The sequence below is a fragment of the Neoarius graeffei genome, chromosome 20 (assembly GCF_027579695.1).
Source record: "Neoarius graeffei isolate fNeoGra1 chromosome 20, fNeoGra1.pri, whole genome shotgun sequence".
Taxonomy (NCBI): domain Eukaryota; kingdom Metazoa; phylum Chordata; class Actinopteri; order Siluriformes; family Ariidae; genus Neoarius; species Neoarius graeffei.
Genome location: NC_083588.1, coordinates 35,163,410 through 35,307,588, shown reverse-complemented (window position 1 = coordinate 35,307,588; position 144,179 = coordinate 35,163,410). Strand labels below are relative to the sequence as shown.

General features: G+C 45.9%; 1 protein-coding gene and 1 non-coding gene across 9 annotated transcripts; one reads left to right on the top strand and one right to left on the bottom strand.

The window, feature by feature from the left end:
* Positions 1-24,245: 24,245 nt before the first annotated feature.
* On the bottom strand, positions 24,246-24,327 carry trnas-aga (transfer RNA serine (anticodon AGA)). The gene has a single exon. It is a non-coding gene; the product is annotated as a tRNA-Ser (tRNA).
* A 21,717-nt stretch (positions 24,328-46,044) lies between these two features.
* bptf (bromodomain PHD finger transcription factor) lies at positions 46,045-141,585 on the top strand. Of its 8 annotated transcripts, none has more exons than XR_009650858.1 (33): positions 46,045-46,732; positions 49,387-50,212; positions 53,519-53,742; positions 67,732-67,932; positions 68,083-68,223; positions 69,305-69,490; positions 73,885-74,033; positions 74,221-74,558; positions 109,748-109,879; positions 111,862-111,991; positions 114,042-114,177; positions 118,745-118,990; positions 119,176-121,021; positions 121,332-121,456; positions 121,538-121,666; positions 122,808-122,958; positions 123,146-123,266; positions 124,005-124,242; positions 124,745-124,915; positions 125,359-125,495; positions 125,724-125,838; positions 125,971-126,185; positions 129,485-129,767; positions 129,990-132,286; positions 132,497-132,579; positions 132,677-132,902; positions 133,142-133,428; positions 133,728-133,901; positions 134,172-134,364; positions 136,093-136,177; positions 136,921-137,107; positions 139,799-140,310; positions 140,847-141,585. XR_009650858.1 is itself a non-coding variant. In XM_060901582.1 (33 exons), the coding sequence occupies exons 1-33, from the start codon at positions 46,267-46,269 to the stop codon at positions 140,881-140,883; spliced, it is 10,245 nt and encodes a 3,414-aa protein (XP_060757565.1). In that variant the 5' UTR covers positions 46,045-46,266; the 3' UTR covers positions 140,884-141,585. The 8 variants fall into 8 exon arrangements, 7 of the variants coding, with proteins under 7 accessions (XP_060757565.1, XP_060757566.1, XP_060757563.1 ...); XM_060901582.1 differs by lacking the exon at positions 139,799-140,310 and having other exon boundaries at positions 129,990-131,104; positions 131,135-132,286; XM_060901583.1 differs by lacking the exon at positions 139,799-140,310 and having other exon boundaries at positions 123,146-123,185.
* Positions 141,586-144,179: the final 2,594 nt, after the last annotated feature.

Here is a 144,179-nt window from a genome sequence, read left to right as displayed (position 1 = left end):
TACGCTCTTGCCAGTATCTGTCCGCGTTGTCGGTGACAACAAGCCACAGCACCAAGACCAGCAACACTAACGACTCCATGTCCTCCATGTTTATTGTTTACTATTCGGGTCGTGAGACTACCGCTTAAAAGATCACTGATGTCACTGTTTGCGCTGCTTAACGACATCACCTGACGTCCACCCACTTTCACTAACTCCACCCAATGTGTCCACCCACTTCCAGCCAGCACGGTTCAGCGCGGTTGTAGTCGAAATGCAACTCCAACAGCCCCACTCAGCTCGACACGGCACGGCTCAGCCCGACTCAGCCGCGTTTGTAGTGGAAAAGCGGCATAAGTCTAGTTCTTATCTAGAGTGTTTATATTGTTTGTTTTTTCTATTATTCTATTTTTATTTATTACATTGCCTGTTTGCACCGTGGGTCAGAGAGGACTGAAATTTCATCTGTGCTGTATGTCGAACATGTATAGCATATTTGACAAAGTTGACTTGACTTGACAAAAGGTGACTCTACAACGTATTGACTAGGGGGGTGAATACCTGTACACGCTCCAGATTTCTGTTTTTTTTTTTATCTTAATTATTGTTTGTGTCACAATAAAACAACAATTTTGACCTTTAGGCATGTTGTGTAAATCAAATGGTGCTAACCCCCAAAAATCCATTTTAATTCCAGCTCGTAATGTGACAAAACAGGACAAACACCAAGGGGGATGAATACTTTTGCAAGACACTATATAAGTTTATCCCATTTAAGGAATTGATCTTTTGATATATCTATAGGCAGAGATGAGAATAGATGTAACACATGGTAAGGTGTTCATTTTTACCACATTTATCCTCCTATTTAATCCCAGTGGGTAAGGGAGCCATCTGTCAATATCTTTCCTTATGGCTTTGTCAGTATGTTCATAGTTACTTCTATATAGTTTGGAAAGTTTTTTTATTTAAGTTTATGCCCAAATATTTCATTGATTTTGCTTCCCAGTTTATTCTCCAGTCCTTCAGTTCATGGCTTGGTGTACAGTTAAATGAGAATTTGTGTTTTGAGTATATTTTACTTTATAGCCCGAATACAAACCAAATTTTTCAAGGATTTGTGTAAGCTTCTTATAGGAATTCACTTTTTTTAAGTAGATCATATCATCTGTAAACAAACTTATTAAATGTTTTTGTTTAGTAATTTCTATTCCTGTTATTGAGGTGTCTTGTCTGACCATTTGGGCTAGTGGATTGATGTGCAGAGCAAACAGTGTGGGACTGAGACAACAGCCCTGTCTGGTTCCTCTCTCTAAAACAAATCTTTCTTACAGGGAGCCGTTGACTTTTACTCTAGCTGTGGGTTTGTTCTCAACAGACTTAATTCACTGAATTGATTTAGTATTGAATCCAAATTTTCCCAAAGGCAAATATAAAAATTCCCAATTGACTCTATCAAATGGCATTTCTGCATCTAAACTGATCAAAGCCTCTGATATTGTCTTTATAATATGTAACATTCTTCTAATGTTATCTTGCATTTGTCTGTGTCTAACAAACTCAGCTTGATCCTTGTCTGTCAAGTCTGGTACAAATGTTTGGAGCCTATTTTATATAATTGAGGTGTAGGTTTTGTAATTGACAATTAAGACTGATATTCGTCTATAATTTTGGCAATATTCTTTATCTTTTCATGGTTTGGGAAGTACCAGGGGCGCAGTTGGGACCCTTGGGGAGGGGGGGATGTGTCCTCCGCAGAGTCATGGAGACATCAATCCATCCCCCCCACTTTTAAAGGGCAAAAAAACCTTAAACCATGTCTTGTGTTGTTCAGGGCAGAGAGAGTAAAAGCGGAGCGAGAGGTGCAAATGTTCGTTACGTTGCGTGTTGTATTTTTGCAAGAGGATCCCCTTATATGCAGACCAAAGTCAAGCTCTCACTCTGACATAGTATGTCAAATTAGTTAGGCATCAACCGTCTCTGGTTCAGGGGTCTTGAAGGAGCTGCCTCACTGGCGCCTGTGACAGTTGTAGGTACAACAGCCCGTCTCTCTTTAAAAAAACTACAGATCCCACCAACCAACTTCCGCGTTGACCTACGTCACGCCTGGGCGGGATCACCTACGTCACTTCCTCCATGAGCACATAAGTGACTCAACCACAGTCCGTCTAAGAACTACAAATCCCACCAACCAGCTTCCGCGTGACCTGCGTCACGCCGGGGCGGGATCACCAACGTCACATCCTCCATGAAGGCATAAGTAACGGAACACGTTGCCGCTCTTTCTCTTTTCCATCTGGAGCAGCTGTCTGGACACAAAGAGATTTGCTCTGCCGAGCAAACCAGGTAAACATGTCTTTTCTTTCTTGCAAGATCCACGATTTAACGCAATTTCTTTGTTTACCACTGGTCACGGTAAAAATCCAGAATCGCGTGATTTTAAACTCAGAGTTACAGCCGGTTTTGTTTGTCTATCAGTAACGTTATCAAACTGCCGCCCAAAGCAGTTTTAATTTAAAGTTAGGAGCGATCAGATTCCTCCTAATTAAAGCGCTGTGCACATTATTTGATCAGAGACTTCTTTTCATCACGAGCGACCACGCGTCGGACCAAGAAATCCTCTGCTTTCCACGGAAGTGACTCACATGCTCCACAATGGTGAAACTCAAAGTCTCGGAACATCTTCTCATAATCTCGCATAGAGACAAGATACTGAAGTAAGACTGGCATTTGGGCAAAACCTAGTCTTAGGAATTAGCTTTTATGAAGCAGTGTGAATTTAAACTCAGGAACGGTTTAATTGTGTACACTGTAAACACTTAGGATGTTGAATTGATGATTGTTCTATTTTGTTTTGACCTCTCAGTTGTTTTAATAGATAGGCTGTTGCATGCTTTCTTCTATTCCTTCCTAACACTCTTAATTTCATTCTTACACATATTTTGACTTCATCAAGGTTTCAGTAGATTTAGTAATGTATAAGCTAGTGAATTAGCAATCAGAGCTAATTCTTTTGCTGTAGGCTACAGGCCTCTCTCTCTCACTCACACACACACACACACACACACACGTGGAGTTAGCTACCAGAGCTAATTCTTTTGTTTCCACCACGTGGACACAAACACATCTTAGCTAGCAATCCATGCTAACTCTTTTGTTCAGGCCACACACAGGCTAACTCTCTGTTCAGGCCACGTGGACACACACAGACACACCTTAGCTAGCCATCCAGGCTAACTCTTTGTTCAGGCCACGTGGACACACACAAACACACACACACACTGTATATAAGATTTCAAGTGCCATTATTCATTTTATCTTTGTTATAATAAATTCAATTAATTATTGAAACTGTGTTTATTGTTGTACCAATATTTTTGAAGTACCCAACCTCAAAGAATTCCAAGGTGCATATGAGTTGTGTAATACGGTAAGTGATCATAATAATTTGGAATATACCATAATTTAGCTGTTTGGTAATTCATTATTAAGCACCAAAATTAAAGGTATTATTTAATGAGACTGATTTAATGACCTAATGAGACCTGATTTAATGAGATTGATCACTTAATCACTAATTGCACCTACACAGTGATAGCGGTAACCATAGTGACCACTAATCTATCTGACTGACTTTAATGATTATGCCTATTCTCAGTAGTAGCCTAACAATTGCGTGTGAACTATGAAGCCAACGAAAAAACAAAAAGCTATTACAGCGTTTTTCAAAAACCAAATCATGTAAGTAAGCTATCCAATCCCTTACATGTTGTCTGTTGACCGTATACAGTTCCCATAATGTGTCAGAGCCATGTTCGTTTGTAATGGGGAGCAGCTAACAGGCTATGGTAATGTAAAATGATCATCTTTAGTGTATGTGTATCCATATTATGGTAATGTTAAAATTAGTTGTCAACATCAATGTGTTAAGACAGGTTTCACACAGATTAAGTTATCTCTTCCTGACATTATTCCAGCAAGTAATGCGCTGTTTCGTTAGTCAATGTTGCTGGAAAGTGAGGCAAAGAATGCGAAGAGACGTCCAGGGCTGCTGCCTGGCTGCTGCTCCCACACGCAACAGGCAGGCAGTAAAGTTAGAGTGCAGAACTGAGGCAGAACGCAGTTTTAGTGGGTTACGGAGATTGAAAACATGGTTACGGTCAACCATGAGCCAAAAAAGACTGAATGGAGTTGCGGTGTGCCATACTCACCAGGAGAGGCTGGACAATTTGAACAGACAAGAAATTGCCCAGCAGTATGTTCAGGGAAATGAAAGGAGGAGAGAGGTTTTTTGGGTCCTTTACATAAGCTAATCTGTTTCTGGACAGTAAATTTGTTGTAAAGTTTGCACTGGAGGGAATTTATTTAAAACTGTCATGTAGACTACTTTTTTAGGCTACTATTTTATTTTATGTAAAAGTGCTGTTAGTGTTTGCAAGGCACGCTAAGTGGGGAAACAAATAATTTCTATTTTTGTTCATAGGGCTTTCTGTTTTCTCAAAGAATTAGTATGGTGAAATGTTTAAATAAAACATTTTGCAGAAGGCATGAGGTTTTGGGTGGTAATTGAGTGGCACACAAGACAAATGAAACCTCTATCATGTATGGGTAGTGTTGATCAGGTAAGCCTTTGACAGTCATTGTTGCACCATAGTTTCAAATAAGTATCTAATTTTTATTGTTTTTATTGCAAACCACTGGCCCAAATGACACAAAATAACTAATTGAGCACCAGTTAAAGTAATTAAATACTAGGCCTAAGTTAATGTTAAAGTAATTAAGTACTAGCCTAATTGAGGTACAGTTGAAATGCTGACAGCTTGGTCCCCCCCAGTTCTAAAATCCTATCTGTGCCCCTGGGAAGCACTGTGATTTATTGCTTCCTTCCGGGGGGGGATAGTGTCTTTAGTCATGATCCAATTAAAAGTAGTGTGGATTAGTGGCATCAGTTCTTCCCAAAACTTCTTGTACCACTCGGAGGGAAATCCATCACTACCAGGTGCCTTATTTGATTTTAATTTTCCGATTGCTTTCTGGATTTCATTTGTTGTCTTTGCTGTTATGTTTTCATTTTGTTGTGTGCCTCTTGAAGGTAGGTCCAATTAATCAAGGAAAGTCTTAATATCATTCTGATCTGAAGCTTGTCATTGAGGGTAAAGTTCTTTGTAATAGTCTCTAAAAATGTTTTCAATTTCTTTTGGTTCGTATTTAAGTCAAGTTTATTTTTATAGTGCTTTTAACAATAGACATTTTCGCAAAGCAGCTTTACAGAATTTTAATGACTTTAAACATGAGCTAATTTTATCCCTAATCTATCCCCAATGAGCACGCCTGTGGCGACAGTGGCAAGGAAAAACTCCCTCAGACGACATGAGGAAGAAACCTCGAGAGGAACCAGACTCAAAAGGGAACCCATCCTCATTTGGGTGATAACAGACAATGTGATTTTAACATTTTTAACATGAAGTCTGTTTTGTTGATGTTATAACTCTTCATTGATGGAAACTTGAGTGCAAAACTGTTCATGACAACTGCAGTCCTAAAGTTAGCAAGTCAACTGTAGTCCTCAGCCATAGAAGCATGACTGTAAGTGTCCAGAGCGTCCTCCAGGTGTGACTTTCAACTGTCCGTATGGGGCCATCCTCCACAGGAGCGATGTGATGAGACTCCAGCCAGATGTAGGGCAGCAGGATGGATCAGGCAGGTCTGAGGAGCAGAAGAGGTCAGCATCTCAAGCCCAGGACTGACATGTAACTCAGAGGGACAGACAGAGTTGGGGGGACAGAGGTTGTTAGGTATGCCCAATGTCACCTGATGAGTAAGAACAGTATACATTTTGCGCTTTAAGCTGGCTTGTTTTAGGATCATATTTTATTGACTGTAATTTCTGCCTGTTTCCGTAATCATCTCACCAACAGTTTTGGTGCTTTTGGGTCTGATTCATAATAACTTTGTTTTAAATATCTTACTTTTGTTTGTTTCATATTAGATTAAGTTTGGTCATGCTTTTTAAATAGCCATGTACTGCATATTTTAAAGTTTTGAAATGTAATTCTTTTCCAGTGTAATTTTGATTAAAGGCCCGGTCCCACTGCACTTACGGATGCAAAGAGGATGTAAAACATAAAAAAATCTTTGCCATCCGTTGGAAAACGCTATGCATCCGTTGTGTACTCATTGCGTACGTGCTTCATACGCTCTATCCATCGAGCATCCGTCCACTGTGATTTCATCCGCGCAAAAAGTTTTGAGCTGCACAAAACTTTTAGAACGGATGAACTTTCCGCCGTGTACGATGTAAATCCGCGACATATACGAGCAACAAACGTTCTATGTCCGTTATCATCCGTTAAACGTCTGCTGTATCCTCTCTGCATCCTCTGGGCATCCTCGCAACTCACATCCGCTGCAGCTGAAAACGGAAAGAGGGAGGAAAGATAAGGTACATGAAACGTCTATTCATCGTTAGTAGCACAGAAATAGAAAGGATGTAAGCGTATGCATCTCGTATATAAAGTATTCAAAACGGACAAAGCGTTTATATTTGGGATGTATCTCGTATATTTAGGATGTCTGGAGTATGTCTAGAGTATGTAGAAGGATGTAGTAGAGATGTATCAATGTAGCCTTCTTCAAAAACGAGATGTAGTAGAGATGTATTGATGTAGCCGCCAGCACGTCTTTCCGCTTTATGCTGACGGCGTGCATGCTGCATCCCTTTATATCCGCGGAGCAGATGCAATTCATACCCCCCGCATGCGCAGTGAACGGTCTGCATCCGATATACATCCGTGCAACATGCCCTTTGTTTCCGTTAGGCGTACGTGATGCATCCCCTTCATCCGCTATGCATCTGCTCTTTCTGCTATGCGTCCGCTTCTCAGTTATCACCGGTAACCCCTTCGGAGCTGTCATCCACTTCCATCCGCTTTCATCCGCTAGGCTTCCTATGAACATGCGTTTAACATCCCCGCTATATACTACCCACGTCCGTTCTTTTCCGTTCTGTTTTCGCAAATTTTCGCCAATTTTGTCCATTTCTGGAGCGGATGAAAACGGATAGAGCCACCCCCGAAATTTTGCTCGTCCGCTGTGTCCTTTTTGCATACGTTTTGTGTCCATCGGCCAGTGGGACCGGGCCTTAACAGACTGGAATATGTATAAGTGGAACATGCACACTCGTAATAATAAATATGAAGAGAACTGTTAGGAGTTAATCTGCTTAGCAAATGAAAGCACTCACCAAAATGTCATGTCAGTTCATAAAAGAGACAGTTGTCTGGGTTGATTTTTTTTTATAATTATTAAAAAAATCTTTTTAGAGCCAAAGTATTGCATAACAGTGTGGAAGTTAAAGAAAAATTAAAGGAATTAAAGAAAAAAAGTCTTAAGTACATGAGTGGGCTAATTGTTTTGTTTGTTTGTTTGTTTGTTTGTTTGTTTTGGGGGGGTTAAACTGTACAGAGTCATGCTAGTTTCAATTAAAAAAATTGCAAGTATAGCCTGGGGATAGGTGAAACATATAGTTATGGTCAGAAATGTATGTACAGTGACATGAAAGTCATGGCAGTATTGGGCTTTCAGTGATTTCTCATCTCGTTAAATCTAGCCGCTTTATCCTGTTCTACAGGGTCGCAGGCAAGCTGGAGCCTATCCCAGCTGACTACAAGCGAAAGGCGGAGTACACCCTGGACAAGTTGCCAGGTCATCACAGGGCTGACACATAGACACAGACAACCATTCACACTCACATTCACACCTACGGTCAATTTAGAGTCACCAGTTAACCTAACCTGCATGTCTTTGGACTGTGGGGGAAACCGGAGCACCCGGAGGAAACCCACGCGGACACGGGGAGAACATGCAAACTCCACACAGAAAGGCCCTCGCCGACCACGGGGCTCAAACCCGGACTTTCTTGCTGTGAGGCGACAGCGCTAACCACTACACCACCATGCCGCCCTCAGTGATTTCTTTGAATAATATTTGGTTAAATGGCCCTTAGCAAGTTTCACCTTGACCAGACACTTTTGGTTACCATCAACAAGCTTCTGGCAGAATTCTGGTTTGAATGTGTGACCACTCTTCTTGGCAGAACTTGTAGAGTTCAGTTAAATTTGTGTGTTTCCTAGCATGGACCTGACTTTTAAGTACAGTCCACATATTTTCGATAGGGTTGAGGTCAGGACTTAAGGTTTCATGTTAGCCTGGTTTGTCCATTTCACAGCCATCTTTGATGCGTGTTTGGGTCATTTTCCTGTTGGAACACCCATTTGTGTCCAAGCTTCTGATGGTTTGAGGTTATGCTGAAGAATTCTGATGTAGTCCTCCTCCTTCAAAATTCCATCCACTTTGTGTAATGCATCAGGTCCACTGGCAGCAAAACAGCCCCAGAGCATGCTGCTATAAATGTTTGTACAGAGTTCCTCTCTACTTCTGGTCATTGTGGCCAAACATCTTAATATTTTTCTATCTCTCTCTCTCTCTCTCTCTCTCTCTCTCTCTCTCTGAAAAGACCATAAAACTTTAGTCCAGAAGGCTTTTTCTTTGTCCTTGTTTGTCAGCTGCAAACTTTAATGAAGCTCGAAGGTGTCGATTTTGGAGCAGGGGCTTCTTTCTTGGACAGTTGACTCTCAGTCCATAGCGATGTAAAACATTTCTGAGCTGTGAAAATCTATGATCCTCTTTCTCAGATCTGCACTGAGCTCCTTGGACTTTCCCATTATACTGTGTGTTGGTCAGTCCAACGAGTGCCATCAATCAAAACCTTATGTTTGCACAGAGAAGCTACTAGCAGTAGTCAGTCATGATCACAAGAGGTTAAGAGGCCTTGACAAGTTAAAAACATGTTGGAACTTTCAGCATGACTGAATTAATAATCTAAGTGGGCACATGTGAATTTTTGACCTTGTATGTAAAATTTAACCCTGTGTTGATTTCAGAAAACCCAAAATAAATTCAAACTTATGCCCCAAGTTCTTGTTTTTTTCTCTCTCTCTCCATTAAAGATGCATGTTGTACGATCATTCTACCACAGAAAAAGAACAATTCAAAGAAATAATTTAAAGCCCAATAGTACCATAACACTCATGTCTATGATTACATTCATGTCCCTGTATGTAAACGCCTGACCTCAACTGTATATGCACTGGTGCAAAAATCATGTTTTATACATATACACTTTTATATTAACATGTTTGCTTTTATACATAAACCAATCACTAAACTGAGACAAAATATTTAAGAGACACGTAAAACTATGCTTTACATTTAATATCAGGTGGGGGAAAAAACATCTCAAGGTCACTACAAGGTCCTTGGCTGAGGAGACTCGCATCTGGAATCCTCACCATCCACAGTAGTACAGAACTACCTCCTTCTGTTAAATCCCTGACGTTTACAAGTGACACATCATGAGTCATCACTTGATCCAAGATGGTGATGTGCCTGTGCAGCTGGTTTTCTGGTGCAGTTAGAACAATCTGAAGCTGAACATGTGAAAAACTGGGAACCTTTAAGAGCTGCTCCCTCACCACTGCTTTCTCTTACCATTACATGATATGACTGGGACCATCACTGGCCCCCTCACACCCAGGATGCCACATTATACCAGAGTACTGCTGAATTCTCCACTCTAATTGTTGATTAATTGTCTATAATAAGAGGAGCTCTGACAGTAGTACTGGCTACAAGGTAAATCATAGATTTACAGTATATCAAAGCGCTCCTTCGAATAGTTTAAGTTTTACAGTAACAACTTGCACACACTTTTGTTGTGGATGCCACATAAGTCTTGCAAAAGTATTCATCCCATTGGTATTTGTCCTGTTTTGTCACATTACAAGATGGAATTAAAATGGATTTTTTTGGGTTAGCACCATTTGATTTACACAACACGCCGACCACTTTAAAGATGAAAATTGTTTTATTGTAACACAAACAATAATTAAGATGAAAAAACAGAAATCTGGAGTGTGCATAGGTATTCACGTCCTTTCATATGAAACCCCTAAATAAGAGCTGGTCCAACCAATTCCTTCCATAAGTCACATAACTGGTTGAGTAAGAGCCACCTGTGTGCAAAGTGTCACATGATCTGTCACATGATGTCTGTACAAATCAACCTGTTCTGGAAGGACCCTGACTCTGCAACACTACTAAGCAAGCAACATGAAAACCAAGGAGCCTCCAAACAGGTCAGAGACAAAGTTGTGAAGGATAGATCAGGGTTGGGTCATAAAAAATATCCCAAACTTTGAATATCCCACAGAGCACCATTAAATCCATTATAGCAAAATGGAAAGAATACGGCAACACGAAAAACCTGATGAGAGAAGGCCGCCCACCAAAACTCAGAGACCAGGCAAGGAGGGCATTAATCAGAGATGCAACAAAGACACCAAAGATAACACTGAAGGAGCTGCAAAGATCCACAGCGGAGATGAGAGTATCTGTCCATGGGACCACTTTAAGCCATACACTCCACAGAGCAGGGCTTTATGGAAGAGTGGCCAGAAAAAAAGTAATTGCTAAAGAAAACATGTTTGGAGTTTGCCCAACAGCATGTGGCAGACTCCCCAAACACATGGAAGAAGATTCTCTGGTCAAATGAGACTAAAATGAATCTTTTTGGTCATCATGGGAAATGCCATGTGTGGTGCAAACCCAACACCCTGAGAACACCATTCCTACAGTGAAGCATGGTGGTGGCAGCATCATGCTGTGGGGATATTTTTCATCTGCAGGGACAGGAAAGCTGGTCAGGACTGAAAGAAAGATGGATGGCACTAAATACAGGGCAATTCTGGAGGAAAACCTGTTTGAGTCGACCAGAGGTTTGAAACTGGGATGAAGGTTCACGTTCCAGCAGGACAATGGCCCTAAACACACTGCTAAAGCTACACTGGAGTGGTTTAAAGGGAAACATTTAAATGTCTTGGAATGGCCTAATCAAAGCCCAGACCTCAATCCGATTGAGAATCTGTGGCATAACTTGAAGATTGCTGGACACCAACGCAACCCATCTAACTTGAAGGAATTGGAGCAGTTTTGCCTTGAAGAACGGGCAAAAATCCCAGTGGCTAGATGTGTTAAACTAATAGAGACATAGCCCAAGAGACTTGCAGCTGTAATTGCAGCAAAAGGTGGCTCTACAAAGTATTGACTTTGGGAGGGTGAATACCTATGCACACTCCAGATTTCTGTTTTTTCATCTTAATTATTGTTTGTGTCACAATAAAACAACAATTTTCACATTTACAGTGGTAAGCATGTTGTGTAAATCAAATGGTGCTAACCCTCCAAAAATCCATTTTAATACCAGCTCGTAATGTGACGAAACAGGACAAACCCCAAGGGGGATGAATACTTTTACAAGACACTGTATAAACTGATTAAAACAAACTGCTAATCATTGTGATGGGTTTTTTTTAATGATAGGTTTATTTTACATTTTTGGAAGGAGTCTCCAGTGTCAGCACTTTGTAAGAGTCAGAGGTAAAGCTTTATCTTTTCTGACATGGGAATGTTTTCAGGACAGAGGGCTTTGGTAGACAGTCTGCACATGTGTGTTATAAGTGTTATTATTATTATTATTATTATTATTATTATTATTATACAAGGTCTATAAGAAAAGTGAGCACTCGTGTACATATCCAGTAAAACACAATTCTGAGATGATAATGCCAAAATACCAAGAATATCCCACGTTTACCAATTTTGATATATTCACTTGATTTCCTTCTTGGTAGGACTATATTTAGTGTCTGTTTCCTATAACAACTCTGCCAGTGTATGCATGTAACACATCCGGGGTTACACCAGGTCATTACAAATGCTACTAGAAATTTCCATGCAAACCTGTGTGCTGCCACTGGATAAAAGGGCTGATAAACCCGGCACATGTAACTGTTCAGCCGCACCCCATGTAAATGTGTCCCAAAATGCAAATACACCAAGCTCTTTGTAAGCCAGCTTCATTTATCTTTATCTTCGCACAGACATGCTGATCAGTGTGGGACTTTTTATCTTCTTCTGAATGTTTACTATCCTGGTGAAAAAAAGAAGAAGATTTTTTTAATCTTAGCTGCAATTATACATAAATAAACATATAACTGGGTTTTTGGTGTTTTTCTTCTCTCCCTTCTTCTATAAGGAGCAAATAAACGTGAATCTGGATGAATATGGTAGATAAAACATGAAATAATTTTAAATGTCATCTATGCTTGTGTAAATGCTGGTGGAAAAATTATACTTTATTATATTTCAAATATATTCACATTATCTACGTGGGAAGCCATGGACTAATGGTTAGAGAAGCAGTTTTGGGACCAAAAAGTTGCTGGTTCAAGACCCTGGCCAAGCAGGCATGGCTGAAGTGCCCTTGAGCAAGGTGACTAATCCCCAACTGTTCCCTGGTTGCTCTGGGTATGTTGTACATCACTCTGGATAAAAGCATCAGCTAAATGCCTGTAATGTAATAGTACATTGCAAATACCCTAACAAGGAAATAGAGGCGTATGTATATGTGAAAATTATACTAACATTGTGCTTTTACCACAAAAGTTTTAATTCACTTTAAAATAATTATAATATAGTACATTTTCTTTAAATATATGAAAATATACTTAAAGTGAAAGTTTTGTGTAATTTCTAAAGTACACTTGTTTGAACTTTGTTCTTCAATATGTTTTTGTCTATTAAAAAAACACTCAAAATACTCATTGTAACAATGCACTGAAAGCATACTTTAAAAATACACATTTTCATATCCTGATGTTTTCTTATATTTTAAGTTAAAATTGAATAGAATTTTTAAGTGCACATTTCATGTTTGTATTTCAGTACATTACCCATACATTTCTTTTGGAAGTCTCATCTCATTATCTCTAGCCACTTTATCCTTCTACAGGGTCGCAGGCAAGCTGGAGCCTATCCCAGCTGACTACGGGCAAAAGGCAGGGTACACCCTGGACAAGTCGCCAGGTCATCACAGGGCTGACACATAGACACAGACAACCATTCACACTCACATCTACGGTCAATTTAGAGTCACCAGTTAACCTAACCTGCATGTCTTTGGACTGTGGGGGAAACCGGAGCACCCGGAGGAAACCCACGCGGACAACATGCAAACTCCACACAGAAAGGCCCTCGCCAGCCACGGGGCTCGAACCCAGGACCTTCTTGCTGTGAGGCAACAGTGCTAACCACTACACCACCATGCTGCCCTTCTTTGGAAGTGTTAAAATGTATTAGTGTGATAATGCAGTGAAAACTGATTTATAACATTTTTCAGTAAGGTGTATAAAGTGTACAAAAAGCTACTCTTTCAGTTGTGACGTAATGTTTAATAAGTTTATGTTGGCAGAGAGGTATCATGCTCCAAAATATCTTTCACACAAAACGCTAAACCAAATCACTCTTTCTGCAAGGACAGATATTTTTACTTGATAAGACATCTTAGAATAAGTTGGTTGCAATCTAGAACTAGGTTTAATAATCTCAGAATTAGTGTCTTGTATTCTTCTAATAGGAAATTCTAGATCGTTTCAACTATTTTCAAGATATTTTCACTTGCTAAGATCTCATTTTTTGCAGTGTACATTAACATGCAAAAAAAAAAGAGTTGAAGTTCATATTAACAGACAGTATTACAACTGTAATCAAAATGTTCCATTTTTAATGGAGAAAAAAGCTGGAAAACAACAATAACTGGAGAACGTGTGTACAGATCAAAAAGTTGTTAACAGCACTTGGGTATAGGGTATGTGCAAGTTGGTCTGGTTTCACATTTGGAAATCTGTAGACGTACGTAGCTCCCCAAGAATCAGTTAGTTTTTAGTCCCTTTCAATATTGTTTGGAATTGGAATGACATATTTTGCCTTGGACCTAACCATTACACGTTGATGTTTGAATGAAGAATACATTATTGGTGAGACACTACATTTATAAACACAAACGCTGTATTTAGCCGAGCAAACAGGATAAAGCGGCTAGAGATGATGAGATGAGATGAGATGAGATGAGATGAGATGAGATGAAACAGGATAAAGTGGCTAGAGATAACGAGATGAGATGAGAGTCTAAAAACCTTTCCTCTACCCTTTGCAGATTCCTTTACTAAAATGCAGAAGCTGTTTGTGGTGAATGCAGAAGAGGCCCCATCCCCAGATGTAGAAGCCACCAGGGTCACAATTTTACAGAACGCTCGATCATTTAACTATACAACTGAATTATTTCTCTTTTAAAGAGTTGTTATTATATGACTGATCAACAACACTGCTACAAATGACAGTCAAAAAATAAACCTGAATGAACTGTCACTCCTATGAAATGTTCAATAGCCATCCTCTGCAACACTTTCAACACAAATGTGCTGCCTTTCTTCAGGCAGTCAAAACCTCTGACATTATAAGTCAGAGCCATGGCATCATGGTGAGAGAAGCAGCTTTGGGATTAAAAGTTCACTGATTCAATTCCGTGGACCAGCAGGAATGGCTGAAGTGCCCTTGAGCAAGGCGTCTAACCTCAGGCTACTCTGAGTGTGTTATATGTGGCTCTGGATAAGACTGTCTGCTAAATGCCTGTAATGTTAAGACATAACTACTATTTCAGGTTCAGCTTAGTTTAAGTCATTGAGAAGAATATATTGTTGCACTCCTACTTAAAATATTATGGTCATTACTTATTTCATACAGAGTCCATTTATAGTCACTAAACTTAACCCTGTTTCAGAACACACAGAATTTGTGGCCTACAAGTGTGTGTTGACTTTTCTCAGCATGCTGGAATGTAAATGGTGTAACACTGTCACCTGCTGGATGTTTCTGTTTACACTGCACAAAATGAGATCTTAGCAAGTGAAAATATCTTGAAAATAGTTGAAATGATCGAGCATTTCCTATTCAAAGAATACAAGACACTAATTCTGAGATTATTAAAACTCGTTCTAGATTGCAACCAACTTATTCTAAGATGTCTTATCAAGTAAAAATATCTGTCCATGCAGCAAGATCATTTCACTAGTATTAAGTCATTTTCTTGGCGGCACGGTGGTATAGTGGTTCGCGCTGTCGCCTTACAGCAAGAAGGTTCGAGCCCCATGGCCGGCGAGGGCTTTTCTGTGCAGAGTTTGCATGTTGTCTGCGTGGGTGTCCTCCGGGTGCTCTGGTTTTCCCCACAGTCCAAAGACATGCAGGTGTACGGAAGAGGATTAGGGCCACTGTGAGAAAAAAAGTGAGTTCTGACTTTAAACTCAGAATTCTGACTTTTTTTTTATCTCAAAATTCTGACTTTAAACTCAGAATTCTGACTTTAATCTCAGAATTCTCACTTCTTTCTCAGAATTCTGACTTTAAACTCAGAATTCTGACTTTTAAACTCAGAATTCTGAGTTTAAAGTCAGAATTCTTTAAAGTCAGAATTCTGAGAAAAAGAATTCTGAGATTAAAGTCAGAATTCTGAGAAAGAAGTGAGAATTCTGAGATTAAAGTCAGAATTCTGAGTTTAAAGTCAGAATTTTGAGTTAAAAAAAGTCAGAATTATAAGAAAAAAAAGTCAGAATTCTGAGTTTAAAGTCAGAATTCTGAGAAAAAAGTCAGAACTCACTTTTTTTCCTCACAGTGTCCCTAATCCTCTTCCGTACAGGTTAGGTTAACTGGTGACACTAAATTGAGTGTGAATGGTTGTCTGTGTCTATGTGTCAGCCCTGTGCTGACCTGGCAACTTGTCCAGGGTGTACCCCGCCTTTCGCCCGTAGTCAGCTGGGATAGGCTCCAGCTTGCCTGCGACCCTGTAGAACAGGATGAAGTGGTTAGAGGAGATGAGAAGTAATTTTCTCCTCAAATTCAGTTTTCAATTTTTTTCAGTATATTGTTTTCACATTATTGAAGTCCTCTTGGGGCAGCATGGTGGTGTAGTGGTTAGCAGTGTTGCCTCACAGCAAGAAGGTTCTGAGTTTGAGCCCAGTGGCTGACGGGGGCTTTTCTGTGTGGAGTTTGCGTGTTCTGTCTGTGTGGATTTCCTACAGGTGCTCTGGTCTTTCCCCCAGTCCAAAGACTTGCAGATTAGGTTAATTGGTGGCTCTGAAGTGAGTATGAATGGTTGTTTGTCTCTGTGTCAGCCCTGTGATGATCTGGTGACTTGTCCAGGGTGTACCCTGCCTCTTGCCCATAGTCAGCTGGGACAGGCTCCTGTGACCCTGCACAGGATAAGCGGTTATGGATGGATGAATTGCACTTTATTTATTACTTTTTTTTAATTTAACTGAAGTTCTTGGCCTATACAGATTTTTACCTCCGCCAACTTTGTTGGACAAAGTTATGTTTTCACCACCATTTGTTTATTTGTTTGTCTGTTCCCAACATAACTCAAAAAGTAGTGAATGGATTTTGATGAAATTTTGAGTAAAGGTGGAGCATGGGTCAAGGAACAATGTGGCTTCACAGAGATATGCACTCTATTGAGTGCCCATTCATTCTTAATGTGTAACATTTTACTGTTAACCCTCGTAATCTGGTGTCACAAGCTGTCATAATGTTTCAAACCACAGCACTGTTGAATTCAACATTCTGACTGGTTGGAAAAAGTATTGATTAATATTCTATAAGAGCAGGAGTGCCAGCTGTCATTCAGATCACAGCTTTATATGAATCCACTTGCTCTAATATGTTATTGTTTTGATAGTAGCAACCCAATGACAGAGACTTGTACAACAGATGCTCAGTGTAATTTAAGGGCAAGAAAGAACTTGCTAAATGACAGAATCAGTTTAATTATAAAATAATTGTTCGATTGATGGGAGTTCTGTTGCAGTTTCTTGGTACCGAATGAGTTAGGGCTATTTTATACAGTATGGCCTCAAGTAATCAGGGTCCTAAGGGTGTTGGAGAGTCTTCCTCACCAGTTTGTGAGTTGTCCTTGCCTTTTGCTGATAAGCTCAGTTTTGAGAGGGCACTAGGGCAAATGATTATGTTGTGTGTAAAGAAAAAGGCTAAAAGGATGAGGAAGCAAAAGCAACTATAAAATATCAGCCACTAAGTCCTGAGCAAGTAGATCACAAGATTTTACACATCCCAGAGAAATGGGCATGGGTCCATTCTTGGCTCTGATGACACGTAAAATTCAGTTTTACAACTTGCATCCTTTGGATGTCATTTCCATCTGCTCTCAGATATTTCCGCCTCCTGAAGTGGACAAGATGAATGCTCATTATGATAACTGTGAAGATAAGCATTCGCTCACTCTGGCTAGAGCGGTACAGAACTGCATCTGTAGCCTTCTTGAAATTATTCATGATTTTGTAGACAGTTGTATTTTCCAGTCGTGTTAACACAACACTACGACATACTTACTGTTGTCCACATGCTGTTCTTTGTTGTTCTCAGCTCATGCAATCACTGTGACTGCCCAGAGATGAGGCAATTTACTCGATGCTCTCATAAAGCATTTCTGAGATTCCTCTCGAAAATCCAGATATGACTTTGTTTCAAGGGTCGAGGTCTTTTTATTGGTCATTTCAACCATATACAGTTGGTACAGTACACAGTTAAAATGAAACTACCTTTCTCCAGGACCATGGTGCTACATTGAACATTACAGGACTACAAATCTACAAATAACAACATAAAGTGCAAGAGTGCAACACTGCAGACAGTAATGACACAATAGACAACAAGTGTTGCTAGGCAAAACAAACCTCGCCTGGTAGCACTTATGATGAATATGAAGGAAGATATCGCAAAAAAAAAATAGGTACCCTATGGGTACATGTGGCTACTGCTTATAAATAAAATTGTTGTCTGATCCCATGTCCATACAGTAAATATAGCATATATATATTTACTCTATGAGGCAGTAGCCACAAAAATGAAGCATAATCCAAAAACGAACAACTTAAAAATCACAGAAGTAAAATATACCAAGTGTCTGTACTTTATATTATTCTACTCTTACCTCTTACAGTTTTCGAAACTGAAACCTCCAAACCAAGGCTGACACACATACGCTGTCGCCATGACCGAAACTCTTATTTCCCAGAAATGGCCCGGCGCTAGAGCTCAGTGGAATGTACTTTCCCTCTATAATAAGCATAAACATGTCTGAAAGCGATTTCTTTAGTCTAGTCCATTTATTTCGAATGGTGAACCGAATTGTATACACTCACTGGCCATTTTAATCGGAACACATGTATGTACATGCACAGTGTGCGATTGTTACATTCTTACAGCATGATGACATAGTGGCTAGCGCCTCTATATAAGGCAATAGCCACAACAAAAATGATTTTGACCTTTTTGGTGACCTTGACCAGATGATCCTCAAAATGTTGGAAGTTCTATTTGAGACCAATGTTCATCTATCCAGAAAGTTTCATGAAGATTGGTCCAGATGTTCTCCCGTAATATCATTAACAAAGAAACAAACAAAGAAACCCGACCAAAAACAATACCTCACCCCCTGGTGGACTCGTTCCCAGGTGAGGTAATAAATGGACAATAAACAACACAAACAAAGTGCAGACACAAGCAACATAAGGTGCAGAGTTGTGTGCATATTGAGGTAGTACCTCATCTCATTATCTCTAGCCGCTTTATCCTGTTCTACAGGGTCACAGGCAAGCTGGAGCCTATCCCAGCTGACTATGGGCGAAAGGCAGGGTACACCCTGGACAAGTCGCCAGGTCATCTCAGGGCTGACACATAGACACAGACAACCATTCACACCTACGGTCAATTTAGAGTCACCAGTTAACCTAACCTGCATGTCTTTGGACTGTGGGGGAAACCGGAGCACCTGGAGGGAACCCGGGCAGACAACATGCAAACTCTGCACAGAAAGGCCCTCGCCAGCCACAGGGCTCGAACCCAGACCTTCTTGCTGTGAGGCGACAGCGCTAACCACTACACCACTGTGCTGCCCTTGAGGTAGTATAGGAAAGGAAATAAATAAATGTAAACTTTGTGTGTGCGAGAGACACTATAAACATTGTAAGGCAATAGTGCATTATTATCCACTGTGCAAAGATTGCAGTTTGAGTGTGTGTTCAACAGTCCGTGTGTATCAGTCTGAGTTGAGGAGTCTGATGGCATGAGGAATTGAAGTAGTATATGAAAATGGAATAAATAAATGTAAACCTTGTGTGTGTGTGTGAGAGAGAGAGAGAGAGAGAGAGAGAGAGACATTGTAACCACTGTAAGCAATAGTGCAATACTGCAGTGTGAGTGGAGTGTTCACAGTCCACAAGAATCAGTCCAGTCCCTTAGAGTTGAGGAGTCTGATGGCATGTGGGAAGAAACTGTTACAGAGTCTGGCTGTGAAGTCCCGAATGCTTTGGTACCTTTTTCCAGACGACAGGAAGGTGAAGAGATTATGAGGAGTGTGTGGGGTGGGTTTTTCGGATGCAACATGTGGTGTAAATGTCCGTGACAGAGGGAAAAGAGACTCCAATGATCTTCTCAGCTGTCCTCACTATCCGCTGTAGGGTCTTGCGATCCGAGACGGTGCAATTCCCAAACTAGACTGCGATACAGCTGCTCAGATGGTTCAGCCCAAGTACTGAACGGATGCTGACATGCTGGATGAGCTGTTTGGACATCACACTCAGTGATAACTCAGGGTTGTCTCTCTAGCCATCTCTCAGCCCAAGTTGCTGAACTTTTGGTTTTGACTAATGCCTGCATCCTAGCAACTGGTTGTAGTGCTACAATTTCACTGTATGCCTTTGGTTTTATGCATAATTTGGAAGTATTTGGCAGCGATGTACCTTTTTGACAGCTGCAGCCATGCCCATTAAACATGCCTCATGTGTGCCTGACCTCTTGTCAGCATGTGAGCGTCCAACATATTTTCTCTGTGGTTAAGATTAAGGCTCACTGCTCTCCTGACACTGCTGAAGCTCGAGGTAATGCTATGGCTGATGCTGCAGCCAAGGCTGCATGCTGTCTTCCTTCTGTAATGATTTCAGCCATACAAACTTCAGATTGTGACACAGTTAAATCTGACACAGCAGATTTGATCTTCCCTGATGGACATGTATGCTGTGTTAGAAATATGGTCCTGGCTGGATAAAGGTATGAGTCTAGATTCTGCTGGCGCATGGACAGAAGGGGGAAAATATGTTGCTCCTGAGGCACTGTTGCCATATTTAGCCCAGCAAATCCACAGTCTAGGACATGTGGGTGCTCAGAGTATGGTTCACCAATTTTCTTCTAAATGGTGGAATCCTAAGTTCCGTACATATGTATTCAATGTTATGCAACACTGTTTTCTGTGCCAGGCTAACAATAAAGCAGCTGGGGTGCCAACTCCTGCAACTCACACCCAAGCACTTGTGGGACAATTTAAACATTTGTAGGTGGACTATATCATCCTTCCACGTATCAGTGTAAATGGGATGTGTTGATGGTGGTCGGTAAGTTTTCATGTTGGGTTGAAGCCTATCTATGGCAGTGGGTGCATGGTCAAGCATCAGGCGGACCAACAGATAATGTGTGATGATTTTCACTTGTGTCTGATTACCGGCAAAGTACTTATGTGTGTCTTGTGTGTACTTTCAGGGAGAAGCTGGTAACGAGAGAGAGAGAAAGCAGAACCAGTCTGTGTGTGTGCATGCGTGCAGGTGCATAATCTCATCTCATCTCATTATCTCTAGCCGCTTTATCCTTCTACAGGGTCGCAGGCAAGCTGGAGCCTATCCCAGCTGACTATGGGCGAAAGGCAGGGTACACCCTGGACAAGTCGCCAGGTCATCACAGGGCTGACACATAGACACAGACAACCATTCACACCTACGGTTAATTTAGAGTCACCAGTTAACCTAACCTGCATGTCTTTGGACTGTGGGGGAAACCGGAGCACCCGGAGGAAACCCACGTGGACACGGGGAGAACATGCAAACTCCACACAGAAAGGCCCTCGCCGGCCCCGGGGCTCGAACCCAGGACCTTCTTGCTGTGAGGCAACAGCGCTAACCACTACACCACCGTGCCGCCCCGCAGGTGCATAATAAATTAAGTTAACTGAAATGTGAGTGTTCAACAAATAAAGCACACCTTTGGAGTTGTCCCAAGTGAACCCCACAAGTATCACACTGGTGCTGAAACCCAGTAAACTGAGGAAGATTTGCTATCATGGAGTTTTCACCAAAATCATTCAGACCATTACCGGCATCAATGAAATGCAGCACCAAGCCCTTGTTGTGCTGTGTATAGAACAGAAGTGGTTTCAGGTGATTCTTCAGGCCCAGTCCGCAGGTGCTAAGGAGCTCGGTCCAGCCAGTGGGTACTCCAGCAACCATCAGAGGCCCGGCCCACATCACACTCGCCAAGATGGGTCCACAGGACAATGTGGAATTATTCATGGAGCTCTTTGAACATGCCCCAGATGTGTGGCAAGGGATAATCTCTCATGGGTGGTCTGCCTATTGTCACTACTGTTGGGGTAAGCCCAGCTTGTAGCCCAATCACTCCCCGTTGCCAACCTGCTGGAGTACCTGGACCTCAAGCGGGCTGTTTTGCAGCAGGTTGGCCGCACCCCAGAACTGTATTGGTAGTGCTTCCATACACTGACACTCAGTCAGCACAGCCACCTTTTTGCCTTTTCCCAACAGCTCCAGCACACCTATCAATGGCAGCTGCTGGCACAGGAACTTGATGCTGATGGCATCATCAACCAAGTGGTTCTGGAGAAGCTGGTTGCCCTGCTACCAGAAGGAACTGTATAATGGGTCCAGTGCCACTGCTTGGCATTGCTGGAGGAGGTGATCCAGCTGGCAGAGAACCATTTGACAGCATTTCCTGGGGTAGGTGGGCACCCCACCCCTTCTCTCTCTCTCTCTCTCTCTTTGCTTTTCCCAGCCCTTTCCCTGTCTCTGCACAATGGAAACAGGGGCAAATTCACCTGAAACCAGTTCCTTGAACCCAGGTTCCTCCCCATTTTCCAGACTTGGAAAACAACCATTCACACCTATGGGCAATTTAGAATAGCTAGTTAACCTAACTAACTGCATGTCTTTGGACTGTGGGGGAAACCCACGCAGACATGGGGAGAACATGCAAACTCCACGCAGAAAGGCCCCCGTTGGCCACTGGGCTCGAACCCAGAACCTTCTTGCTGTGAGGTAACAGTGCTCTCCAGCACCACATTTCCACTACACCACCATGTGTGTGCACAGGGATATTCACAAGTTTCCACTGGTGCATGTCATTTTTAATTTTGGGGAGAAAAACATAGAGGCAGCGATTAGTCCTTGCCTCACCCATCCACTAATTATGGGAACAAATTGGCATGGGTGGAATCCAGCATGGCACTGCTTGGGGAGGTGGTACCAGGGCCATCTATGTCAGCTTCACGTCAGGGGGACACAGAGAGTGGGGAGGGTTTCAACATCTTATGGAGAGACTCCTTCGCTGCTTATTTAGATAATTATAATCATTTATAATCATGATTGGCAGCGGCATTTACTAAATCTGAGGACTGTCCTGAGATCCTTGATAATTTTTTTAAATCACTTCTAAAACTTTCCACCCATAGTACAAAGACGTGGATGAAATCAACTGGCTACACTAAATTGCCCATAGGTGTGAATATGAGTGTAAATGGTTGTATGACTCTGTGTTAGTCTCATGATAGATTGGTAATCTGCCCAGGGTGTCAAAACTAGCTGGGACTGGCTCCCTTGACTTGCAATGGATAAATGGCGTAGAAAATGGATGGATGAATGTAGTCTAATAATCAGACTACAGTACACATCACATTATCTCTAGCCGCTTTATCCTTCTACAGGGTCGCAGGCAAGCCGGAGCCTATCCCAGCTGACTATGGGCGAAAGGCAGGGTACACCCTGGACAAGTCATCACAGGGCTGACACATAGACACAGACAACCATTCACACTTACAGTCAATTTAGAGTCACCAGTTAACCTAACCTGCATGTCTTTGGACTGTGGGGGAAACCGGAGCACCCAGAGGAAACCCACGCGGACAACATGCAAACTCCACACAGAAAGGCCCTCGCCGGCCCCGGGGCTCGAACCCAGGACCTTCTTGCTGTGAGGCGACAGCGCTAACCACTACACCACCGTGCCGTCCGACTACAGTACATTGAAATTTTATATTTTTGACCCTAATGATTACATAGTAATAATTAAAATGACATGTCTGTTTGCCCTCATACATTATATTTTTTTCCACGGCTCATGCCATACATGACTTTGTTGCAATTTGCTGAAACATTGCAACTGTAAATGTAAATGCATTTGAATGTTGAGTTATTAATATTGTTGATCTGCTATGGCTGTTCCAATTATTATCCATTAATTTGCTTATGATTACATATTAAACCGGATGCCTTCATGCAGCTAGGTGCTATGTTGTGTCCTTTTTGGGGGAGTGGGGCGAGGGGTGTAGATTAGAGATTAGATTAGATTAGATAAAACTTTATTGATCCCTTTGGGCGGGTTCCCTCAGGGAAATTAAGATTCCAGCAGCATCATTACAGATAAACAGAGAAAAGAAATAGAGAAAAACTTCTAGATAAATTAAAATAAATTATTTACATATACAAATATAAAAAGAATAAGATATGGGGAAGAGAGGAAGGGGGAGAGAGAGGAGGGGAAAAAAGGAAAAAGGGGGGGCAGCAGGAGAGATATTGCACATTATATTGCACATTGTCTGGTATTGCTTATTGTTAGGCTAGGCTACTGCTCCTTCCCGTCTTCTGTCCTCCTATTACCCCTCATCCCCCTAAAGAGGGGTTGCACAGTCCGATGGCATGAGGGACAAAGGAGTTTTTGAGTCTGTTCGTCCTGCACTTGGGACGGAGCATTCTGTCACTGAACAGGCTCCTCTGGTTGCTGATGATGGTGTGCAGAGGGTGACTGGCATCGTCCATGATGTGCCAACTTGGTGAGGATGTAGAAGAGGGTGCATAACCTAAAAAGCTTGTGAACTGCTGGTCTGGGGCTAGTCATTCAAAAGGCTTCTATTTTGCATTATTTTCTAATTTAGTACAATTTTCATCACAAGCTATATTATTGACAAAATTAGAATCTTTAAAATAGTGCAGAATATTATATATTGAAGATATTGAGTATTTACTTTCTTTTTAAAAACATTTATAAAGTCCAAAACCTTCTGTTTATTTCCAGTTTTAAATTGAAGGGGGGGAAAAAAGCCAGGCTTCTTAATGTGGTCACAGACCTTTGGACCCTTCAGGTGATATTCCAACGTCGACATCAGTAATCATGTGTAAAAGTTCTACCGTAGTCGGCAGGATTCGAACCTGCGCGGGGAGACCCCAATGGATTTCTAGTCCATCGCCTTAACCACTCGGCCACGACTACCGATAGGCTCAACCGACCAATTTATTCACCCATATACTATTAGTAAAAATTAAAAGCCGAGGATTATTTTGAAATGTGGTTTATTCTCTTACTAGAAATGTCTGAACGAAGAGGCAGTGCGGTACAAGAAGAAGATAAAACAGCTAGTTATCTCTTAATGTGGCTTTAATAACTAGCTACAGGAAGTGTAATTAAAGACAGGTGACGGTTTATTTATTACAGAGTCTAAAAACGTGTCTCATTTTGAACTTTCGAAAGTAAAACCACGTGTTTGACGAGTTGCGAGGTTTTTTTTAAATTGGCTCATATCCAACTCAAGCTGCTATGGCCATGTGGTCCAAACAAAAGTTTATGGAGATTATGGGCCGGATTTTTGACTGGCAGCTTTAGAGAAATATATAAATTCCAGATAAAAGTGTACATAGATTAATTGCATGTATCCCTAGTGGGCAAGCCAAAGAAACAGACCATAACATAATTTCCATGAACAAATACTTTCATCTCATCTCATTATCTCTAGCCGCTTTATCCTGTTCTACAGGGTCGCAGGCAAGCTGGAGCCTATCCCAGCTGACTACGGGCGAAAGGCGGGGTACACCCTGGACAAGTCGCCAGGTCATCACAGGGCTGACACATAGACACAGACAACCATTCACACTCACTTTAGAGTCACCAGTTAACCTAACCGGCACGTCTTTGGACTGTGGGGGAAACCAGAGCACCCAGAGGAAACCCACGCGGACAACATGCAAACTCCACACAGAAAGGCCCTCGCTGGCCACAGGGCTTGAACCCAGACCTTCATGCTGTGATACAACAGCGCTAACCACTGTGCCAACCTGTAATATTTTCATTTAAGTACAAAATGTAAATGTAAATCTCTTCATGTGGAGTTATAGCACCTATAAATGACAAGTGACTTAAGTTTCAAACCACTCTGTCCTCTTATGTTCAACACAATACAGCGCAAGTCATCATCGTCACTGCCAAACCTGACCCGGGCTTGAGGCGAACCATATTTGGTTGACTTGGGCAGAATTGCAGCAGTGGGGTGGCCAGTTCCTTTCTGCGCACTAACACATTCACACCTATGAGCAATTTAGAGTAGCCAGTTAACCTAACTGCATGTCTTTGGACTGTGGAGGAAACTAGAGCACCCGGAGGAAACCTACGCAGACACAAGAACATGCAAACTCCACACAGAAAGGCCCCAGGCTCTAACCCAGAACCTTCCTGCTGTGAAGCAACAGATAGCACAAGTACATACTTGTAATACACAGCTACATTTGCCTCAGAAAATTGTGAGTGAAAACAAATTCTAGGTTTTAATGCAGTTTATTTATATGCTGGGTGTTAATTCAAAAGAAACGTGCTTTGATTACAAATCTTTACTTGTTATCTTCTTCCTGCTGCATTTCAATAAACAAACAAACAAATAAATAATCTTTTGGATAACTAGCTAACTCTGTCTCATTTCATTGACCTCACACATGTTCCCTAACCACCCCATCTCATGTGTGTTTTCCAGGGCTGCCAACTTTTCAAAATTCCTTGGAGTGAGATTTTTTTTTGGGGGGGGGGACGACGGCAAACTTTTTCCACACACCACGCAGTAAGTGGGAATTTTGTATTCAGTTTGATATTCACTTGTCCCCCTGCATTCTGGTGTTTTGTCTGTGGGTCGTCCAGCTGGAGATGGACAATGAAGGGGGGTGGGTTTGAGATTTTGGATTTAGTAGATGTTCCTGCATTCTGGTGGATTTTTGGAGTGGCCTGCTGTGCCATACCTACATTCTTACACACCCTGACTTGCCAGGCCTTCAGCTTGTGGCCAACAAAAGCACCAAGTTTTGGCTTAAAAGCCCCCACACTAGAAAACTACAGATGACTGCCAATGTTCCTGTAGCCCTATAGACCGGTGTTTCAGATTTAAAGGCAAGTTCATGTTTGAAAATATTTCATCAGCTAAGCCTAAACACCTTCTGAATTGAAACTAAATGTTAAGTTTTTAATAACTGTTGCAAAAATAAGATTAGTCAGTGAGGGACATTCATTATGCATTTAAGGGCTTTCCCCACCACTGGGTTCAGCAGAAGATTGGCATGGGGAAAAATATCAACAGCAAAAGAACAAATAAAATGCTTAAACAGTAAGCAAAATGTGCATGTGCTACAAGAAACATTAAAATGATTAAGTTTGAACAGTATTGAAACACAAAAAGCTGAACTTTGGCCATAGGTGGGAATGTGCACACAAAGTTGGGCTTAAAATTTTTGGTCATACTTAAATAAGCTATATTAATATATTTCTTATTAATTTATTTCTTATCTATGTTTCTTATTAGTAATAGAGCATTCGTCAGGGCCTGTTATTTGACAAATATTCTCTACCTGTCTTGCCCTCTTTGAAACCCTGTCTCCTCAGTATATTGTTCTGTCTTTTTTTTAATTATTCACAAGAAGTTCAAGTTCTTTGATATTACAGGTGACCATGCTTTATTTACTTTAACATACATCATAAATAATTAAAAATAAATACCCTGTAAATAAACAATAGGTATGGTGGCTAATGGCTCTTCTTGCATTTGTAATATTATCTCTTACTTGCTTTATTTTACAACATTTCCAGTATGGCTTCAAATAAAGTCATAAAGTATGATAACATACAGTAAACAAACTAAAAATGCGCCTTAATAAATGTGTGCTAAGGAGGTGCTCTCCCGTGCTGCTTGTTGGGGAAGATAGAGGCTGTGGCATGGCAGTAGGCCTATAATGATTTAGCATGCCTAGTACACAGCTCTCGATATGGCATTAAATATTCTCACAACACTTATAGGCTAAAACGATTAAGAAACTTTATATAAGTTCATAATTACGCCAGTAATGCCACACATTGGCGTGCATATGTACAAACCTGTCTGAGACACGCGTCTTCAACTCAGATACCTTCTCTCTCCTCTTCCTCTAAATTGACGGTAGGCAATTATCCAACTTCCGGCGAGTGCAGCATCATTAGATGCGCCACCTACCATAGGGGAGTGTGTACAGAAGGGAACACCTCTCTGCCTGTTTAGCCGTGCGTAAGGCGTAATTGATCAATCACAAGTGGTTGGCGTGACGCAATGGGTAGCCTAGATCAGATAGATAAACTAGATTTTTTTCAGTGTGAGAAATCGGAGGTATGGCGTGTGAGCGTGTGAAGACAGTCAAATGCGTGTGTCTCACGCTCATTGCGTGAGAGTTGGTAGCCCAGTTTTATCTAGCAATGATATAAAACAGAATTAAGGGAGAGCAGGGGGACATGGGACAAGTTTTCAGCTTTTGTAGATTGTGTGAAATTCTTTACAGTTAGCATCACATTCATATTGCATTAGAGAGTATTTACTATACCCTCTTACTACAACATTAGTTTCTAAGCTTATCACATAAACTCTCCTTCAGGCTTCACTTTTTCTGTCATTTTTTTTTGCAGGGAGACACGAGACATTGAGGGGAGATATGGGACATTATGTTGGGAGACTCGGGACATTGTGGAGAGACATGGAGCAAAAATAAAATCCTTAGGACTACATGTTTAATTTTTATATATTATCAATACTTGTAACATATGAACTGTATGAACACACAATGCTGGTACAGCGATAGAAAAATGTCAGTTTACCCAAAACCTGACTAGACAAAACAGTTCCATTCTCAAGAAGGAATGAAATAAGTTTAATCCTCATGCAGGTACACTCCCACATTTTTAACAAATATTTTTCAACAATTTTATATCTATAAACTGCAAAAAAAAAACAAAGAAAACAAAAAAACCCATGTATCATGAACTGTCCCAACTCTCCCCATCTGGCCATTTTGAAAAAAAAAATCCTTAAATGTTTTTTCCCCAGAATTTAAGTTTAATAAATAATACTATAGATGGTAACGCTAGGCTATATACTTTAAGTCCCAACAAATCCTGAATTCACCAACGCTGGTGAATTCAGGATTTGTTAAGAATGAAAGTATGTAGCCATAGAATGGTGGTGGACTGAGAAGTAGAAAATACAAGTTTTGGTTGATAAAATATGGAACTGCACAGACCTTACTGCAGTGTCCAACTTCATGGCTCCAAAGGAAGTAGGTTACTCTCAGGGACATCTAACTTCTGATGTCATCTAAAACCTGATTAATTGAAATTAATTGATGGGAATACAAACTGTCCCAAGTCTCTCCTGTCCCAAGTTGCCCTACTGTCCCCTACACCACAGCACTTGCTAGAAGAATGGACTATACTTAACATATCCCTTGTACCTCTTGTATACTTATTTGTACAAAATGATAATACCAAAGCAGATGGGTTTATTTTAGTTAATTGTACAAAAATTTCTTTTCAGGTTAGGAAGAGACTGCAAATAGCAAATTAACACATGAGTATCCGGTCTCGGTCTTGACATTGACTCTGTCCTGTGTGGTGTTGGGCTCATCTTGGTCTTCCCCCCTTGGTGTTGACTTCCACTATATTGGTTATGGTCTTTATCTTGACTCTGTCTCAAAGGTGATCTTGAACCCAACACTAGCATTTATTAGTGTCAACATCCTGCCTTTTGAAATGTATTAGTTCTCTTAGGTATATTGCTGTGAAGTTTTATCATAAAATTGTTTTGTTTTGTTTTGTTTTTTTTAATTCAGGTCTTCTGAATTCAGGTCTTCTTCATATTTTATCAACTTCAGGTCTCTGCTGTGTTTTTGCCCACTGTTTACATCCCCCCGCAAGCTAATTCCACAGCAGCACTCAGTAAACTCCATGATGACATCAGTGTGTTAGAGACGGCTCATCCCGACGCTGTTTTTATCATCGCCGGTGACTTTAATCAGTGCAATTTACGGACTGTATTCCCAAAATATTACCAACATGTGGACATCCCTACCCGTGATAAGAACACACTGGACCATGTTTACAGCAACATACGCGGTGCATACAGGGCCGCACCCGGCCCCCACTTCGGACACTCGGACCACCTCTCTCTGTTCCTGTATCCAGCCTACAGACAAAGACTAAAACAAACAAACCCTGTCACCAAACAAGTCAAACTCTGGAGCCCAGAGACTGAGAGCACCCTTCAGGACTGTTTTGCTTGGACAGACTGGGATGTGTTTAAAGTTGCAGCCACTTTGGAGGACTCTTCTGTCAGTATACAGGACTATGCTGAGTATGTGACTGGGTACATCAGCACATGTGTCTGCAACATCGTGCCCACCATACAGATCAGGAAGTTCCCCAACCAAAAGCCCTAGGTAAACAGTCAGGTATGACGCATGCTGCATGCTCGCTCTCTTGCATTTAGATCAGGCAATGAGACGGAGTACAAAGCGATGAAGTACGGCCTGAGGAAAGCCATTACAGCGACCAAGAGGCAGTACAGAGAGAAGCTGGATGGCTTCTATTCTACTGCTGACCCTGGGTGAATGTGGCAAGGCCTGCAGGACATCACAGACTACAGGACCACCACCAGCACCATCAGCTCCACAGACAGCCTGTTGGATGACCTCAACACTTTCTACACTTGCTTTGAGACCACCAGCTACAGCACAGAGAGGAGGCACACACACACCTGGACCCCACCACCACCACCAGTCTCATCAGGCCAAGTACACAAAGCTCTGAGGAGGATCAACCCCAGGAAGGCAGCAGGACCAGACAACATCCCTGGGCGGGCCCTCAGAGTATGTGCCAATGAGCTGGCTGATGTTTTCACCACCATCTTCAACCTTTCCCTCAGCCAGAGCACCATTCCCTCCTGCTTCAAGACCACAACCATTTTCCCTCTTCCCAAGAAGAGCCCACCCACCTGCCTGAACGATTACAGGCCGATAGCACTCACTCCAATCATCTCAAAGTGCTTTGAGAGAGTGGTACTGGCCCATATTCAAAATAGCATACCGGAAACCTTGGACCCCCTGCAGTATGCCTACAGGCCCAACAGGTCCACCGCTGGACCTGCCATCGCTGCTGCCCTCCATTATGCCCTCTCCCACCTGGAAAACAAAGACTCTTACATCAGGATGCTCTTTGTTGACTACAGCTCTGCCTTCAACACAGTCATCCCCCACAAACTCATCCATAAACTGTCCACACTTGGTTTGCACCCCACCCTCTGTGACTGGCTCATCGACTTCCTGACTGGCAGGCCTCAGACTGTCAGGATCGGTAATAGGACTTCATCCAGCATCATCACAAACATTGGCACCCCACAGGGATGCGTCCTCAGCCCCATCCTCTACACTCTGTTCACCCATGACTGTGTTACCTCCCACAAGGACAACATCATCCTGAAGTTCGCGGACGACACCACAGTGATAGGATGCATCACTGACGGTGACGAAACGGCCTACAGGAGGGAGGTGGCCAGTCTGGTGTCATGGTGTGAGGACAACAACCTCACCCTCAACACGGACAAGACGAAGGAGATGATAGTGGACATGAGGAAGGAGAGGAGACCTCATCGGCCACTGTTCATCCGGGAGCTTGAGGTGGAGAGGGTGACCAGCTTCAAATACCTGGGTGCAGGGCCGTCGACAGGGGGGGACAACCGGGTATTTTGTCCCGGGCCCAGGCATGAGGGGGGGCCCAGAACTGGTCCCTCATGAAGATGCCATTAATCATTCTGTTTCATTTCAAAATGTGTTGATTTTGGGGAGAAAAATGTGCTGTATTTGCATTCAATGAATGATTTCTGGTTCTTCTGCCTTTATTGTCTTCGAAAATAGATTCAAGAACCCACCTACCACCCCTAATGCAGAAATGGTTTGGTCTTTGATTAAGGCGCCAAATAACACGGCACTATTCCATCATAACGCTTCGACAATAAGCGTGCGAGCCCGTTTGCTAACATGCACAAGTCAGGAGCAAAGAAAAGAAAAGAGAAAAAGAGATGAAGAAGCCAAGAGCCTCAGGGGCTCACTGCATAGATATTTTAGAAAAAATTCAGATGATGCAGCAGGTGGTGAAGGCAGTGGGGCAGCTGAGCCAGGTAAGACACAGATAACTTTTTTCCAGCCCCGTAATGTAACCCCAGCACGCGCGACGCGCCATTCATAATTATAAAGTAGGGGATAGCAGGGTACACTGAGTGAACACTGAAATGCACAGGGCATTGAATTATTTCATAAACATATCGGTTTAATAACACTGTGTTGCATATATCTCAATGAAGCAAAGAATAGCACATTGGCCCGCAATCATATCCAAATGTTTTAGGCACGTTTGCTGAGCTGCGCTGAGCTGGACTCCGGTTAGCTGAAAGCCCGTGGAACGCTGCCTCTTGTTAATTAAACCTTATTTTGTTGGAAATCATCCCGTGTAGATACGACGGCATGTGAAATTGCCAGCTAGATAGAGTTTAATGTAACGAATGGGCTATAAATGGGGTGTTTTGAGGTTAGTCTGTTGCAAAACATTAAACTTTCGCTTAGACTGGATACTCTTCAAACAATTCCCTTGCTCAAGGGAAAAATGATAGGCCTGTATGAAAAGCGCAATTAATGAAAGTAGCCTAATAAGCCCTAAATGAATAAAACAACCTCTGTTTTATTGTTGTTGCTTACACGTTAAGATTTTGAAATCTTCTCGGTCCAGTTCTATATCCAGGGAACGTTGTAATCCTTTTGGTTTATCCGTAATAAGCGTGTCAGCCCCCAGGTCAGATAGGCTAATGTTACGTGGTTGGGAGGGTGTCAATTTTTTTTGTAACATTCTAAATCGAGTACGGAAAGGACGTTTATGAAAAACAAGACAAAAAAATACACTGAAAAACTCACTGTACACATCACTAGTGGCACACACGGACTGGCCATCGGGAGTAGCGGGAGTTTTCCCGGTGGGCCGGCGGAGAAAAAAAAAAAAAACAGTTGCGCGCTGGCCTTTAATATGATAAGCAATGTTAACAGTTTCTTTAAGAAACTGTTAACATTGCTTATTACAGTTGCGCGCTGGCCTTTAATATGATAAGCAATGTTAACAGTTTCTTAAAGAAACTGTTAACATTGCTTATCATATTAAAGGCCAGCGCGCAACTGTTTTGTTTTTTTTTTCTCCACCGGCCCACCACTCCCGCTACTCCCAATGGCCAGTCCGTGTGTGACTAGTGGTGATGCTTCTATGTTCAGATTTTGGGAAAGCCATAACTCCGTTCTCATTGAGGCCCAGTTCCATCCCGTAAACAATCATTTTGGTTTATCAACTACCTGCGCTCAAACATGTCACAGGAGAGGCTCAATGGGCTGGCTATGCTCTCTATAGAGCGCGAACTTGCAAAGAAGCTGGACTTCAATGACCTTATTGACGACTTTGCCACAGCAAAAGTCCGGCGCATTGCATTTCGCACCTGAATAGTTGCAGACTAAGGAAATGTTCAAACTGTAAAATATGTTGAAATGTTGAAATAAAATGGTTGACTATTATAATGGGCTTGGAATACCTGTTATTTAAGGGTTGGAGTGAATGGAGACTGTGAAAAGAGGGGTTGGGTGTGGGTGGTTGCTGTGTGGCGATGTGCGTGCACGCATATGTGTGTGTGTGTGTGGTGTGGGGGGGGGCCCACTCAGATTATTTTGTCCCGGGCCCAGCCAAAGCTGTCAACGGCCCTGCCTGGGTGTTCACATCAATGAGGACCTCACATGGACACCTAACACCACACAGCTGGCTAGGAAGGCTCAACAGCGGATGTACTTTCTGAGGAGGTTGAGGAAGTTTGGTATGTCACCCAAGATCCTCAGCAACTTCTACAGCTGCATGATTGAGAGCATCCTGACCAACTGTATCACTGTGTGGTACGGCAGCACTAGAGCAATGGACTGCAAACGCCTGCAGAGGGTGGTGAAGACTGCTGAGAGGATCACCAAAACTCCATTGCCCTCTCTGCAGAGTATCTACCACCACAGAGTCCACAGGAGAGCTGCCTCCATCCTCAAAGACCCCACCTACCCCTGGCACGGACTGTTCACACTCCTACCCTCAGGCGGGAGGTACAGAAGTCTGAAATGTAAGACTGTCAGACTAAAGAACTCTTTCTTTCCTACCGCCATCAGACTCCTGACCAGCTGACAGGAGTCTATAACCATGGACTACCTCCCTGTAAACTGTCCTTGACTGTTTATATCTGTTTACATTTGTTAGCACATTACTGCCCTTTTTGCTGCTGTTCCTTGACTGTTTGCATCTGATTACATTTGCACATATTTGCACATTGCTGCCATTTTGCTGCTGTTTCCTTGACTGTTTACATCTGGTTACATTGTTTGCACATTCGCACATTACTGCCCTTCTGCTGCTACATATGATCATTGTCTTATTTTTGTATTACACTGTCTATTTTGCACTACATTAACCTTTATTTTCTACTACACTGGGTGTTTTTGTTGCTTTCGCTTTTCTTTGCTTTTATTTTTGCACTATATTGCCTTACTTTGTATTACTTCTTCCGCCTACTTATTTATTTGTAATTGGCATTCATGGTGGACAGCAAACTAAGAATTTCATTGTGCAAGTGGACATGTCCTTACTGTGCATATGACAATAAACACTTTGAATTGAATTGAATTCTGAGATCATTGTTGTCTCAGACAGCCTCAATTATGTTTTTATCTAAAATTTGTCCTATAATTAATATGTTGATTTCTATCCCAGGAACATTTTGCATCTGTCCATTGCACTATGGGCACTATGAACACACCTTCTCACCTTGGCATGTTTCTGGGAGGTGGTAGGAACAAGACTGGCCAAAATCTTAATGTGGGCCTTGAGCTGAAGTTGATTTGAGGGCCCCCACCAGAACATTACATGGCATTTAGCAGATGCTCTTATCCAGAGCAATGTACGAGTGCAAAAGTCAGGTGCATAAAGTGCTGAACTTCTAGACAAGAAAGTTCTAGTACCAACAACACCTAGTGTAATATTCTGTTGAAATACTAATACTCAAACAGCCAAGGAAACAAACCAACCATGACTAAATAGAGAATTCAAAACAGCTAACCGCAGGCTAGACTGTACACAGCCTGGGTTGGTCTAGACCGAAACACAGTTACACAGTGGGCAGGGAAGAAGAGGAGAGGTGCAGCCTGAAGAGGTGAGTCTTCAGTCTGTGCTTGAAGGTGGTCAGGGAGTTGGCAGTTCTGACCTCAATGGGAAGGTCATTCCACCAACAGGGAACCAGGACAGACAGTAGTCTTGAGCGGACTGGGCAAGAGCGGAGAGGAGGAGGGGCCAGGTGACCAGTAGTAGCGGAGCGTAGGGATCTGGCTGGCATGTAGGGGCAGATCAGACTCTGAAGGTATGCTGGCCCTAACCCCTTGAGAGCCTGGTAAGCTAGCACCAATGTCTTAAATTGATGCAAGCTGCAATGGGTAGCCAGTGCAGGTCGACAAGCAGAGGGGTGACCTGGGAAGAACAAGGGAAGTTGTACACCAAGTGAGCTGCAGCATTCTGGATGAGCTGCAGGGGTCTGAAGGCCAGCAAGAAAAGGGTTGCAGTAGTCCAAGAAGGAGAGGATCAGTGCTTGCCTGGTCCAGGCAAAGACCAGGAGCTAAGTGGAGCCTTCTTGGTAGTCCATCAGTTTCGATGATGACAACAGCTTGTACAGCTCATCTGTTGTGGACTCGCAGGTGGCTGTGGAGTCCAATTCTTGAATGGCATAGTCATTCACAGTGGGGCAGGGAAACTGTCCTCATTCAGCTGGCACAGTTGGTGCTAACTTCCTCCTCTCACGGGCCTCCATAATGCTTGCACTGCATCCTTCTTTGAAGCTGTCATGTGGCTGCCTTGAAAGAGCTCGCCAGTCAAGCCTGTCCTGCGCACGATGCTCGAGCAGCTTTGGGGTGATCCAGGCAAGGACTCCATTGGCCTTCACACAGTCTTTGAACCTCTTGCGTGGCCTGCCTTGGTACTGCTTGCCTGAGCAAAGCTCACCATACAGCAGCTGCTTAGGTGTTCTGGAGTCTTCCATTTGAATGACGTGCCCCACCCATCAAAGCTGGGTTTTCAAACTCATGGCTTCAATGCTGGTTGTCTCAGCTCTGTTGAGGACCTCCAAGTTTGTGATTTGGTCCTGCCAATGGATGTTGAGTATTGACCTCAGGCTGCGCATTTGGAACTGTTCCAGATGTTTCAGGTGCCTTCTGTATGAGTCCATATCTCACATCTGTATAGGAGACTGGTGAGAACGAAGGCCTTCTACACCTTGAGCTTCATGCACTGCCTAATGTTGTGTTGGTTCAGGACATGTGTTCTCAGCTGACCGAGAGCTTGGCTCACTTTGCAGATCCTAGCGTTGACTTCTCTGTCCAGGGTTCCATCACTGGAAATGATGCTGCCAAGGAATTCTTCTCCTGTCTTCAGCTCTGTCCCTTCAATGGAAATAGAAGGGGGACAAGCAGTGAAAGTGGGGGCAGGTTGTAGCAGGACCTCTGTCTTGCCCAGGCTGATGGTGAGACCAAAGAGACCAGAGGCTTCAGCAAACTTGTTGATGATGAGCTGGAGGTCAGACTCCTTATGTGCCATAAGGGCACAGTCATCAGCAAAGAGTGCTTCCAATATGATCCTCTCCATTATCTTGGGCTTGGTGCTCAAGTGGCGAAGATCAAAAAGAGATCCGTCAAACCTATACCTCAGGTACACCCCAAGTTCAAGGTCCTTGATAGCATGGTTGACCACACAGATGAAGAGGAAATTGAAGAGAACGGGAGCCAGAACACATCCTTGCTTGACGCCATTTGTGATGCTGAATGGCTCTGACACTTCTCCACCAAAGAGTACTAGTCCAGTCATGTCATCATGGAACAAACAGATCAGGTTGATGAACCTGTTCAGACATCCAAACTTTGACAGAATTGTCCAGAGGGCCTCCCTACTGACAGTATCAAATGCCTTGAATGTCTATGAAAACAGCATAGAAGTCCATGTTATGCTCGATACATTTCTCTTGAACCTGATGGACTGTGAATTTCATGTCAATGGTGCTGCGACCTGGATGGAATCCACACCGTGCCTCTGGCAGGTTTTTCTCCAATATGTTGGTGATCAGGCAGGTGAGAATAACCTGAGACAAAATCTTCCCAGCAATTGACAGGAGGGAGACACCCCAGTTGTTGCCACAGTCAGTTTTGCTGCCCTTATTCTTGAACAGCAAGATGACCATGGCGTCCTTAAAGTCCTTGGACATGTCCTCCTCCCAGATGCTGGTGAGGAGGGCGTGGAAGGCTTCGAGAACCACTGGACCGACAGACTTGAAGATCTCTGCAGGAATTCCGTCCATCCCAGGGGCTTTACCCAAGCTAGTCTGCTTAATTGCCTTCATGACCTCATCCATTGTGGGAGGAAGGTCGAGGCTGTTGAGTATGGGTTGTTGGGGGATCTGATCCAGGGCAGCAGGAACAACAGTGGAGAGCCTGTTGAGTAGGTTGCTGAAATGTTCTCTCCACCTCAAGTTGATACTGTTCTTCTCCTTCAGCAATGTAGAACCATTTGCCGACAGGAGTGGTGTGGTGCATAGCTTGGCTGGTCCATAGACTTCCTTGATAGCACTGAAGAACATCTTTGAGTTCTTAGTGTCCGAGTATCTCTGGACTTCATCAGCCTTTCTCTCCCACCATTCATCCTGCATTCTGCGCCGTGCAGTCTGTACCTGTTCAAAACTCTGGAGAAGGAATCAGCAAAGTCCACCATTGGACCAAAAAAACGAGTCCAATGGTGGACTTTGCTGATTCCTTCACCAGAGTTTTGAACTGTTCCCACTTTTGTATTGTGCTTCCATTCAGCAGTCCATGGGAGGTCAGCCTGTTGTTCAGGTCATCAGTGAACTCCTGACATCGCCTCATTTGCTTCAGCTTTGCAACACTGAAGGCTAGTCGATGTCTTTCGGCTTCTTAAGGTGTGTCAGGGCAATGTGCAGTGACAGGATGGACCTGACCAAACGTTGGTCAGTCCAGCACTCTGCTCCATGCATGGCCTTGGTGATGTTCACATCACAGACATCTCTCCTATGACAGATGGCAACGTCAATCAGATGCCACTACTTGGATCTGGGATGCATCCATGTAGCTTTGTACTTGTCCACCTGCCTGAAGAGTGTGTTGGTGAACATCAAGTCATTCTCTGTGCACAGACTCAAAAGCCTTAGGCCATTGGAGTTCATTTTACCAATGCTGTGCCATCCCAATACCCCTTTCCAGTTCCTGTGGTCATTGCCAACTCTGGCATTGAAGTCGCCCACCAGGAGGAGCTTGTCATTTAGGGGAGTGGCTTTCACAAGGTGATCTAGGTCACTGTAGAAGCTATCCTTCACTTCACCAGTGCTCATCAGGGTGGGCGCATAGGCACAGATGACAGTGGTGTGGCGGTGGAGGTTGAGGGGGAAGCGGAGTTTAATCAGCTACTCGCTGATGCAAGTAGGAAGGTCTGGGAATTGATGCAAGAGGCCAGATCTGATGGCAAAGCTGACTCTGTGGATTCTGTCTTCATTCTCTGCCTTTCCAGAAGAAGGTGTAGCCTCCCTGGAGTTTGGCTACTGATTCTTCTGCTGCAAGCCGGGTTTCAGTCAGGGCAGCTATGTCGATGTGATAGTGAGCCAGTTCTCTTGCTATGAGGGCCATTCTCCTCTCTGGTCTCATGGAGCTCTCTCTGTCCATGAGCGTTCGAACGTTCCATACTCCAAAAATCATCTTTCTTTTTACTGTTTTTCGACTGCTGTGGGGTAAACTGCCAGCCGCGGTATGCCAGCCAGTTCTGTTTGGACAAACAATGTTTGGGACACCTTTTCTAGCCCCCCCCCCTTCATGCGAAGGTGAGCAGTGCTGTCCCTGAAGAGGGCTGCTCAGTCGCTCAGGAGGCTGCTGAACATCTCTGTTGTCCTGGGCGACCACTGGTCCAGAGGCTGCCTACGTGCAAGTTTGGTACTATGACTCTTAGTGGTTACCTCCACCTGTCACTTTGCCCCTCCCCCATCGCCACAGGGCTTGTAGAAAAAGTGATGAGTTTGTGCAAAGGACCTGTGCGGGAAAGCTTTTAAACTAGAAAGGCCATTGCACTGGGGCAGATCCACTCTCTCAGCCTCAGAAGTCGGGGTCCAGTGGTACAACCCCAATTCCAAAAAAGTTGGGACAAAGTACAAATTGTAAATAAAAACGGAATGCAATGATGTGGAAGTTTCAAAATTCCATATTTTATTCAGAATTGAACATAGATGACATATCAAATGTTTAAACTGAGAAAATGTATCATTTAAAGAGAAAAATTAGGTGATTTTAAATTTCATGACAACAACACATCTCAAAAAAGTTGGGACAAGGCCATGTTTACCACTGTGAGACATCCCCTTTTCTCTTTACAACAGTCTGTAAACGTCTGGGGACTGAGGAGACAAGTTGCTCAAGTTTAGGGATAGGAATGTTAACCCATTCTTGTCCAATGTAGGATTCTAGTTGCTCAACTGTCTTAGGTCTTTTTTGTTGTATCTTCCGTTTTATGATGCGCCAAATGTTTTCTATGAGTGAAAGATCTGGACTGCAGGCTGGCCAGTTCAGTACCCGGACCCTTCTTCTATGCAGCCATGATGCTGTAATTGATGCAGTACGTGGTTTGGCATTGTCATGTTGGAAAATGCAAGGTCTTCCCTGAAAAAGACATCGTCTGGATGGGAGCATATGTTGCTCTAGAACCTGGATATACCTTTCAGCATTGATGGTGTCTTTCCAGATGTGTAAGCTGCCCATGCCACATGCACTAATGCAACCCCATACCATCAGAGATGCAGACTTCTGAACTGAGCGCTGATAACAACTTGGGTCGTCCTTCTCCTCTTTAGTCCGAATGACACGGCATCCCTGAGTTCCATAAAGAACTTCAAATTTTGATTTGTCTGACCACAGAACAGTTTTCCACTTTGCCACAGTCCATTTTAAATGAGCCTTGGCCCAGAGAAGACGTTTGTGCTTCTGGATCGTGTTTAGCTACGGCTTCTTCTTTGAACTATAGAGTTTTAGCTGGCAACGGCAGATACCTGTGAATTGTGTTCACAGATAATGTTCTCTGGAAGTATTCCTGAGCCCATTTTGTGATTTCCAATACAGAAGCATGCCTGTATGTGATGCAGTGCTGTCTAAGCGCCCGAAGATCACGGGTACCCAGTATGGTTTTCCGGCCTTGACCCTTATGCACAGAGATTCTTCCAGATTCTCTGAATCTTTTGATGATATTATGCACTGTAGATGATGATATGTTCAAACTCTTTGCAATTTTACACTGTCAAACTCCTTTCTGATATTGCTCCACTATTTGTCGGCACAGAATTAGGGGGATTGGTGAGCCTCTTCCCATCTTTACTTCTGAGAGCCGCTGCCACTCCAAGATACTCTTTTTATACCCAGTCATGTTAATGACCTATTGCCAATTGACCTAATGAATTGCAATTTGGTCCTCCAGCTGTTCCTTTTTTGTACCTTTAACTTTTCTAGCCTCTTATTGCCCCTGTCCCAACTTTTTTGAGATATGTTGCTGTCATGAAATTTCAAATGAGCCAATATTTGGCATGAAATTTCAAAATGTCTCACTTTCAACATTTGATATGTTGTCTATGTTCTATTGTGAATACAATATCAGTTTTTGAGATTTGTTAATTATTGCATTCTGTTTTTATTTACAATTTGTACTTTGTCCCAACTTTTTTGGAATCGGGGTTGTATGAAGAACCGTCATGACTGGAGACTTCCTTGGCTGCAGTGGATGGTCGTGATGTCTTAAGTGCCTGGTCATGCCCTGAGCTCTTCACAGAGCCCTGCAGCACCGCCTTCCTGGCTGTTGGATCTCACTATTGATCTCATCCGCCCAGTCTGCCGGAGCCGTCTTCACATGCTAGGGTAGGCATATCCCTAACTCACTGAGTTTCAGACCCGACGGTTACCCTCACCTAGTTTAGCCGGCCCGCCAAAGCCGTTGCCCGGGGGTGGGCACTACTGCATGCAAGCAGCTTCTAGGATCCATAGGTGAGAGCTGAGTGCCAGTGGGGACCAGTAGAGGATGAGCCACTCCTGAAGGAGTGTGACGAGCCCACCCCTCTAGAAGTACTACCCCTCTTGTACAACCCTGAGTGGAGTAGGTGGTAAGAAAAGGGCGGATCCTTCGGATGTTGTAAATGAGGAATCTACACATCTGGGTCACTGCAGCGATGTTCGCTGAAGAGGAGAGTTTGTTGTCAAACATGACCCCTAGGTTCTTCACACTGGGTGAGAGAGACCTGGAGATGTCCCCTAGGGAGATGACAATGTCCAGGGGTCCAGGGTGGGGAGGATGGAGCAGGAAGGTAGATTACCTCTGTCTTGCCTGGGTTGAGCTTCAGGTGATGGCTGTCCAGCCAGCTCTGGATGTCACGGAGGCAAGCAGAGATGTGAGCAGAAATCTGTGGCTGGCCAATCAAGCACAGCAATATCATGGTCAGCAAACCATTTGGTTTGCTATATCAAGAATATCAAGAACTTTTTCTTGATATTTAAATTTTTCTGAGATGCACGAATAAATTATCAATTTATTAGTTGTTGCTATGTTGCTTACATCATACCAATGTCATCCTAGCATGTTTTTACCCTTCATTGGTTTTTAATATTGATAATTATACAGCACTGACATTTCTGAATATGATGTACTGAAAAGTAACAAAATAAACCAGCAGACAATGCATTTACTGTAAAGAATTTAACCACATCAATTGCTTCTGGTTTAAACATAAAATTGCAACATAGCTTATTTTTATTACAGGAAGATATACACAGCAACAAGTTATTTTTACTGAGCTAGTGAGATCATTTTTAATTTTAATGGGGGAAATCTAGCTATTGTTATTTTTTGCTGGATAAAGTTCAATTAAAATGATGGCTAGCTGATGTTAGCTAATGTTAGTTGAACGTACCTTGACTGAATTGAAGGATTGTTTGACACATATCAAGTGAATGCTTATGATAAAATAGTGAAATGAGTCAAGTCCAAAATCAACACAGCCACTTACCAAGAGATTTTAGAGCACTTCATGCTTCCATCTGCTGATGAGCTTTATGGAGATGCCGATTTCCTTTTCCAGCAGGACTTAGCACCTGCCCACAGTGCCAAAACTACTACCAAATGGTTTGCTGACCATGATATTACTGTGTTTGATTGGCCAGCCATCTTGCCTGACCTGAACCCCATAGAGAATCTGTGGGGTATTGTCAAGAGGAAGATGAGAAACAACCGACCCAAAAATACAGAAGAGCTGAAGGCTGCTATCAAAGCAACGTGGGCTTCAATAATACCTCAGCAGCGCCACAGGCTGATTGCCTCCATGCCATGCCGCATTGATGCAGTAATCTGTGGTAAAGGAGCCCCAAACAAGTATTGAGTGTATAAATGAACATACATTTCAGAAGTTGGACATTTCTGTATTGTACATCCTTTTTTGACTGATCTTAGGAAATATTCAAATAATTTGAGATAATAGATTTCTGATTTTCATGAGCTATAAGCCATAATCATCAAAATAAAACAAAAAAGGATTGAAATATTTAACTTTGTGTAATGAATAGAGCAGGCATCACCAAATGGCGGACCTCGGTCCGGATCCGGACCCAGTGATGGTTCTGTCCGGACCCGTGACCAATGGTAAATTCACGAGATTAAGTAATTTTCATGGAGCATTATTTTGGATGGTCGTGGCTATTGACAGCGGGCACTGCTACTCCAGTTAATACGACAACAGCTTCACTCAGTTGAGCCAATAAAATCGTTAGTTTACCCAGCGCACCACAGCAGAGCAACAAGCAGAGAGGAAGAGAGTTAAGTTCAGAGACAACCGACCGAGACGACATGGCTTGCTCCAAAAGGCGGCGGAAAGTAGACAAGGAAAATCGTTGTTTTAAAGATGAATGGACGGAGAAATATATGTTCATTCTTCCGGCGAGCAGTTCAAAACCAGTGTGCCTCATATGCTCCGAAAACGTGGCATTAATTAAAAGCGGCAACGTGAAGCGCCACTACGAAATGAAGCACAGCTCTTTTGAGCAAAGTTATCCCCTGAAGTCCGAACTGAGGGCACGCAAAATAACCCAACTGCAAGCACAGTATGACAGGTCTACCCGACTCATCACACATACATTTACAGCCCAGCAACGTGCAAACGAATGTTCCTTAAAAGTAGCGTGGATTTTGGGGCAATATAAAAAAACATTTAGTGATGGGACAGTTGTGAAGGAGTACTTAAACGCCGTTGCTGAGACATTGATCTGCTCATTGATCTGCAAGGAAATGCTGCATTAAGAGAACATTTTGAGACAACTGACCCTGCTACTTTCTGGTTACAGACTGTTTCTGAGAGTGTGTTCCCTGGTCTAACCAAAGGAACACTGCACACCTTGACTATGTTTGGATCGACTTACAGCTGTGAGTCAGCTTTTTCCACTATGAACATTGTCAAAACCAAGTACCGTTCTAGGCTCAACAATGAACACCTACATATCTGCATGAGAATGGCACTAACTCCATTCCAACCAAGATTTAAATTACTGGCAGGTCAGCCACATGCCCATTTTTCTCCTTCAGAAAAGTAAAAGAAGAAGAATTAAAAGAGAAAATTTCAAAGAAAAATGTTCTGTTCGCATTCCCCCCCCCCCCCCCCCCCCCCCCAAAAAAAGCCACTTGTTTTCTGAAAATGTGGACTTTTTTTTTCTTGAAAAGTAGGCCCTCATTTTTTAGGCTGGGACCTCCTTATTTTAAGAACAAAGAAGAGAAAATGTTAAGTCAACACTCTGCACTTTTTAGTTAATGTTTTCTGAGTTGACTTTTTTACTTGAAGTGTAGGCCTTCAATTCTTCAGGTTGGGATCTCTTTAATTTAAGAGAAAAAGGAGTTATTCCACTCTGTTTGCACTTTTTTATTTATTTTATTCTGAGGTTTCTGTTTTCTTTAATCTGAAATAAAGGCCTTGAATTTATTTTCCTGGGACTACTTTTATTTATGGTAAAAGAGATAGTTGTGCACTCAGTTCATTTCCTGCATTGGAAATTAACAATAAATATTGTTGAAACCATATGAAAATGTGGACATAGGGGAAGGCTATAAGACACAAGCTGGACTTCGGTTCGGACCTTCTACTTGGACAAAATTTAATAACTGGACCTCAGTGACTTTTAATTGAATACCCCTGGAATAGAGGATATACGAAAGTTTACATTTTTGAATTAAATTATGAAAAAAGTAACTTTTTTTGATATTCAAAATTTGTTTTAAATGCACCTGTATTAGTACATGTAACATATTTTATTTCATACTCCTCCTATACACCCCACAGTGTAATTTCCAACCATTTAATGCCTGTTTTACTGAGCATATGACAAACTCCTGAATCTTTAATCTATAAGCATGTACTACAGGTAAGGCACAGTCTATCTGTTTTAAGGAATGATAAAGACACTTCTTTGAGGAATACAGTAAAGGTCATTGGGGATGTTAAGAATTTACATTCCTCAATAAACAAATTGGCTAGAATTAAAAAAATATTAATTAGAAATTCTTTCCACTTGCCCTCAATGAGTATTCCAAATTATCAATGACAAATACCGGTCAATATACTGATCTGCTATAACACCGGCTGCTTAAATTTGTGCAGGTCCCCCTTGTGCCGCCAAAACAGCTCTGACCCATTGAGGCACAGACCCCACAAGACCTCTGAAGGAGTGCTGTGCTTATCTGGGACCAAGACATTAGCAGCAGATCCTTTAAGTCCTGTAACTTGCAAGGTGGGGCCTCCATGGATCAGACTTGTTTGTCCAATACATCCCATAGACGTTTGATCAGATTGAGATCTAGGAAATTTGGAGGCCAAGTCAACACTTTGAACTCTTTGTCAGTTCCTGAACAATTTTTACAGTGTGTCAGGGCACATTATTCTGCTGAAAGAGGCCACTGCCATTAGGGAATACCATTGCCATGAAGGAGTGTAGTTGGTCTGCAACAATGTTTAGGTAGGTGGTACGTGTAAAACTAACATCCACATGAATGAAAGGACTTAGGGTTTCCCAACAGAACATAGCCCAGAGAATCACACTGTCCCTGCCAGCTTGCCTTCATTCCATTGTGCATCATGGTGCCATCTCTTCCCCAGGTAAGTGATATACATGCACCTAGCCATCCATATGATGTAAAAGAAAACATGATTCATCAAACCAGGCCTTCTTCCATTGCTCTATGGTCCAGTTCTGATCTTCATGTGCCCATTGTTGGCACTTTCAGGAGTGGACAGGGTCAGCATGGGCACTCTGACTGGTCTGTAGAAAGAAAGAACAACTTTATTCATCACACACTTGTGAAATTTCCTCTCTGCATTTAACCCATCTGAAGCAGTGAACACACACATGTGAGCAATGAGCACACACGCATATCCATGCTAACAGCACCCGGGGAGCAGTCGGGAGTTAGGTGCCTCATTCAAGGGCACCCCAGCCCAAGGCCATCCCATATTAACCTAACCACGTGTCTTTGGGGGAAACTGGAGCACCCGGAAGAAACCCACGCAGACATGGGGAGAACATGCAAACTCCACACAAAAAGGCCCTCACCAGCCACCGGGTTCGAATCCAGAACCTTCTTCCTCTGAGGCAACCGTGCTAACCACTATACCACCTGTAGCTATGCAGCCCCATAAGCAGCAAACTGCAAAGCACTGTGTTCTGACACCTTTCTATCACAGCCAGCATAAACTTTTTCAGCAATTTGTTCTACAGTCGCTCTTGGCTAATCTTCACTCCCCATGCACATCACATCAATGAGCCTTGCACATCCATGGCCCTATCTCTGGTTCACTGGTTATCCTTCCTTGAACCACTTTTCAAACTAAGGCATACCGCGAACACCCCACAAGATGTGCCATTTTGGAGATGCTCAGACCCGGCTACCTAGCCATCACAATTTGTCCCTTGTCAAAGTCGCTCAGATCCTTACACTTGTCCATTTTTCCTAGACACATCAACTTCGAGGGTGGCACGGTGGTGTAGTGGTTAGCGCTGTCACCTCACTGCAAGAAGGTCCGGGTTCGAGCCCCGTGGCCGGTGAGGGCCTTTCTGTGCGGAGTTCGCATGTTGTCCGCGTGGGTTTCCCCTACAGTCCAAAGACATGCAGGTTAGGTTAACTGGTGACTCTAAATTGACCGTAGGTGTGAATGGTTGTCTGTGATGACTTGTCCAGGGTGTACCCTGCCTTTCGCCCGTAGTCAGCTGGGATAGGCTCCAGCTTGCCTGCGACCCTGTAGAACAGGATAAAGCGGCTAGAGATAATGAGATGAGATGAGACATCAACTTCGAGAACTGACTGTTCACATTCTGCCTAATATATGATAGGTGCCACTGTCATGAGATAATCAATGTTATTCACTTTACCAGTCAGTGCTTTTAATGTTATGGCTGATCTGTGTGTGTGTGTGTGTTTGGAAAAGCAAGTTTCACAGCTGTCAAAAAGTAAACCATTCGCTAATATTAAGTCTGAAATTGCACAAACAGCACTGCACCAAAACTATATGAAGTGATCAGTGGGGTGAGAGGATCCAGTCCATCAGTGCGAGGCTGCAGTGAAACAGGAATGAATGCACTGAGCGTTCAAGCAGTTGTGTATAGCGGAGGGTCACGTGACCCGGGCTCGCGGCCCGCTGTGTTTGGAGTACACACAGAGAGAGAGAGAGAGAGGAAGCAACATGGCGACTGCGAGCGACCTGAAGCGGGACGCCGGCCATTCGCTTTGAGCTTTCTCGCGTTAACCGAGTCCGTGGCTTCGCTGGACTACAGCATCTGTATCTCTGCGAGTTGAGCTTTCCGTCGGTGCCTGAAAATTCGAGTTTTCTGCACTTCCGGTGCGCGCTAGGACTGAAAAAGAAAAGAATAGGTTTTTCTATGTGTAATGAGGGGGAGAAGAGGCAGGCCGCCCAAAACCCTGCTGATGCAGGAGCCTTCTCCAGGGCCGGTGCGCGGTCTCAGACCCCGGAAAGGATTAAAGGGGAAGGGAAGAGGGGGCAGCGACGACGATTTTGTGACACCCAAGCGGGGGAACCCTCATTCATCGCGGGGGAAGAGGAAAGCTGGATCCGCGACATCGCGCGGTAGAGGCAGGGGCAGAGGAGCTGGAAGAGGCAGGGGGAGACGGAGCACCGCGAGCGCCGTGGTTTACGACGACCACGAGAGCGAGGAAGAAGAGGATGCGGTGAGCTTAGCCTCGGAGGAGGATGACTACATGGAAGAGGAGCCTCTCACGGAGGAAGATGATGAGGTCATCGACAACGAGTCGGACTATCTCGAAGAGCTGCCCCAGGATGAGGATGATGATGATGCCAGCTACTGCACCGAGAGCAGCCACGACAGCACTCCAGGTAGCACGCTAGCTAGCTAGCTAGCTCACTAACTTCACCACTCACTCATTCACCTTCTGCAAAATTCCCCATGGCCTCTTTTTTTTTTTTTTTTAATATTAACATCTTTGATTTCTGTTCAGTCTTAACCAACTGCTGGCTGGATCTCTCAAAATGGAGTAGCTATATGCTAAGTAAAGGCAGGCCTAACTTTTAGCACACAGTGTTGGCTAGCTGTCTGAGTTGAATAGAGATATTTCTCGTGTGTGTGTGTTGAAAAAGTGTCTAAAAGAACAATCAGGTGGTGGTTATAACAATTTCCTTTACTCACTTTTCATTCATAACCTCGTCTTTGGCCGCTAAATACACAGAAAGGTGAAGAATGCTAGCTGGCTGTTAGCTCAGTAAACTTAGCATGTTTCATTCAGTCCGCAGCTTGACGTTAGCAGGCTTGCTAATCGAATAGAAATTGTTTTCTTTACCAGCCTGAATAGTGAGCTGATTATTAAAGCTTTGTGCAGCCTAGCAGTTTTATCATTTGAGCTCTGAATGTACATACATTTTGTATTAATTAGTGTTTGAGCTGAAGAAACAGAAAATAGAAACCTTACGTGACTGTTTGTTTGTTAAAACTCGCCTTCGTGTTACTAGCCGAGCGGTGTGCTGGCTATCACTGTGTTACAGTAGGGTTTAAAACGTATTATGACATCTGTTTGATCCCCTGTTTACACCAACTTAACTTTTTTTCTGAAGAAAAGAAGTTATTTTCATGTTGGTTGAGAGTCCTGTAGCGACCAGGCACCCATGTAGCTAACCCTGGCTCCTCTTCATTAGCTAAGTAGCTAAGAAGCTAGTCCGGCTAATGACAGGATCCCATGCGTTGGATTGTTTTGAAAACGAGCGCCAGTAGCGCTTCACTTCACACGGAGGGAGTTTCATATTGAAGGACTGCTGATATCCTCCTGACACTGCCAGTGTTATTGATGAAACCTGATAAAAGTGTAGATTTTTGTCTTTGAACATGTTTACTTATATATATTTCCGTGTTTTCTTATGTCATTCAGGTGATGTATTTTTCTAACTATCCTTGCCATTTCCTGAGTCTTGAGATGCAGGATTATATCTCAGTCAGATTTATGCACAGGAAACATTTACTCACAGGTTCCAGGAGATCTGACACGTTAGAAATAAACATCTCATCTCGTTATCTCTAGCCGCTTTATCCTTCTACAGGGTCGCAGGCAAGCTGGAGCCTATCCCAGCTGACTACGGGTGAAAGGCGGGGTACACCCTGGACAAGTCGCCAGGTCATCACAGGGCTGACACATAGACACAGACAACCATTCACACCTACGGTCAATACAGGTGGTGTTTACATTAGACCGTGTCCGTCTCGTTTTCGTCGCGGATGCACTGTCCGTGCACATTAAAACGCTCCACAGGCGGAACAACTTGAATCCGCCAGGGCCCACGCATTCAACCCAGTTCGTATCTGATCCGGCGCTGTGTAAACATTGAGGAACGAGGATACGCTGTGCTGAGCTCTAGCTGACGTCGTCACTGGACAATGTCACTGTGACATCCACCTTCCTGATTCGCTGGCGTTGGTCATGCCACGTTGGTCATGTGACGCGACTGCTGAAAAACGGCGTGGACTTTCACTTCCTGCTATTTGTCCCCGCGCTCTGTGAGCTGCGCAGGGCCGGAGTGCGCACCCTCCAGAGGGCACTCGCTGTTCAGGGCGGAGTGATTTGGAGCGCAGGATGCCTGCGGAGCCGAGCGTATCCGTGTATTGGCGTTGCTGTGTGCATGCGAATCGTTTTAAAAACGTTAATCTGATGATCCGCTGATACGGTCTAATGTAAACACCACCTTAGAGTCACCAGTTAACCTAACCTGCATGTCTTTGGACTGTGGGGGAAACCGGAGCACCCGGAGGAAACCCACGCGGACACGGGGAGAACATGCAAACTCCGCACAGAAAGGCCCTCGCCAGCCACGGGGCTCAAACCCGGACCTTCTTGCTGTGAGGCGACAGCGCTAACCACTACACCACCGTGCTGCCCCTAGAAATAAACAAACAAGTATAAATGCACCGGTCTCTCCAGGCCAAATGTGACAGCGTCCTAATACACTGTTATAAACACATGAATTACAACTGCTGAAGGAAATTATTATAGTCGTCGTCACTTCCAAACCCGATCCGGGCTTGAGCTGAACCGTGTTAGGGTGGCCAGTTCCTCACGCCTGTGGGAAATTTAGATTAGCCAATTAACCTAACCGCATGTCTTTGGACTGTGGAGGAAACCCACACAGGTACGGGGAGAACATGCAAACTCCACACAGAAAGGCCCCTGTCGGCAATTGGGCTCGAACCCAGAACCTCCTTGCTGTGAGGCGACAGTGCTAATCACTACGGCACCGTATCGCCCCAAAGGAGATTATAAAGAAATTTTTAAAAAGGCATATAAATTTGTGATTTTTTTTTTTCTTTTTCATCATTCCTTGTGACAGGATGTTAGCTTGGGACACATTTGGCTAAGAGTGTAAATGCATATTGTTGTTTTGGATCCAGTCCAGACATAAGATAAATGACCAGGTTTACTGTAAAATGGTTCCATGCTGCAAAATCTGTAGGATTTTCTCTTACTATGTGTATGCTTGTTCTTTACCAGGCCGGAGGAGACGGCGAGCCCGTCGGCCACCCTCTCCTGTCCTGGAGCAGAAAGAGATCCCTCCTCTGGAGCTGCCTAAATCCTCGGAGGACCTGCTTATCCCCCCTGAGCAGCTCCTGAACGCTTCAGCCGTGTACGAGGTACTGCGCACTTTCAGCACAGTGTTACGTCTCTCGCCTTTCCGCTTTGAGGACTTCTGTGCAGCGCTGGCAGGCCAGGAGCAGTGCGCGCTGCTGGCTGAGACGCACATAGCGTTGCTCAAGGCCATCCTGCGTGAGGAGGACTCCTCCAACACCACGTTTGGGCCGGCTGACCTTAAGGACAGCGTCAACTCTACTCTGTATTTTGTGGACGGCATGACGTGGCCCGAGGTGGTGCGAGCATACTGCGAGAGTGAACCCGAATATGGCGGTGCTGCACTCGAGCACCTCGAGGCTGACGAGTACCCGTATGGGCCGCTGGAGAGCAAGGTGAAGGTGCTGCAGTTCCTTGTGGACCGCTTTCTCACCACTAACATGGCCCGTGAAGAGCTGATGAGCGAAGGAGCCGTGCAGTACGACGACCACTGCCGCGCGTGCCACCGTCTCGGTGACCTGCTCTGCTGCGAAACGTGCTCAGCTGTCTACCACCTGGAGTGCGTGCGGCCGCCTCTGGAGGCTGTGCCTGAGGATGAGTGGCAGTGTGAGATATGTGTAGCACATCGTGTGCCTGGTGTCAGCGACTGCATCACAGAGGCCCAGAGGAGTCGCCCGTACCTTCGACAGGAGCCCATCGGATACGACCGGCACCAACGGAAGTACTGGTTCCTCAATCGCAGGGTTATTGTGTGAGTTTTACCCTCTCATCATTTGAAGTTGTTGTTGCAGGGCATTAAACATAATACAAGAACTTGTCTCACAATTTGCAGTATTCCACATCTTTGTATAGAACATGAATAACTGTCACAAGCAAGTTACATGCACTTCCAGTCATGTTGGATTATGTTAAAGCAACAATCAGTGATTTTTATAAAAAGGTAGCCAAAGCTACCTGTTTTGAAATACAGCATTTAAACATGTCAAGCCAGTCGTTTCACAAAGACCTAGGCGAGAACCTGAGGAAGCTTTCTGCACTGATGACCTCATGATTGAAAGGCTGCATTCTGGTTCTGATGGTTTGGGCCACAGAGACTGGGGGTCCCTCTTTTTTAAAAAATATAGTTCTCATAAAAAAGGTTCAAAATGAAGAATTCTGGGGCGGCACGGTGGTATAGTGGTTAGCGCTGTTGCCTCACAGCAAGAAGGTCCGGGTTCGAGCCCCGTGGCCGGCGAGGGCCTTTCTGTGCGGAGTTTGCATGTTCTCCCCGTGTCCGCGTGGGTTTCCTCCGGGTGCTCCGGTTTCCCCCACAGTCCAAAGACATGCAGGTTAGGTTAACTGGTGGCTCTAAATTGACCGTAGGTGTGAATGTGAGTGTGAATGGTTGTCTGTGTCTATTGCCGCTTTTCCACTACAAACGCGGCTGAGCCGTGCCGTGCTGAGTCGAGCTGAGCGGGGCTGTTGGAGTTGCATTTCGACTACAACCGCGCTGAACCGTGCTGGCTGGAAGTGGGTGGACACATTGGGTGGAGTTAGCGAAAGTGGGTGGACGTCACGTGATGTCGTTAAGCAGCGCAAACAGTGACAGTGGCGGAACAAGTCAGAGCCGGGCCGGGGGCGGGGCAAATGACCGGGCCCTTTATTAAAGCTTATCATAACATCATTTTAGGCTACAAAATGTCCGCAACTGCGGTGTTTACCAATTTCAACACTACCGGGTGCAACTATGTTCTTTAGTACATCAAGTCCTTCAAACGAACATGTAACTCAGAAACAAAAAACATTAGGATACTGTACATGGCTCATAATAAAACATCAATAGCCTATACTGCGCACATTATTTGAAGGGCATACGAATGAGCGCTCAGAGGTTGCAACGGTGACAGGAAGAGTCAGAAATAAAAGGAGGGCGGTGCAAACCTCACTGAATGCACTGTGTTTACCAATTTCAACACTACGGGGTGCAACTATGTTATTTTGTACATTAAGTCCTTCAAACGAACATGTAACTCAGAAACAAAAAAAAACATTAGGTGACATACTGTACATGGCTCATAATAAAACATCAATAGCCTACTGCGCGCATTATTTGAAGGGCATACGGCGAGCCTTGCGCTCCGCGAACTCGTCCACGATGCTCTGTATGTCACTGATTCAGTGATCTTTTAAGCGGTAGTCTCACGACCCGAATAGTAAACAATAAACATGGAGGACATGGAGTCGTTAGTGTTGCTGGTCTTGGTGCTGTGGCTTGTTGTCACCGACAACGCGGACAGATACTGGCAAGAGCGTATAGATGAGGCGAGGCGCATAAGGCTTCAGAAATTCTCGTAATTCATAATTATTCTTCTTCCGGGTTTGCGGTGTTTACAGATCCCAGTGCGCTCGCGGGGCGTGTGTGGGCATGTGAGGACACTCCTCCTCACCAATCAGTGCACAGGGGAGTGTCTGCTCACGCCCCCAACCTCACTCGGCACGGCTTGGCTCGCTTCAGCCCCACTCCAAAACGGTGCGAGTTTTAGGGGCTAAGCAGGGCTGAAACGAGCTGAGTCGTGCTGGTTTTTGGTAGTCGAAACGCGAGCCGTGTCGGGCTGAAGTGAGCTGAAGTGAGCTGAAAAAGGGTAGTGGAAAAGGGCCATATGTGTCAGCCCTGTGATGACCTGGTGACTTGTCCGGGGTGTACCCCGCCTTTCGCCCGTAGTCAGCTGGGATAGGCTCCAGCTTGCCTGCGACCCTGTAGAACAGGATAAAGCGGCTACAGATAATGAGATGAGAATTCTGGTTTTAACAGCTTTAGTCGATGATCATCTGTTGTCAGTCTACAAACTTTAAATAAGACTTTGGGGTTTAATTGGGTTTGAGAGATGGGTTTCTTAGTTAGAAAGACTGTTATGTTTGCAAAGTTTCTCAGACTTGAATCCAAGTTTAAACAACTTGGAGCTGTCATCTAGTGATTTAGTGAGTTCTGGGATTGCCTTCACCAAAAAATAACACGTGCAGTGCTGCTTTTCGGTTTTGCCAAGATAACAAGGGAAACTTAAACAGCTGTTCTTAGACTACTTTCTCAATGGAATGGTGTTCATCAGTATAAACTTTAAGTCCTGCGGGAGCACAATATGTTTTTAAATTATTACTTGCAGCACACCTGATTCAGTGCTGGATCCAGATGAATCTATTATTTAATGTATTTTTGTTTATTTTAGCCAGGGAGAGGTGTTCAGTCTGAAAGGACTGCTGTAGTATTTACCGTCAGTGAGCTGGCTGCTGGGGTTTCTCACGTGTGGGTGGAATTTTATATATTTATTTATTTGAGCAAGCAGCATCTTGTAGAACTGCATTACATCAAATGCTATTGAACCTGAGATCACCGGTCTCCTGTTCGGTCGAGATGAATAATAATTCTCCTGTACATGTATCGCTTTGAACTGGAAAAACATCCTTATTGCTTCATAGCTTGGTGGTCTTTGTCTGGAACAGCAGCAGGATAACCGTATTGTTTCGGTCATGTTTTTCGACAAAGGTTTGACTTGTTCATTTGAAATGCAGTGCTGTACAAGCATTTGTTCATTTTGCTTTCTGTGTTAACAATGAAATTATCCCTGGGACTTAACTGTTGATTTTTTTTTTTTTTGTGAATGTGAAAAACTTTTTTTTCATTTTCTCTTATGAGAAAACACAACAGATTTCCTCTCAAGTTGTGGAAGACGTGCAGTATGCAGACATTTTAGTGACAGAGCTGCTTTAGTGGCAGTGTATCTTTTGTTACAAAATTCAAAAGCCTTCTAATGGAAGTAGGCATGAACAAAAAAAATTTAGATGTTTTTGTTTCAAAAGTTTGCTATTATCGGTGTGAAACACGGTCACTCTTTCCTTTTTTTTAAGCTAGATATGAAAACGTGCAAAAATAATTATATTCAAGGAGTTGTGCATTATTTTAAGGATCCGGTGGCACGTCAAAACCAGTTTTAGAGCCACAATTTCTGTTCACGTATAACGTCCTGATTGAATGAATGTAAATTGTCCGAATGAACTGAAGCTCTCTGTCTTTCTGCATCAGGGAGGAAGATGGTGAGGAGGAGAAAGGGAAGAGGATCTGGTACTATAGCACTAAAGTGCAGCTGGGGGAGCTGATTGAGGTCCTGGATAAGGAATTCTGGGAGAATGACCTCTGTGCTATGCTGGAGGAGCTGAAGGAGGAGATCCATGCGCACATGGACATCACGGAGGACCTCACCAACAAGGCTCGTGGCAGCAACAAGGCCTACCTCACTGTCGCCAACGGTAAGCAACAAGAAAATCGGCCATGCACAGAACAAGGTGCTGTTTAGTTATTCTTTGTCTTCAAGAACATTCGCAAGATACAACTGTTTAATCCTGTTTACCTTTTATTTTATAGTATTATGGGGTTTTAACATTTTTTTTCCCCCTATGGCTACCGAGTGATTGATTTTTCATTCTGTTCATTTAGTCAGAGGTGGATAAAGTACCCAACTTCATTACTTAAGTGAAAGTACAGATCCCGCTGGTCAAATGTTACTCCAGTACAAGTGAAAGTTGTCCAGTGAAATTTTTACTTAAGTTAAAGTACTGAAGTACTTGTTTTTAAAAATACTTAAGTATTAAAAGTACATTTTCTGTCAATGCATTGCTGTATTATTGCTTACAAAACCTAATGCTGTTAGCAAAGACATAAATGTGAATTCACAAAATGAACGCATGCTGTGCCATCATGGTGGTTTAACGTTAAGCTAGCTAGTCAGTGACGCTCCACCTGACATGCTCGCAAACTCTTCAAACTCGAAATCATATTGTGTAGCTAGCACTACTAGAAAAGAAAGATTTTTATATTCTGTTTATTTGGCAAGATTATGCTAAAACATATTTCTGAAAGGACTTCAGGTAAGTTAACGTTATTCATGTTAGCGTAACTCCGTTTTTACATGCTAACTAACAGTGTCCAAGTTAACTAACTATGTGTAAACGTTAGCTGTGGACAAGGCGATGGCAACTTGGCGGGCAAATCCATAGAAAGTAATTTGACTAACCAGACTGTGTCGCTATTGCAATGTTATCGCTAGCTCTAAAAGCACAGACAACTTCATTGCAAGCTTTCTCTTGGAATAAAACATTTATATAACTTAATATGCTTCCGCAGGTTGGATGGCAAGTTTTTGTAGGCCGTGATGTGGTTCGTTTTCGGCAAACATTTAAAATGAAACGAATCTTTATTCCTTTCAGAAAACTGAAACATGGGTTCTAGGTATGGCCATGAGTGCGTGTATTCTCCAGAAGAACTGCCTCCTTCCATTCTGCCATCAACTGATTGTGTTCAGTAATTTCCCCGCAGCATTATTTAACTTGATTTTATCCAGTCTATGGACGTGATGTGACTCTAGTGATTACTGATAGGCTGTCTCAGTGTCACCTGCGAAAAAACCAATCGCGTTAAAGAAAAGGAAAAGACAACCGCTTTCAACACTGCTTCATAGTAACGAGGACCTTGACAGAAATGTAGTGGCGTGAAAAGTACGATATTTGCCTTTCAAATGTAGTGAAGTTAAAGGAACAGTCCACCGTACTTCCATAATGAAATATGTTCTTCTCTGAATTGAGACGAGCTGCTCCGTACCTCTCCGAGCTTTGCGCGACCTCCCAGTCAGTCAGACGCAGTCAGACGCGCTGTCACTCCTGTTAGCAATGTAGCTAGGCTCAGTATGGCCAATGGTATTTTTTGGGGCTGTAGTTAGATGCGACCAAACTCTTCCGCGTTTTTCCTGTTTACATAGGTTTATATGACCAGTGATATGAAACAAAGTTCAGTTACACAAATTGAAACGTAGCGATTTTCTATGCTATGGAAAGTCCGCACTATAATGACAGGCGTACTAACACCTTCTGCACGCTTCGGCAGCGCATTGATACCTTCACTCCTGTTTTTTTTTTTTTTCTCTCCCCTGCCCCCCCTAACTTCCGTCAATACAACCAACGTGACCACCAAGACAAGTAGCCTACACTCCTTGGAACACAGTCTAGTCAGGGGGGCGGGGGAGAGGGGGAAAACAGGAGTGAAGGTATCAATGCGCTGCCGAAGCGCACAGAAGGTGTTAGTACGCCTGTCATTATAGTGCGGACTTTCCATAGCATAGAAAATCGCCACGTTTCAATTTGTGTAACTGAACTTGTTTCATGTCACTGGTCATATAAACCTATGTAAACAGGAAAAGCGTGGAAGAGTTTGGTCGCATCTAACAGCGCTCGAAACTAACGGTGTCCCGATGTCCCGGGGACCATAAAAAATGTCATCGGGACACAAAATTATCATATCTGGGACAATCCCGGGACAATGGAAAAAAAATAGATCTAGAAAAAAAGTTCTACATTAATATTATTTACAAAGCCGTAACACATACGTAGACATTCACCTAATTTGTCAATTTTAATTTTAAAACGTTAACAGCAAAAAATACATAGTAGCTACACTTTCGATGCACCTGCATCCGTAGGCTACAGAGCAGCGCATTCTGTTCTAGAATCTTCGGCCGGTGTCCGCATTATATGGACTTGGAATGGAATTGCTACCGCACACGCTGCGCCGACTCTTGCCAGAACAAAAATGCTGAAGTGGTTGAAGCGGACCGACCGCGGGGAAGAAACTGAAAGCCCAGACATAACGTCTCCGGGACCTTCAGGATCAAAGTGTCATCGCCTGGTCTGCAGGCAACGCTAGCAACTGAATGAACTGAATGAACACTGTTAGACACGTTATAAAATACAACAGGAATGATGTGGATGATATTGACGGAAGATACCGTTCAACAGAATAAGTGAGTTTTCTTGGTGTCTTTCTAGTTCAGAAAGTTTAGTCAGTCAGCAGCACAACTAGGCTCGGACCTGGCACTATGCTGATGTTGCTAACATTTGCACCCGGCAGTGAAAGTTCATAAAAATGGATAACGGAAAGTTCATAAAAATGGATAACGGTAATGGTGAAAATTATAAGTTGGCCTTATAAGTGCCAACAGATATTCAAGGTATAAGTAGATGAAATGAACATAAAAGGGGTCTTATTTTCAACTAAAGTGTACTGCAGATGTAGGGAGTTGAAACATTTTCTGAATGAGCTAGTTCTCATCTCATCTCATTATCTCTAGCCGCTTTATCCTTCTACAGGGTCGCAGGCAAGCTGGAGCCTATCCCAGCTGACTACGGGCGAAAGGCGGGGTACACCCTGGACAAGTCGCCAGGTCATCACAGGGCTGACACATAAAATCGCATAGTTACAAATATAATAGTAACTTCATATGATAATATTAACCACTGGTTATTTCAGAGAGGGAAAAAATGGGGACACTATTGCTTCCATTCGGGACAATACAACACAGAATTCGGGACCACTGGGGGACACAAAGAAAAAAAGTTAATTTCGAGCCCTGGCATCTAACTACAGCCCCAAAAAATACCATTGGCCATACTGAGCCTAGCTACATTGCTAACAGGAGTAACAGCGCGTCTGACTGACTGGGAGAGGTACGGATCAGCTCGTCTCAATTCAGAGAAGAACATATTTCATTATGGAAGTACGGTGGACTGTTCCTTTAAAGTCATAAGTTTCCCAAAAAAAAAAGTAAAGTACAGATACTCAAAAAGTGTACTTAAGTACAGTACTCAAGTAAATGTACTTCGTTACTGTCCAGAGGCGTTTATTGAGTCGTGCAAGTATGGAATAAAACATGACGGGATGTGCCGTTATAGGAAATTAATCAGTGCATGTTATGAGTTTTATTCCTGTTATACTATGACACTTTGGCAAAGATTATACATTCTTGTTCATTTAAAAAAAATTCTGTACTTTTTATACAGTAAGGGTTGTATCTCTATTTGCTGTGCTGTCATCTTTTCTGTTTTGTAGAAACCAAACTTTTCCATTTGCATTCTATTTTTGAAAGCAAATTTGTCTTTACTTTCTGAAACACTCTCCAAGGTAGAGACATTTCAAAACCCTGACATCACAGCACCAACCTGTGCATTCCCACTACGTACATGTATTATATGTGTCATGAATGTACTAGGATCATGACTCAGGACTGCTGGTCTGGTTAATACTTTGTTGTCTGTAATTTCTTATTTGTGTGGGGTTTTTAAATTTGATTATTACACCCACATATGGAAGTGCCATGTTATGAAACATGCTGCACTGCTTCTGAATCCAGCACTCCACCAATATAAACCGTACTATGAACAGAGATTTTGGTAAGACACCCGTGCAACATTTTAAGCAGTAGTTTCACCTCATCGTAAAGCCGCACACAAATCTTCATGTTCGTTGTTTTTCCTTTAAGGGTTTTTAGCCAACCCTGACCAGGGTAAAACAGGTACTGAAGATGAATGAATGAATGAATGCTTTTGACGATGTTGGTGCGTGTTCTGCATTTCTCCTGTTGAACATTTGTGCTCTTAATCTTATCCTTGAGTCAGTTGATATGAGTTTATTAGTCAGGCAAAATGGTTTTATTGTCGTGCACAGTTTCTTACTTGCATGTTGTTCTTCAAAACTGCACACAGCAGTGCAAACATGTTAACAGTTACAGAACACTTGGTTGGTTTGCTCACGTGAGCAGTTTCTGGAATGGGTGTCTTTTTTTTAAATGCGTTTTTATCTCGGACAAGTTATTTTCAGAAATGCTATTCGTATTGTTGGGAATATTTTCAAATGTTGGTAAAAAGTATCCATGTAGGTGTGAACGGTCCCTCATGCCCCTTTTCCACCAAAGCAGTTCCAGGGCTGGTTCGGGGCCAGTGCTTAGTTTGGAACCGGGTTTTCTGTTTCCACTGACAAAGAACTGGCTCTGGGGCCAGAAAAACCGGTTCCAGGCTAGCACCAACTCTCTGCTGGGCCAGAGGAAAGAACCGCTTACGTCAGCGGGGGGGGCGGAGTTGTTAAGACCAATAACAAGACCGCGAAAGATCGCCATTTTTAAGCGACGAGAAGCAGCAGCTGTACAAATGCGAAGTCATCCATTATTATTATTATTGTTGTTGCTGCTGCTTCGATATTCGCGCCAAGGTTTATGCAAACGTAGCGATGTAACTGACGTATACAGCGACGTAATGACGTGGCTTCCCTTAGCACCGCGAGCTATGGAAAAGCAAACTGGTTCTCAGCTGGTTCGCAAGTTGAACGAGTTGTGAACCAGCAGTGGCCCCGAACCAGCCCTGGAACTGATTTGGTGGAAAAGGGGTATCAGTAAGGCACTTGTGCACCTTGTAGAGAGCAGCGCTAAACGTTTCCACCCGTTAGATGAAGTATGTAAAACCAATTTTGCTTTTGCACAGGGGATTTGTTTTGTTGTGCATTTGATGTCTTTAACAAGTGTTTCATTACAAACCCCCAGAAGCAGTGTCTCATTCCAGTGGCACCTAAGAGCCAGGGAGAGAGGTGGAAGAGTTTGAGGTTAGAAATACACCGGAGATGCCTGTGACAACATATGTGCATTTGTGAGCGAGTGTGTGTGCGTGATAAGCTGATACCGAAGTGTTTTTAAGAACATGTCAGCACCTAACAGCTCTGAGTTTTCTTTTAGTCGCTGGTGTCAGGGAGTGATTTAAAGTGACAAGAACACACTAGTGCATGTGAACTGTTTCATTTCACTGTCTTTTAACTGTTGCGCTCCAGCTGGTAATGCAAACCCAGAATCATTCACCCCGTTTGCCGAAATGGCACGTAGACGTGCAGACAACGAGAGAAATTGTCAGAGCAGACATTTGAGAATACCTTTTGTGGTGTCTACGCTCTTGGCATGAACGGAAACTGGTAGTGAAAGTAAGAAACGGCTTAAAGGCTACTTAGGAAGCTGGTGCATATGCATGCAGGCATTACTGATTTTATCTTGCAAGCTGACACTTGTTAAAGTAGTAAAATGATTTAGCCCATATTTTAGAAAAATAAACAAACAAACAAATCCCTCTTTAATAAAGACAGCTAAAGCTCAGAGTTATACATGGAAAAACATTAACCTGAAAGGTCTTTACACACAGCGCGATGTGACAAACGTCGTTGAGTTTAACACCAAAATCTTCACACGAAATGAGACGTGATCATGCGAACATTCCACAAAAGCAATCACATAACAATGAAGTTGGCATGATGATGAACTGATGCTTATTCTTTTACAAAAAAGAGCAGGGAAGATAATTTAGGGTCGTCCTTTCCTGAGAAGTAGTTGAGAACACGGGGAGTTTCACTGCTGAGACTGATGGCAAGCTTCACCACATCACAAATTAGGATACGGACCATGGACTGTATGCACACCGTGTTCGTTGCTGAGCTCCTCTCCTAATTCTTTCCGGGTGTTGTCTTGAAAGTCATTATCTTTATATTATTTTTTTGTTTTCCTTTTCAAACAACGCTGGCTTTTGAGACACCCTGATTAGTTGAATGCGTTCTTTCATGAATGAAGTTTTAGAAAAATCGAACCTGCTGCAGAAAAAAAAATATCGCTTTTTCGCACATGAACATTCGCCTTTCATGTGAAAGTGTACATTTACAAGATAGTCGTTTGGAAAAAAATATATATTTTTGGTCAAAAGAATTGTAACAACAAAATCCTGCTGTATGTGTAAAGACCTTAAAAGGAAACTCTGGTATTTTTTTTTTAAAGGTCCCATGGCATGAAATTTTCACTTTCTGAGGTTTTTTAACGTTAAAATGAGTTCCTCTGACCTTCTTAAGTCACCCCAGTGGCTAGAAATTTCATAATGTGTAAACCAAACTATGCCCAATATTTGAGAATGGCGCGTCAAAACGGCGCGTTGAGAAGCTCTTCCCTTGCCGACGTCAGCAAGGGAGATGATCCCCACGCCCCCCCTCTGGATTCCCACCCACTGTATGAATTGCCCGCCCAGCTCAAAAGTTGCCACCAAACATGGAAATTGCGCTGTACATGGATGTGACAACACAGAAAGGAGTCTGTTTTTTTTTTTTTTTTTAAGATATTTTTTGGACTTTTTTTCACCTTTATTATTGGATAGGACAGTGTAGAGACAGGAAACGAGCAGGAGAGAGAGACGGGGAGGGACCGGGAAACGACCCCGGGCCGGAACCGAACCCGGGTCGCCCGGACCCACGGCACGGCGCCCCACCCACCCAAGCCACGACGCCCCCCCCACCCGAGCCACGACGCCCCCCCCACCCGAGCCACGACGCCCCCAGAAAGGAGTCTGTTTTTACTGCCGACGGGAGAGCCCCTGAAGACGCAGTGGCTTAATTTTATTTACTTCAATAATACGCCGTCGAGTCTACCTAAGACGGTGTATGTTTGTCGGAAGCATTTTCCTGATGAATGTTTCCACAACTTGGGACAGTACAGGGCAGGTTTTGCACATCAACTGTCACTGAAGCCTGGGTCCGTACCAAGCATCCCTGCCGCATCAGCCACAAACACCGAACAAGTAAGTGTATAACTGTTAAGTCGTTTTGCCGTGTGTTAAAATCGGTGCGTTAGCCTTGCAATGGCTACATTAGCTGTGCAGCTAACCGCTTCCTGCAGTTAGCCAGGTACTCTGCGCTACAAAACCAAAAAGCATGCAGCATGCTCCGTTATAATAGCCAATCAAAACAGTTTTTACAAAGACACCCACATTTTTTTTAAGTCACTCGTTCATTTTATTTGTTTGTTCAGTAAAAACCCAAACATTTGTTGAATTTATTTTATTTCCTCGCGTCGCACCTTAATAACGTCAGCGCGCGGTATTTTTCCCTTCGCGGTTTGTTCCTTCTCTCTCGCCATAGTAAGACACCCACATCCGCTTGTTCTGACCCACTGGAGGTAGCGTCACAGTGCTGTTAGCCAATCAGAGGAAACACGCTTACATGTCATGAATATTAATGATAAGACCCGCCCCCACCCTCTACCCTTCCCCGCCTCCTACTTCTCATTAGCAAAACGACGCACTGGGAAAAGCGCTGAAATGGGGCTTTCTCCCAGGAGGCTATATCTACGTGCCGAGGGTTCATTTCGAGAAAGGCTGCGGATATAACATCCGGAAACCTCCGCGAGCCCGTTTAAAGCATCAACAAACCACCATGCCATGGGTCCTTTAAAGATTTTTTTTGGGGGGGCTTTTTTCATCTTTATTGGATAGGACAGTGTTAGAGACAGGAAATGAGCGGGAGAGAGAGACGGGGAGGGATCGGGAAATGACCTCGGGTCGGAATCGAACCCGGGTCCCCGGATTTATGGTATGGCGCCTTAGTCGACTGAGCCACGACACCCCAACTCTGGTATTTTTAATCTGGGCTCTGTTATCCCATGCTTTTGCATTAGATTACAGGCATTTAGCAGACACTCTTATCCAGAGCAAGGGGTTAAATGACACGGTGCTGCTGGAGCAGAGACGGTTAAGGGCGTGTGGGGAGTCAAACTCGTGCGGTTACTAGAGGACTAGCCCCCCACTGTAACCCTAGCTGTATAGGTGAGAGGCCGAGGGCTATGGAAACGGAGATCGGCGGCGCCTAATGCACCCGATTGCATGGTGCGGGAAGGACTTTAGACTCTTTAGCAACAGTTATTAGTGTAAACGGTGTCTTTTTAGGGTTCCACAGTACTGTGAAGCGGCTTGTATTTTTGTATTGGGTTAATGCTTTAGACGGAACATTGTTCTCCAAGTGGCTCTAGTTTGCTTTTCAGTAACTGAGTCCTTCGGTGTCTTGTGTCAGCCTGTCGCATAAGAAGCCCAGAGTTTCAGTTCCCTGCCTTCCTGTTTTTTTTTTTTTGTCTTTATATTCTTTAGCTTTTCTCCTGACAGTGTTCTGAGTAACAGGAGTCTGCAGTGCAGAAGACAGAAGTGTAGTTTTGAAACTTTCATTGCACAGGTAATGTGTCAAGGCAGGTTTCACACTTTTGGTCTTTTGCTGCTTTTTTAAAGAGTATTGAGAGTTCAGTATATTTTACTGTGTGTTTATTCATGGTTAGGCATACATGAGACACTAGGAGAAATCTATAGAGAAATACGGTTCCTTTTGCAGTTGAACGAATTTAAAATTTAAAAACTTGCAGAATGCTGGACCATGGCACCATGGGGCTGCAGACAGCAGGAGAGCGGTTTATGCTGTGTGTCGTGTAATGACACAAGGGCCATGTGGGTGATCAGAAAGTAGCCGTAAGATGTAGTTTTGCAGTGGGAATATGGGAGGGCACTATGGCATGGTAGCCGCGGGGTCTTAAAAGTCTCAAAGTCTTAAATTTAATATTCCAAAATTAAGGCCTTAAAAAGTTTTAAATTGCTTTGCCCAAGTCTTAATTTTTTAAACAAAGGTCTTAAATTTACTCACACTATTCTACAATGTGAAAACGTGGGTTTTGCGTAACATCAGTGAATTTCTTGGAGTATGCGCAAAGAAAGAAACAATATTTGATACATTTTCGTGCCGGCGCAATCGTCGGAGTCCGTGGTGGAGAGGAGACTCCGCGAATCGCAGCATGGGGAAGTGTCGTTTTAATCAGCAGTGGCTTTCAGATGAAAGATATCATGATTGAGTGAGGGAGGTTCCTGGAAGCGACATTGAAGCAAGATGCTGTGTTTGTCGAAAGACCTTCAAGTTGTCCACTATAGGTCATTTCGCTTTAGAGTCTCACATGAAGAGCTCAAAGCACATTGCATCTGCCCTCCACCGCCACCAGCCCATCGCTCAGTTCTGCACGGTTCAATCTCCGAATGCACCTGGAGTTGGCACTCGCACCACTGTCGAACGTCAGCAGCATCAGCCAAGCCAGACATCATCGGCAAGGCTAGCAACAACACAAGGGCCGAGCAGTGGCATGATGGGTGTCGGTGGAACCCCGACACTTCGGGCAGAGGTGCTCTGGATTTTAAAAACAATTACGGAACACCACTCGTACAGCTCGAATGAGGGCATAAGCGAACTCTTTAAGGCTGCGTTCCCAGACTCGGAAGTCGCTACAACATTCTCCTGTGGAAAAAACAAAACATCTTGCATAACAAAATTCGGTCTTGCTCCTTATATAACGAAGGAGTTGGTCAAAGATGTTAACGAGGCAAGTGGTGGATTCGTCGTAATGTTCGACGAAAGTCTTAACAAGACGACGAAAAGTAAACAAATGGACCACTCTCCTATCTCTCTCTCTCTCTCTCATATATATCTATCGCTCGCTCTCCTGTCTGTCCATCTCCTATCTATCTGTCGGTCTGTCTGTCTCTCTTAACTGTCTACCACTCTGTCTGTCCTATCCATCTATATATCTCACTATTCTATCTATATCTTTTTATCTTTCCTCTCCTCTCCCCTATCTGTCTCTGTCTGTCTGCCACTCTGTCTATCTATATTATGTCTATTGCTCTCTCCTATCAATCTCTTATCCATCTGTATACCTCTTTCCTATCTATTTATCTCATTGTGTCTCTTATCTATCCACCTCCACATCTATGTCTTCCCTCCCTCCCTTGTTTACTAGGAGTATTTACATTTCTTTTTATTCTTCAAAATGTAAAATGGTTGAAGCAAGTTGAATGCTGGGAAACTAAGACAAAGAATTTGTCTGTTTATCATCTCTGGGTGCATGGTCATAATTAGGCTTTTTGACTGGTGAGTGCACACCATTGTACCAATGTATTGGTACACCAATTGCATTTTTGTGCACCTTTAAGAGACTTTAGGCTCATCCATCCATCCCTCCCTCCATCCATCCATCCATCCCTCCATCCATCCATCCATCCATCCATCCATCCATCCCTCCCTCCCTCACAAAATGTAAAATGGTTGAAGCAAGTGCTGGGAAACTAATGCCGCTTTTCCACTACCAACGCGGCTGAGTTGGGCTGAGCCGTGCGGTGCTGAGTCGAGCTGAGTGGGGCTGTTGGAGTTGCATTTCGACTAGAACCGTGCTGGCTGGAAGTGGGTGGACACATTGGGTGGAGTTAGTGAAAGTGGGTGGACGTCACGTGATGTCGTTAGGCGGCGCAAACAGTGACATCAGTGATCTTTTAAGCGGTAGTCTCACGACCCGGATAGTAAATAATAAACATGGAGTCGTTAGTGTTGCTGGTCTTGGTGCTGTGGCTTGTTGTCACCGACAACGCCAACAGATACTGGCAAGAGCGTATAGATGAGGCGAGGCGCATAAGGCTTCAGAAATTCTCGTAATTTGTAATTATTATTCTTCCGGGTTTACGGTGTTTACAGATCCCAGCGTGCTCGTGGGGCATGTGTGGGCATGTGAGGACACTCCTCCTCACCAATCAGTGCACAGGGGAGTGTCTGCTCACGCCCCTAGCCCCACTCGGCTCGGTTTGGCTCGCTTCAGCCCCACTCCAAAACCGTGCGAGTTTTGGGTGCTGAGCAGGGCTGAAGCGAGCTGAGTTGTGCTGCTCTAAGGTCGTCGAAACGCGAGCTGTGTCGGGCTGAAGTGAGCTGAAAAAGGGTAGTGGAAAAGGGCCATAAGACAGTTTGTCTGTTTAGAGTGTTGTGAATGTTTTTGATATTTTATTTAAAAAAAAAACCCACCCACATCTCTTTTTTTTATTTTAAGTATCATCTCTGGGTGCATGGTCATAATTAGTTCAGAGACAGTTCTTTAGGCCTCGAGTGAGGCCCTCAGTTTGGCATTGTGACTGGCGAGTGCACACCTTTGGCATTAATGTGTTGGTATGCCTATTGCATTTTTGTGTACCTTTAAGGCCATGACGTGGACCCTACGTTGTGCTCCTTTCTTCCAGGTTTAGACTTGTTTTCTTTGTCTTGAATGTGAAGATTCGACAAGCAATGCACATAATGACTTAAGTATATAACTTTTATAATAAACGTATTTTTACTTGAAACATTTGTCATTATTGTGAATTTGATCTGGTGTTCTACGACCGCATAATGGGTGCGATGTAGGTCTTAATTCTCATTTAAGTGGTCTTAAAAAGGTCTTAAAGTCTTAAATTTATGGTGGTCAAACCTGGGGAAACCCTGTATGGGAAATTTAGCCATGTTCACATTCGGCTACTGTACCATATACAGAGGCTCTGGGTGTCTCAAATTCGTAAGATGATGAATAATTTTCTTGGCATCATTTATGGACTTTTTAAGCAAGATATTTGTTATTTTTGTTCAACTGGCAGATTTAGGCCACGTCAACTGTAACATTCATTGTCTAGTATAATTTTTACGTTTGTTCTCTGGTTTGTTTCACAAGTTTCCATGAGTATATGAAACCTTTATAAATCCACCAGATATAATGGAAATTGCAAATTGATGATGCTGTGTGTACCAGTGTCCCATTGGGGTACGTTTTCCCACAGCTATTTATAGCCATGGAGCTTTGAAAGCAGCCTGTTGTGTAGGAGGGAAACTCATCCTGTCGAGGTCGGCTGAGAGATGCTACATCAAAAGATGGATAGTACTGGTCATAATTTTGTAGGCTTCTCTAGCTTGTATGGTATCTGGGATCAAAATAAGAGTGCTCCTTTTTGCTTACTATACAATGGCAATGCAGTAGGTTTTGCTAACACAGCTGGATAGGTTATTCAGTGCAGTAATTTTAGCTTAGGCAAGGTTTGATATTCAGTGTAGAAGAAAGGACCATCTGGTACTGTAAGAAAGAATTGCTGATTGATCAGGTGTGCGTCTCTAATAGTGCTACAAAATCCTATAGTACTGAAAAATCCATTTATCAACTTGTGTCTAAGGCTAAATTGAGTCCACAATCCATTACACACAGCTTGTTTGGTTTACTTCCTGCATCTGGGTCGAGTCAGTGTTGGATCGCGTTCCCACTGCGATCAGTCCGTTTAGGCTGAATGCATGCTACATGATTTTAGCCCTGGTTTCCCTGTTGTAGACTAATTTTGGATTAAATTTCAGACTAATTTTTCACAGAAACTATTGTAAGCACAATAATAAGGCTTGTATTAGGAATTATTTGGCATGTTGCATCCAAAAGGTTGCTTGGAACAGCAAAAATAAAAACGAACACAAAATGATTCCTGGCAATACATAGCGTAAAGTTATCTGTGCTATCTCTCGCTCCCTCTCCTTTTATACATCCAGTTCTCTTTGTAGGACAGACAGTTTTTGCTGCTTGTGTCTCTCCAACCAATCCTTCCTCCATGTGGATCCCCCTCCCCTTGTTTCCATACAAAATAGTGCAGAAACAACCACCACAGCCAGTTGCTCAGACTCTAGCTTGACAGTCCCATGATTTTGGGGATCGGGTATGCCTTGTCTTAGCCTGGGCCCACCCATCCTAAGTGTGACGCAACACGAGGGCCTGTTGCGAGCTTAGTCTGGCAAGGCAAGCTATCTACAGCTCTTCCAAGCTCCCGAAAAATTGGGAGCCAATCAACTTTGAGCATCTCCAACGGCCCTGGGTAGAGGCGTGTTCAAGGCAGTGACGTAGTAGAACTGCGACCGGAAGCCATAGATTGTTTACAGAATCTATGCCGGAAGCGCTTCATTCACTAGAAACATTACGAACATGGAGCAAGTTCTCATTGAAAACGGAGCAAAGAGCAGCCCTGGAGGTATTTATTGAAAGGAAGGCCGTTTACGCCTTGCTCCCGACCGGCTTCGGTAAGAGTTTAATCTACCAGTTAGCCCCGTCGCGTCACATACGTCCGAGGAAAGAGTGATGTGATTGGTTTAAGCTTCGTCACAGCCTTTTCTGGCTTCGACCAGTAGCAAACTGAGGCATTTCAGGGAGGCGGGTCAACCACGCACTTTGGGAAACGGTTGGGCTTGATATCTTTGCCAGACCAAATGCTCGCAGAGCTTTGAAGTCGCATTAGCCAGACTAGCCTTGTCTAGGATCTCCAGGTTAAAGATTGTGTAGTCTGTAGAGGAGCCTCCAGGTGAACGATTGCTTGGGTAGAGTGCACACTGCTACATCCACAGAACAGATTGTAAATGCATGTCATGTGATCACTTCAGCATTTCTAAGACTTTAAAGGTTGTGAAGTGTCCAAAATGCGTTAAGGTTCACTTGGAGTTAATTGTTTTGTTCTGGATAAGTCTCTCTTATTTGTGTGTGGAACAAAAATCTGTTGACATATACATTCGGAATGTCAGTACCCTGACTTGTTGAGACAGGCGCCTCATCCATGTACCGATATAACTGTGCAGAAGCAAAGCAATGATCTTTTTAGACTTGTTCATTGAGTAAAGGTGGAAGAAAAACTTGAGTTATTTTTAGCAAGGCTGCAATATACTGTAGTGTGCTTTGTCCAGAGCAATGGGTATCCCAACAAAAATGTTTTGTCGTCCCCCCCCAGATGAGATCCTGGAAAAACAGAAGGCTCATCAGGAGGAGCTCGATGAGGCAAGACGGAAAGCTGTAGAGAAGGACAGCCTTGGGTCAAAGGTCAACGAGGGGTCTGAGGGTGATAACACAGCCTCATCTATTGCCGACCTGTCTTCTTCTCAGCCAGACTCTGAAAACGGGAATTCGGCCAGTGACAAGCTTATAGCTGATGGTAAGGCAATGTGTTTGTTTGTCAGTTAACTGCTCATGGTGCTGGACCTCACCTCACCTCTAGCTTAATGGTGAGATCAAATGGAACCTGACTGATTTGGTCAGTGAGGTGAGCTGGAAAGGATGTTTGTGTGTTGTGCCTGTTCCATAGCCCCAGCTCCTCCTGCTGGTGAAGAGAGTAACAGTGCGTGTGAGCACCCTCAGGCCGACTCTTCTGGCCCGTCTAAAGCTGACCCTCCACCCTCATCTGCTGCAGAGGACCCTGGGGAAGGGGCACAGAGGGATTGGGCAGGTACAGGCATGAAGACGTGAATCTGGAAGTCATTTCAACTCATGTGCCATGTATTAAATTGTGTTTTGACGGGCTTTGATTGCTCTCTGCTCCCTCCTTTGAGACATTCCTACATGTTTCCAACTTAAGTCATCTGACTTGAACATTTAGGCTGCTGTTGTGTTTGTTCTGTCCATTTAATCCATCCTCATCCTTGCTTATACTCTCTGAAGCATGTCCATATTGCTTGCTTTCTTTGTCTCATAGCCTTGCATCTCATGTTTTTATGAAGCACTTTGTTGGCTCTCCTGTCCCACTAAGTCCACGAGACAGTAAGACGCTTCGGTTTGGCCTGCTTCCTGAGCTGCTTCTTGCTTGCATAATTCTCCAAATCTCGACTCCATTTACTTGGTACAGTGCAGTCTGGCTGCATGCATTGCTTAAGCCTCATGGCATGGGATTTGGCACCCACAGAGCACTTTTAGGCCAAGGCTAGCATCACTGTTGCACTAACCCTCTTCCAGCCAGTCTGAGAGCGGAGTTCTTTTGGTCCTGCAGGGGAGCAAAAGCCCTTTCTGGTGCAGTAGAGTCTCAGCTCCTCCCAGCTACCTCTGCTCAACAATAGTGCCATAGAGAAGCATTGGCCTAGTGCCATCTTCACTGTGAGCTTGAACAGAGATTCACTGGCATGCTTTCCTTCCTGCAAGTGCATAGCTTGGGATGTGTTCATGTATTTGATGTAGATTGTGTTCCTTTTGTTGAATGTGTCACTGGAGGCTGACTGTAATGTGTGCTCACGTTCTCTTTCATACATGACCGAGTCTTAAAATGGCACATACATGCTTCCTGTGAAAGTTATGATTGAAGAAAACTTGTAATAAAATGACTTTTATTTATTTATATTTTAAAAAAAGCATAAAATTGAGCTATTTCCCAGTCTCTATACTAGTAGCCTAGGCTTGTTTTATTTCAGAATTGTCAGCAATGGCAATTTTTTTTTTTTTTAAATATTCCTTTAACATAAATGTTTGATGTGCTTTTCCAAAGCAAAGATCCAGTTATGCACGAGAAACAGGAATGTGCTCTGTTTTGTGTGCGCTAGAAAAAAGCTCCGAGTCGGGTTGTGGAGGCAATGGAGAGCCTGTCCTGGAGAGCGAGCCACCGCAGATTGCTGATGAGAACAGCTGCAGCAGCCACTTCTCAATTTCTGACTGCTTGAGGGTTCCTGAGGAGCCTGACCTCGCAGACCGTTCTTCTCAGTCCTCACTTAACAGCCAGGACGATGCTGGTACATGCAGCAAGACACACACACACACACACACACACACACACACACACACACACACCAACAGAGACACAAAACGCACACGGACACCCAAATGAGCATTGAGATTTCCGAAACACTAGTCACACACATGCTACATAAGTTATGCACCAGAAATCTTGAGTTCATTAACCTGTATATATTTAATCAGTTATAAAAACTAAGTTAATGTTGTATTCAGTATATTGTAATATATGTGAATTAGGGGTGGTAAAGTATACTGGTGTGATCAGATTTCTTTATGTAATACTAATTTTACAGTACTTTTTTTTTGCAATTTATTTTTGTTACAAGTTAAGGATATTTCAAATCAGGCTTACTCTCAAATTTGAAAATGATTCAGTATCTCGCCAACATTAACTAAATTATAATGAGGTAGTTGTCCAAAAAAAAAAATTTAATCCCTGAAATGTTGCCACTGGTTTTTTATTTTTATTTTTTTTAATAAAGGCTGTAATAAGCAGACTAGCTGGAAGTCCTTCTGTACGCAAATCCACATAAAATATATATATATATGTGTGTGTGTGTGTATATATATATATATATATATATATATATATATATATATATATATATATATATATATATTTATTTATTTATTTATTTTTTTAAAGATATTTTCTTGGGCTTTTTTCACCTTTATTGGATAGGACAGTGTAGAGACAGGAAATGAGCGGGAGAGAGAGACGGGGAGGGATCAGGAAATGACCTCGGGCCAGAATCGAACCCGGGTCCCCGGATTTATGGTATGGCGCCTTATCCACCTGAGCCACGACGCCCCAAATCCACATAAAATATAAGCAAGCAGCATTGCTTTTTGTACTTTTTTAATTCATTTGCCTGACAGTCTGATCCAGGTGACTTACAGTTGAGGCAAAATCCGAACACCGAGCTGAATGGGTTAAGCAGAACGGGTTGTTTGAGATTTAGTGTCCACTTTCGTTTTAAAAAGCTACGAGGGATTTCCATCTAGTTCCAGTGGCCTTTATCCTTTTCATTTAATTGTAGTGTTTTCATGTCATCAATAGGGCAAGGATCTTACCGACTTGTTGGCTCTGGGAGAAGATGAATAGCCAATAAATCATTCTCACACTAGATCCAGTTGAGGTGACAGAAAAATACCAGCTTGTGTTTTGCTTTTGCATTAGCATGAGTGGGTTCTTGCGCTGTGGCCAATTGTTTTGTATTTAGGGGAGGGAATACAAGGGCAACTACACTATCAGCAGTCCGAGTTGTCTAGGTGGCCTGTGTTTGACCCACATTTCCTCCAATGATTGTCATGTACAGTACTAGTTAAAAGTTTGGTCACACCTTCTAATTCAGTGTTTTTTAATGAATAAAAATAAAGAAAAGACACTTCCTGTCTTAAAGTAATGATGGACTGTCATTTCTCTTTACTAAGGTGAGCGGTTCTTGATATAATATGGATTACTACAGTTCTGGAATAGGGCTATTTCCTATAATTTATGATTTACTGTTTTGTCAAACGCGCAAGAAATTGCACGAATGAACTTTTGAGGAGGCACACCTGTTAACTGAAAGGCATTCCAGGTGACGACCTCATGAAGCTGGTTAAGATAATGCCAATAATGTGCAAGGCGTCAAGGTAAATGCTGGATACTTTGAAGAATCTAAAATATAAAAATTTCTTCACACTTGTTTACCATATCATATACTAGTGCATCTCAAAAAATTAGAATATTGTGAAAAAGTTCAATATTTTCCATCAGTTATTTAAGAAAGTGAAAATGTTATAGACTCATTACACATAAACTAAAATGTTTCAAGCATTTTTCTATTTTAATGTTAATCAGTATGGCATACAGTACAAAAACATAAAAAAAACATCTAAAAATATTAGAATATTTCATTTTGAGTTTGAATAAAACAGTATGAACACAGTGTATCTCTCGGTCTAGTTCAGTACACACAACCACAATCATGGGGAAGACTGCTGACTTGACTGTTGTCCAGAAGATGATCACTGATGCCCTCCACAAGGAGGGTAAGCCACAAAAGGTCATTGCTGAACAGGGTGGCTGGAAAAGGTGCACAAGCAACAGGGATGGCCACAGTCTTGAGAGGATTGTCAAGAAAAGTTGATTCAAGAACTTGGGAGAGCTTCACAAGGAGTGGACTGAGGCTGGTGTCAGTGTATCAAGACCCATCACGAACAGACATCTTCAAGAAAGGGGATACAACTTTCGCATTCCTAATATCAAGCTACTCCTGAGCCAGAGACGATGTCAGAAGTGTCTTATCTGGGCTAAGGAGAGAAAGAAATGGACTGTTGCTCAGTGGTCCAAAGTCCTCTTTTCAGATGAAAGTACATTTTGCATTTAATTTGGAAATCATGGTTCTAGAGTCTGGAGGAAGAGTGGAGAGGCACAGAATCCAAGGTGTTTGAAGCCCAGTGTGAAGTTTCCACAGTCTGTGATGATTTGGGGTGCCATGCCATCTGCTGGTGTTGGTCCACTGTATTTTATCAAGTCCAAAGTCAACACAGCCACCTACCAGGAGATTTTGGAGCACTTCATGCTTCCATCTGCTGACAAGCTTTTTGGAGATGCTGATTTCCTTTTCCAGCAGGACTTAGCACCTACCCACAGTGCCAAAACTACTACCAAATGGTTTGCTGACCATGATATTACTGTGTTTGATTGGCCAGCCAACTTGCCTGACCTGAACCCCATAGAGAATCTATGGGGTATTGTCAAGAGGAAGATGAGAAACACCCGACCCAAAAATACAGATACGCTGAAGGCCACTATCAAAGCAACCTGGGCTTCAATAACACCTCAGCAGTGCCACAGACTGATCACCTCCATGCCACACCGCATCGATACAGTAATTCATGGTAAAGGAGCCCCAACCAAGTATTGAGTGTATAAATGAATATACTTTTCAGAAGTTGGACATTTCTGTATTGTAAATCCTTTTTTTGATTGATCTTGGGGAATATTCTAATAATTTGAGATACTGGATTTCTGATTTTCATGAGCTATAAGCCATAATCATCAAAATTAAAACAAAAAAGGCTTTAAATATTTCACTTTACATGGAATGAATATAGAATATATGAAAGTTTACCTTTTTTGAATTAAATTATGAAAAAAAAGGAACTTTTTCATGGTATTCTAATTTTTTGAGATGCGTGTGTGTGTGTGTGTGTGTGTGTGTGTGTGTGTGTGTGTGTGTGTGTAAAAAATAAAAAAAAATTATACACAGTGTCTTGCAAAAGTATTCATCCCCCTTGGTGTTTGTCCTGTTTTATCACATTACAAGCTGGAATTAAAAATGGATTTTTGGGGGGTTAGCACCATTTGATTTATGCAACATGCCGACCAGTTTAAAGGTGCAAATTGTTGTTTTATCGTGACACAAACAATAAGTTGAAAAAACGGAAATCTGGAGTGTGCACAACAATTCAGCCCCTTTCTTATGAAACCCCTAAATAGGAGCTGGTCCAACCAATTAATTTCATAAGTCACATAATTAGTTGATTAAGATCCACCTGTGTGCAGTCAGTGTCACATGATGTCTGCATAAATCAACCTGTTCTGGAAGGACCCTGACTCTGCAACACTACTAAGCAAGCAACATGAAAATCAAGGAGCCTCCAAACAGGTCCGAGACAAAGTTGTGGAGAAGTATAGCTCAGGGTTGGGTCATAAAAAATATCCCAGGGAGCACCATTAAATCCATTATAGCAAAATGGAAAGACTATGGCACCACTACAAACCTGACGAGAAGGCCGCCCACCAAAACTCGCAGACCGGACAAGGAGGGCATTAATCAGAGATGCAACAAAGACACCAAAGATAACACTGAAGGAGCTGCAAAGATCCACAGCAGAGATGGGAGTATCTGTCCATAGGACCACTTTAAGCCGTACACTCCACAGAGTGGAACTTTTATGGAAGAGTGGCCAGAAAAAGTCATTGCTTAAGAAACCAACAATTTTCACCTTTACAGTGGTCGGCATGTTGTGTAAATCAAATGGTGCTAACCCCCCCAAAATCCATTTCAATTCCAGCTTGTAATGTGACAAAACAGGACAAACACCAAGGGGGATGAATACTTATGCAAGTGTGTGTGTGTGTGTGTGTTTATTGATGTCTTCAGTATTGTCCTATAATGTAGAATAGTCAAAATACAGGAAAAAAACTATGAATGAGTAGGGGTGTCCAAACTTTTGACTGTTACTGTATGTTTAACATTTGAATTAGTATTCCTTCCCCCATCCCCCCGTTTATTAAACTTATGATAACTGGACATATGGTTTGTCAAATCTAGCATCGTTCAAAATAATATGGTATTAGTTTTTCCACAGTATTTGACGAGTGTGTATGTGGCAGGTGAAGGTAAAGGAAATGGCGAAGGTGGAAAGACAGGGTCAGCAACACGCATGGTGACACGTCTCCGAAACCCAGACAGCAAATTAAGCCAGCGCAAGGTCATGCAGGACAAGGACACCAGCTCACAGGACAGCAAAGCACTTAAAGAGGTAAGATTATCAAAATTTTCTTTTGGCACGAAGTGTCCATTACTTAGAGTGGACAATAGAACTGCCAAGATTCAAACATGTCTAAAATTCAGAAATAGTGTTTTAATACTTTTTTATTATTTACTCAACATTTTTAATACAGAAAAGTACATTTCAAGAAATTTTACATCATTAATATTTTCCTTAGACTCCCCTGTTGTCCAGCTTGGTCAGGAAAGACCTAGGCCTGAAGACCAGCTCGAGCAGCGGCTTCTTCAAGCTTGGGCAGGAGGGCAAATTCCGTGTCTACCACAACCAGTACAGCACAAACGCACTGGCGCTTAACAAACATCAGCACCGTGAGGACCACGACAAGCGACGGCACCTCTCCCACAAGTTCTGCATGACGCCCGCGGGCGAGTTCAAGTGGAACGGCTCAGTGCACGGCTCGAAAATGTTGACTGTGTCCACACTGAGACTAACAATCATCCAACTAGAGAACAATATCCCTGCACCTTTCCTGCATCCCAACTGGGCATCACACAGGTAACACAGCTAAACGCATGTTCTCTCAGAAATAAGTGGTTGGAAAGACTGCGACTAAGCGTGAGAGAGCGAGCCTGTGACTAACTGAGAAAGAGAGAGAGCCTGTGACTGAGTGAGAAGGAGAGAGAGAGAGCCTGTGACTGAGTGAGAAGGAGAGAGAGAGCCTGTGACTGAGTGAGAAGGAGAGAGAGAGAGCCTGTGACTGAGTGAGAGGGAGAGCGAGCCTGTGACTGAGTGAGAGGGAGAGCGAGCCTGTGACTGAGTGAGAGGGAGAGCGAGCCTGTGACTGAGTGAGAGGGAGAGCGAGCCTGTGACTGAGTGAGAGGGAGAGCGAGCCTGTGACTGAGTGAGAGGGAGAGCGAGCCTGTGACTGAGTGAGAGGGAGAGCGAGCCTGTGACTGAGTGAGAGGGAGAGCGAGCCTGTGACTGAGGGAGAGGGAGAGCGAGCCTGTGACTGAGGGAGAGGGAGAGCGAGCCTGTGACTGAGGGAGAGCGAGCCTGTGACTGAGTGAGAGCGAGCCTGTGACTGAGTGAGAGCGAGCCTGTGACTGAGTGAGAGCGAGCCTGTGACTGAGTGAGAGCGAGCCTGTGACTGAGTGAGAGCGAGCCTGTGACTGAGTGAGAGCGAGCCTGTGACTGAGTGAGAGCGAGCCTGTGACTGAGGGAGCGCGAGCCTGTGACTGAGGGAGAGCGAGCCTGTGACTGAGGGAGAGCGAGCCTGTGACTGAGGGAGAGCGAGCCTGTGACTGAGGGAGAGCGAGCCTGTGACTGAGGGAGAGCGAGCCTGTGACTGAGGGAGAGCGAGCCTGTGACTGAGGGAGAGCGAGCCTGTGACTGAGGGAGAGCGAGCCTGTGACTGAGGGAGAGCGAGCCTGTGACTGAGGGAGAGCGAGCCTGTGACTGAGGGAGAGCGAGCCTGTGACTGAGGGAGAGCGAGCCTGTGACTGAGGGAGAGCGAGCCTGTGACTGAGGGAGAGCGAGCCTGTGACTGAGGGAGAGCGAGCCTGTGACTGAGGGAGAGCGAGCCTGTGACTGAGGGAGAGCGAGCCTGTGACTGAGGGAGAGCGAGCCTGTGACTGAGGGAGAGCGAGCCTGTGACTGAGGGAGAGCGAGCCTGTGACTGAGGGAGAGCGAGCCTGTGACTGAGGGAGAGCGAGCCTGTGACTGAGGGAGAGCGAGCCTGTGACTGAGGGAGAGCGAGCCTGTGACTGAGGGAGAGCGAGCCTGTGACTGAGGGAGAGCGAGCCTGTGACTGAGGGAGAGCGAGCCTGTGACTGAGGGAGAGCGAGCCTGTGACTGAGGGAGAGCGAGCCTGTGACTGAGGGAGAGCGAGCCTGTGACTGAGGGAGAGCGAGCCTGTGACTGAGGGAGAGCGAGCCTGTGACTGAGGGAGAGCGAGCCTGTGACTGAGGGAGCGCGAGCCTGTGACTGAGGGAGCGCGAGCCTGTGACTGAGGGAGCGCGAGCCTGTGACTGAGGGAGCGCGAGCCTGTGACTGAGGGAGCGCGAGCCTGTGACTGAGTGAGCGCGAGCCTGTGACTGAGTGAGCGCGAGCCTGTGACTGAGTGAGCGCGAGCCTGTGACTGAGTGAGCGCGAGCCTGTGACTGAGTGAGCGCGAGCCTGTGACTGAGTGAGCGCGAGCCTGTGACTGAGTGAGAGCGAGCCTGTGACTGACTGAGTGAGAGCGAGCCTGTGACTGACTGAGTGAGCGCGAGCCTGTGACTGAGTGAGCGCGAGCCTGTGACTGAGTGAGCGCGAGCCTGTGACTGAGTGAGCGCGAGCCTGTGACTGAGTGAGCGCGAGCCTGTGACTGAGTGAGAGCGAGCCTGTGACTGACTGAGTGAGCGCGAGCCTGTGACTGAGTGAGAGCGAGCCTGTGACTGACTGAGTGAGCGAGCCTGTGAGTGAGTCAGTGCGTTTACATGCACATCCAAATCGAGCTAATGTTGGTAATCGAGCTAAGGGTCCCAGCAGGGGTGCCAGAGAAATCCAATCCTACATGCACACAAGGAAATCGAGCTATTGTGTGAGGTACATTGTGCACCCGAGCCACAGGTGGCGCTACACGCCCCATCGTGTTGGTACACTTCCGGTTGTCGTCATGAAGAAGAGCTATTCAAGAGTATAAACAAAGTTTTCAGTTCTGTGTTCACAAGAAGAATGACGATGAGGACAGCAACCAGGGCTTAATTTGAGCCGGAACATGACGGAACAAGATCCGTAACCTCCGTTGTCGGATCCGGCAGCTATTTTCATTTCATTCGGTGTTCCGGCAACTATTTAAATGGATCAGATCACCTCTGTGACCATCACAAAGGGAAAAAAAATCAAACAATAAATTAAATAAGTAAATAAATATTTGTTTAGTGTTCGGTTTTGATTTTGATATCTGTTGATTTCTCTCCTATGACATCCACAAAATCTATGCGAAAGGGGGGGGGGGACATGGGGTGTATACTTCCGCTCAATAGAACACCGGGTTTTTTGTAGCCGTTAGCTTGCGCTGTGGAAAAAATGGCAAAAAAACAAAGTTTACTAAAATTTTTAAAATGAATTCTCCAACTTGTTTTGTAAACCCTTTATTTTTTAACTATTACTTGAATTGATTGCACTTATGTTTGCTGGCACTGCTTTTAAATTATTCTCTTTTTTTGGGCTTTTTCCACCTTTATTGGGTAGGACAGTGTAGAGACAGGAAATGAGCAGGAGAAAAACAGGGAGGGCTCGGAAAATGACCGCAGGTTGGAATCGAACCCGGGTCCCTGGATTTATGGTATGGCGCCTTATCCACCTGAGCCACGAAGTCCCGCTGGCACTGCTTTTAAAGTGCCATTCCACCATTTGGATGTATTCTTTGGCATAAAATACAATATATTTTATGACAACATGACTAGACAGAGAAATCTTTTAGCTTCAAAATGATATATCAACCATAATTTTTGGACAACAAGTATATTAATTTTGCGACCAAAGTCACCTACCCTTTTAATTTCCGCGCGGTAGTGAAACGTGATGTCATCGGCAGGTTCCCCTTCTTGTGTACCACGTGTCGGTCTATTTTTAGACCAGGAAACCCCCAAAGTGAGAGAGTCATTTCTCCTCGTATATGGGGGCCAAAAAAATTGCGAAAAATTGAGTTTATCTTTCAGTTAGCTAGATTTATTGGTATTAGCTAGATTTATTGGTATTATTTTTATTGCGTTCTATCCGCCATTGCTGAAAATATGTGCCACGTCACACGTCACGTGGTACACAAGAAGGGGAACCTGCCAGTGACATCACGCGCGGAAATTAAAAGGGTAGGTGACTTTGGTCGCAATAATATAAATGGTATAATATAAATGGTACCATTTATATATGTTGTCAAAATATATTGTATTTTATGCCAAAGAATACATCCAATGGTGGAATGGCACTTTAAATACCCTACTTAAATCCTTAAAATGAGTCATTTAACTCATGTCTTGTGTGATCTGATCTCCAATGGTGAAATAAACCGGTTGTGATATGAGTACAGTCTGTTATTTTAGAAGAAAAATTTAATATATAATTTAATATATATCCTAATAATTTTTATAACATATCACGACATATTACTGTCTGTAACTGTTCGTCACTAAAGCGTTTTCTAAGATTATAATGTCTGATTATTATTATTATTATTATTATTATTATTATTATTATTATTATTATTTTTTTTACACACCCAATAGGCGTGTGCGTAAAGTTATAGTAAACCACCCCCCGCCTTTTTTTTTTTTTTTTTGAGTTGCTGGACCTACCCACCTCCATCGTTCCGGGACCTCCCACTTCACAAATTAAGCACTGACAGCAACATCGAGACATATTTTATATATATATATAAAAAATTCAACTGCTTAAGCTGAATGAGCATGAACTCTATCTCCTCATTGCTCCAGAAGTGCACGTTTCTACTACTTTTGTCATGCCGACCGAGGCTGTTGTGTTTCCCGCTTGTGGTCTCGTCACTCGTCACTTCCGGAAGGGGCAGTGCTGAAGTAAGTAGCTCGACTACGTAGCTCGATAGGGTTTACATGCACGAAGTAGCTCGGCTACAATCGCATAATCTAGGTCGCGTAGCTCGATTACGAGAAATCCAGTTCGGTTCGATTTCAGCCGAGCTAAGGTGTTTCCATGGCATTTAGAACTTCGATTTCAGTCGAGCTACGGCAGAAATTCGATTTTCTCTATGTGCATGTGAACTCACTGAGTGAGAGAGCGAGAGCGCGAGCCCGTGAGCGAGAGCGCGAGCCCGCGAGCGAGTGAGCGAGGGAGGCTGAGTGAGCGAGGGAGGCTGAGTGAGCGAGGGAGGCTGAGTGAGCGAGGGAGGCTGAGTGAGCGAGGGAGGCTGAGTGAGCGAGGGAGGCTGAGTGAGCGAGGGAGGCTGAGTGAGCGAGGGAGGCTGTGACTTAGAGAGACTGTGATGGAGACTGTGACTGACGGAGTGAGTGAGGGAGGCTGTGACTGAGATAGAGAGACTGTGATGGAGACTGTGACTGACTGAGTGAGTGAGGGAGGCTGTGAGTGAGTGAGGGAGGCTGTGAGTGAGGGAAGCTGTGACAGTGAGTGAGGGAAGCTGTGACAGTGAGTGAGGGAGGCTGTGAGTGAGGGAGTGAGGGAGGCTGTGAGTGAGGGAAGCTGTGAGTGAGGGAGTGAGGAAGGCTGTGACTGACTGAGTGAGTGAGGGAGGCTGTGACTGAGTGAGTGAGGGAGGCTGTGACTGAGTGAGTGAGGGAGGCTGTGACTGAGTGAGTGAGGGAGGCTGTGACTGAGAGAGGGAGGGAGACTGAGTGAGGGAGACTGTCACTGACTGAGAGAGGGAGACTGAGGGAGGGAGACTGTCACTGAGTGAGTGAGGGAGGCTGTGACTGAGTGAGTGAGGGAGGCTGTGACTGAGTGAGTGAGGGAGGCTGTGACTGAGTGAGTGAGGGAGGCTGTGACTGAGGTAGAGAGACTGTGAGGGAGACTGTGACTGATAGAGGGAGCCTGTGACTGACTGAGTGAGGGAGGCTGTCACTGAGTGAGGGAGGCTGTCACTGAGTGAGGGAGGCTGTCACTGAGTGAGGGAGGCTGTCACTGAGTGAGGGAGGCTGTCACTGAGTGAGGGAGGCTGTCACTGAGTGAGGGAGGCTGTCACTGAGTGAGGGAGGGAGGCTGTGACTGAGATAGAGAGGCTGTGACTGAGTGAGTGAGGTAGGCTGTGACTGAGTGAGTGAGGGAGACTGTGACTGAGATAGAGAGACTGTGACTGAGTGAGGTAGGCTGTGACTGAGTGAGTGAGGGAGGCTGTGAGTGAGGGAGGCTGTGACTGAGTAAGTGAGGTAGGCTGTGACTGAGTAAGTGAGGTAGGCTGTGACTGAGTGAGTGAGGAAGGCTGTGACTGACTGAGTGAGGAAGGCTGTGACTGACTGAGTGAGTGAGGGAGGCTGTGACTGAGTGAGTGAGGGAGGCTGTGACTGAGTGAGTGAGGGAGGCTGTGACTGAGTGAGTGAGGGAGGCTGTGACTGAGTGAGTGAGGAAGGCTGTGACTGACTGAGTGAGGAAGGCTGTGACTGACTGAGTGAGTGAGGAAGGCTGTGACTGACTGAGTGAGTGAGGGAGGCTGTGACTGAGTGAGTGAGGGACGCTGTGACTGAGTGAGTGAGGGACGCTGTGACTGAGTGAGTGAGGGAGGCTGTGAGTGAGGGAGGCTGTGAGTGAGGGAGGCTGTGAGTGAGGGAGGCTGTGAGTGAGGGAGGCTGTGAGTGAGGGAGGCTGTGAGTGAGGGAGGCTGTGAGTGAGGGAGGCTGTGAGTGAGGGAGGCTGTGAGTGAGGGAGGCTGTGAGTGAGGGAGGCTGTGAGTGAGGGAGGCTGTGACTGAGGGAGGCTGTGACTGAGGGAGGCTGTGACTGAGGGAGGCTGTGACTGAGTGAGTGAGGGAGGCTGTGACTGAGTGAGGGAGGGAGGCTGTGACTGAGTGAGTGAGGGACGCTGTGACTGAGTGAGTGAGGGACGCTGTGAGTGTGTGAGGGACGCTGTGAGTGAGTGAGGGAGGCTGTGAGTGAGGGAAGCTGTGACTGAGTGAGTGAGGGAGGCTGTGAGTGAGGGAAGCTGTGACTGAGTGAGTGAGGGAGGCTGTGAGTGAGGGAGTGAGGAAGGCTGTGACTGACTGAGTGAGTGAGGGAGGCTGTGACTGAGTGAGTGAGGGAGGCTGTGACTGAGGTAGAGAGACTGTGAGGGAGACTGTGACTGATAGAGGGAGCCTGTGACTGACTGAGTGAGGGAGGCTGTCACTGAGTGAGGGAGGCTGTGACTGAGATAGAGAGGCTGTGACTGAGTGAGTGAGGTAGGCTGTGACTGAGTGAGTGAGGGAGACTGTGACTGAGATAGAGAGACTGTGACTGAGTGAGGTAGGCTGTGACTGAGTGAGTGAGGAAGGCTGTGAGTGAGGGAGGCTGTGACTGAGTAAGTGAGGTAGGCTGTGACTGAGTGAGTGAGGAAGGCTGTGACTGAGTGAGTGAGGAAGGCTGTGACTGAGTGAGTGAGGAAGGCTGTGACTGAGTGAGTGAGGAAGGCTGTGACTGACTGAGTGAGTGAGGGAGGCTGTGACTGAGTGAGTGAGGGAGGCTGTGAGTGAGGGAGGCTGTGACTGAGTAAGTGAGGTAGGCTGTGACTGAGTGAGTGAGGAAGGCTGTGACTGAGTGAGTGAGGAAGGCTGTGACTGAGTGAGTGAGGAAGGCTGTGACTGACTGAGTGAGTGAGGGAGGCTGTGACTGAGTGAGTGAGGGAGGCTGTGACTGAGTGAGTGAGGGAGGCTGTGACTGAGTGAGTGAGGGAGGCTGTGACTGAGTGAGTGAGGGAGGCTGTGACTGAGTGAGTGAGGGAGGCTGTGACTGAGTGAGTGAGGGAGGCTGTGACTGAGTGAGTGAGGGAGGCTGTGACTGAGTGAGTGAGGGAGGCTGTGACTGAGTGAGTGAGGGAGGCTGTTACTGAGTGAGTGAGGGACGCTGTGACTGAGTGAGTGAGGGAGGCTGTGAGTGAGGGAGGCTGTGACTGAGTGAGTGAGGGAGGCTGTGAGTGAGGGAGGCTGTGAGTGAGTGAGGGAGGCTGTGAGTGAGGGAGGCTGTGACTGAGTGAGTGAGGGAGGCTGTTACTGAGTGAGTGAGGGACGCTGTGACTGAGTGAGTGAGGTAGGCTGTGAGTGAGGGAGGCTGTGAGTGACTGAGTGAGTGAGGTAGGCTGTGACTGAGTGAGTGAGGGAGGCTGTTACTGAGTGAGTGAGGGACGCTGTGACTGAGTGAGTGAGGGAGGCTGTGAGTGAGGGAGGCTGTGAGTGAGGGAGGCTGTGACTGACTGAGTGAGTGAGGTAGGCTGTGACTGAGTGAGTGAGGGAGGGAGGCTGTGACTGAGTGAGTGAGGGAGGCTGTGACTGAGTGAGTGAGGGAGGCTGTGACTGAGTGAGTGAGGGACGCTGTGACTGAGTGAGTGAGGTAGGCTGTGAGTGAGGGAGGCTGTGAGTGAGGGAGGCTGTGACTGAGTGAGTGAGGGAGGCTGTGAGTGAGGGAGGCTGTGAGTGAGGGAGGCTGTGAGTGAGGGAGGCTGTGACTGACTGAGTGAGTGAGGTAGGCTGTGACTGAGTGAGTGAGGGAGGCTGTGACTGAGTGAGTGAGGGAGGCTGTGACTGAGTGAGTGAGGGAGGCTGTGACTGAGTGAGTGAGGGAGGCTGTGACTGAGTGAGTGAGGGAGGGAGGCTGTGACTGAGTGAGTGAGGGAGGGAGGCTGTGACTGAGTGAGTGAGGGAGGGAGGCTGTGACTGACTGAGTGAGGTAGGCTGTGACTGAGTGAGTGAGGGAGGCTGTGACTGAGTGAGTGAGGGAGGCTGTGACTGAGTGAGTGAGGGAGGCTGTGACTGAGTGAGTGAGGGAGGCTGTGACTGAGTGAGTGAGGGAGGCTGTGACTGACTGAGTGAGTGAGGGAGGCTGTGACTGAGTGAGTGAGGGAGGGAGGCTGTGACTGACTGAGTGAGGTAGGCTGTGACTGAGTGAGGGAGGCTGTGACTGAGTGAGTGAGGGAGGCTGTGACTGAGTGAGTGAGGGAGGCTGTGAGTGAGTGAGGGAGGCTGTGAGTGAGTGAGGGAGGCTGTGAGTGAGTGAGGGAGGCTGTGACTGAGTGAGTGAGGGAGGCTGTTACTGAGTGAGTGAGGGAGGCTGTGAGTGAGGGAGGCTGTGACTGAGTGAGTGAGGTAGGCTGTGACTGAGTGAGTGAGGGAGGCTGTGAGTGAGTGAGGTAGGCTGTGACTGAGTGAGTGAGGTAGGCTGTGACTGAGTGAGTGAGGGAGGCTGTGACTGAGTGAGTGAGGGAGGCTGTGACTGAGTGAGTGAGGGAGGCTGTGACTGAGTGAGTGAGGGAGGCTGTGACTGAGTGAGTGAGGGAGGCTGTGACTGAGTGAGTGAGGGAGGCTGTGACTGAGTGAGTGAGGGAGGCTGTGACTGACTGAGTGAGGGAGGCTGTGAGTGAGGGAGGCTGTGACTGAGTGAGTGAGGGAGGCTGTGACTGAGTGAGTGAGGTAGGCTGTGACTGAGTGAGTGAGGGAGGCTGTGAGTGAGTGAGTGAGGGAGGCTGTGAGTGAGTGAGGGAGGCTGTGACTGACTGAGTGAGGGAGGCTGTGAGTGAGGTAGGCTGTGACTGAGTGAGTGAGGTAGGCTGTGACTGAGTGAGTGAGGTAGGCTGTGACTGAGTGAGTGAGGGAGGCTGTGACTGAGTGAGTGAGGGAGGCTGTGAGTGAGTGAGGGAGGCTGTGACTGACTGAGTGAGGGAGGCTGTGACTGAGTGAGGTAGGCTGTGAGTAAAGGCCCGGTCACACAGCGCTTTACGGCTTTATCACGGCCAAAACCCGTCAAAAAGTGCTCTCCCGTGAAGCAGACGATATTGTTCGTGTTGATGTCGAAGTTAAGACGTGTTACAGTCGATATACAGACGTGACAGGACGCAGGGGAAAATCGGAACGGCGTCGGACGCGGCAAAAAGTTTTGGACTGCTCAAAACTTTAGACCGCGGACAACCACGGCCGGCACACGTGGTAAAGACGTGCAACACAGGTGAAAAACACGTGATAATCAGTGTCCCGGCCGTTATTAAAACTTGGGGAGACGTGGTAAGACGCGAAAGTTTGGCGGTCTATCACGGGCAGAGCACGGTCATCGGACGGGTGTTACGCGTTGGTATCACGGGATATAGCGTGTGTTTAGCGGCTTATCACTGAGAAATGGATTTTTCCGCGTACATAGCACTGTCTAAGCCCGTTAAACGACGTCTCAAACAAGTTCTAAATTCGATTGATCACTGTCTAATCACTTCTGCATCACTTCTGATTTGCGGCATGTAAATACCGTAATTTTCTGAGACCTCGGCACTTGCAGTCTAGATGTCAAGGGGTGAACATGAACCCTCAACGCTGTGATCTCCTCATCTTAATGCTCCAGCACCAACAGAACCAACTGATACAGGCTCAACATATCCTACCGCTTTTATATGCGCAGCAAGCCGCTCTTCCAACGACGCTGAGCCGCGGTTACCCGTGATTTGGCAGTGCTATGGCAGTGAAACAGCCGCCGACGGCCATACCCCGTACAAAGCACGGCAAAGCCAAAATTGACCAAAAATTACCACTTACGACCACGTCCACCTGATTTTTGTATCTTTTTGTACGTGATATAGACGCGGAGTGCTGTGTGACCGGGCCTTAAGGGAGCCTGTGACTGAGTGAGTGAGGGAGGCTGTGAGTGAGGTAGGCTGTGACTGACTGAGTGAGGTAGGCTGTTACTGAGTGAGTGAGGTAGGCTGTGACTGAGTGAGTGAGGGAGGCTGTGAGTGAGGTAGGCTGTGACTGAGTGAGTGAGGGAGGCTGTGAGTGAGGGAGGCTGTGACTGAGTGAGTGAGGTAGGCTGTGACTGAGTGAGTGAGGTAGGCTGTGACTGAGTGAGTGAGGGAGGCTGTGACTGAGTGAGTGAGGGAGGCTGTGACTGAGTGAGTGAGGGAGGCTGTGACTGAGTGAGTGAGGGAGGCTGTGACTGAGTGAGTGAGGGAGGCTGTGACTGAGTGAGTGAGGGAGGCTGTGACTGAGTGAGTGAGGGAGGCTGTGACTGAGTGAGTGAGGGAGGCTGTGACTGAGTGAGTGAGGGAGGCTGTGACTGAGTGAGGGAGGCTGTGAGTGAGGGAGGCTGTGAGTGAGTGCGGCTGTGAGTGAGTGAGGGAGGCTGTGACTGAGTGAGTGAGGGAGGCTGTGAGTGAGGGAGGCTGTGAGTGAGGGAGGCTGTGAGTGAGTGAGGGAGGCTGTGAGTGAGTGAGGGAGGCTGTGAGTGAGTGAGGGAGGCTGTGAGTGAGTGAGGGAGGCTGTGAGTGAGTGAGGGAGGCTGTGAGTGAGTGAGGGAGGCTGTGAGTGAGTGAGGGAGGCTGTGACTGAGTGAGGGAGGCTGTGACTGAGTGAGGGAGGCTGTGACTGAGTGAGGGAGGCTGTGACTGAGTGAGGGAGGCTGTGACTGAGTGAGGGAGGCTGTGACTGAGTGAGGGAGGCTGTGACTGAGTGAGTGAGGTAGGCTGTGAGTGAGGGAAACTGTGACTGAGTGAGTGAGGGAGGCTGTGACTGAGTGAGTGAGGGAGGCTGTGACTGAGTGAGTGAGGGAGGCTGTGACTGAGTGACTGAGGGAGGCTGTGACTGAGGGAGGCTGTGACTGAGGGAGGCTGTGAGTGAGGGAGGCTGTGACTGAGTGAGGGAGGCTGTGACTGAGTGAGGGAGGCTGTGACTGAGTGAGGGAGGCTGTGACTGAGTGAGGGAGGCTGTGACTGAGTGAGTGAGGTAGGCTGTGAGTGAGGGAGACTGTGACTGAGTGAGTGAGGGAGGCTGTGACTGAGTGAGTGAGGGAGGCTGTGACTGAGTGAGTGAGGGAGGCTGTGACTGAGTGACTGAGGGAGGCTGTGAGTGAGGGAGGCTGTGAGTGAGGGAGGCTGTGAGTGAGGGAGGCTGTGACTGAGTGAGGGAGGCTGTGACTGAGTGAGTGAGGGAGGCTGTGACTGAGTGAGTGAGGTAGGCTGTGAGTGAGGGAGACTGTGACTGAGTGAGTGAGGGAGGCTGTGACTGAGTGAGTGAGGGAGGCTGTGACTGAGTGAGTGAGGGAGGCTGTGACTGAGTGAGTGAGGGAGGCTGTGAGTGAGTGAGGGAGGGAGGCTGTGACTGACTGAGTGAGGTAGGCTGTTACTGAGTGAGTGAGGGAGGCTGTGAGTAAGGGAGCCTGTGACTGAGTGAGTGAGGTAGGCTGTGACTGAGTGAGTGAGGGAGGCTGTGACTGAGTGAGTGAGGGAGGCTGTGACTGAGTGAGTGAGGTAGGCTGTGAGTGACGGAGGCTGTGACTGAGTGAGGTAGGCTGTGACTGAGTGAGTGAGGGAGGCTGTGACTGAGTGAGTGAGGGAGGCTGTGAGTGAGGGAGGCTGTGAGTGAGGGAGGCTGTGAGTGAGGGAGCCTGTGAGTGAGGGAGGCTGTGACTGAGTGAGGGAGGCTGTGACTGAGTGAGTGAGGGAGGCTGTGACTGAGTGAGTGAGGGAGGCTGTGACTGAGTGAGTGAGGTAGGCTGTGACTGAGTGAGTGAGGTAGGCTGTGACTGAGTGAGGGAGGGAGGCTGTGACTGAGTGAGTGAGGGAGGCTGTGACTGAGTGAGTGAGGGAGGCTGTGAGTGAGGGAGGCTGTGACTGAGTGAGTGAGGGAGGCTGTGACTGAGTGAGTGAGGGAGGCTGTGACTGAGTGAGTGAGGGAGGCTGTGAGTGAGTGAGTGAGGGAGGCTGTGAGTGAGTGAGTGAGGGAGGCTGTGACTGAGTGAGTGAGGGAGGCTGTGAGTGAGGGAGGCTGTGACTGAGTGAGTGAGGGAGGCTGTGACTGAGTGAGTGAGGGAGGCTGTGACTGAGTGAGAGGGAGGCTGTGACTGAGTGAGAGAGGGAGGCTGTGACTGAGTGATAGAGGGAGGCTGTGACTGAGTGAGAGAGGGAGGCTGTGACTGAGTGAGTGAGGGAGGCTGTGACTGAGTGAGTGAGGGAGGCTGTGACTGAGTGAGTGAGGGAGGCTGTGAGTGAGGGAGGCTGTGACTGAGTGAGTGAGGGAGGCTGTGACTGAGTGAGTGAGGTAGGCTGTGAGTAAGGGAGCCAGTGAGTGAGTGCGGCTGTGAGTGAGTGCGGCTGTGAGTGAGTGCGGCTGTGAGTGAGTGCGGCTGTGAGTGAGTGCGGCTGTGAGTGAGTGCGGCTGTGAGTGAGTGCGGCTGTGACTGAGTGAGGGAGGCTGTGACTGAGTGAGGGAGGCTGTGACTGAGTGAGGGAGGCTGTGACTGAGTGAGGGAGGCTGTGACTGAGTGAGTGAGGGAGGCTGTGAGTGAGGGAGGCTGTGAGTGAGGGAGGCTGTGAGTGAGGGAGGCTGTGAGTGAGGGAGGCTGTGAGTGAGGGAGGCTGTGAGTGAGGGAGGCTGTGAGTGAGGGAGGCTGTGAGTGAGGGAGGCTGTGACTGAGTGAGTGAGGGAGGCTGTGACTGAGTGAGTGAGGGAGGCTGTGACTGAGTGAGTGAGGGAGGCTGTGACTGAGTGAGTGAGGGAGGCTGTGACTGAGTGAGTGAGGGAGGCTGTGACTGAGTGAGTGAGGGAGGCTGTGAGTGAGGGAGGCTGTGACTGAGTGAGTGAGGGAGGCTGTGACTGAGTGAGTGAGGTAGGCTGTGAGTAAGGGAGCCAGTGAGTGAGTGCGGCTGTGAGTGAGTGCGGCTGTGAGTGAGTGCGGCTGTGAGTGAGTGCGGCTGTGAGTGAGTGCGGCTGTGAGTGAGTGCGGCTGTGAGTGAGTGCGGCTGTGACTGAGTGAGGGAGGCTGTGACTGAGTGAGGGAGGCTGTGACTGAGTGAGGGAGGCTGTGACTGAGTGAGGGAGGCTGTGACTGAGTGAGTGAGGGAGGCTGTGAGTGAGGGAGGCTGTGAGTGAGGGAGGCTGTGAGTGAGGGAGGCTGTGAGTGAGGGAGGCTGTGAGTGAGGGAGGCTGTGAGTGAGGGAGGCTGTGAGTGAGGGAGCCTGTGAGTGAGGGAGGCTGTGAGTGAGTGAGGGAGGCTGTGACTGAGTGAGTGAGGGAGGCTGTGACTGAGTGAGTGAGGGAGGCTGTGACTGAGTGAGTGAGGGAGGCTGTGACTGAGTGAGTGAGGGAGGCTGTGAGTGAGTGAGGGAGGCTGTGACTGAGTGAGTGAGGGAGGCTGTGACTGACTGAGTGAGGTAGGCTGTTACTGAGTGAGTGAGGGAGGCTGTGAGTGAGGGAGGCTGTGACTGAGTGAGTGAGGTAGGCTGTGAGTGAGTGAGGGAGGCTGTGAGTGAGGGAGGCTGTGACTGAGTGAGGGAGGCTGTTACTGAGTGAGTGAGGGAGGCTGTGACTGAGTGAGTGAGGGAGGCTGTGACTGAGTGAGTGAGGGGGGCTGTGACTGAGTGAGTGAGGGGGGCTGTGACTGAGTGAGTGAGGGAGGCTGTGACTGAGTGAGTGAGGGAGGTAGGCTGTGAGTGAGGGAGGCTGTGACTGAGTGAGGGAGGCTGTGACTGAGTGAGGGAGGCTGTGACTGAGTGAGTGAGGTAGGCTGTTACTGAGTGAGTGAGGTAGGCTGTGACTGAGTGAGTGAGGGAGGCTGTGAGTGAGGTAGGCTGTGACTGAGTGAGTGAGGGAGGCTGTGAGTGAGGGAGGCTGTGACTGAGTGAGTGAGGGAGGCTGTGACTGAGTGAGTGAGGTAGGCTGTGACTGAGTGAGTGAGGTAGGCTGTGACTGAGTGAGTGAGGGAGGCTGTGACTGAGTGAGTGAGGGAGGCTGTGACTGAGTGAGTGAGGGAGGCTGTGACTGAGTGAGTGAGGGAGGCTGTGACTGAGTGAGGGAGGCTGTGAGTGAGGGAGGCTGTGACTGAGTGAGTGAGGGAGGCTGTGACTGAGTGAGTGAGGGAGGCTGTGACTGAGTGAGTGCGGCTGTGAGTGAGTGCGGCTGTGAGTGAGTGCGGCTGTGAGTGAGTGCGGCTGTGACTGAGTGAGGGAGGCTGTGACTGAGTGAGGGAGGCTGTGACTGAGTGAGGGAGGCTGTGACTGAGTGAGGGAGGCTGTGACTGAGTGAGGGAGGCTGTGACTGAGTGAGTGAGGGAGGCTGTGAGTGAGTGAGTGAGGTAGGCTGTGAGTAAGGGAGCCTGTGAGTGAGTGAGGGAGGCTGTGACTGAGTGAGGGAGGGAGGCTGTGAGTGAGGGAGCCTGTGAGTTAGGGAGGCTGTGAGTGAGGGAGGCTGTGAGTGAGGGAGGCTGTGACTGAGTGAGTGAGGTAGGCTGTGACTGAGTGAGTGAGGGAGGCTGTGAGTGAGGGAGGCTGTGACTGAGTGAGGGAGGCTGTGACTGAGTGAGTGAGGGAGGCTGTGAGTGAGTGAGTGAGGTAGGCTGTGAGTAAGGGAGCCTGTGACTGAGTGAGTGAGGTAGGCTGTGACTGAGTGAGTGAGGGAGGCTGTGAGTGAGGGAGGCTGTGACTGAGTGAGGGAGGCTGTTACTGAGTGAGTGAGGGAGGCTGTTACTGAGTGAGTGAGGGAGGCTGTGACTGAGTGAGTGAGGGAGGCTGTGACTGAGTGAGTGAGGGAGGCTGTGACTGAGTGAGTGAGGGGGGCTGTGACTGAGTGAGTGAGGGAGGCTGTGACTGAGTGAGTGAGGGAGGTAGGCTGTGAGTGAGGGAGGCTGTGACTGACTGAGTGAGGTAGGCTGTTACTGAGTGAGTGAGGTAGGCTGTGACTGAGTGAGAGAGGGAGGCTGTGACTGAGTGAGTGAGGGAGGCTGTGACTGAGTGAGGGAGGCTGTGACTGAGTGAGTGAGGGAGGCTGTGAGTGAGTGAGGGAGGCTGTGACTGAGTGAGTGAGGGAGGCTGTGACTGACTGAGTGAGGTAGGCTGTTACTGAGTGAGTGAGGGAGGCTGTGAGTGAGGGAGGCTGTGACTGAGTGAGTGAGGTAGGCTGTGACTGAGTGAGTGAGGGAGGCTGTGACTGAGTGAGCGAGGGAGGCTGTGAGTGAGGTAGGCTGTGACTGAGTGAGGGAGGGAGGCTGTGAGTGAGGTAGGCTGTGACTGAGTGAGTGAGGTAGGCTGTGACTGAGTGAGTGAGGTAGGCTGTGACTGAGTGAGTGAGGTAGGCTGTGACTGAGTGAGGGAGGGAGGCTGTGACTGAGTGAGTGAGGGAGGCTGTGACTGAGTGAGTGAGGGAGGCTGTGACTGAGTGAGTGAGGGAGGCTGTGACTGAGTGAGTGAGGGAGGCTGTGACTGAGTGAGTGAGGGAGGCTGTGACTGAGTGAGGGAGGGAGGCTGTGAGTGAGTGAGTGAGGGAGGCTGTGACTGAGTGAGTGAGGGAGGCTGTGACTGAGTGAGTGAGGGAGGCTGTGACTGAGTGAGTGAGGGAGGCTGTGACTGAGTGAGTGAGGGAGGCTGTGACTGAGTGAGTGAGGGAGGCTGTGAGTGAGTGAGGGAGGCTGTGAGTGAGGGAGGCTGTGACTGAGTGAGTGAGGGAGGCTGTGACTGAGTGAGTGAGGGAGGCTGTGACTGAGTGAGTGAGGGAGGCTGTGACTGAGTGAGAGGGAGGCTGTGACTGAGTGAGTGAGGTAGGCTGTGACTGAGTGAGTGAGGTAGGCTGTGACTGAGTGAGTGAGGGAGGCTGTGAGTGAGGGAGGCTGTGACTGAGTGAGTGAGGGAGGCTGTGACTGAGTGAGTGAGGGAGGCTGTGACTGAGTGAGTGAGGGAGGCTGTGACTGAGTGAGTGAGGGAGGCTGTGACTGAGTGAGTGAGGGAGGGAGGCTGTGACTGAGTGAGTGAGGGAGGGAGGCTGTGACTGAGTGAGTGAGGGAGGGAGGCTGTGACTGAGTGAGTGAGGGAGGCTGTGACTGAGTGAGTGAGGGAGGCTGTGACTGAGTGAGTGAGGGAGGCTGTGACTGAGTGAGTGAGGGAGGCTGTGAGTGAGTGAGGGAGGCTGTGAGTGAGGGAGGCTGTGACTGAGTGAGTGAGGGAGGCTGTGACTGAGTGAGTGAGGGAGGCTGTGACTGAGTGAGTGAGGGAGGCTGTGACTGAGTGAGAGGGAGGCTGTGACTGAGTGAGTGAGGTAGGCTGTGACTGAGTGAGTGAGGGAGGCTGTGACTGAGTGAGTGAGTGCGGCTGTGAGTGAGTGCGGCTGTGAGTGAGTGCGGCTGTGAGTGAGTGCGGCTGTGAGTGAGTGCGGCTGTGAGTGAGTGCGGCTGTGAGTGAGTGCGGCTGTGAGTGAGTGCGGCTGTGACTGAGTGCGGCTGTGACTGAGTGAGTGAGGGAGGCTGTGACTGAGTGAGTGAGGGAGGCTGTGACTGAGTGAGTGAGGGAGGCTGTGAGTGAGGGAGGCTGTGAGTGAGGGAGCCTGTGAGTTAGGGAGGCTGTGAGTGAGGGAGGCTGTGACTGAGTGAGTGAGGGAGGCTGTGACTGAGTGAGTGAGGGAGGCTGTGACTGAGTGAGTGAGGGAGGCTGTGACTGAGTGAGTGAGGGAGGCTGTGACTGAGTGAGTGAGGTAGGCTGTGACTGAGTGAGAGAGGGAGGCTGTGACTGAGTGAGTGAGGGAGGCTGTGACTGAGTGAGTGAGGGAGGCTGTGACTGAGTGAGTGAGGGAGGCTGTGACTGAGTGAGTGAGGGAGGCTGTGACTGAGTGAGGGAGGCTGTGACTGAGTGAGGGAGGCTGTGACTGAGTGAGGGAGGGAGGCTGTGACTGAGTGAGTGAGGGAGGCTGTGACTGACTGAGTGAGGTAGGCTGTGACTGAGTGAGTGAGGTAGGCTGTGACTGAGTGAGTGAGGGAGGCTGTGAGTGAGGGAGGCTGTGACTGAGTGAGTGAGGTAGGCTGTGACTGAGTGAGTGAGGGAGGCTGTGAGTGAGGGAGGCTGTGACTGAGTGAGGGAGGCTGTTACTGAGTGAGTGAGGGAGGCTGTGACTGAGTGAGTGAGGGAGGCTGTGACTGAGTGAGTGAGGGAGGCTGTGACTGAGTGAGTGAGGGGGGCTGTGACTGAGTGAGTGAGGGAGGCTGTGACTGAGTGAGTGAGGGAGGTAGGCTGTGAGTGAGGGAAGCTGTGACTGACTGAGTGAGGTAGGCTGTTACTGAGTGAGTGAGGTAGGCTGTTACTGAGTGAGTGAGGTAGGCTGTGACTGAGTGAGTGAGGTAGGCTGTGACTGAGTGAGTGAGGGAGGCTGTGAGTGAGGGAGGCTGTGACTGAGTGAGTGAGGTAGGCTGTGACTGAGTGAGTGAGGGAGGCTGTGACTGAGTGAGGGAGGGAGGCTGTGACTGAGTGAGTGAGGGAGGCTGTGACTGAGTGAGGGAGGCTGTGAGTGAGGGAGGCTGTGACTGAGTGAGTGAGGGAGGCTGTGACTGAGTGAGTGAGGGGGGCTGTGACTGAGTGAGTGAGGGAGGCTGTGAGTGAGTGAGTGAGGGAGGCTGTGAGTGAGGGAGGCTGTGACTGAGTGAGTGAGGGAGGCTGTGACTGAGTGAGGGAGGCTGTGACTGAGTGAGTGAGGGAGGCTGTGACTGAGTGAGGGAGGCTGTGACTGAGTGAGTGAGGGAGGCTGTGACTGAGTGAGTGAGGGAGGCTGTGACTGAGTGAGTGAGGGAGGCTGTGAGTGAGTGAGGGAGGCTGTGACTGCGTGAGTGAGGGAGGGAGGCTGTGACTGCGTGAGTGAGTGAGGGAGGCTGTGACTGAGTGAGTGAGGGAGGCTGTGACTGAGTGAGTGAGGGAGGCTGTGACTGAGTGAGTGAGGGAGGCTGTGAGTGAGGGAGGCTGTGACTGAGTGAGTGAGGTAGGCTGTTACTGAGTGAGGGAGGTAGGCTGTGAGTGAGGGACGCTGTGACTGAGTGAGTGAGGGAGGCTGTGACTGACTGAGTGAGGTAGGCTGTGAGTGAGTGAGGGAGGCTGTGAGTGAGGGAGGCTGTGAGTGAGGGAGGCTGTGAGTGAGGGAGGCTATGAGTGAGGGAGGCTGTGAGTGAGTGAGTGAGGGAGGGAGGCTGTGACTGAGTGAGTGAGGGAGGCTGTGACTGAGTGAGTGAGGTAGGCTGTGACTGACCGAGTGAGTGAGGTAGGCTGTGACTGAGTGAGTGAGGGAGGCTGTGACTGAGTGAGGGAGGCTGTGACTGAGTGAGGGAGGCTGTTACTGAGTGAGTGAGGGAGGCTGTGACTGAGTGAGTGAGGGAGGCTGTGACTGAGTGAGTGAGGGAGGCTGTGACTGAGGGAGGCTGTGAGTGAGGGAGGCTGTGAGTGAGTGAGGTAGGTTGTGACTGAGTGAGTGAGGGAGGCTGTGAGTGAGTGAGTGAGGGAGGCTGTGACTGAGTGAGGGAGACTGTCACTGAGTGAGTGAGGTAGGCTGTGACTGAGTGAGTGAGGGAGGCTGTTACTGAGTGAGTGAGGTAGGTTGTGACTGACTGAGGGAGGCTGTGAGTGAGGGAGGCTGTGACTGAGTGAGTGAGGGAGGCTGTGACTGAGTGAGTGAGGGAGGCTGTGACTGAGTGAGTGAGGGAGGCTGTGACTGAGTGAGTGAGGGAGGCTGTGACTGAGGGAGGCTGTGAGTGAGGGAGGCTGTGACTGAGTGAGTGAGGTAGGTTGTGACTGAGTGAGTGAGGGAGGCTGTGACTGAGTGAGTGAGGTAGGCTGTGAGTGAGGTAGGCTGTGACTGAGTGAGTGAGGTAGGCTGTGACTGAGTGAGTGAGGGAGGCTGTGACTGAGTGAGTGAGGGAGGCTGTGACTGACTGAGTGAGTGAGGGAGGCTGTGACTGAGTGAGTGAGGGAGGCTGTGAGTGAGGGAGGCTGTGACTGAGCGAGGCTGTGACTGAGTGAGTGAGGGAGGCTGTGACTGAGTGAGTGAGGGAGGCTGTGACTGAGTGAGTGAGGTAGGCTGTGACTGAGTGAGTGAGGTAGGTTGTGACTGAGTGAGTGAGGTAGGCTGTGACTGAGTGAGTGAGGGAGGCTGTGACTGAGTGAGTGAGGTAGGTTGTGACTGAGTGAGTGAGGTAGGCTGTGACTGAGTGAGTGAGGGAGGCTGTGACTGAGTGAGTGAGGTAGGTTGTGACTGAGTGAGTGAGTGAGGGAGGCTGTGACTGAGTGAGTGAGGGAGGCTGTGACTGAGTGAGTGAGGGAGGCTGTGACTGAGTGAGTGAGGGAGGCTGTTACTGAGTGAGTGAGGTAGGTTGTGACTGAGTGAGTGAGGTAGGCTGTGACTGAGTGAGTGAGGGAGGCTGTGAGTGAGGGAGGCTGTGAGTGAGTGAGGTAGGCTGTGACTGAGTGAGTGAGGTAGGCTGTGACTGAGTAAGTGAGGGAGGCCGTGACTGAGTGAGTGAGGGAGGCCGTTACTGAGTGAGTGAGGGAGGCTGTTACTGAGTGAGTGAGGGAGGCTGTGACTGAGTGAGAGAGGTTGGCTGTGACTGAGTGAGTGAGGGAGGCTGTGACTGAATGAGGGAGGGAGGCTGTGAGTGAAGGAGGCTGTTACTGAGTGAGTGAGGGAGGCTGTGACTAAGTGAGTGAGGGAGGCTGTGACTGAGTGAGTGAGGGAGGCTGTGACTGAGTGAGTGAGGGAGGCTGTGACTGAATGAGGGAGGGAGGCTGTGAGTGAAGGAGGCTGTTACTGAGTGAGTGAGGGAGGCTGTGACTAAGTGAGTGAGGGAGGCCGTGACTGAGTGAGTGAGGGAGGCCGTTACTGAGTGAGTGAGGGAGGCTGTTACTGAGTGAGTGAGGGAGGCTGTGACTGAGTGAGAGAGGTTGGCTGTGACTGAGTGAGTGAGGGAGGCTGTGACTGAGATAGAGAGACTGTGATGGAGACTGTGAGTAAGAGAGGGAGACTGTGACTGAGGGAGGGAGCCTGTGACTGGGAGAGAGGGAGACTGAGAGAGAGGGAGACTGAGAGAGAGGGAGACTGAGAGAGAGGGAGACTGAGTGAGGGAGGCTGTGACTGAGTGAGTGACGGAGGCTGTTACTGAGTGAGTGAGGAACGCTGTGACTGAGTGAGTGAGGGACGCTGTGAGTGAGGGAGGCTGTGAGTGAGGGAGGCTGTGACTGACTGAGTGAGTGAGGTAGGCTGTGACTGAGTGAGTGAGGTAGGCTGTGACTGAGTGAGTGAGGTAGGCTGTGACTGAGTGAGTGAGGTAGGCTGTGACTGAATGAGGGAGGGAGGCTGTGAGTGAAGGAGGCTGTTACTGAGTGAGTGAGGGAGGCTGTGACTAAGTGAGTGAGGGAGGCTGTGACTGAGTGAGTGAGGGAGGCTGTGACTGAGTGAGTGAGGGAGGCTGTGACTGAGTGAGTGAGGTAGGCTGTGACTGAGTGAGTGAGGGAGGCTGTGACTGAGTGAGTGAGGGAGGCTGTTACTGAGTGAGTGAGGTAGGTTGTGACTGAGTGAGTGATGGAGGCTGTGACTGAGTGAGGGAGGCTGTGAGTGAGGGAGGCTGTGAGTGAGGGAGGCTGTGAGTGAGGGAGGCTGTGAGTGAGGGAGGCTGTGAGTGAGTGACTGAGGTAGGCTGTGACTGAGTGAGTCAGGTAGGCTGTGAGTGAGTGAGGGAGGCTGTGAGTGAGGGAGGGAGGCTGTGAGTGAGTGAGGGAGGCTTTGACTGAGTGAGTGAGGTAGGCTGTGACTGAGTGAGTGAGGGAGGCTGTGACTGAGTGAGTGAGGGAGGCTGTGACTGAGTGAGTGAGGGAGGCTGTGACTGAGTGAGTGAGGGAGACTGTCACTGAGTGAATGAGGTAGGCTGTGACTGAGTGAGTGAGGGAGGCTGTGACTGAGTGAGTGAGGGAGGCTGTTACTGAGTGAGTGAGGGAGGCTGTGACTGAGTGAGTGAGGGAGGCTGTGAGTGAGGGAGTCTGTGACTGAGTGAGTGAGGGAGTCTGTGACTGAGTGAGTGAGGTAGGCTGTGACTGAGTGAGTGAGGCTGTGACTGAGTGAGTGAGGGAGGCTGTGAGTGAGGGAGGCTGTGACTGAGTGAGTGAGGGAGGCTGTGACTGAGTGAGTGAGGGAGGCTGTGACTGAGTGAGTGAGGGAGGCTGTGACTGAGTGAGTGAGGGAGGCTGTGACTGAGTGAGTGAGTGAGGTAGGCTGTGACTGAGTGAGTGAGGGAGGCTGTGAGTGAGTGAGTGAGGGAGGCTGTGAGTTAGTGAGTGAGGTAGGTTGTGACTGAGTGAGGGAGGCTGTGAGTGAGGGAGGCTGTGACTGAGTGAGTGAGGGAGGCTGTGACTGAGTGAGTGAGGGAGGCTGTGACTGAGTGAGTGAGGGAGGCTGTGACTGAGTGAGTGAGGGAGGCTGTTACTGAGTGAGTGAGGTAGGTTGTGACTGAGTGAGTGAGGTAGGTTGTGACTGAGTGAGTGAGGTAGGCTGTGACTGAGTGAGTGAGTGAGGTAGGCTGTGACTGAGTGAGGGAGGCTGTGAGTGAGGGAGGCTGTGAGTGAGTGACTGAGGTAGGCTGTGACTGAGTGAGTCAGGTAGGCTGTGAGTGAGTGAGGGAGGCTGTGAGTGAGTGAGGGAGGCTTTGACTGAGTGAGTGAGGTAGGCTGTGACTGAGTGAGTGAGGGAGGCTGTGAGTGAGTGAGGGAGGCTGTGACTGAGTGAGTGAGGGAGGCTGTGACTGAGTGAGTGAGGGAGGCTGTGACTGAGTGAGTGAGGGAGGCTGTGACTGAGTGAATGAGGTAGGCTGTGACTGAGTGAGTGAGGGAGGCTGTGACTGAGTGAGTGAGGGAGGCTGTTACTGAGTGAGTGAGGTAGGTTGTGACTGAGTGAGTGAGGGAGGCTGTGAGTGAGGGAGGCTGTGACTGAGTGAGTGAGGGAGTCTGTGACTGAGTGAGTGAGGTAGGCTGTGACTGAGTGAGTTAGGCTGTGACTGAGTGAGTGAGTTAGGCTGTGACTGAGTGAGTGAGTGAGGCTGTGACTGAGTGAGTGAGGGAGGCTGTGAGTGAGGGAGGCTGTGACTGAGTGAGTGAGGGAGGCTGTGACTGAGTGAGTGAGGGAGGCTGTGACTGAGTGAGTGAGTGAGTGAGGTAGGCTGTGACTGAGTGAGTGAGGGAGGCTGTGACTGAGTGAGTGAGGGAGGCTGTTACTGAGTGAGTGAGGTAGGTTGTGACTGAGTGAGGGAGGCTGTGAGTGAGGGAGGCTGAGAGTGAGGGAGGCTGTGACTGAGTGAGTGAGGTAGGCTGTGAGTGAGTGAGTGAGGTAGGCTGTGACTGAGTGAGTGAGGTAGGTTGTGACTGAGTGAGTGAGTGAGTGAGGTAGGCTGTGACTGAGTGAGTGAGGGAGGCTGTGACTGAGTGAGTGAGGGAGGCTGTTACTGAGTGAGTGAGGTAGGTTGTGACTGAGTGATGGAGGCTGTGAGTGAGGGAGGCTGTGACTGAGTGAGTGAGGGAGGCTGTGACTGAGTGAGTGAGGGAGGCTGTGACTGAGTGAGTGAGGGAGGCTGTTACTGAGTGAGTGAGGTAGTTTGTGACTGAGTGAGTGAGGTAGGCTGTGAGTGAGTGAGGGAGGCTGTGAGTGAGGGAGGCTGTGAGTGAGGGAGGCTGTGAGTGAGGGAGGCTGTGAGTGAGGGAGGCTGTGAGTGAGGGAGGCTGTGAGTGAGGGAGGCTGTGAGTGAGGGAGGCTGTGAGTGAGGTAGGCTGTGACTGAGTGAGTGAGGTAGGCTGTGACTGAGTGAGTGAGGTAGGCTGTGACTGAGTGAGTGAGGGAGGCCGTGACTGAGTGAGTGAGGGAGGCCGTTACTGAGTGAGTGAGGGAGGCTGTTACTGAGTGAGTGAGGGAGGCTGTTACTGAGTGAGTGAGGGAGGCTGTGACTGAGTGAGTGAGGGAGGCTGTTACTGAGTGAGTGAGGGAGGCTGTGACTGAGTGAGAGAGGTTGGCTGTGACTGAGTGAGTGAGGGAGGCTGTGACTGAGATAGAGAGACTGTGATGGAAACTGTGAGTAAGAGAGGGAGACTGTGACTGAGGGAGGGAGCCTGTGACTGAGTGAGTGAGGGTGCCTGTGACTGGGAGAGAGGGAGACTGAGAGAGAGGGAGACTGAGAGAGAGGGAGACTGAGAGAGAGGGAGACTGAGAGAGAGGGAGACTGAGAGAGGGAGACAGAGAGGGAGACTGAGAGAGGGAGGCTGTGACTGTGTGAGTGAGGGAGGCTGTGACTGAGTGAGTGAGGGAGGCTGTGAGTGAGGGAGGCTGTGAGTGAGGGAGGCTGTGACTGAGTGAGTGAGGGTGGCTGTGACTGAGTGAGTGAGGGAGGCTGTGACTGAGTGAGTGAGTGACGGAGGCTGTGACTGAGTGAGTGAGGGATGCTGTGACTGAGTGAGTGACGGAGGCTGTTACTGAGTGAGTGAGGAACGCTGTGACTGAGTGAGTGAGGGACGCTGTGAGTGAGGGAGGCTGTGAGTGAGGGAGGCTGTGTCTGACTGAGTGAGTGAGGTAGGCTGTGTCTGAGTGAGTGAGGTCGGCTGTGACTGAGTGAGTGAGGTCGGCTGTGACTGAGTGAGTGAGGTCGGCTGTGACTGAATGAGGGAGGGAGGCTGTGAGTGAGGGAGGCTGTTACTGAGTGAGTGAGGGAGGCTGTGACTAAGTGAGTGAGGGAGGCTGTGACTGAGTGAGTGAGGTAGGCTGTGACTGAGTGAGTGAGGTAGGTTGTGACTGAGTGAGTGAGGGAGGCTGTGACTGAGTGAGTGAGGGAGACTGTCACTGAGTGAGTGAGGTAGGTTGTGACTGAGTGAGTGAGGGAGGCTGTGAGTGAGGGAGGCTGTGACTGAGTGAGTGAGGGAGGCTGTGACTGAGTGAGTGAGGGAGGCTGTGACTGAGTGAGTGAGGTAGGTTGTGACTGAGTGAGTGAGGGAGGCTGTGAGTGAGGGAGGCTGTGAGTGAGGGAGGCTGTGACTGAGTGAGTGAGGGAGGCTGTGACTGAGTGAGTGAGGTAGGCTGTGACTGAGTGAGTGAGGTAGGCTGTGACTGAGTGAGTGAGGTAGGCTGTGACTGAGTGAGTGAGGGAGGCTGTGAGTGAGGGAGGCTTTTACTGAGTGAGTGAGGGAGGCTGAGACTGAGTGATTGAGGGCGACTTAGAGAGGGAGGATGAGAGAGGGAGACTGAGCGAGGGAGACTGTCACTGAGTGAGCGAGATTGAGAGAGGGAGACTGTCACCGAGTGAGAGAGGGAGACTGTCACCGAGTGAGAGAGGGAGACCGAGTGAGAGAGGGAGACCGAGTGAGAGAGGGAGACCGAGTGAGAGAGGGAGACCGAGTGAGAGAGGGAGACCGAGTGAGAGAGGGAGACCGAGTGAGAGAGGGAGACCGAGTGAGAGAGGGAGACCGAGTGAGAGAGGGAGACCGAGTGAGAGAGGGAGGCTGTGACTGAGGGAGGGAGGCTGTGACTGAGGGAGGGAGGCTGTGACTCAGTGGGAGACTGAGTGAGAGAGGGAGGGAGACTGAGTGAGAGAGGGAGACTGAGTGAGAGAGGGAGACTGAGTGAGAGAGGGAGGGAGGGAGGGAGGCTATGACTGCGTGATGGAGACTGAGAGAGGGAGTCTGAGAGAGGGAGACTGTCACTGAGTGAGTGAGGGAGACTGAGAGAGGGAGACTCACTGAGTGAGAGAGGGAGACTCACTGAGTGAGAGAGGGAGACTCACTGAGTGAGAGAGGGAGACTCACTGAGTGAGAGAGGGAGACTGAGAGAGGGAGACTGAGAGAGGGAGACTGAGAGAGGGAGACTCACTGAGTGAGAGAGGGAGACTCACTGAGTGAGAGAGGGAGACTCACTGAGTGAGAGAGGGAGGCTGAGTGAGAGGGAGGCTGAGTGAGAGAGCGAGACTGAGTGAGATAGGAAGAGAGAAGGAGACAGAGGGAGAGAGGGAGACGGAGAGAGGGAGACTGAGAGGGAGACTGTCACTGAGTGAGTGAGGGAGACTGAGTGAGGGAGACTGAGTGAGGGAGGCTGTCACTGAGTGAGTGAGGGAGGCTGTCACTGAGTGAGTGAGGGAGGCTGTCACTGAGTGAGTGAGGGAGGCTGTCACTGAGTGAGTGAGGGAGGCTGTCACTGAGTGAGTGAGGGAGGCTGTCACTGAGTGAGTGAGGGAGGCTGTCACTGAGCGAGGGAGGGAGGCTGTCACTGAGGGAGGGAGGGAGGCTGTCACTGAGTGAGTGAGGGAGGCTGTCACTGAGGGAGGGAGGGAAGCTGTCACTGAGGGAGGGAGGCTGTGACTGAGTGGGAGACTTAGTGAGAGAGGGAGACTGAGTGAGAGAGCGAGGGAGGGAGGCTATGACTGCGTGAGGGAGACTGAGAGAGGGAGTCTGAGAGAGGGAGACTGTCACTGAGTGAGTGAGGGAGACTGAGAGAGGGAGACTCACTGAGTGAGTGAGGGAGACTGTCACTGAGTGATTGAGGGAGGCTGTGACTGAGTGATGGAGGGAGGCTGTCACTGATTGATGGAGACCTGAGTGAGCGAGGGAGACCTGAGTGAGCGAGGGAGACCTGAGTGAGCGAGGGAGACCTGAGTGAGCGAGGGAGACTGGGTGAGCGAGGGAGACTGAGTGAGCGAGCGAGGGAGGCTGTGACTGCGTGAGGGAGACTGAGAGAGGGAGTCTGAGAGAGGGAGACTGTCACTGAGTGATTGAGGGAGGCTGTGACTGAGTGATGGAGGGAGGCTGTCACTGAGTGATGGAGACTGAGTGAGCGAGGGAGACCTGAGTGAGCGAGGGAGACCTGAGTGAGCGAGGGAGACTGGGTGAGCGAGGGAGACTGGGTGAGCGAGGGAGACTGGGTGAGCGAGGGAGACTGGGTGAACGAGGGAGACTGGGTGAACGAGGGAGACTGGGTGAGCGAGGGAGGCTGTGACTGCGTGAGGGAGACTGAGAGAGGGAGACTGTCACTGACTGAGAGAGGGAGACTGAGAGAGGGAGACTGTCACTGAGTGATTGAGGGAGGCTGTGATTTGAGTGATGGAGGGAGGCTGTGAGTGAGAGCGGCAGACTGAGTGAGAGCGGCAGACTGAGTGAGAGCGGCAGACTGAGTGAGAGCGGCAGACTGAGTGAGAGCGGCAGACTGAGTGAGGGAGACTGAGAGAGGGAGTCTGAGAGAGGGAGACTGTCACTGAGTGAGAGAGGGAGACTGAGAGAGGGAGACTGAGAGAGGGAGACTGAGAGAGGGAGACTGAGAGAGGGAGACTGAGAGAGGGAGACTGAGAGAGGGAGACTGAGAGAGGGAGACTGAGAGAGGGAGGGAGACTGAGTGAGTGAGCGAGCGAGGCTGAGTGAGCGAGCGAGGCTGAGTGAGCGAGCGAGGCTGAGTGAGCGAGCGAGGCTGAGTGAGCGAGGGAGGCTGAGTGAGCGAGGGAGGCTGTCACTGAGTGAGTGAGTGAGGGAGGCTGTCACTGAGTGAGAGAGGGAGACTGAGAGAGGGAGGGAGACTGCCTGAGTGAGTGAGCGAGCGAGGCTGAGTGAGCGAGCGAGGCTGAGTGAGCGAGCGAGGCTGAGGGAGGGAGGGAGGCTGAGTGAGGGAGGGAGGCTGAGGGAGGGAGGGAGGCTGTCACTGAGTGAGAGAGGGAGACTGAGAGAGGGAGGGAGGGAGACTGAGAGAGGGAGTGAGGGAGGCTGAGAGAGGGAGACTGAGAGGGAGTGAGGGAGGCTGAGACTGAGTGAGAGAGGGAGTGAGGGAGGCTGTGACTGAGTGAGGGAGGGAGACTGAGGGAGGCTGTGACTGAGTGATTGAGGGAGGCTGTGGCTGAGTGAGGGAGACTGTGATTGAGTTAGGGAGACTGTGACACAGACTGTGACTGAGAGAGAGGCAGGCTGTGACTGAGAGAGGGAGGCTGTGACTGAGAGAGGGAGGCTGTGACTGAGAGAGGGAGGCTGTGACTGAGAGAGGGAGGCTGTGACTGAGAGAGGGAGGCTGTGACTGAGAGAGGGAGGCTGTGACTGAGTGAGGGAGGCTGTGACTGAGAGAGGGAGGCTGTGACTGAGAGAGGGAGGCTGTGACTGAGTGAGAGGGAGACTGAGAGAGAGGGAGACTGACTTAGTGAGAGAGACTGTGATTGAGTTCGGGAGACTGTGACACAGAGACTGTGACTGAGTGAGGGAGACTGTGACACAGAGACTGTGACTGAGTGAGGGAGACTGTGACTGAGTGAGGGAGACTGTGACTGAGTGAGGGAGACTGTGACTGAGTGAGGGAGACTGTGACTGAGTGAGAGGGAGACTGAGAGAGAGGGAGACTGACTTAGTGAGAGAGACTGTGATTGAGTTCGGGAGACTGTGACACAGAGACTGTGACTGAGTGAGGGAGACTGTGACTGAGTGAGGGAGACTGTGACTGAGTGAGATGGAGACTGTGACTGAGTGAGATGGAGACTGACTTTGTGAGAGAGACTGAGTTCGGGAGACTGTCACACAGAGACTGTGACTGAGTGAGATGGAGACTGTGACTGAGTGAGATGGAGACTGTGACTGAGTGAGATGGAGACTGTGACTGAGTGAGATGGAGACTGTGACTGAGTGAGATGGAGACTGTGACTGAGTGAGATGGAGACTGTGACTGAGTGAGATGGAGACTGACTTTGTGAGAGAGACTGATTGAGTTTGGGAGACTGTCACACAGAGACTGACTGAGCGAGGGAGGCTGTGACTGAGTGAGGGAGACTGAGAGAGAGGGAGACTGATTTAGTGAGAGAGACTGATTGAGTTCGGGAGACTGTGACACAGAGACTGTGACTGAGTGAGGGAGGTTGTGACTGAGTGAGAGAGACTGTGACTGAGTGAGATGGAGACTGACTTTGTGAGAGAGACTGTGATTGAGTTCTGGAGACTGTGACACAGAGACTGACTGAGTGAGGGAGGCTGTGACTGACTGAGTGAGGGAGACTGAGAGAGGGAGACTGATTTAGTGAGAGAGACTGTGATTGAGTTAGGGAGACTGTGACACAGAGACTGTGACTGAGAGAGAGGGAGACTGACTTTGTGAGGGAGGCTGTGACTGAGTGAGGGAGGCTGTGACTGAGTGAGGGAGGCTGACAGAGAGAGGGAGACTGTGACTGAGAGAGAGGGAGACTGTGACTGAGAGAGATGGAGACTGACTGAGAGAGGGAGACTGACTGAGAGAGAGGGAGACTGTGACTGAGTGAGAGGGAGACTGACTTTGAGAGAGAGACTGTGATTGAGTTCGGGAGACTGTGACACAGAGACTGTGACTGAGTGAGGGAGGCTGTGACTGAGTGAGGGAGACTGAGAGAGAGGGAGACTGATTTAGTGAGAGAGACTGATTGAGTTAGGGAGACTGTGACACAGAGACTGTGACTGAGAGAGAGGGAGACTGTGACTGAGAGAGAGGGAGACTGACTTTGTGAGAGAGACTGAGTGAGGGAGGCTGTGACTGAGTGAGGGAGGCTGTGACTGAGAGAGAGGGAGACTGTGACTGAGAGAGAGGGAGACTGACTGAGAAAGAGGGAGACTGACTGAGTGAGGGGGAGACTGTGACTGAGAGAGAGGGAGACTGTGACTGAGAGAGAGGGAGACTGTGACTGAGAGAGAGGGAGACTGACTGAGAGAGAGGGAGACTGACTGAGTGAGAGGGAGACTGACTTTGAGAGAGAGACTGTGATTGAGTTCGGGAGACTGTGACTGAGTGAGGGAGACTGTGACTGAGTGAGGGAGACTGTGACTGAGTGAGATGGAGACTGTGAGTGAGATGGAGACTGGGACTGAGTGAGATGGAGACTGACTTTGTGAGATAGACTGTGATTGAGTTCGGGAGACTGTGACACAGAGACTGACTGAGTGAGGGAGGCTGTGACTGAGTGAGGGAGACTGAGAGAGAGGGAGACTGATTTAGTGAGAGAGACTGTGATTGAGTTAGGGAGACTGTGACACAGACTGTGACTGAGAGAGAGGGAGACTGTGACTGAGAGAGAGGGAGACTGACTTTGTGAGAGAGACTGTGATTGAGTTCGGGAGACCTTGACACAGAGACTGTGTCTGAGTGAGGGAGGCTGTGACTGAGTGAGGGAGACTGACTGAGAGAGGGGGGAAGACTGACTTAGTGAGAGAGACTGAGTTAGGGAGACTGTGACACAGAGGCTGTGACTGAGTGAGGGAGGCTGTGACTGAGTGAGGGAGACTGACACGGAGGCTGTGACTGAGAGAGGGAGGCTGTGACTGAGAGAGGGAGACTGTGACTGAGAGAGAGGGAGACTGTGACTGAGAGAGAGGGAGACTGACTTAGTGAGGGAGGCTGTGACTGAGTGAGAGAGACTGACACGGAGGCTGTGACTGAGAGAGGGAGGCTGTGACTGAGAGAGGGAGACTGTGACTGAGAGAGGGAGACTGTGACTGAGAGAGGGAGGCTGTGACTGAGTGAGAGGGAGACTGAGAGAGAGGGAGACTGACTTAGTGAGAGAGACTGTGATTGAGTTCGGGAGACTGTGACAGAGACTGTGGCTGAGAGAGGGAGGCTGTGGCTGAGAGAGGGAGGCTGTGGCTGAGAGAGGGAGGCTGTGGCTGAGAGAGGCAGGCTGTGACAGAGAGGCAGGCTGTGACAGAGAGGCAGGCTGTGACTGAGAGAGGCAGGCTGTGACTGAGAGAGGCAGGCTGTGACTGAGAGAGGCAGGCTGTGACTGAGAGAGAGGGAGACTGAGAGAGAGGGAGACTGACTTAGTGAGAGAGACTGTGATTGAGTTCGGGAGACTGTGACACAGAGACTGTGACTGATTGAGTGAGACTGTGACTGATTGAGTGAGACTGTGACTGATTGAGTGAGACTGTGACACAGAGAGGGAGGCTGTGACTGAGAGAGGGAGGCTGTGACAGAGAGGGAGGCTGTGACAGAGAGGGAGACTGTGACTGAGAGAGGGAGGCTGTGACTGAGTGAGAGGGAGACTGAGAGAGAGGGAGACTGACTTAGTGAGAGAGACTGTGATTGAGTTCGGGAGACTGTGACAGAGACTGTGGCTGAGAGAGGGAGGCTGTGGCTGAGAGAGGGAGGCTGTGGCTGAGTGAGGGAGACTGTGACTGAGTGAGGGAGGCTGTGACTGAGTGAGAGGGAGACTGAGAGAGAGGGAGACTGACTTAGTGAGAGAGACTGTGATTGAGTTTGGGAGACTGTGACACAGAGACTGAGTGAGTGAGTGAGGGAGGCTATGACTGAGTGAGGGAGGCTGTGACTGAGAGAGAGGGTGTCTGAGAGAGAGGGTGTCTGAGAGAGAGGGAGACTGAGAGAGGGAGACTGAGAGAGGGAGGCTGTGACTGAGGGAGTGAGGGAAGCTGTGAGTGAGATAGAGAGACTGTGAGGGAGGCTGTGACTGAGTGAGGGAGGCTGTGACTGAGTGAGGGAGGCTGTGACTGAGTGAGGGAGGCTGTGACTGAGTGAGGGAGGCTGTGACTGAGTGAGGGAGGCTGTGACTGAGAGAGGGAGGCTGTGACTGAGTGAGAGGGAGACTGAGAGAGAGGGAGACTGACTTAGTGAGAGAGACTGTGATTGAGTTCTGGAGACTGTGACACAGAGACTGTGACTGAGTGAGACTGTGACTGAGAGAGGGAGGCTGTGACTGAGAGAGGGAGGCTGTGACTGAGAGAGGGAGGCTGTGACTGAGTGAGAGGGAGACTGAGAGAGAGGGAGACTGACTTAGTGAGAGAGACTGTGATTGAGTTCTGGAGACTGTGACACAGAGACTGAGTGAGGGAGGCTGTGACTGAGAGAGAGGGAGACTGACTTGGTGAGGGAGGCTGTGACTGAGGGAGGGAGACTGACACGGAGACTGTGACTGAGTGAGGGAGACTGTGACTGAGTGAGGGAGACTGTGACTGAGTGAGGGAGGCTGTGACTGAGAGAGGGAGGCTGTGACTGAGAGAGAGACTGACTGACTGACTGAGAGGGAGAGACTGAGAGAGTGAGACTGTGACTGAGTGAGAGGGTCTGTGACTGAGTGAGAGACTGAGTGAGAGTGAGACACTGTGACTGAGAGACTGACAGAGAGACAAATTGAGAGTGCGAGAGACTGTGACTGAGAGACAGAGAGAAACAGAGACTGATTGATTGAGAGACTTTGAGAGAGAGAGACTGTGACTGAGAGAGAGACTGTGACTGAGAGAGAGACTGTGACTGAGAGAGAGACTGTGACTGAGAGAGAGACTGATTGAATGAGAGAGACTGTGACACAGAGAAGACGGAGGGAGGGAGAGTGCGGAAGACCTAGGGATGGAGACTGAGGGTCTGTGACAGAGACTGCGGCTGAGCCTGAGCGACAGAGAGAGACTGCGAGACTGAGCGAGAGAGAGAGCAGGACTGCGACTGAGGGAGACTGAGCGAGAGAGGGAGACTGAGCGAGAGAGAGGGAGACTGACTGAGCGATAGGGAGGGAGACTGACTAAGCGATAGGGAGGGAGACTGACTGAACGATAGGGAGGGAGACTGACTGAGCGATAGGGAGGGAGACTGACTGAGCGATAGGGAGGGAGACTGACTGAGCGATAGGGAGGGAGACTGACTGAGCGATAGGGAGGGAGACAGACTGAGCGATAGGGAGGGAGACTGACTGAGCGATAGGGAGGGAGACTGACTGAGCGATAGGGAGGGAGACTGACTGAGCGATAGGGAGGAAGACTGACTGAGCGATAGGGAGGGAGACTGACTGAGCGATAGGGAGGGAGACTGACTGAGCGATAGGGAGGGAGACTGACTGAGCGATAGGGAGGGAGACTGACTGAGCGATAGGGAGGGAGACTGACTGAGCGATAGGGAGGGAGACTGACTGAGCGATAGGGAGGGAGACTGACTGAGCGATAGGGAGGAAGACTGACTGAGCGATAGGGAGGAAGACTGACTGAGCGATAGGGAGGAAGACTGACTGAGCGATAGGGAGGAAGACTGACTGAGCGAGCGAGAGGGAGGGAGACTGAGCGAGCGAGAGGGAGGGAGACTGAGCGAGCGAGAGGGAGGGAGACTGAGCGAGCGAGAGGGAGGGAGACTGAGCGAGCGAGAAGGAGGGAGACTGACTGAGCGAGAGGGAGGGAGGGAGACTGACTGAGCGAGAGGGAGGGAGGGAGACTGACTGAGCGAGAGGGAGGGAGGGAGACTGACTGAGCGAGAGGGAGGGAGGGAGACTGACTGAGCGAGAGGGAGGGAGGGAGACTGACTGAGCGAGAGGGAGGGAGGGAGACTGACTGAGCGAGAGGGAGGGAGGGAGACTGACTGAGCGAGAGGGAGGGAGGGAGACTGACTGAGCGAGAGGGAGGGAGGGAGACTGACTGAGCGAGAGGGAGGGAGGGAGACTGACAGAGCGAGAGGGAGGGAGGGAGACTGACAGAGCGAGAGGGAGGGAGGGAGACTGACTGAGCGAGAGGGAGGGAGGGAGACTGACTGAGCGAGAGGGAGGGAGGGAGACTGACTGAGCGAGAGGGAGGGAGACTGAGCGAGCGAGAGGGAGGGAGGGAGACTGAGCGAGCGAGAGGGAGGGAGGGAGACTGACTGAGCGAGAGGGAGGGAGGGAGACTGACTGAGCGAGAGGGAGGGAGGGAGACTGACTGAGCGAGAGGGAGGGAGGGAGACTGACTGAGCGAGAGGGAGGGAGGGAGGGAGACTGAGCGAGAGGGAGGGAGGGAGGGAGACTGAGCGAGAGGGAGGGAGGGAGACTGACTGAGCGAGAGGGAGGGAGGGAGGGAGGGAGACTGAGCGAGAGGGAGGGAGGGAGACTGACTGAGCGAGAGGGAGGGAGGGAGACTGACTGAGCGAGAGGGAGGGAGGGAGACTGACTGAGCGAGAGGGAGGGAGGGAGACTGACTGAGCGAGAGGGAGGGAGGGAGACTGACTGAGCGAGAGGGAGGGAGGGAGACTGACTGAGCGAGAGGGAGGGAGGGAGACTGACTGAGCGAGAGGGAGGGAGGGAGACTGACTGAGCGAGAGGGAGGGAGGGAGACTGACTGAGCGAGAGGGAGGGAGGGAGACTGACTGAGCGAGCGGGAGGGAGGGAGACTGACTGAGCGAGCGAGCGGGAGGGAGGGAGACTGACTGAGCGAGCGAGCGGGAGGGAGGGAGACTGACTGAGCGAGCGAGCGGGAGGGAGGGAGACTGACTGAGCGAGCGGGAGGGAGGGAGACTGACTGAGCGAGCGAGGGGGAGGGAGACTGACTGAGCGAGCGAGGGGGAGGGAGACTGACTGAGCGAGCGAGGGGGGAGACTGAGAGAGCATGAGGAAGCGGAACTGCGAGACTGAGAGAGGGCGACTGCGCGCGCGAGAGAGGGCGACTGCGCGCGCGAGAGAGCGTGAGGGAGTGGAACTGCGAGACAGAGGGTGTGAGGGAGTGAGTCTGCGATTGAGACTGAGCGAGAGAGAGAGAGCGTGATGGAGCCAGACTGAGCGAGAGAGAGAGAGCATGATGGAGTGAGTCTGCGACTAAGACTGAGCGAGAGAGAGAGACTGCAAGACTGAGTGAGGGAGTGAGATTGTGAGTGAGAGACAGAGAGAGTGAGAGACACTTGAGACATTTTTTAAGATTGGTGCCAGTATTTTTCAGCTCCTGGGTGCTTGGGGTATCCTGATTTATGCTCCATAAACATACCAGTGCAGGCATTTCTGCAAATGACTGCATGTCGATATTGTATCTGAAACTTGTGAGCTGTGATTTTCACATAAATACAAAAATAAATCTGGCCACATATACATTTCATTCTGTCTAAATGCAGTATGCAGACACTGGGTTTGATGGTTCTGTTTGTAAAAGATGATATTTTTCTTTATTGCTGTTACTGTATTCATTATTTATTTATTTACCGTATTTTCCGGACTATACGTCGCTCCGGAGTTTAAGTCGCATCAGCCAAAAAATGCATTATGAAGACGAAAAAAACATATATACGTCGCACCGGACTATAAGTCGCACTTTTTTGAAGGGTTATTCTATCCATAGAATCTGTGATTCTATCTGATAAGCGGCGCGTGGTTACTGCATTGTTTATTTAATAAACGAACAGCTGAGCAGTGATAACACGCCCTTTGCCCTGTAAATAGCCTAGTCTGATTATTTTAAATATCTACTACTATCTTTAATACTATCACTATCGTTATTACTAATAGCCTATATTATTATTATAACTAATATTAGTAGCCTATTACTGATGCATTAATCAGTTTGCTTTTAGAATATTTTTACCGGTAGGGCTTATTATCGCCCCATGGCTCTTTCATCTTTGTTATTAAAGCTGTAGTCATCATCGAGGAGTGTCATTCTTCATTTTTGTCGAATTTTATTTCATCAAATCAGAGGTCAAGTAGGCTATAGGTATATCATCGCCAAAGACAGGTACGGTAGTAAAAACAACCATCTAGTGAAAAACAAAACAACCGCTCAGAGAAAAAAACAGGCAGAAAGTGCGCCTGCCAGTTAACGTCATATCAGATAAAAACATTAAACATTATTCAGACCATTAACACCATAACATCAGAGACGAAGAATAAAGTTCATCTTGGAAGGAGAGTTATTTTTAAAAATGCAAAACAAAATAATTTATAACAGCCCAGAGAAAAACTGGCTGAATATGTACCGTAACATCAAGTTATTCAATAGCCTATAGGCCGAAAATCAGGGCTTAATTTGAGCCGGAACAAGATCCGTAACCTCCGTTGTCGGGTCCGGCAGCTGTTTTCATTTCATTCGGTGGAACCACCTCCACACCTCCTGCGTTCCGGGACCTCCCACTTCACAAATTAAGCACTGCCTAAAATCATTACATAACTTATTTAAATAACTATAGGCCTATCATTAATAATAAAACACAGGTCAATCAAGTTTATCAAGCTGACGATTTCACTCCAAATCAGCAAATCCATTGAATTCCTCATCCTCGGTGTCGCTTCTGAACAACTCTGCCAACTCCAGCGGCAGATGAAGCGCCGTTTCCTCTTCTTCTGCGTGGCTGTCGTCAGACTCGGCATCAGCTCCAGTTATTCCGCGGTGAAAAAAAAAAAACATATATATGTCGCACCGGAGTATAAGTCGCATGGCCAGCCGAGCCATGAAAAAAAGTGCGACTTATAGTCCGAAAAATACGGTATTTATTTATTTATTACAGCCACACACACAAGTGACTTTAACAGTCTAGATAGAATCTCTGCAGCCTAGAATTCAGAGTATCTCTAATTCTACAGTGCAACTTTTTGCTGCAGATCCAATTGGATAAAGGCTGTCCAGATGTGCAGTAAAGCGAGAGAATTTGCCTTGGCATTGGCCATTCTGGAGTGTGCGATCAAACCAGTGGTCATGCTCCCAGTGTGGAAGGATTCTCTTGGTCACACAAGGTCAGCACACACATGCATGTTACCTTTGAGATATAAATTAATTCAAGCTTATAAGCTTATTTTTGCATCCTGTCTGAAGCTTCATTCCAGCATGCTTTTTTATTATTTAAACTTGATGTCTACTGATAGTGTCTTGCAAAAGTATTCGTCCCCCTTGGTGTTTGTCCTGTTTTGTCGCATTACAAGATGGAATTAAAATGGATTTTTGGGGGGTTAGCACTGTTTGATTTACACAACATACCTACTACTTTAAAGGTGAAAATTGTTGCTTTATTGTGACAAACAATAATTAAGAAAAAAAAACAGAAATCTGGAGTGTGCATAGGTATTCAACCCCTTTCGTTTGAAACCCTGAAATAAGAGCTGGTCCAACCAATTCACTCCATAAGTCACATAATTACTTGATTAAGATCCACCTATGTGCAATCAAGTGTCACATGATCTGTCACATGATGTCTGGATAAATCAACCTGTTCTGGAAGGACCCTGACTCTGCAACACGACTAAGCAAACATGAAAACCAAGCAGCCTCCAAACAGGTCACAGACAAAGTTGTGGAGAAGTATGGATCAGGGTTGGGTTATAAAAAATATCTCAAACTTTGAATATCCCAGGGAGCACTATTAAATCCATTATAGCAAAATGGAAAGAATATGGCACCACTACAAAACTGACAAGAGAAGGCCGCCCACCAAAACTTGCAGACTGGGCAAGGAGGGCATTAATCGGAAATGCAACAGAGACACCAAAGATAACACTGAAGGAGCTGCAAAGATCCACAGTGAAGATGGGAGTATCTGTCCAAAGGACCAATTTTAAGCGGTACACTCCACAGAGCGGGGCTTTATGGAAGAGTGGTCAGAAAAGTCCCTGCTTAAGAAAACACATTTGGAGTTTGCCCAACAGCATGTGGCAGACTCCCCAAACACATGGAAGAAGATTCTCTGGTCCAATAAGACTAAGATTGATCTTTGTGCCCGTCATGGGAAATGCCATGTGTAGCGCAAACCCAACAACCTGAGAACACAATTCCTACAGTGAAACATGGTGGTGGCAGCATCATGCTATATGGATATTTTTCATCTGCAGGGACAGGAAAGCTGGTCAGGCCTGAAGGAAAGATGGATGGCACTAAATACAGGGCAATTCTGGAGGAAAACCTGCTTGAGTAGGCCAGAGGTTTGAGACTGGGACAAAGGATCACGTTCCAGCAGGACAATGACCCTAAACATACTGCTAAAGCTACACTGGAGTGGTTTAAAGGGAAACATTGAATTGTCTTGGAATGGCCTAATCAAAGCCCAGACCTCAATCCAATTGAGAATCTGTGGCATAACTTGAAGATTGCTGGACACCAATGCAACCCATCTAACTTGAAGGAGTTGGAACAGTTTTGCCTTGAGGAACGGGCAAAAATCCCAGTGGCTAGGTATGCTAAGCTAATAGAGACATACCCCAAGAGACTTGCAGCTGTAGCAAAAAGTTGGCTCTACAAAGTATTGACTTTGGGGGCAGGGGGTGAATACCTGTGCACACTCCAGATTTCTGGGGGGGGTATTTTTAAAATCTCAATTATTGTTTGTGTCACAATAAAACAACAAATTTCACCTTTAAAGTGGTCGGCATTTTGTGTAAATCAAACAGTGCTAACCCTCCAAAAATCCATTTTAGTTCCAGCTTGTAATACAACAAAACAGGACAAACACCAAAGGAGATGGATACTTTTGCAAGACACTGTATGTTGTACTGAAATAATATTGTAGTCGATGTTCATAATTTCCTTAAACATTTCTTTAATGAGTAACTTGCTAGGCTTTGTGGTGCTCTGCTAGTAATTTCCTTTCAGCATTTGTCTTTGCCCCAGGCTACATACTGATGTAATGTTTAAGGTCAGACAATGCTGATTAAGCAAGTTACAGAGTCACCTTTCTCTTTTTATTCCCAGTTCATTTTGGTCCTTTCTCTTTTTCATTCTCTTTTAGGCTCCATCGAATGACCGCTATGGAACGGGAGGAAAAGGAGAAGGTGAAAAAGAGGGAGAAAAAGCTTGAGGATGAAGAGACAATGCAGCAGGCAACATGGGTGAAATACACTTTCCCCATTAAGCATCAGGTAATTTCTCTGTGGTATTTTGTTTGTCAAGTATTGTGCATGTGCTCTTGGAATATAATGATTTTTTTAATTAAATTTAATTTATTTAGCTTTTGCCATAGGAAGATCTATATATGTACATACATCATGGCATGGGAAACCACAACAGCTTGCGCCAATTACAGTGGCCCCATTGTACCGAATTTGCATGTCTTTAAACTGTGGGGGAAACCCACGCGGACACGGGGAGAACATGCAAACTCCACACAGAAAGGCCCCTGTCGGCCGTGAGGTTTGAACCCGGAACCTTCTTGCTGTGAGGCGACAGCACTAACCACTACACCACCGTGCCGCCCAAATTGGGAGCACCAGTTGAATCTAATAAAATAAAACAAATTGGCATGCTCCAGGAAAGGACTCCATGTGTACAGGGTGTTTTCAAAAAATTTGATATCATTTGAGATGTAAATATCCCAGAAACTACAAAGTCGAGGCAAATGAAACCGAACAGACTTAATGTTGAGCAATATAAGATTTATTCCTTAAAATTTGGATGAGAGATTCAAAGGTATATGGATTCCATGAACGATTTCACAAATTTTCAATATGCGTGCCGCCTGAGACACGGCACACGTCAAGTCAGTAGTCCAGCTCCTGCCAAACACGCTGCAGCTTGTCTTTGGTAAGTCTTTTCTGATAGCAGTTGGTGCATTTTCATCTGTCATAAACACACGCTGCACAGTCTCGTTTGACTTTGTTCAAATGTACTCTAACACACGAAACATCTTTTCTTTTCCAGTGAATGCCGTTTCTATACCTAAAAAGAGAAAAACATTAAATACAAAATTTTGACCTGTTTCCACACATGCTGTTAAAAATTTGAGGTCAGTTGAATGAGAATTGGCAAAGTTATTAGACTGTGAAATGATGTCACATTTTTTGAAACACCCTGTATTTTAAGTCTTTGCCAGCAATTAAAATTTTCATTTAGGCCAAATAAAAAAAAAATAGTGTATTTCCGGTAACCCGACCGACCGAGAATTTCGGCGGCGAAATTGCCAACCGTAAAGTTTTTATTACAAATTTCCCTCGATATTTTAGTGTAAGCGGCGTTAGTTTGTCATAATTTTTTGTTCCACGCATTCAAGTTGTGAAAGAAACAATAAAAAGTAAAATGTTTCGCCACTTCTATCAGCCCTCCTGCATAAACATGGAAGCGCACTTGTATACTGAAGGAGGAAGGGAAAACTGAGCCGAGCCGCCATTTTGAATCCTCATTCAAGGCTGTAATGCAAATTGCTTCCTCTTCAGTATACAAGTGCACTTCCATGGCAGGGAAAAACACTACATTTTGCCACCTATGTAGTCCCATTTTTATACAAATAGAAGTCATTCAGGATTCAGCCATGTTTTTGCTTGGTGTTTTTGCTCGACCCAAGTTCTACAGTAGGCTAGGGTAGGCCGTCTGCTTTTAATGGAAGTAGCCTAGCCTAGGACGTTATTTTCACGTTATTTCTTGATAAGGTGTTTTCATGTTATTACATGAAAATATCATGAAATAACGTGATAATTTCATATCATGAAATTACGTGATGTTATTACATGATAAATATATTGTAAAAACGTGATAACTTTGTTAACAATATCTTTTCATGTAATTACTTGATTCTAAGCCAATTTTTTTTTGTGTGGCAGCAATACGCTTCCGTAGATCATAACTCGAACTCTTGCGATATATTTTTTTTTTATTCGTTTAAAGATTTAAAACACTTTTATTTTATTATGATGTGTGGTATAAAGGATTCTGTGCCAAAGTACTATTTTGTAAGATGTTTACTTGTGTTAATTTTTTCGAACAAAATAAAAAAAAAAAATTAAGAAAAAAAAAAAACTTTTTCCTGCCTACCGACCTTATTTTAGTATTTCATGTTACCTGAAACACACTATCTTTATTTTTTTGGCCTTATTAATTCACTGAGATTCATTTTTTTTTGTTCATTTGAAAAGTACCATTGTATTCAAGCTTCTTTTTGTTATTGTACAATGAGCATCCTGTTTTATTTTGCACTAGGTGTGGAAACAGAAGGGCGAGGAGTACAGAGTGACTGGCTATGGTGGCTGGAGCTGGGTCAGTAAAACCCATGTCCCACGCTTTGTCCCTAGATTACCTGGAAACACAAATGTCAACTATCGAAAAGCACTTGAAGGTATGCATTTTTGTGCCCATGTCCATTTCACATCTATTTACAGTTTACGGTCACATTGCTGGGTTTCACGTGACATCACATCTGTCTCATTAGTTATTCAAAACTTTAGCTGGTGGTCTACCAAAGCTCAGTTGACAAAGCGTTTGTACGGAGAAGGTGCATTGCTCGCATGAAAAATGCCTTACACTTGCGTTGTTTTAGGTTGTTCGAATCGATCAGTTTGTGAAACTGATAAGTTTCTTCAGGGTTCCTCGTGAACTAATAAAAAAAAGGGTGAACGAACGCAAGATTTCACAAAAAGACGTTGAGAGGTGACTTTTGAACCTCACTGAAATCGAAGGGAGCCGAGTCGAAGCATGCTTGAGTTTGCAGTGATCACTTGGTGAAAGGTTTGTATATCCCTCTCAGCTATGTCCTTAGTCCTTTCCAAGTACTTTCCTTGCTATGTGTCGTTATTTTACGGTACTTTTTTTAGTCACGAAGTGCTAAAGTCCCCAGCTGTTTGTTTGTTTACTTCTCACAAGGTTCATATGCATGAAGGTCATGACAAAATTCTTCCCCAGCCATACAGTTACAATGCGCCGTGATCACTTCTCCGTCTTGTTTAACTAAGATCCAGGCCTTTAAAGGGGTTTCTCATGATCTTTGTGAATGATTTACCTGAGAGATAAGAGCCAACACAAGTGAGGATCAAGCCAGCTGTTTGTTTACACTTCAACTTGCAGAGCTTCATTGTAAAGATGCGAACGAAAAGCTTTAAAAAAAAAAACTTACACGGGCAAAAACAATACAGGATTCATTCGGCAGCGACTTGGGGTCCTTTACCCAGCCACGTACAAAAAAGTTGTAAGCCTCCATACTCTTCCACGCTTTCATCTGTTTTGCGGTGCAGAAGGACGTCTACAACACCAGATAGTTCGAGATGTCGGGGAACTCGACTGAAGGGTAGTTTTCGAGATTGTATGACAAATCCTTCTTTCCCAGACTGTAGGGGTCGATTCCATTGCACACCGCAGTCTTCTGAATATATCTAAAGCGAGCAGTGGCTTCTAGATTACGAGCGTACTCTGGTAAGTTATCGCTAGTTGTTTGCGCTGCGGTGGCCGTTTAGACCACCACCTATTTCACTTCCGGTAAAACCGCTAAGAAAAGTTGCATGACTGAAACCCAGCAATTCAGTACAGTACAGTTTGTCTCTCCTCTTCTCTTCCCTTCCGGACAATATTACAACAAATGACATATTGCACACTTCCCACCTTCTTATGCTCACTTCATTCATTGCCCACTTTATTAGGAACACCTGTTCTTTCATGCATTATCGAATCAGCAGCAGGGCAGTGCATAAAATCATGTGGATACAAATCAAGAGCTTCACTGTTCACATCAAACATGAGAATGCAAGTAAAGGTGTGTGTGTGTGAGATCTCATTGAGTTTGACCGTAGCATGTTTGTCAGTACTTGAACTGGTCTGAGCATTTCCTGATTCCTGTTCTTGGCTGACAGGAGACCCCCATTGTGGTCTTTTGCTGCTGTATCCCAGCTGCTTCAGGGTTTTCGGTGTTGTGCTGCAAGATGCTTTTTCTGCTCGCCATGTTTTTGTATAGTGTGGTTATTTGAGTTGCTGTGTCCTTCCTGTCAGCTTAAATAAGTCCAGCCATTCTTGTCTAATCTCTCAAATCAACAAGGCATTTCTGTCCACAAAAGTGCTTGTCGTTTGATGTATGTATGTTTGTTTTTGTTTTTCCCCGCCACACTATTTAATCTCTAGAGACTGTTGTGCATGAAAATTCCAGAGATGATTGTGCATTCAAATCAGCCCGTCTGGCACCAATAACCATGCCACGGTTAAAGTTACTGAAATCACAGTTTTCCCCCAGTTCTGATGTTTGATGTGAACATTAACTGATGCAATAATTTTATACATTGTGCTGCTGCGGATTAATTATCCAATTGGCTGATTGGATAATTGTGCAGATGTACTGATAAAGTGGACAGTGATTGTATTTTGTACTTGATATCATACTCTTTATACAGGGTGTTTCAAAAAATTTGATATTATTTGAGATGTAAATATCCCAGAAACTACATAGTCGAGGCAGATGAAACTGAACAGGCTTAATGTTGAGTAATATAAGATTTATTCCTCAAAATTTGAATGAGAAATTCAGAGGTATGTGAATTCCATGAACGATTTCACAAATTTTCAATATGCGCACCGCCTGAGACACAGACACACACAGACACTTTCCTCTTTGAACTTTTTGTGCCATGTCAAAATCTGCATAGCAGTTGGTGCATTTTTAGAGAATTCTCTCATAAATACATGCTGCATAGTCTCGTTCGACTGTGTTCGAGCGTACTCTAAGGGTGTATTCAGACCAGGATAGTTCGATAGTTCACTTGCTTTGGTCCGAACCAAATGTTTTTTTTTTATTTTTTCATTTTGGTGCGGTTTGCTTTCACACTGTACATTTTAGTAAGCGGACCAAAATCTGTCAACAAAGCCACGCGCCCTGAGGTCGTTCAGCTATTGGTCAGAGACGACACGCGCACAAAGTGTTAAGTTCAAAAGTAGTCATGGAGGCTTTCCGTGCTGTTATTCTTTTTAATGTCATCAAAGCTATATGTTTTTTCCAGTTTTTACTGTTTTCACAATTGTGCGATTACTATGCTGTTGTACAAGTAATTTATCAACGACGACGACAAAGGGCAAGGCGGCTACGGAGGATAGCGCTGATCAGCGCACATCATGTTGTGACAGTTCTGGCTCTTCACACAAGACGGAGGAGGTATGTGTCGGGATATTCGCCTTATCCATCGTAATAGATGAATTTCTTTTTGCGTCGCTAGTACCGCCACTTTTTGAAAGAATGTCCCTGATTTTAATGTAGGTCTGACGGAGTTTCTTCACTTTTAGCCGACATTGTTCTGGGGAGCGCGTGAACCCCTTCTCCTTCATTTTCTCACTGAATACAGCAAACACGTCGGCATTTTTGTGTGTTCTCTCCAAAAGCTCAGATATGTGGACATCTGCCCATATATCCACAAGGGTACGTGTTTCTTCCTCGGCCCACGTTTGCCCCCTACTCATTTTTTGTACTCTGTAGTCTAGCCTACCACTGGGCTGAATGACTGAACGACTGTTGTAAGGTTCCCTTGACAACCGAAACAGTGTTTGCACTTTGCGGTGGAGTGTCAGTCAAGACTCTGTTTCCCATAATGCTCGACAAACGACGGAAGCTCCCGAGGTACAAAAAAGCAAAACTGTCGGATTAGGTCCGGTCTGCTTTCACACCTCCAAAAGGTCCGCACCAGGGTTCCTTTGGTCCGGACCGAGTCCGACCTTGCAGCTCGGTCTCGGTCCGCTTGTTTGGTCCGGACCAGAGTTCGGTGGTTTGTGTTCAGACCAACCCAAAAGGTCCGGACCAAGGGAAATTTGGTTCGTTTGGTCCGGACCAAACAACGTAGGTGTGAATACGCCCTAACACACAAACGCCTTTTCTTTTCTAGTGAATGGCATTTCTATACCTAAAAAGATTTAAAAAAAAAAAAAAAAAACATAAAATTTTTACCCGTTTCCACACATGCTGTTAAAATTTGAGGTAAGTTGAACGAGAATTGGCAGTTATTAGATTGTGAAAAGATATAAAATTTTTTGAAACACCCTGTATTTAAATTGAATGAGTCGAAGACGAGTTCAATATCATGGTAGCTGAAAAGGATATATACCACGAAAAAAAGCCATTATTATTATTATTATTATTATACAAACACATGCCTTTTGGGTGTTCAGCACATCTTTCTCTTTCCAAATTCTCTCAAAATCTTCTGTATTTAATGAAGCAAACCTGGCAGCCATGTTTGTTTACAAATTGTCATAGTCGCTCATTAGCTCGGAAGTTTTACATCAACATGTGACGTCATGTCTTAACAACCATGCAATACCGTAAACCATATTGCACGCTCATTCTCCATTGGGTAGAGTGACGTAATACACGTAGGATAAGCAATATGCTAACAATATTGCATACTGTCAAACCAAATGAATGAAACCTGTAGACAGGAAAAGAATATGTGTTTTTATTCCATCGAAAAAGCGTCCTGTATGTATAATAGTGGTTGGTATGGTATGGATTTATGTGGTAAAATTCATGCATGTGTTTAAAAAAAAAAAGTATAAATGGCACCAAGGATGACACACAAAAGTATAATACACTTCCTTCCAACGTGGTCCTCTATTTGATATTTGATGCTCTTGGGTTTTGTATCTATTCTGTGCCTTATGTTGCTTGTTAGTAATTTAGTTGAGGCTCTTCCCAAACATTTTCATGTACATTTGTCCTTTTGTCTGCAAATGATATAGAAAAGACTTTGGCAGGACAGTTTTAGCTTGCATCCATTTTACTATGAATTCTCATATGTGTAAAAGTTGCAGAGATGTTTTCATAACAGCACAAACTGCTTAGGCGGAGTTTAACTTCTCTGATACTTTGTTATAAGAAAATCTTTTCCCTCTATTTTTATTGAACTATTTTTATTTATTTATTTATTTATTTATTTATTTAGCTGCTAATACTCTCAAGGAAAATCAAACATCCTGCCCAGAGAAATGCCAAAACCCAATCCTTGAAACCCCAAAGGAACACTCATCTAGAGAGGAGCAAACACTCAAAGAGGAGGATGAACAAAAGGGAGAAAAGATGGAGGTGGATGAGAAGGCTGTGGCCAAGAGTGATGAGCTTAACAAAGATGAAGCTTCTAAAAACATGGACACGAGCACCCCTGACGTCCCTAGCCCCAGTGAAGAAAAAGGTATTGATTTGGAAACAAGTGGGCTTCGGTGCCTTCTTATTTCATTTCTAATGTCCGTCACTGAAAATGCAGCTTTTCAGTTGTATGTATTGTGGGCATGCTATAGAGGAATATAGACAAAATACCATATTTTGAGCCATATCATTCTTGCTAATATTTTCTGTTCATTTGTCTCATGTTTGCAGTTAACATTAAAAGCACTCCCTCACCACTGAAGAATGATCAGTGTGTGAAAGGGGAATCTATTGATTGTGAAGAATCCAAAGTTAGTGCAGCAGTTCAGCCTCAGGCATCAATCGAAGATGATGTTGTGAATGTTAGCCAGGGCTTTCAGCTGCGCACAGCCTATAAGAAGAAGGGCAAAGGATCAAAGCTGGACGGTCTTCTGGAGCGGCGGGTCAAACAGTTTGCGTTGGAGGAGAAGCAGAGGCTGGAGAAGCTCAAGCAAGTTTCTGCCTCAAAACCCACCACTGAAAATGGAACAAAGGATCAGGAGAAGACCAGTCCATCTCTGAACCAAGAGCTTAAAACTGAAGGACCTTCTTTTGAAGCTACAAGAAGTGTTCTGTCTGATAAGGCAGCAAACCCACTAGTGAAGGAAAAAGACCCTGTAGTACAAAAACTTGACTTTGACCAAGATGAGCAGGTGACGCATAGTTCATCAGAACAGACTGAAAATCTTGATGTCAGACTGGGATCCAGTGTAAAGACTGAAGCAGCTGCATCTCTTGCAGAAAAAGAGCAGAAAGTAGCACCAGAACCAGAGCACAAAACGGGGAATGGCACGTTAATGCCCGATGCTGAGCTTAATGGAGATTCTCGGAAAGATCTGGAGGGCAGCCTGAACTTAAACAGCAAAATGACGTGTCTGAAATTTGAGGGTGCAGAGAAGAAGGATATGACTGAAAACAGTTCTTCCATGGGCGAGAATGGCTTAAGTATCGAAACGAATGTGCCAGTGCATGTCAATGGGAGAGACGGTTCAATGGATTCACCGCCCACGAATCTGACCAATAATATCAACTCGAAAGAAATGAAGCAGAATAAAGAGGAAGAGACAAAAACACTTCCCTCAAAGGATCTCAAAAAATCACTAATGAATGGTGACCTGACTCAAGGCAGCCAGAATGAGAAAGCTCAGCCTAATGAGGAGACACGGATGGACAAGTCAAACTTGGAGTATCTGGTGTCTCAGAAAGATGCCAGTCTGGACAGCAGCACTGAGGGCATAGCTGACTCTGCTATTAGTTCTTCTCCCTCCCATCTCTCCCCAGCAGAAAATGCCAAGCCAGATGGGCTTAGTAGCAATAGTAAGATATCACCAATGGAGACTGAAGAGGCCAAGTTGAAAACTCTTAGCCCATCGCCCATTCTGTCAACGGAGGAGTCCAGCCTAAGCAGTGATGTTGCTGAGAATAGCACTAACAGTGGTAGCGGGGTCAAGACCGTAATTACGCAAGTCACCACAACTACCACTACAACCACTACAGTGTCCACAGAGTCACACACTGCTGAAGCATCCCACTTGCCTGATGGTACCACGAACAGTCAAGCTTCTTCAACACTGGCATCAGCTGAATCAAAAGTAGAATCCACCATGTCAGTCTCTACTCTTTCCACTACAACCACCACCACGGTAACCAAGGTTACAAACCCAACTCATGGAGCCAGAGTTACAGAGCAGAGCAAGACCATTGTCACAGCAATGTTTACTGATGCTAAATCAGCACCCTCAAGTACCTCGGTGACCTCAGTCACCCTGTGTAAGGAGTACTCCACCAGAGACAGAGTGCGGTTATTGAAGTTTTCTCGCTGCAAGAAGACTCGGTCTGGTACAGCTCTGCCTTCATATCGCAAGTTTGTAACAAAGAGCAGCAAGAAGAGCATTTTTGTGCTTCCCAACGATGATTTAAAGAAGCTTGCGAGGCGAGCGGGTATCCGAGAGGTGCCCGTGTTTAATTATAATGCCAAGCCAGCTTTAGACATCTGGCCCTATCCATCCCCAAGACCCACATATGGAATCACATGGAGGTCTGTAACTTCGTATAAGACGTTTTTGAAATTCAGTTTAAGAGAGTGTTTTTGTATTATTAGATCACGAGTTCCAAACTGTAGTCTTGAAGAACCCCCTGTCTTGCATGTTTTAGTGTTTTCCATGCTTTAACACGCGTAATTCAACTAATCAGCAAATGAACAGCCCTTCCCGAGTTGATGTGGATGTGTTGGGAGCAGGGAAAACATGAAAAGGTGCAGGACAAGGAGTCTTCCAGGAGCAGAGTTGGGAACCTGAGTACTAGTCTAATAATCTAGTAGTAATAATCCCATATTTCCTTTTGCATAGGTACCGGCTTCAGACAGTAAGGTCTTTGGCTGGAGTGAGTCTGATGTTGCGCCTGCTTTGGGCATGCCTCAGGTGGGATGATATGTCCGTGAAGCCCTCTGCTGCTGTTGGAACCACACGCACAGGTGGGTTAACATTATTGATTCTCAGTATGTATTATAATCACAGAAGAGCTAAAAAGAACGTGCTTTTATCTTCATCAACAGAAACTTCTGACACTGAGATAACGACAACCGAGATTATTAAACGAAGAGATGTGGGACCTTATGGTATCCGCTCAGAGTATTGCATCAGGAAAATTATTTGCCCCTTGGGTGTGCCTGAGACTCCCAAAGGTAATGCAAACTCCAAGTAAGACATAAGAAGAAGCTTGCTGTCGAGACTTTTTTTTTTCTTTCTACACCTGTCACCACAGAAATGACCTTTTAACTGCAAGTTGTTACTGATTTTGTTTTATGCATTTGAGTTGTAGTCAATACTTCATATATACATACAGTCCTGTGCAAGTCTTAAGCATGTGTAAAGAAATGCTGTAGACCAAAAAAATGGCTTAAAAATGACGAAATGTAGGGCGGCACGGTGGTGTAGTGGTTAGCGCTGTCGCCTCACAGCAAGAAGGCCCGGGTTCGAGCCCCGTGGCCGGCGAGGGCCTTTCTGTGTGGAGTTTGCATGTTCTCCCCGTGTCCGCGTGGGTTTCCTCCGGGTGCTCCGGTTTCCCCCACAGTCCAAAGACATGCAGGTTAGGTTAACTGGTGACTCTAAATTGACCGTAGGTGTGAATGTGAGTGTGAATGGTTGTCTGTGTCTATGTGTCAGCCCTGTGATGACCTGGCGACTTGTCCAGGGTGTACCCCGCCTTTCGCCCGTAGTCAGCTGGGATAGGCTCCAGCTTGCCTGCGACCCTGTAGAACAGGATAAAGCGGCTAGAGATAATGAGATGAGATGAATAACGAAATGTTTCAACATTAAAAAAAATATATAAAAATACTATAAACAGCAGTAAGCCATAATAAATGAAACCGAGTCAATATTTGGTGCGAAACGACCCTTTGCTTTAAAAAAACAAAACAACAAACGGTAGTCTCAGGTACAATGAGTGCAGTTTTATAAGGAAATGAGCTGTAGGTTTTACTGAGCATCTTGCAGAACCAGCCACAGTTCTTCTGGACACTTTGACTGTCACACTCGCTTCTTCATTTTGCAGCAAAGCCCAGTAGCCTTCATTATGTTTTCTTTTTTAATCTGAAAAGTGGTCTCTCATGTAATATGCTGCTCAGATACGAACTTTTTTTTTTTCCTGTAGCATTTAATTTTGTGTCGGAAAACGAATGTTTGGAATTCTAAAATGTTTTTGTACTGACTCGATAATGTAGAAGTCATAAAATAGAAATCTATAACAAAGTCTGTATGGGAAGATAAAATAGGGTGCCTAAGACTTTTGCACAGTACTGTAGCTTCTTATCTGCCTCCGTTCAGAGACCCCCACACCCCAAAGAAAGGGTCTGCGCTCAAGCGCTCTGCGGCCAAAGAAACCAGAGCCCTCTAAGCAGACGGGACCTGTTGTGATGGAGAACTGGGTACCAGAGGAGGAGCTGGAACTGTGGGAGATTCGAGCCTTTACTGAAAGGTGATGCTGTCTGCTGACTCTCTTGAGAAACTCCTCTGATACACAGTTGAAAGATGGACTCGATAACTTGTCCAAATCCTCTCGATACTTCTTTTAAAATATATTTTTGTTTTTTAATGGCAGTTAGTGCCACTCTCATGTCTTTTTATTTTAATACTGGTTACTTATCACTTTGATTTTTCTGCAGGGTTGAGAGGGAAAAGGCACAAGCAGCAGACCCAGCTAAGGTTAGTGTGCAGAAGACAGCTGAGGAGGTCAAGGCCCAGTTGGAAGCTCAACTAAAGCAACAAAGATTGGCAGCCCAGCAGGTGGGAAATTAGACACATTCCCACCTGAGGGTGATCTGTTAAGAATTAAAAAAAAAAAAAAAAGTATAGGGCCATTGGTTAAAATAGGCTTTAGTGTCACATGCTTTGCTATTGTACTATTTTACTGTAATTTAAAGGACCAAGAATAATTCTTCTAACAGTTCTTTTTCCTCTACAAAACACAATTTGCGGCAAAATCTGTAATGTACAAATCTTACTATTCAGCCAAGAAGTACCCCCACTGCCATATTAAAATTTCCTAATCAATGTAAAAATTTCCTAAATAATGTAAATATCACGTGTAAACCATGATGATGAAAATATATTTAAAAAATTTTGCTTGGCCAAACTGTGTGAACAGACCAGTGAACTTTTAGCATGTTGGCCATGTGGCATAAGATGAGTTTTTATTTACAGTTGGTGATTTTCATCATTTTTGTATATTCTTGAAGTTCAGTGCACACTCAAGTTTCACTTATCTCCAATTCGACTGTCTGTTGCTTTGAATTGCCTTTAAAAAAAAACTTTTTAAAACTTCACAGGTCTTTCGTTAATCTGAAACTCAAAGATTGGCATTCAAAATTCACTCCAACCAAAACTGTGACAGACTAGATTTTGTCATGTTATGTATAGATATTACTGATAAGTTTTTTTCAAATTGACTGGCCAAATGGCAGTATCCTGGCTGTGATGTTTTGTTGGGGTTTCTCACCAAGCTCCTGGATAATTACGTTGTAGAAACGGTTGGAGCAGCAGAAGGCTGGAGGAACTACAACCCAATCCAACATGAGCAGCGCACCTACCAGCAGTGCATCATCCACCCAGAAGGTGGTGGTAGGTTCTCTGACCAATCCAGTCACCCCTGGGACAAAAGTGGTGCTTGCCACCAAGTTAGGTACTCCGGTGCAATTTCAGCAGGGCAAGAACTTCCAGCAGTCTTTCGCCTCCTGGGTCAAGCAGGGCCAAAGCAATACAGGTCAGTGATTTTGGGGTTAAGTGATGTGTCCGTTATTAAGCATCTCCATTGATATTTGAACTGAGGAATTGATATTGTCTTGTTCATCAGGTCACACATTGGTTGAACATTTTCGTTTTGTTGCTTGGTGTTTTTTTTTTTTGTTCAGCATACAGAGTTTATATGTGCTTTGGCTTTATATTTTTGCCTCTCCATTTTGTTTAGTAGTCAAGTGCATGGATGCTATCAAAGCAGTTTGAAATGGTAGAATGCAGATGTTCTAAACCAGTGGTGCCCACTTATCCAGTATCAAGATGCATGGACAATTATCTAAAATAATTGCACAAGAAAATGCCAAAAAAATGTCCTTGTAAATGTCGTTGGCTAAAATAAACAAACTTTCTAACAAGATGATACTGATGTGCTAAATTTTTAATGAGTGGATGGTTGTGGGCACCACTGCCACACACCAATTTTGCTGTGGCTGTTTTATGGAGGTGACCATTGGTCATGTGTCTTTCAGCCTCCACTACTTCCGTTACCACAGTGGCGACGAGTAGCGTCAGCACATCTGGGCAAACGTTCCAGATCGCTGCTGCGTCAGGCTTGATGACTGGCAATGTCATCACCGCCAAACTGCCTCTGCCGGCCAACAGCAAGATAGTCACAGTGAACGTGCCAACCACGCAAGGAGGTAGGGCAGGCCTCTGCCCATACTGGCATGCTTTCTTTAAATAGGCCTGCCCGCACACAAACAGTCATTTTAGCAGCTCCTGTGACCCAAATGATGATGTAGCAGGGAGTTTGGCCATTGTTTTAAGCATCAGTTTAACCAAGGATCTGTTTTGCAAAAGTACTGCACAGTTTTGTGAAAAATTAGCAAGACCTTCTGTAAAACATGTGAATTCGGTAGTGCCTTGTAGAACCTGTGCCTGTTTGTTTGAATCTGTCTTAGGATTGCAAGTTTGTTCAACCTTTGAACTCAAGATTGTAACTTTTTGTGTACTATTATGAATATAAACACTTATGGACTAAACATTGCTGATTTTTTTGAAGACGGAAAGACGATGCCATATTGTCAAAGTGCCAACCATATCCAGTGAGTTGTATTTGACCTCTCCGTATACTTTTTTGCAGGTGTTGTTCAGGTACAGCAGAAAGTTGTAGGCATCATTCCATCCAGTACAGCAGCCACGGCTCAGTCGTTCTCCTCATTCCAGCCCCGTTCGGGCACCGTCAACATCCGACCCAACACCAGCACCTCCACACAGCAGGCAGGTTTTACTTTATGCATTCCTCTGGATGTGTTGCTTAAACCTCACTGTATTTTCAACAATGAGCACAGAATTATTTAGTATGTAATTAACAGGATAATTACTGTTGGTTGTCTTTCATAGATGAAGCCCTTTTACAATGTTGCCATAATGTTACTTCTGACAATATATGTTACTGATGACCAAACCAAGAACTGTGATTGATTTTTCTTTGCTTTCTTTCTGTAGGCCACCACTACTGGAACCCCTGTCCGGCCTGGGATGACGGTGGTTCGTTCACCCCTCCAACAGGCCACGACTTTGGGCAAGACCATCATACGCACACCGCTAATGGTTCAACAAGGTATTCTTCTTTATCCAATTTCCCTGCCTATTAGTTGTATGCTACACCCAACAAGTTGCATGTCCTATTGTTATGTTGAGCCCTGTTTGTTGCTGTTGTTTTTGCTAGGTTTTTTTTCTAATTGTCTCTCAGGTCAGGGTCAGCAGGTGGTAACTCAGATCATCCGAGGAACGCCTGTATCAAAGGCTGTAAGCAGCAGTACCCCAACACAGGTGGTGGGTTCTACCCCTCGACCCTCCACCCCAGGGCAGCCCCAGACTCCACAGACCCCCAGCAGCACCCGACCACAGCAAGGCCAAGTTAAACTCACCCTGGCTCAGCTAACACAGCTCACGCAAGGAGCTCAGGTTTGTACATGTTTGTGTGATTGTATTTGTTTTTCCATTTCTTTCACTTGATGGCATACCTTGACTTTAGGCATGTCACATTACAATTCTTCCAGTGAGAGTTTTACAGTTCAATTTAAACTAAGACCAGTATCTACTAGGAACATGTTCCAGCTGTCCCCCCTTTCGCTGTGCTTGAGTGTACATGCGACAGATATAAAGGCGGCTTCTTAATTTACCCACAAATGTACAGTACTCAGCGTAAATGAGTACACCCCTTTTGAAAAGTAACATTTTAAACAATATCTCAATGAACACAAACAATTTCCAAAATGTTGACAAGACAAAGTTTAATATAACATCTGTTTAACTTATAACAGGAAAGTAAGGTTAATAATATAACTTAGATTACACATTTTTCAGTTTTACTCAAATTAGGGTGGTGCAAAAATGAGTACACCCCACAACAAAAACTGCTACATCTAGTACTTTGTATGGCCTCCATGATTTTTAATGAGAGCACCAAGTCTTCTAGGCATGAAATGAACAAGTTGGCGACATTTTGCAACATCAATCTTTTTCCATTCTTCAACAATGACCTCTTTTAGTGACTGGATGCTGGATGGAGAGTGATGCTCAACTTGTCTCTTCAGAATTCCCCAAAGAACATAATTTATTTGCACCACAAAGGTGAAGGCTACAAGATGATCAGCAAAGCTTTACTTATCAGTCAGAATACTGTAGCAAAAGTGGTACAAAAATTTAAGAAAGTTGGAACTACAACCATCTCTCAGACACGTCCAGGTCGTCCACGGAAGTTAACACCTCGACAGGAGCGTCTTCTGATGAGAAGGGTTGAAGAAAATCGGCATGCAAGTTCACTGCAGTTATCTAAAGAAGTAGAAAGCCAAACTGGGGTGACTATTTCCCGTGACACAATACAGCGTACACTGCAGAGGAATGGCATGCATGGATGCCATCCACGAAAGAAGCCTTTCCTAAAGCCCAGGCACAAAAAAGCCCGCCTAGAGTTTGCCAGGGCCCATGCTGACAAAGATGAAGACTACTGGGACTCTATACTCTGGAGTGATGAGACCAAGATAAATGTTTTTGGAACTGATGGCTTCAAAACTGTATGGCATCGCAAAGGTGAGGAATACAAAGAAAAATGCATGGTGCCTACAGTGAAACATGGTGGTGGCAGTGTCCTTATGTGGGGCTGCATGAGTACTGCTGGTGTCGGGGAGCTGCATTTCATTGATGGCATCATGAATTCACAGATGTATTGCTCTATACTGAAAGAGAAGATGCTACCATCACTCCGTGCCCTTGGTCGTCGTGCACTTTTCCAACATGACTAAACACACATCTAAGGCCACTGTTGGATTTCTGAAGAAGAACAGGGTGAAAGTGATTCAGTGGCCAAGTATGTCTCCTGATCTGAACCCAGTCGAACACCTATGGGGAATTCTGAAGAGACAAGTTGAGCATCACTCTCCATCCAGCATCCAGTCACTAAAAGAGGTCATGGTTGAAGAATGGAAAAAGATTGATGTTGCAAAATGTCGCCAACTTGTTCATTCCATGCCTAGAAGACTTGGTGCTGTCATTAAAAATCATGGAGGCCATACAAAGTACTAGATGTAGTAGTTTTTGTTGTGGGGTGTACTCATTTTTGCACCACCCTAATTTGAGTAAAACAAAAATGTGTAATCTAAGTTATATTATTAACCTTACTTTCACGTTATAAGTTAAACAGATGTTATATTAAACTTTGTCTTGTCAACATTTTGGAAATTGTTTGTGTTCATTGAGATATTGTTTAAAATGTTAGTTTTCAAAGGGGGTGCACTCATTTACACTGAGCACTGTATTTATTCCACTTAGTGTACAGCAAACCAGTGATCGGATTTGGGATACTACGATATCCTGAACTATTTAGTATTTGGGACTTCTAAATACACTGGAGATGCTGAAGGTATACAAAAGTACAGATGCCTAACGATATTTCGAGGCAGGTTTCGTGCATGCTGGAATGTAATGGGAAATTCCTGATAAAGAAAATACCTTGTTATGACAAAGGTAAGCTCAAACATGAACTTCTAATAGTAACAAACAAGCCAGGGCGTAGAGCTAGTGTAAAGGGTTGAGTTTTTTTTTTTTTTTGGTGTTTAGCCTCGTCTACATCATCAGTACATAATAAACATGCTGCTGATCACACCAAGCATTTGGTCTAATAAAATACGTCACGTACAAAGCCCACATCCAGATGTACATGTTAACATTACACAGATCTTTCATACTCGCCATAAAATGTTCTCCACACACATGGGAATGTTTTGTTGGCATCCAGTCTTCCCGTTTAACTGCAGCTCGCCATTTTTCTCGTCTTTCTGGGTTCACTGGGAAGCAGTGAAAAGTTAAACCAGGCGTAATCTCCATGTCTATTATTAAATCCAAAAGCACTACAGGTCTCTGGCATTGTTCGTTTAGATGTAGCTTCTACAAGTTTGTCTGTAGATGTACTGAATTGGGCTTACAATCACTCGCGTACACTTGTGCCGGTTGTTGTCCAACACAAAGCTTGGCCGTATCAACAAATCTGCAGTTATGATGACGTCACGTAAAAGGCCCCTATCATTCCATACTCATTACCGTGGAGAGGAGTCCATGCATTCTAAAGCTAAGATAGCTAAGCACTAGCTAGAATGATTTAGTTATCTGTCCAGAAAAATGTCATCTATCCTTGTTCTATCTTGCAGTTGCACTCACTAGGCAGGCTTTCCTTTTCTTTTCCATTGGCTTTTAGCTCGTGGGAGAGCGGAGTCTACTATGTTTGCCCATACCGACTTGTTTTGGTTAAACGTAGGTCAAACGCCCCACGGTGGTCACGTGATATTGTTGCTCACTTGTTTCGGCAGTTTTCGGTATCGTAAAATGCGGGATGTATTTTATCTCTGCAAAACTGACACATAGGGTACACAGTGTGTGCAGCATTGCAACATCTCGAAACTCCAGCAGCTCTAAACATAGAACATTTTGCCCAGAATTCAGCTTTGCAGTCAGCACCTTTCAAGTATATCACCTTTTATCTGTAGGCAATGTATCAAAAGGTGAAACGTTTGCTTTTTTTAAATATGTTGAGAAAAGTCTACAATATCCATGATGTCCTTATTTTTTTTCATGGCACCATATAAACAAACCACCTAAATAGACATTAGAGTACCCAGGGTCCCACTGTTATTTCTTTGTGAACTAACATAGAAAACATATTTGATAATCAACTCGGCTGAACTGACTTTTCCTACTTCTCTGTGAAGGGTGGGAATCCAGGTTTGACTGTTGTGATCCAAGGTCAGGGGAAGACCACAGGGCAACTGCAGGTCATCCCACAGGGTGTGACCGTGATCCCAGGTCCTGGTCAACAGCTCATGCAGGCAGCTATGCCAAATGGCCAGGTCCAGCGCTTCCTCTTCACTCCTATGCCCCCAGCACCAGCTACTCCAGCTCCCACTGCATCCGCACCCAGCACCTCAGCCACTCCTGCTAGCAGCAGCACAACTACCACCACTGCCGCGGGACCTACAACACCAGCGCGGCCAGGTAAGATGTGCAGATATGCCTATAAAGGTGGTTCTTCTTTATATTGAAGAATTTGGAGGGAGATAGATGGATGGGAGTGCTTTATTTATCCCTGAGGGAAATTATTTTAAGGCCAGGTGAAGATGAATCTGCTGGACTTAGCCACAAGATAACTAAATAATAACAATTTTGGTTGTATCCGAGACCAATAGTGTATGTCTTTTGTGTCCGATTCTTCTCCAGCAATACAACCTGCAGCTCCTGTCTCACCCATAGTTCAACCCTCCAGCCTTCCCTCATCTCCACCCTCTCTTTCTAAATCCCAAGCTACGTTACAGCCAGCCACCACATCCCAAACGGCAGCATCATCTGCTCCAGTTCCTACTCTGCAAACTCAGTTTTCTTCTCCACAGGCCCTGCTGCAACCACAGTCCAAAATCCAACCCCAAACTCAGTCAAAACCACAAAGCCAGTCCCAAGCCCAACTACATCAAACCCAGCCACAAGCCACAACCCAACCCACAGTTCAAAACCAGCTACAGCAACAGCCCCAAATCCAGTCCCAAACCCAGCTGCAGCACCAACTTCCATTACAACCTCAATCACAGCTCCAAATCCAGAGTCAACAGCAAGCCAAACTCCAACCCCTGCAGCAACTTCAGCCTCAGCAACAGACTCAAACCCAGTCACAACTTCAGCTTCAGCAACAGACTCAAACCCAGTCACAACTTCAGCTTCAGCAACAGACTCAAACCCAGTCACAACTTCAGCTTCAGCAACAGACTCAAACCCAGTCACAACTTCAGCTTCAGCAGCAGACTCAAACCCAGTCACAACTTCAGCTTCAGCAGCAGACTCAAACCCAGTCACAACTTCAGCTTCAGCAGCAGACTCAAACCCAGTCACAACTTCAGCTTCAGCAGCAGACTCAAACCCAGTCACAACTTCAGCCCCAACAGCAAGCCCAGCCCCAACTTCAGTCCCAACAGCAAGCCCAGCCCCAACTTCAGCCCCAACAGCAAGCCCAGCCCCAACTTCAGCCCCAACAGCAAGCCCAGCCCCAACTTCAGCCCCAACTTCAGCCCCAACTTCAGCCCCAACTTCAGCCCCAACAGCAAGCCCAGCCCCAACTTCAGCCCCAACAGCAAGCCCAGCCCCAACTTCAGCCCCATCTCCAACTTAAGCCTCAACAACAACTCCACCCTCAACTCCCAATTCAGCCTCAACAGCAACTAAAATCCCAACTTCAACAGCAACCCCAACCCCAGGCACAGCAGCAGCCCCAACCCCAGGCACAGCTTCAGCCTCAGCAGCAGCCCCAACCCCAGGCACAGCTTCAGCAGCAGCCCCAACCCCAGGCACAGCTTCAGCAGCAGCCCCAACCCCAGGCACAGCTTCAGCCTCAGCAGCAGTCCCAACTCCAGGCACAGCTTCAGCCTCAGCAGCAGCCCCAACCCCAGGCACAGCTTCAGCCTCAGCAGCAGCAGCCGCCCCAGGCACAGCCTCAGCAACAGCCCCAGGCACAGCCTCAGCAACAGCCCCAGGCACAGCTTCAGGCACAGCTTCAGCCCCAGGCACAGCTTCAGCCTCAGCCCCAGGCACAGCTTCAGCCTCAGCTTCAGCCACAGCAGCAGCCCCAGGCACAGCTTCAGCCACAGCAGCAGCCCCAGGCACAGCTTCAGCCACAGCATCAACTCCAAACCCAGGCACAACTTCAGCCTCTACAGCAGCCCCAACCCCAGGCAAAACTTCAGCTTCAACAGCAAACTCAACCCCAGCCACTACTTCAGCCCCAACAGCAACTCCAACCCCAGCCACAACTTCAGTCTCAACAGCAATCACAATTTCAGTCTCAACAGCAATCACAGCTTCAGTCTCAACAGCAACTCCAACCACAGCTTCAGTCACAACAGAAATCTCCTCTCCATTCCCAGCCACAACTTCAACCCCAACAGCAACCCCAGCTGCAACATCAGACTCAACAGCCACAAATCCTGCCTCAAAAGCCTTCCCATGTTCAACCGCAGCCACAGCCCCAACCTCAGTCTCATTTGCCTGTTCAAACCCCAGTTCAGCCAACTTCCCCATTACCTGTGTCTCATGTAGCCCAAGTGACTTCTCCTCAAACACAGGTAGCCTCCATTGCTGTAGCCCCACAAGTAACCCAGACCACGGTAACTCAGGTTCGGCCTCAGATCCAGCTCCCAGCCCAGCTTCTTAGTGTTCCAGGGATCCAGCAGCAAGTCCTGTCCCACATCCAGAACCAAGTGGCAGCACAGCTCCAGGCCCAGGCCCAGCAGGGTACCCTTCCCCAGCAGATCAAACTGCAGCTGCCTATCCAGATCCAGCAGCAGGGTGGAGGCCAGGTGCAGACACATCAGATCCAGAATGTGGTGACTATTCAGACAGCCAGCGTCCAGGAGCAGCTCCAGCGCATCCAGCAGCTTCGAGATCAGCAGCAGCAGAAGAAGAAGCAGCAAGAGGCTAAGAGAGATCAGGCTCAACAGGCTACCAGTCAGAGTGAACTGCTGCAGAAGCAGGTACAGAGCAGAGCAGAGTAGTAGTTGCTCTTAAGTGACTTCAAAATCTGCAGCTTGAAAAACTGAAAGATTTAAAAATCGATTGGGTAGTCAAATACAAAAGAATGTAGGATGGAGAAACATTTTATGGTGCTTTAAAGGCATTTTACAAATTTTACTGCTAGAAGACTATTGGAAATGTTTTCACTCTGGTTTATGGTGCTGTTTCAGGTGGTCATGAAGCAGAATGCAGTCATAGAGCATTTAAAGCAGAAGAAAGCCATGACACCTGCAGAGAGGGAGGAGAATCAGAGGTAAAAATGATATTACACTCCTTGCATCCATGTTCTGACCCAGCCTTTTTGAGCTGTCATTTACCTTCCCCATGTTGGGTGTGCGCTGTCCATGCAGGATGATCGTGTGTAACCAGGTGATGAAGTTCATACTGGATAAGATTGACAAAGATGAAAAGCAGGCAGCCAAAAAGCGGAAACGGGAGGAGTCAGTGGAGCAGAAGCGCAGCAAACAGAATGCCAGCAAGCTCTCGGCTCTGCTCTTTAAACACAAGGAGCAGCTGAAAGCCGAGATCCTGAAGAAGAGAGCACTGCTGGATAAAGAGCTACAGGTGGAGGTGCAGGTGAGAGCATTGGAATTTTCACAATGCACAATTCATGTAAAGGGTTATAATGTTGGTGTAAAATGTAAGAGAAATGTCATGTAGAAATTAAGTAATTACCCTTAGTTAATTGATGGAGGTGAAATTGAACACTTGGAATCCATTTTAGAATGTCAGTGCTCCAGTGCTGAGGACTCTTCCCCCCCCCCCCCCCCTTCTTCTTTTCCACTCTGACATTCCTGTTTCCCTGTTGCTCTCAGGAGGAGCTGAGGAAAGATCTGAGCAAGCTTAGAAGAGAGAAGGAAAAAGCCCAGGCTGCAGCATCTCAAGCATCTGCCACAGCCATTAGTGCCCAGGCAGCTTCACTCTCCACACACTCCTCCACGATCACTTCATCCCCGTCCAACCATAAACGCAAACGAGATGAGGAACGTGATGCAGCCTTGTCTAAGAGCAAGAAGAAGAAGATGATCTCCACCTCATCGAAGGACAACAAGAGAGACACAAAACTATACTGTGTATGCAAAACACCCTATGACGAATCCAAGTAAGGACTTATGAAACCTCACTATGTTGATGCATTCAGTCTGAAGTTGTTCTAATATTGAGAAGTTTTCATTAGGTGATGTTTTCCTGAAAATGGAAGTTATAGCTCATATCAAATAATAAAGCAGATAGAACCTGGTTAGAAATACGGCAGTTATGCTAAGTGTTTCTAAAATTAGTAATAGTAGTTTCCAGATTATGAATGAATGCCCTTTATTGTCATTGCATATTAACATACAACAAAATGGCAGTTATCGTAAGTATTTGATAAATGTTATGGTTTTGTTACTTTGGGTCCAGGTTTTATATTGGCTGTGATCTCTGTTCAAACTGGTACCATGGGGAGTGTGTGGGCATCACCGAGAAGGAGGCCAAGAAGATGGATGATTACATCTGTATGGAATGTAAAAGAGCACAGGAAGGCAGCTCAGAGGAACTCTATTGCATCTGCAGAACACCATACGATGAATCGCAGTATGTGATGAGTGGTTTTTGGGTTGTATGTTCTTGTTTTTGTGTGGTGTTTTTTTTTTTTTTTTTTGGTCTGTCTTCTACATAGTTAATGATGAAGTAAATTTTCAAGCAAATCAGCTATCTTTGTTCAAAATGTGATTTTTGTACATTGTAAAGATTAATTTAAAAAATGTATATATAAGCGCATGCAGGCCAAGCTGAAGATAAGACTCGGACTAGTTTTTTGGATTACTTTTTGAGGCTGATGGAAGCATCTGATTTTGTGTTTAGGTTCTACATTGGCTGTGACCGCTGTCAGAACTGGTACCATGGACGCTGTGTGGGTATTCTGCAGAGTGAGGCGACTCACATTGATGAATATGTGTGCCCTCAGTGCCAGTCTACAGAGGAGGCCATGACTGTCCTGTCCCCGCTCACAGATAAGGATTACGAGGGTTTGAAGCGAATCCTCCGCTCCTTACAGGTGATTATGGACATTTGGAGTCAATTAAGCTTGGTTTGTTTGTTTAACACTATGTACAGTGGGGCAAAAAAGTATTTAGTCAGTCACCAATTGTGCAAGTTCTCCCACTTAAAAAGATGAGAGAGGCCTGTAATTTTCATCATAGGTACACTTCAACTATGAGAGACAAAATGAGAAAAAAATCCAGAAAATCACATTGTCTGATTTTTCAAGAATTTATTTGCAAATTATGGTGGAAGATAAGTATTTGGTCAATAACAAAAGTTCATCTCAATACTTTGTTATATACCCTTTGTTGGCAATGACAGAGGTCAAACGTTTTCTACAAGTCTTCACAAGGTTTTCACACACTGTTGCTGGTATTTTGGCCCATTCCTCCATGCAGATCTCCTCTAGAGCAGTGATGTTTTGGGGCTGTCGCTGGGCAACACGGACTTTCAACTCCCTCCAAAGATTTTCTATGGGGTTGAGCTCTGGAGACTGGCTAGGCCACTCCAGGACCTTGAAATGCTTCTTACGAAGCCACTCCTTCGTTGCCCGGGCGGTGTGTTTGGGATCATTGTCATGCTGAAAGACCCAGCCACGTTTCATCTTCAATGCCCTTGCTGATGGAAGGAGGTTTTCACTCAAAATCTCACGATACATGGCCCCATTCATTCTTTCCTTTACACGGATCAGTCGTCCTGGTCCCTTTGCAGAAAAACAGCCCCAAAGCATGATGTTTCCACCCCCATGCTTCACAGTAGGTATGGTGTTCTTTGGATGCAACTCAGCATTCTTTCTCCTCCAAACACGACAAGTTGAGTTTTTACCAAAAAGTTCTATTTTGGTTTCATCTGACCATATGACATTCTCCCAATCCTCTTCTGGATCATCCAAATGCTCTCTAGCAAACTTCAGATGGCCCTGGACATGTACTGGCTTAAGCAGGGGGACACGTCTGGCACTGCAGGATTTGAGTCCCTGGCGGCGTAGTGTGTTACTGATGGTAGCCTTTGTTACTTTGGTCCCAGCTCTCTGCAGGTCATTCACTAGGTCCCCCCATGTGGTTCTGGGATTTTTGCTCACCGTTCTTGTGATCATTTTGACCCCACGGGGTGAGATCTTGCGTGGAGCCCCAGATCGAGGGAGATTATCAGTGGTCTTGTACGTCTTCCATTTTCTAATAATTGCTCCCACAGTTGATTTCTTCACACCAAGCTGCTTACCTATTGCAGATTCAGTCTTCCCAGCCTGGTGCAGGTCTACAATTTTGTTTCTGGTGTGCTTTGACAGCTCTTTGGTCTTGGCCATAGTGGAGTTTGGAGTGTGACTGTTTGAAGTTGTGGACAGGTGTCTTTTATACTGATAACGAGTTCAAACAGGTGCCATTAATACAGGTAACGAGTGGAGGACAGAGGAGCCTCTTAAAGAAGTTGTTACAGGTCTGTGAGAGCCAGAAATCTTGCTTGTTTGTAGGTGACCAAATACTTATTTTACCGAGGACTTTACCAATTAATTCATTAAAAATCCTACAATGTGATTTCCTGGATTCTTCCCCCCATTCTGTCTCTCATAGTTGAAGTGTACCTATGATGAAAATTACAGGCCTCTCTCATCTTTTTAAGTGGGAGAACTTGCACAATTGGTGGCTGACTAAATACTTTTTTGCCCCACTGTAAGTGCTGTGGTGCTTTTGTGATTTTTGAAATCTTAAGTCACTGTGTAATCATCCTATCTGATCATCAGGCCCACAAAATGGCATGGCCCTTTCTGGAACCAGTGGACCCTAATGATGCTCCAGATTACTATGGGGTCATAAAAGAACCAATGGGTAAGAGCATTTCTGATTTATTTTAATATTTTGTCCTTGGCTTGAAACTTACCAGGGGTATCTGGTGGCATAAATGTGAGGTAATGCTGCTGTATTTTTCTCTCTAAAGCCTCTGGAAACATGGTTTCAAATTTTTTTTTTTTAAACTTTGTTTTGCTTTTTAGAGTATCACTTCCAAAAGTATGGCACTGGAATGTGTATATTGCCTTGGGTTTAACAAAATTGCTTAAAATGAGCTTTTCTGACCTTACAGTGAAGCTCAGCGAGATCACATTAACAGTTATATTTTCCCCCCAATTATAATGTTATGAAACTAAATTATACAAACAAGAATTGCATTGGCTGACACTATAACACTGGCTTCTCAGTGTCTCCATAAGTGTAATAAAAATCTATTAATTAGATAAGACCCCCCCCCCCCCCCCCCCCACTCTTTTAAGTGCTCGATGTAGATTATGATTGGAGATTATTGCAACCATTTTGCCGGTTCTCGTTTCTTTTGAATATTTACGGTGTATGTAAAACGACAATTTTAACTACCTGCTCTCATGTACAAAGAAGCAAAGTGAGCAGGAAAGACATGAGTTCAGTTAGGGTGGTCGGCATAAAAGGGGAGCGGGTGTAAGCAGATGGCTTATTCTATTTTTATAATTGTACATGAACTAATGATGCAAGTTAGCGGCTGCACTGTATGCACTGCAGTTAACAATGTAAAATCCTTGATTTCCTGTTCTTGCCTGTAGATCTGTCCACAATGGAACAGAGGATACAGAAACGATTTTACAACAAGTTAACGGAATTTGTAGCGGACATGACCAAAATTTTCGACAACTGCCGCTACTACAACCCCAGCGACTCACCTTTTTACCAGTGTGCCGAGTTCTTGGAATCCTTCTTTGTACAGAAGCTCAAAGCTTTCAAAGCAAGCAGGTAAGAGTGGCTTCTGGGGCAGCATATCTCTAGGCATTTTTTTTATTTGTGATTTTATTTTCATTTAAGTTTTTCTTTTTCTCTCTCTTTCATGGTTATGGTTTTAAAGTCCCCATGAAATCAAAATACATCTTTTAGAGCTTGATGTAAAGTCTCTTTGCATTGTAGACACAAATAAGGCAATATATAGTTTTTAAACATGACAAAAGTATGTTCTGTACATGTTAAAAGGAAAGGATTAAAAAAAATTTTTTTTTTAAACCTGAGCCCTAGATTTCCATCCCCCCCCTCCCTTTTTTTTCTCTCTCAAGCAGAAAAGCATGTTAAATAATCCTGATCTCAACACGGACCAAAATAACTGATTATTTGGGGGTTTTTTTGCCATTATCAAGCAGCCATACCCTAGGCATGCTGATAAACACGCAGTTATTTTGTAGCTATGTATTTTCTATATTTGCTTAATATTCCAGCTAGCTTTCCAAGAGGGCAGGGCGCTAATGATTATTACAGTCAATTTTTTTGTGCATCACTATAGACAAAGAGAGACTCCTGCAAAATTAGCCATACTGGGAAACTCTGCAAGGTAGATTTACTTTTGTAAAATAAAGTAAGCAAATCTGAACCTACTTTGTTCACCAGTTTAATATAATGCTTCATAATGTCACGTTCACACTTGGTGTGCCTCGAACTGTCACTCTCATCTGCGCACCTATTTGCTATGAGCGAGCAGCATGCACCGCAAGGACTAATTACTACACACCTGTTCCTTATCAGAGCGCCATCATAGCGCACGCATATAAGGACTCTAAACACTAATAACAAAGTTAATACATTTAGCTTAGATCATATGTCTGTGTTTTGCACAAATCACCCATAACATCGTGCATTGGGGTTATTGATTTTAATTAATATTACTGCAAAAATATTAGAGAATATAGATCTGTAAATCATGGGCCAAATATAGACCAATAATGTTAGGCCTATTGATGTACCACAACCTAACTGTAAAGATCTAACATTGATTTATTTCTGTATTATAATATTAATGGAAAACCTGACAGTTAAGCCTATTAAAAATTAAATGGTTGCAATCCAATTGCAGTTAACCTCAAATAGGTCTAACATTAGTTAATATTAATAGTAATACTAATAGCGGTAATCAATAATTAATATTTGTCCGGGATATTAATGTTAGATTAGATCTTGTGTAACACAATGTTAACATTAACGTTAGTGACTAGATTTTCTGTAGATCTATGTCTAGAGTCCAGATCTGTTAGTCCTAACTTTTGATTGAATTTGTTGAGGACTTAACTTCTAGATCTACTTACGTTCTGGTCAACAGAGATGCTCGGTCTTTTGAGCCCCTTGCTGCTTTTACCAATTCTTTTTTTCGTTCACGCCTTTGTCGCCATTGCTGCTTTTCAAACGTACCTTGCAGCACTGACTCGTTATTGTAATGAGACAAAATGGTCGACAGAGCATGTCTGTGACCCCGTGCTAATAGTGTGCTGTGATTGGTCAGCATGCATTACCTTCGTTGCAAGTCAGCAATACTCGTTAGGGCACACTTAGGTGGGGTTTACATTAGACCGTATCAGCGGATCATCAGATTAACGTTTTTAAAACGATTAGCGTGCACACAGCAACGCCAATACACGATTTGCGTGCACTCAGCAACGCCAATACACGGATACGCTCGGCTCCGCAGGCATCCTGCGCTCCAAATCACTCCGCCCTGAACAGCGAGTGCCCTGTGGAGGGTGCGCACTCCGGCCCTGCGCAGCTCACAGAGCGCGCGAGTGAAGTGCACGAGCAGTGATTCGGGACTGAGCCGCTGTGTGTGTGATCCCAGCGCATATCGGGCATGCGCGTCACTTACCACTTGCAAGTGGAAGGATGGCAAGCCTAAAGACAATCATAACTACACAATGGGCAGTATTTGCATCAGTATTTGCAGTATTTTCATACTTTTATACTCTTTAATGAAAGGTGATACAAGGCGGAAGTCCGCGCCGTTTTTCAGCAGTCGCGTCACATGACCAACGCCAGCGAATCAGGAAGGTGGATGTCACAGTGACGTTGTCCAATGACGACGCCAGCTAGAGCTCAGCACAGCGTATCCGCGTATTCTCAATGTTTACACAGCACCGGACCAGACACGATCTGGATTGAATACGTGGACCCTGGCGGATTCCCGTTTCCCGGCGTTTCCAGGCGTTTTAATGTAAACAGACAGTGCATCCGCGAAGAAAACGAGACAGATACGGTCTAATGTAAACTTGGCCTTACTTTCTGCTGTGGAATGTATGTGCCTTTTTTTTTGTGGCAGGTTTTCTCTATCCATGCAATATCTGTCCCCCACCCCAACCCCCCCCCCCCCCAAAAAGCCCCCTGTATATTTAGATTTGGTGGGAGATGCAGTATTTCTCAAATGCTACGCACTCTCCCTGACTTCCTGATCCTTAAGGAAATCAACTTAAATTTAATGGGTACTTTAAAACCAAACTTATTTCTCATAAATGGTCTGAAGTTACTTACAAACCTCATGTTCATTAGTGGGCTAACATGTGAATCTGTCTGCTTACATCATGTCTAGTTGAGTGTCTTTTTTATTCGAATTGTCCCATGCGCTTTTCCTCCATCTCAGTGTTGTGCATGTCATTCACGCCACTCATTCTTCTCTTGCAGATTGATGTCTTGAGTCTGACGTATAGCTGGAATCTATGCTGAAGGGGTGGAGTTTCTCTTTTATAAATACATGGAACTTACTGCTTTATGAGCAGCTGAAACTCCACATGATTTTTTTTATATTTAAGTTAATTCGGTAATTTTTCATCGGAGGGGGGGGAGAGAACTCATTAAAAGGCAAAGGTGTCCCAAGCATGGCTTCATTGACAATCGCAGAATGGCAGCCATTTTGTTCATGAATCCAAGAGATATGTCTTAAGAGCATCTAAGATTATGTGGATTTTTTTTAAAAACCCTATTGTTCATAATATTCACATATATTAGTCATTGACATTTTATTTGTATATGCCTAAAGGCAATGCCTTGATTTCTTCAAATGTGTTTACTTTGGCACTGGTAAAATATTTTGTATATTTTATTGTAAGATGGATTGGATCGGTCTCTTAGGCAGCCTTTTCTGGTTCATCTACGTGTCCTGGACTAATGCATTGGTTTATCATGTGCTCTTTCAGGTGAACAAACCTTTGCTCATCATTCATCTGCAATATTTTGCTAGTCAAACAATAATAAAAGGCTTGTATTTAAAATGTGTCTTTTGGCAGATTCTGGTTTTAAATCCTTTTGTGAAGGATTTTATGTTGTAAAAATGGTGATACAGAATTGGAGAATTGAACATTTTGTGTCGTGTTGCTATACATACATGATCATGACCTTTTGCATTGACTTGACTTTTTTTTTTTCATATGCACAGCCTGCCAGTTGTCCATGTCATATTTAGCTACAAAGAAATGCAGAAAATTCAGTTCTAGACATACTGCAAAATTACAGAAGGGTTTTCCTTGCTGTCGTGTCCACTCTCGTCCCATATCTTCACCCTCCAAGCATTGCATGTGTGTCCTTTTGCTGTCTGTCTCATTCCATTTAGTTTGTCTCATGGGTTTGTTTGTTTGTTTGTTTGTTTGTTTGTTTGTTTTCTCATGTCATGTCTGTCGTTCAATAAAAGCATCAAACAGCTTCACTTCAGTTTGCTCTCTTTTGTATTCTGTAGGTCTCATAACAACAAACTACAGTCTTCAGCTTCATAGAATACAACCACACGTGGTGCTAACGCACGTCTGTAAAGGATATGTTTGGGGGGAGGGGGGGGGACTCTGAACAGTCAATCCAAGGGAACCAGGCATCTTTTATGTCAAAGATGCCCTTCACATTCTCCATTTTCTTTCTCTCTCGACCCAAACCGATGGTTCTTCCCCAGTCGACCAGCAACGCACATGACTGCAGTGGTTAAAGCAGCGTCTCTTTGACCTGCCCTGCTCTCTGACTGTGGAGTGAACGGGCAGCGGAGGGATTACATGAAGCATTTTGTAACATTTGTTACCTCAAAGCAATGACTTTTGGATGGACCTTTTGTGTTTTTTAAATCATGTTTGCATAATCCAGGGTCCAGGTCTACATATACCTTTCATGACAATAGACAATGACATGTTTTCCTGTGATGTGCAAGAATTAGGTGGATCCTGGACACAACTGACTGTGTTTGATGAGCAGTTGGTTTTGTGGTGGATTAGAGTTCAGGATGCCTGAAAGAGTAAATTTATTCAGATGCAGGTTTTTAGCTGTTTCATGCCAAGTGACTGAAGCAGCTAAAAACCAAGATCAGTTGGGAGGCATTCTGTTTGTATGTCTATTCTTCCTTTTTCTTTCTTTTTTTTGTAATACAGCTGAAGAAATATTGATGTATATGAATCGTAAATAAATGGAAAGAGTTCTCTTTCCCACACTTAAAATCTGAATTGTGTGGTATTTATTGTACGACTCTCCTGAGTGGACTATAGCTTACAATTGTAAGATTTTATATCTTTAAAATGTGTGAATATTCAAGTTGTATTTTACTAACTGTAGCAAAAGTCTCTTAAGTTGCCAAGTATTCTCATTGCCTTACAAATTGTATTCAAATTATGTCCATGCACTGTTACCTAAACAGGCACAACTAGGATATAACCCAATAAATTAGTTAAAGAGGTAAGATAATCTACCTAAAATAGTTTGGTTGCTACATACAAATCACCCAAAGTACCATAATATGGTTTTGCAGCTTTGGTAACATGGTGCATTGCAATAAAATGTTATCAATTTAAAACTGACAGGTCAGCGTTGGTTAATTAGCGAGTATTGTTTGCCGTTCCTTTTTGTGCTGAAAGTTCAAATCCGACTCTTGGGCAGTACTGATTAACATCACAGCTCTGACAGTAGGTTTTTATTAATGTGCTTGGTTTAGTATTTCATTGTTTCTATAGTAACAACTCATTCACAGGGACTTGTACAGAATCTAACCATAATGTGCTGTTGTTTAACAATGAAAATGGTGATGCTTTGTGAATCAACATTTACAGTTAGGTCCATAAATATTTGGACAGAGGCAACATTTTTCTAATTTTGGTTCTGTTCATTACCACAATGAATTGTGAACAAAATAATTCAGATGCAGTTGAAGTTCAGACTTTCAGCTTTAATTCAGTGGGTTGAACAAAATGATTGCATAAACATGTGAGGAACTAAAGCATTTTTTAAACACAATCCCTTCATTTCAGGGGCTCAAAAGTAATTGGACAAATTAAATAATTGTAAATAAAATGTTCATTTCTAATACTTGGTTGAAAACACTTTGTTGGCAATGACTGCCTGAAGTCTTGAACTCATGGACATCACCAGACACTGTGTTTCCTCCTTTTTAATGCTCTGCCAGGCCTTTACTGCAGCGGTTTTCAGTTGCTGTTTGTTTGTGGGCCTTTCTGTCTGAAGTTTAGTCTTTAACAAGTGAAATGCATGCTCAAATGGGTTGAGATCAGGTGACTGACTTGGCCATTCAAGAATATTCCACTTCTTTGCTTTAATAAACTCCTGGGTTGCTTTGGCTTTGTTTTGGGTCATTGTCCATCTGTATTATGAAACGCCGACCAATCAGTTTGGCTGGATTTGCGCACACAGTATGTCTCTGAATACCTCAGAATTCATCCGGCTGCTTCTGTCCTGTGTCACATCCTCAATAAACACTAGTGACCCAGTGCCACTGGCAGCCATGCATGCCCAAGCCATCACACTGCCTCCGCCGTGTTTTACAGATGATGTGGTATGCTTTGGATCATGAGCTGTACCACGCCTTCGCCATACTTTTTTCTTTCCATCATTCTGGTAGAGGTTGATCTTGGTTTCATCTGTCCAAAGAATGTTCTTCCAGAACTGTGCTGGCTTTTTTAGATGTTTTTTAGCAAAGTCCAATCTAGCCTTTTTATTCTTGAGGCTTATGAGTGGCTTGCACCGTGCAGTGAACCCTCTGTATTTACTTTCATGCAGTCTTCTCTTTATGGTAGATTTGGATATTGATACGCCTACCTCCTGGAGAGTGTTGTTCACTTGGTTGGCTGTTTGTGAAGGGGTTTCTCTTCACCATGGAAATTATTCTGCGATCATCCACCACTGTTGTCTTCTGTGGGTGTCCAGGTCTTTTTGCATTGATGAGTTCACCAGTGCTTGCTTTCTTTCTCAGGATGTACCAAACTGTAGATTTTGCCACTCCTAATATTGTAGCAATTTCTCGAATGGTTTTTTTCTGTTTTCGCAGCTTAAGGACGGTTTGTTTCACCTGCATGGAGAGCTCCTTTGACTGCATGTTTTCTTCACAGCAAAATCTTCCAAATGCAAGGAACACACCTCAAATCAACTCCAGGCCTTTTATCTGCTTAATTGAGAATGAGATAACGAAGGAATTGCCCACACCTGCCCATGAAATAGCCTTTGAGTCAATTGTTCAATTACTTTTGGTCCCTTTAAAAACAGGGTGGCACATGTTAAGGAACTGAAACTCCTAAACCCTTCATCCAATTTTAATGTGGATACCCTCAAATAAAAGCTGAAAGTCTGGACTTTATGTCCATTATATAACTATAACTTGAATATGTTTCAGTAAACAGGTAAAAAACAAAATTTGTGTCAGTGTCCAAATATATATGGACCTAACTGTATGAGAGGATGCTCTAGTGTCTTCAGTGTTTTTATCCATGGTAGAGTTTTCAGGAGCCCATGTTTGTAGTTGCAATTACATAAGTCATAACAGGTCATAAGTGATGTGCAGCAACATTAACTATACATGATTAAAAAGTATGATGTGGTGTTTATTAATAAAGTGTAACCATTGGCAAGTTACATTGTTAGAAGAGGAACAAAATATGTCATAGGAAAATAATGAGCTTTGCTTCACATCAGGCCACGTTCTACCACTCATTGTTACCTCGCTCACGACAGAGTAAGCGGGGTGAGGTATTGTCATCAGTGTAGTGCAGTTTGTTTGTGTGTGTGTCAACAATCTAGTGTCTAGACGGTT

Excerpts from the sequence above, each read along its gene's own strand:
- bptf (XM_060901580.1), top strand. The coding sequence starts at position 46,267 with ATGAGGGGGAGAAGAGGCAGGCCGCCCAAAACCCTGCTGATGCAGGAG. Across the intron at positions 53,743-67,731 it reads CTACCTCACTGTCGCCAACG|ATGAGATCCTGGAAAAACAG; the intron begins GTAAGCAACAAG and ends GTCCCCCCCCAG. Across the intron at positions 129,768-129,989 it reads TACAACACCAGCGCGGCCAG|CAATACAACCTGCAGCTCCT; the intron begins GTAAGATGTGCA and ends ATTCTTCTCCAG.